This window comes from Corvus kubaryi, unplaced genomic scaffold (assembly GCF_017639235.1).
Source record: "Corvus kubaryi isolate FWS band 111438036 unplaced genomic scaffold, C.kubaryi_AGA036_p1.0 37249, whole genome shotgun sequence".
NCBI lineage: Eukaryota > Metazoa > Chordata > Aves > Passeriformes > Corvidae > Corvus > Corvus kubaryi.
Window position 1 is genome coordinate 3,460,953 of NW_024581072.1, and position 144,179 is coordinate 3,605,131.

The 144,179-nt window shown below is 41.9% G+C and overlaps 2 protein-coding genes and 1 long non-coding RNA gene across 11 annotated transcripts in view; 1 reads left to right on the top strand and 2 right to left on the bottom strand.

Annotated features, from left to right (window-relative positions):
- Positions 1–919: 919 nt before the first annotated feature.
- LOC121662387 lies at positions 920–14,039 on the bottom strand. 2 transcript variants are annotated; one of them, XR_006015269.1, is made up of 3 exons: positions 13,937–14,039; positions 11,590–11,874; positions 920–2,943 (listed from the first exon to the last, which is right to left on the bottom strand). It is a non-coding gene; the product is annotated as an uncharacterized LOC121662387 (long non-coding RNA). The 2 variants fall into 2 exon arrangements; XR_006015270.1 differs by having other exon boundaries at positions 13,773–14,039.
- Positions 14,040–14,455: 416 nt separating this feature from the next.
- On the top strand, positions 14,456–100,178 carry PIGG (phosphatidylinositol glycan anchor biosynthesis class G). 8 transcript variants are annotated; one of them, XM_042023486.1, is made up of 14 exons: positions 14,458–14,693; positions 17,851–18,056; positions 19,056–19,265; positions 20,722–20,910; positions 22,399–22,537; positions 26,118–26,330; positions 35,353–35,570; positions 37,750–38,031; positions 45,463–45,920; positions 53,430–53,621; positions 60,515–60,824; positions 70,945–71,108; positions 71,984–72,015; positions 98,509–98,650. In XM_042023486.1, the coding sequence occupies exons 1-14, from the start codon at positions 14,534–14,536 to the stop codon at positions 98,550–98,552; spliced, it is 2,817 nt and encodes a 938-aa protein (XP_041879420.1). In that variant the 5' UTR covers positions 14,458–14,533; the 3' UTR covers positions 98,553–98,650. The 8 variants fall into 8 exon arrangements, with proteins under 8 accessions (XP_041879425.1, XP_041879427.1, XP_041879422.1 ...); XM_042023485.1 differs by lacking the exon at positions 71,984–72,015 and having other exon boundaries at positions 14,459–14,693; positions 98,509–100,178; XM_042023487.1 differs by lacking the exons at positions 70,945–71,108; positions 71,984–72,015 and having other exon boundaries at positions 98,509–98,756.
- Positions 100,179–140,003: 39,825 nt separating this feature from the next.
- Positions 140,004–144,179, bottom strand: part of LOC121662335 (vegetative cell wall protein gp1-like) — an 8,894-nt gene continuing 4,718 nt past the window's right edge. The window contains exon 2 of the mRNA XM_042023381.1: positions 140,004–144,179. This exon is cut by the window's right edge and continues 398 nt beyond it. Coding sequence (XP_041879315.1) covers positions 144,031–144,179 — 149 coding nt within the window. The 3' untranslated portion in view covers positions 140,004–144,030.

The following is a 144,179-nucleotide window of genomic DNA, read 5'->3' on the forward strand; positions in this document are numbered from 1 at the left end:
GACAACCTCTCCCTTGCGACTGCATCACAAGCTTTCCTCGGTTTTGGGTTTTTTTCCTTGGAAATAGAGGGCAGTGAGAAGATGAGATAAAGACAAACTGCAGTGCTGTGAGACACAGTGGTTCCTCAGCAGATTCACAGAAACTCTCCCAGGAGTGCAAGAGCTGGTCTCAGATCTCTGTTTTATGCTGGTGTTTGAGCACTTACCATATGAGATACTGCAGGAGGCACTGAATCCTAGTCAAAGCAACTTTCAAAAAGAGAGGAGCTGCTTGACAACGAATCTGGACACAAGGGGTTCAGGCATTTTGAACCTGGCATTCAGCAGCTGTTACCTGGAGGGACTCCTCTAGGGGATCTGGTATTTCAGAGAACTCCTTTCAAAGAGTCAGTTGTTAAACTAGGCACAGGGGAGTCTGAATATTTATTCAGCCTTAGCTCTGCCCCTTTGAGCGTGACACAGCAGTTTGCTATTGTGAACACCCGCCTGCTGTCAAATTAGCAGGACTGCAGCTTAGACAGGGGGTTGTGTTCACAGAAATCCTGGGAAGCAGCTTTTCGTATGCTGAAAACACTGCACTCTGCTTCCTGGAAGCACAGAAACAGGCAATAATGTATTTGGTCACTCTAGTTTCTTCCAAATATATGGTGCATCCCACCACTGGTGGTAGAGGAATTGGCTTGCCTCACGGGGTATAAATACAGGTTTTGGGGGTTATTTTTGGATGCAGACACAGAAATTCTTCAGCAGTTCTTAATTTCTAAAATCATTTTAGTTCATAATGAATTGTAGTATTATAAAATCTTCCAGTGAAAATCTTTGTTGCTGTCACTGCCAGTTTAGGACATGCCTTCTCACATGGGACAGGTGTCAGTAAAGGCAAAAAGAAACTTTAAAAAACCCAAACCAAACCAAAACACAAGGTCAAGTCACTTTTATTAATGTTACCTGGTTACCGGCAATACAGTGTTGAGCAAACACAAGCCACTGATCAATAAATGATGACTAGCTCTTGGCTGTGGTTCAGTCCTGGAGGACACGTACAGTACATGGGACACTATCAAAATGAAAATGTCATGGGTCCTCATCTCCACACACAGCTGCACTCCAGTCTGTCCTGGGCTCTGCAGAACACTGCAGCTGGGGCTGTTTACTGCTCCCAAAGTGTTGGTGAATCCTCTTCAGTGAGGGCACCCACACGACTAAAAGGCATGTTCTTGTACCACCTGAACCCCAGGTATGGACTGAGCCCTCTTGTCTCCAAAGCCCTTGGGAAGGAAATCGGCTTTAAATGGATAATCAAAGGCTGCCAAGCAGTTAGCAGAAGTGGTGTCCTGCACAGTGGGCTGGGAAAGCGACCGGCCTGTGTGCTGTCACGGGGTGCCTGTGTACCTGGTGTGAACTATGAGGGGGTCTGCATGTGCTCTCAAGGGGCTTTGCAGGGGCCAGGGTAAGTGAGAGGCTCTGCAATGTCTGGCCTGGAGCTGAGACATCTCCCTGAGACAAAGTCCTCTGGCGGCAGCATATGTGAACCCCTCCCACTGTCCCACCATTGTGGGGACTTCCAGTGTCCAGGAGAAAACATGCCTGAGCACCTCTACCAGAAACACATTTCTGAGGGTCCCCCCGAGGAGAAACCCCCCCTGATTTGGGTCAATTCTGCTTCCTGCATTTTGCAAACAACTGTTGTAAAGATGTGACTTATTTCTGTATGCCACCTGAAACAAGTCAAATGCCCTCAAAAACGTCAGAGAAACCTCGGCCACCCTGGATTATCTGTGCGACCAATCCCCAACAGATCCTGCTCTAACAACAGCATCCTGTCTTCCTCCTTTTTCCCAGTTAGTGTCAGGTCTAACATTTATTAGATTTGGGAGTTCTTCTGTTTCAACAATATGATAATCATTCTCTCTCTGCCCTACTTCTAGGCTTTTTGGCATTCAGAAAGGTCAATAGTTTAATTCCTAAAGGAGCTGAACATGTATTTCTTTTGTACCTGAAGAACTGAATAAAACAGAGGATGATTTATTTTTGGACACTGTATATTGGGGCAGCCTAAAACTTTCTTGTTAGTGTAGTTCCCCTGGTATACCTGCACTGCGTGGACTTTGCAACTCCAGCAAGCAAAGAAGCTCTACCAGCAAAAAGCACCTTTTGCCAGCTGGTGTACAGCATCTGTTTTGCCCGTGGTAACACACTTTTTAAACAACACTCTTTTGAGAAAACAGAGGATGTAGCATCAATGTGCTGCAGGGGAGGGGTGTCAAACTGTCCAGGGAGCTGGTGCAAGAAGGAGGAGCAGTGGAGAGTGCAAGAGAGCTCAAGCATAAGAGCCCCTGTGAACATACCCACAGCTGTGCCTTAGAGAGGATGCTGAGAGGAACTTCCCCAAGGACCTACGGGGCCTCTGGCTGAGGCTGAAGGGAGTTACTGAGTGCTGGTATGACATGTGTGCCATGGAACTGCCTACCGTGCCTGGAAACTGCTGCAAGCTGGAGGGAATTCATTTACTATGCCTTGATTTCTATTCATCTCGAGCAGGTTGTCCAGTGCCTGTTCTGACAAAAATGTGTCCCCAGTAAGGTTCATGGTATCTTCATGCACCACGGTGAGTGTAGCCACAACACAGAGATGGTGAAAACATCACTTACGTTTGTTCAGACTGAGTAGGAAGGTGGAAAAGTGGGGGTCACTCCACCGTAGTGGTTGGATGACTTGTTATGCTTCCCTTGCATAGGTAAGAGGGAGAGAAGTTGGCGCCTACTGTCCTCACTGCAGTCTCAGCAGGCTTAACATCAACATGGTGGTGACCCTAAATGTCAGGCAGTTTCATGAGGATGCAGAGTATGTGCTGTTGTTTTAGCAGATTTCCCAGGTGGTGGTCTCTGGCTAAGAACTCAATTCCAGGGGTTAGCTCAAGAGAAAGCAGACTTTGCAATGAAACTGAAATTAGAAATTATGTATTAAAAACCAACTGTGTATTGCAGCAGGTGAATAGAAATGAATGGATTATAAATAATAAATAGAATAAATAGCATGTGATTTAAATACTATAAATGTAACAGAAGAGAATACACAAGTATTGAACATTTTGAAATCTTGAAAATGTTAAAATAACACGGATGGGTAGCCAAACATTGCACAGACTTCTGATGCAGCCCAGTTTTGTTACTTTGGTTTTACAAGAAGTAGCCTGGTTTGTAGACAGTCTGAGGGTAAAAATAAAAAAAGAGTCTACATTATTTCCATAGCTTCTTACTGAAGACCACATTCTCTGGTTCCTCTTTCCTCTTTGATCCAGCTTAAACTGAAGGTCTTAACATAATACTCATAATCCTTCAAAGAAATCTAAGGCTCTGAAAGAAATGCAAAAATTTACTGCCTTTGCTACTTTCCTACTTCCCTTTTTGTATATGCAGCTTGGGATTAAAAGCAGCTGCTCTTTGGTTTTGTTTGCACAACACCCAAATCAGCAGATTTGGTCCCTCTCTGAGTTTTCTATACTCTGCTGAAAAGTCTGCATTTTCCAGGCAGCCATCAAACTCGCATTCCTGCAGGAGCCCAGACTGAACCTGTCTGCCTGAAGGCACTACCAGGTGCTTTGCTCTTGCACCCACCTTTGCCTCATGCCACTTCTGAAAACGACACAGCTGTCCTTACAAGATATCTCCGCTTCCATTTGTATCATCTGCACCATCCTGGAAAGCAGAATATTCCCACTGCTTGTACAAACAGCTACATGGTAGTGCTCGCTGCATCTCACGGCAGGGGGGTTGGAGCTAGATGATCTCTCCTGTCTCTTTCAACCCAAACCATTCTGATGATATGATTCCCTGATTTCACTGCAGTCCTTAAGCAAAGTCTCAGGCACTCATTTGAAAATATTTGCTTTAAATGGGGGATCACTGTGCCCTGGAGGCTTTGTGAAATAAAATTCTTTTGCATAGCATAGTGAAACAAGAAGCTCTGAAATAATTTCTCCACCAGTGCTACATCATATTGTCCTTTCCTTATTTTTCATGTCATTTCCCGTTTCTACAAGCTTCAAATTAAGAAATTCTTTGTATCAGGAACATATAACAAAGCTGCTGCTTGGCTACAGCTCTTGAATTTAGAGATGTTGGCATTCCTTTCCTGGAGCAGTCCTGACTCTTAATAGAATACTGTGTGCCACTCAGTGCCTGACCCCAAGACTGGCCCCGTGCAAATAATCAAAACTTCCCATGGAATAAAGTTCTGCTCATTCCAAGTAAAAAAGCAGCTCTTTCATTAACTTTACTGCCGTTTACCCATGCTATTCTTGTGAGAGTAGTCCCCAGATGGCACTGTTTGGCCATTTAATGTGATTTTTTCTTGTCTGCCTTTTTTTTTTTTTAAGTTCATATGCAGTGTAGTCTTTGAAGAAATACTATACATTCCCTTCATACAGAAGGAAAGGACTGCTTCCTAGGAGCTGTGGCTTGATGATGGGATTATTTATTTCTTCTTGTTCTTAGAGTCTCCTCCATTGAAATGGCTTAATTCTTTTTGAATGCCAATGTTCCACAGTTCTCTGCTCTCCTGGAGTCCCTTTCTCCCATGATAGATCTTCTCTCTTGCCTTTGAATGTTCTTCAAGTATTGCAGGCAGCATGAAGCTGACAGCAAGGCCCTGCTGTACTTGGCTAGGTGGTAGATGCTGAAGCATCATACTCACAACCCGCCATCCTTCTTTGCAGCGTCAGATTCCCATACTTACACTGCCAAGGGTGTTTATGTTTCTTTACTTTTTTTTAATGTCTTTTTTTTATGACTGCTTCCATTGTTAAGTCACACTTCGGCTACTTATAAGAAAACCAAGGTGACTTTGATACATTTTTCTCCAGACTTTCAAGCTAATAAAGGACTTCTAAACTGTTAATAACTAGTAAGATTGGTACTTTTTTGAGAAAAAGCCGAAGTATAATTTTTCTTGTTGCATTCAGTACTCAGGAAGGGGACACAGAACTAGATAAAAACAGGGCAACACAATGGACAGAAATATTCAGGGAAGGAGGCATAGTGGCAGTGAAACCTGTTCTCAGGTGGAAAGAATTAAGTTCCTCATCTAGTAAGGGAAACGATGAGCTTCAGAAAGAAAGAGCATGTCTATTCAGTAAAGTCATGTTAACCCAACAAAATGAAGGAGACAGATTTATTGGTACTCAGCTTGGGATTCTGAGGAGCAGCTGATTAAGAGAAGTCAAAGGTGGTAGGTGCTGACTGCATTAGCCCACTCAGAGACAGGATTGATTTGTGCTGTCCTGTGGATGGTAACTTATTTACATCTTTACTGGTGATTTTTGGCACAAGAACTAGAACTGGATTATTTAAGGAGATGAGAGCAATTATACAAACGTGAGTTTCAGTAACCTAAAGTGATAAGATTATGGTCTTGAGAACCAGTGGCTAGAATCTTTGTGATCAGCTGGAAATACATCAGAGGTCGTGTAGGAGGAACAAAATACATGACAGCATGGCAGTTACAAAATGATCAGAGTACTGGTGGGGCACAGCTGGGAGAAATCTTCAGATATATCATGGCCACAGCCAGCAGAGAGGAAAGAGACTCTCAGGGTCCCTCAGGACCTACTGAGGCCTTCTTCAAAACACTGTGGGCAACGCTGGTCACTTGCAATACTGAAATGAGGCCCGGTGTGACGAACTATAATCTTGGTGGGTGCAGCACAGCCAAAAGGGGTCAAAGTGCAGTGACAGTGTTCTCTACAAAGTTACCAGTGTAGGGGGATGAAAAACCTGGTGAGAGTGAGAGGAGCTAAGCTGGATGACATGAAGTTCTGGCATATGAACAAGGGATCACCAATATGCTGAAGGTGGAAATTCATAGCTTCCCAGCAATGGCAATTCATCTTCTTGGAACCGCCTAAAAGACCAAATAACAACAAGATGGAGTGTGACAGGTTTAAGGAAGCCAGCATGTAAGATGATAGGAAAATGATGGTTTCAGTGTCTAAGGTGTGCCCTCTTAATCTATTTCCCTGTGCCATTTTGCTTGAAAAAAGCAGATGTGATTTGTCACAGTTCATTCTTCCTTGTAGAGTTTTTGGGATTGATCTTAATCACTGTTACAAGTAAAATAAAATGAAAAAAATCCTCCAGAAACAAAACAGAGGGGGAAAAAAACAACTAAAAGAAATCTTGACCTGCTGTTGTACCTATTACACTGTGTAGTTTTGGTGTTCAGCCTGTGTTCATAATTAAACTCACAGTAGAGTCCGTCGCAGTTTAAAATGGAGTGGGTAAGGAAGGCTCCAATAAAAGAGGATACTCAGATACCTGTCCTAATAATACAGGCATTCAAGGAATTGAAAACCTTTCTTACAAAGGGCTATATAGAAATCTCATCCTCTTGACAGTTTTTGATTCTTGGTTATAGTAATTCTGGTGCTCATTGAAAGCTTTCAAAATTCATTAAAATGGACACAAAACAGTACATTTTTTCTTCTTTTTCTACTGTCAGGAACACTGGTGATCTTTGAACATCTTCCAAAAGCTCAGCCAATTCCAGTGTTGCTGAGACCCAAGTCTTATTCTCCATCTACCTCCTGAGAAAACAGGCACTGAGAAGAGCCTAAGTGAGGAAGGAATCCTGCTTAATATTTGTTTAATTTGAGGGATATGCCTGAAGCTGTTTTGGAAATGAAAAAAAAAAAAGCTCAGACAAGGAAACTTTTTCAGTTTACTAGTGCAGATAAGATAAGGAGCCTGCAATCAGATGTAAGGAGTTCTTGACTGATTTCCTCTTGAAATAGGATTTACAGGCTTATAATGTCTCTATATATCACTGTCAGTCCATCTCAACATTTTATTCCCCTTATCAAGTACAAAGAAACATGCAGAAAGGCAGCAATGTCGCATGACTTGAGGAGACGGGTGGGTGAATAAGGTAGCGAGAACCTATGAAAGGCTGGAAGTGATATTGAGTCCCTCAAGATTTGAACCTCTCAAAATCTTAATCAAACTTCACAAATTTTTTTGTTGCTGTCAGTCAGTAGATGTAGCTAGACAGTTATGATTAAGCAATTGCATTGTGAACATTACATGCTTGGCTAATGTTTGTTTTAAGGAAAAGGGAAGACAATCCCAAGATGAATGGGCTGTCTGGATGAGAGCCACCAGGAGTAAGGTCAGGACTGAGCAGTAACTGGGAGAAAGGTAATTCCAGCAGTGGGAGATCTCGACCACCAACTCAAGGATCACCTCCTCCAAACAGACCCCAGGGCCAGACAGAGGGAAGAACTGTGCCTGCAGACTGATTAGCACGAGGAGCAAGAGACATAATGAGCAAACAGGGTGTTGAGTACTAATTAATGAAAAAGTCATGTAATCTGTAAGCAATGAATGCTGGTGCCTTTGTTAGAATTTACAAATGGTGCAAAGTTTTGATGACTGGGGAGCCAGCCTTCTGTGGGCTACCACCCTGCTGCCTCCTTTGCACAAACCAGAATAAAAGGTAGGAATACCTCGCCTGGGTGTGTGAGTTGGCACTGTGCGTCAGGGAAGAAGTCCATGGTCCAGACAAGAGAAGCACTAAAGCAAACTTACATCTTATTAGACCTTAGGAATCCACGAGACATAATAATTGGGTCAATTATGAGGCAGGGGAAGCAAGAGGTCCAGCCATATAAAGAAATGAAACTCTAAAAAACCGAGATGGTTTCATTTTTCTGCCTGGCTCTGTTTTCTTGGCTGCAGGAGTCAGATGTGAACACAGGGACAGGTGACTCAAATGTGGTAATGCAGACAGTCTGTCTCAGGATCCTACTTCCATTGGGTGACACTACACCAGGCTTGGCTCCCTGCTACCACTCAGGCAGGTTAAGTTCCCTCTGATCCCCTATGCTCCTTCACAGGGCATGCAACAATGACAGCTTCCCCTCAAGGAAAACACAGCACTCTGCCATTGCAGAAGCAAGCTGGGAAAACCCCAAAATCAATGTTCTTGGAGAGCTAGTTGATTCAGGGTGTGGAGGGGAGAGGACCCAGGTGGGATGACTCTGGCTCATGAAGGGGCAGCCAACCTTTTCCCCCAGGGAAGGAAATGGGTACATCTGCATGACAGGCTGCTCCTCCATGACAAAACTATCAGAGCAAGAAATTCTAGGTACACAGCACTGGAAGAAATTTATCCTGAAAATATAAACACTTGAAAACCTTTTTCAGAATTTACTGATGCCGGGGCTTGATGATGCTGATTAATTACCCTAGGTGACTAAAGACAGCTAAATTGCTGTTTCCTCCCCTCTCACAAACACTTTTGCTTTGGATAATTTACCAGCTGATAGGTTCTTGTTTCCCTGACCTCTCTGCAGCCACAAACACATAGTATTAAGGCCCCTTGTATAGTTTCAGCTTCTCCCTTGGCGATGATTTGGCTATTCAGCGTGAAATTTGACAAAGTACACACTTCAGTTAGCAAGCGCACCAACAGCCTGCACTCTCAACGCCTGCCAGCCTTCCTCACTCTCTGCTTTCTTAGCTGCTTGGACAGCTGAAGAGCATCTGAACATTAAGCTGAGTAGGCTTATGATGCTGACTTGGTAGAGCATGGCAATTCCCTGCAGTAAAAGCAACACATAAAGACCTCTCTCCTGGAAACAAGTGCAGTAAGAGGTGTCAGAGAAGAAGATGGTTTCTATATCAAGAAGCTCTTACATTATGCATTGGTATTTTTTAACACGGTGTAGTGTTTGGCTAGTAAAAAATATCTAGGCCTAAAGTAAATAAAGGCAGTGTTACTGAACATCTGATACCTGCAGGTGAATCACTTTAAAAAGAAGGCTTGGGCTTACAGAACAGAGAGATGTGAGGCAAGAAGTCTATGAAGATAAAAAGAAGCTTTACTAGGTTATTTTAGGAAGGTTATTTAGTTATTTTAGTAAAGTCATATGTCATGGAAGAATGTAGCTACATTTCCTACTTCGTCGTTGTAATTGTTTATCACTGTTGCTCATAGGGACGCAGGAAAAGAGGATTTCTGCACCATGAGAAATTCTCAGTAGGACAAAGACCATGTGACTAAAGAAAGCCCCATAGAACTAGGCAGATCAGGCAAGCAAGGAGAACTGGAGGGAGCTAAAGTCATCACCAGCATGCTGAGTACAATGTACTAACGTCATGGAGAAGCAGTAGCTAAGCAGGAAAAGGGACAGCCCAGTTTCTCTTGCAGTTGCAGGCTGGAGTCGCTGGATTCCCTGGTAACCAAGATGCAAACATTTGGGTTTTGCACATGTTTCTGGATGGGGTGTTTTGGCACCTGATAAGGAGTCATCTTACACAATAGACAGTTTCCTTGGTGGGGACATGGACAAAGTCTGATTGCTGTTTGCAGTTCTCATTAAATATGGAAAAACCTAGTATCACTGGGTTCCCTGTTCATCACCTCTCTAAAAAATAGCTAAGGCTGTCAGGAAGAGCAAGAGAGAGACTGTCAAACATAAAGCATGACTGCAAAAGCTTTTACTTTAGGAAGAAGAAGCAGATTAGGAAAGAAAATGGGATCAAAGGAAGGAACAGCAAGATAAGTGGGTAAAATTGTAGGGAGGAGAGATTATGGTTAGTTTTCATGTGTAATGAAAAGATGTTGTTTCAGCTGAGCCCTGATTTGGCTCTCAATGCCTGCCCTGAAGTCTAGATGACTGGCATTATTCTAACTTGTGGAGCCTGCTGTCATTTGGGGGGAGTTTCAGAGACTTGTACTGCCAGAATAAGTCCATCTACTTAAGTGGTTTTGGAAATTTTCCTTGAGCTTTTACTCTTTTTCATTCATGTTTTAACCAGTCCATTTAGACTGGATGAAAAACTAACCTTGGGTCAGCATCCCATGATCTGCTCTAATCAGCAGCACATATGGAGTTCATGTTCAGTGATCCCAATTTATGGCTGCAGCTCTGAGAGAACTGGCCTGGGTGAGCGCACAAATGCAGCTCTAAAGCCAGGGCTTTCCTAAGCAGGAATGACTATTTACATCTCTGTACAACCCTGCGAGGAGAAAGGGGGATGCAGATATCACTACTAAACTATGTAAGGTTTGAGTGCAAGGCCCTAGGTGAAACTAACAAGCAGCCTCTTTCTTCAATTAGTTCTTGCTCTGCAGCTTTGCTTTCCCTTCAAAAGCAAGTAATCTCATACTGCAGCAAGTAACAAGTTTGCAGTCTACAGAAACAATCCAGGCTTTGGCTCCCTACAGCTCACCAGCTCAGGGGTTATCAGGGGTTATCGTCTTCAGTGATCCCTGGTTGCCTCAATCTCAAATCCCATAAACTCTGCAAGCATGGTTTCCAAAATAGCTAAATCTGAAGGTAGACTTCTGTGCATGTGTGCACATGTGCGTGTGTGCACAAAGATAGATAATCAATTATTTGATGTGGATGAAGCTACTGAATTATTTCTTAACATGTTTTTTTTCTATATGAAGAAATTCCTGTTCAGTCTTGGATTTCAGAAGCTGGGTTTACAATGCAGTGCTTCTGCTTTGTCTTTTGCCTCAGCAACTACAAATCTCTGGAGGCTTTGCAGTGCACCAGAATGGAGGAGGGAGAGTCACACTTCAGCAGACAGTCTTTTATAACCTTTTCTGATGTTTTACTGTGGCTTAAATACAGCAGAGACCTGACATACATTCGAATTGCCATGTACTGAAGAATGGAGAAATGATAAGAGAGAAAAAATTACTATGTGTCCTTCTGATTTTCTAACTATATCACAGTGCTTTTGGAGTATCGGACCACCTTGGGAAGTCTTGTTTTTTATTACAGCTTCACTCAATTTTGAATTAATTTTGCCTCACACCCCCTGTATGTAAAAATGGTTGCTTTTACTTATACATGTCAATTTCGTCACTGTCCATATTCCTGCTCCACTTGCGTGTTCCCCAATACATTATTAAATGCATTAGAGACAAGTTTAAGAGGTTCCACTGATTACAGAAAAGAGATGTTTGTTTAAACCATTGGCATGGGATGTTCACATATCTGACATTGTCAGTGTCAGAAGAGATGTGCAGGTTTCAAATAAACACACATATTCAGATGTGAAATCCTGTTAAACTAGATCCAGAGAGGGAGAATAATCGAGGCAGTTCAAAAAGCAAGGTGGTGAGCTGCAGATCCCCATAACTTATGAACATCAGGCCTGAGAGCAGAACTGCAAAGGAATCAGTCAAAATAAAGCTAAGAAAGAGAATGAGAAAGATGAAAAGAAACCTGAGAAAACTGGCTGCATATTGTCTGTGTTTGAAACTAGACGAAAAGGGAAAATAGGGCCTGTTTTTCTAGCCAAACTGTGAAACATAAGAAGTGAAAGAATCAGGAGAAAAGGAGCTGAAGAAGCAGACATGCTGAGTGCTGACCAATGGGCAGTGTTTCATTAAGTGCTGGCAGAGGACACAGAGACTGTTTGAAGGGGGTTTGCTCCTCCCTCACGGGACACACCAAATTTTTACCGTATCTGCTTTTTACTAGTTGCCTCAGTAAAGAAAAGACCTGTGGGATGCCAGAGAGACTAACAATATCACCTGGCTGCTTTAAATGTCGGTTGCAAAGATACTCACCAAAACACGTTCCTACTGGTTTAGTGGAACCAGTGGTACATATGCCTGTAGGAGACAAGGCTTGGATGGCTTTCGGTCTGCTGATTTCTCAGATTTGGAACAATGTCTCTAGAGAGGACTTTGCACAGAGCCTTAAATTCCTTCTTCTTCCTCAACACACAGAGATGAAAGTTGCTTGAGGGGCTCTTCACAACAGCAGCAGTAGCAACGTGCTCTCTTGTTGCGAAAGATGCAAATTCATCTCCCACAGGGATGGGTTGTACTGTGCTCCAAAATGCTTGCTGGCTGCGATGAAACAAAAGCCTTCTGAATCACATTAATTGCACTATATTGCACCTTTCCTGACACTCTGACATGAACCTTTAACCTTCCAAAAGCTCTTTAAGTCGGCCAGCACCCCTAGACATAAATTGATGCACGCAACACTGTTTGTGTGCTTACAAACTGGGAAGCACACAAACATTTCCTCTAAATGCTCACAAAATGACCAGCTCTCAGGGCATAAATGTGTTATGCACAAAAGAGGAGGTTATACCCAAGAGCTTGTAAAACGGCCACAGCAGTGCACAGCAGTGATTGTCAATATATTATGTTGTAACATGCTTGTAGACTCATAGACAGTCAGACTTAAAGTCTTGTACAATGCTCAAGATTCTTCCTGCATTTGACCCCTGCAGTTAAGTGCTACAGTAATGGACATCAAAGCATGTTGCTGCAAGAACTTGCCAAATGGTGATGGTACTCAGTAAATACCCAGTGATAGGACCCAGGGAGTGTGAATCACATGCTAGACAGTGTTTTTATGTCTGTGGAGAAATCCTTTTGCCTGAACACAGAAATTCTGATCTTATGTGGGAATTTGAAGGTTTGAATGATGGGATAAAGATGCAGTTTGGGGAATTTTGACTTTCTGAAAGGAAAAGTAAAATTCATGCCTGAAATAAAAAGAAGACAGACATTTCTTAGATGCTGTTTTGTGATTCATAAACACTGCCTACATTAGGGTGATTTGTATTTGTTAGGCAACCTTTCCTAGTTTCTGGTTGGAGAGACTCACTCACTAGTTCAAGGTTTAAAGGAGAGGAAAAACACCTCTAAAAAGCAACAAATACAGCTTTTCTTGGACATACAAATACTGTAACTTTAAGGCACATTACCTAAAGCCATTTTAAAGTTTGAATACAATGGCCCAAAGTTTCCTTCTGCCCTTTCCTACTGATTCAAGCAACATTCCTTGCATGTTTTTTCTGAATTTCATTACACTGCTCATAGTCAGCTGAAGTTAATTACTGAATACTAACTTTCATGGGCCTTGAGAGTCATGCTTCTGCAAAGAAACAAGTGAATTGCAAAAATGCAATTTCTTTTTAACATAATTGTTTTGGATCATCTTAAGAAATGAAAATGTTAACAGCATTCTGAGTAGAAGCATAAAGTGGTAAGAGTGGCCAGAAAAACCACTTAGGTAAGTGGTAAAGGTAGCATAGTGCTCAGAGATGCTGAAATGTAAACAGCATGAATCCACAGGACCCCGTCTCCTTGATTTTTTTCTCTGTATTTGGAGACTCTAGGAAAGGCCAAATACAGAACTTTTATCCTGAACCCACTCACACATGCTTCTCACATCACGGCAACTTTGCCTTGTGGCAGGTGTTGCAAAAGCCCAGAATTAACTGGGCTGGCCAGTGGAAATGGCAGTAAAATGCAACGGCTACAGTAAGCACAGCCGGCAGGGTGCTGTGCCTGTTGGCTCAGGGAAAATGTGCCGCTCACAAGTAAAGCTACAGACTCATGTATGCTGCAGAAACATGTGCCACATCTTTCCAGCACAGTGGTGGGCCATACAGAAACTGCCTGGGTAGAAATGAGGAGCAGTTTTGTTTGGGAGAATGACATTTTCAGGCTATCTTCCTGTTTCAGTGAACACAACGAGACTGGTATAAACTCTGCTTCACTTTGCAGATTGTCTTTGGTTTCCTTTCTCAGAAAATTTAAGTTTTAAAACTTACTTCTCCTCATTCCTCTGTCATGATCTGCCTGCTACAGTTTATTTCCATACCAATTGAAGGACTAAAAGCTATCACTATTCAGTTTTATTAATAAGTGTGTGTGCTTGTGCGGGGAAAGATTCTGCTTGTCAAACATCTGCAACAGCCACTGTCCAGGACTCCTCCCTCACCTACCAAGCACTCTGCTGCAGCATTGCATCAAACCTCCTTTTCCCTCCCGCCGGGGAACGCGGGTCGGGACGCGGGGTGGGATGAGGGCTTGGAATGCGGGGCTGGGTTGCAGGTGTGGGACGCGGAACCGGGATGCGGGAGTGGCAAGCAGGGGCTGGAATGCAGACCTGAGATGCGCGGTGGAACGCGGGGCCCTTACGTGGGTCCAGGAAGCGGGAGGTGGGGCCGGGAGATGGATCCGAGAGGCGAAACGCAGGGGCGGGACGCGGAGCCGGGAGGCGGGGGGCGGGGGAGGCGGGAGGTGGGTCCGGAGGCAGGGCCGGGAGGCGGGTCCGGGAGGCGGGGCCGGAGGCGGGGGCGGGAGGTGGGATGCGGAGGAGACGGGAGGTGGGTCCGGAGGCGGGTCCGGGAGGCGGGTCCGGAGGCGGGTCCGGGAGGCGGGATGCGGGTCCGGGAGGCGGGTCCGGAGGCGGGATGCGGAGCCGGAGGCGGGGCCGGGAGCCGGGATGCGGAGCCGGGATGCGGGTCCGGGAGGCGGGGCTGTACTTCCGGTTCGGTGCTGCCGCTACGCGCTCGCGGAGGGGCAGCCTGGCCGCTGGCCAATAGCGAGGCTTGGCGGAATCGCGTAGTGGCCGCTGGTTGGCCAGCGGCGTGCAGGGGCGGGGCGAGGCGGGAGGGGCGGGGCGCCTCAGGTGCCGCCCCTCAGAGCCGGCGTAGCGCCGGCCGGGTCGGGTGGGTGCTGCTGTCGCCGGGGCCGAGCCAGGATGCGGCTGCGCTCGGGGGTGTTCGCCTCCTCCTGCCTCCTTGTGCAGGCTTTGGGCGTCGCGCTGTTCCTCCGCGGCTTCTTCCCGGTGCCCGTCAGGTCCCTGCCCCGCAGAGAGGCCCGCGCGGACCCTCCCGCCGAGCCGGCCCCGCCCGGCGCAGGTAACGCGAGCAGCTGCCGGGCGCGCCCCGTCGCTCGGCGTCGCGGGTCACCTTTCTGTAGCGCCCTCGTGTTTCCAGACCAGTTTCCGGAGTAGTTTAGAACTTAACTGCTTTTCACGTAGTTACGGATCACAGCCAGGGGAATCTGCTCGCAGTCGCAAAAAGCCTCAAGTGTCAGCTGTCACTTTTTTGAAGGGTGCGCTTTCCTGTCGTTTTATTTCCCTTTCCCGGACTCTGATTGAGCCGGGATACCCGGTTTTGTTTAATGGCAAGTTGTTTGCATTAAGTAATGCCGCCTCAGCTAAAACGCCTCACGCGTTTCTTGTGATAATTCGCTGGGGTGTGTTGTGCCCGAGATTCATTGTTTCCGTGATATTTCGGTGGTGTTTGAGTGTCTTAATGCCACCTCAGGGAGACTTTTAACACCTCACTACTGACAAATGCGGTAGTAATGCACGTTGCAATATGCACAGTATCGCCGTTTCCGTGAAATCACGGTCTTTACAGGTCCTGCTGTGTTCCATAGATGAATTTGCGAAACTAGAAATTTCACGACTCTTTTTAAGGAGTCAGTAGAGGATGTGCTAATAATGTAGTTGTCTTATATGTCCACTCACAAATTGTATTAAAGTAATGTGGAGAGGACTGTGTACTTGAGGGAGTGTTCTCCACCAGTGTTTGGAGGTTGTGGGGTCAAACTTCAGATTCACTTGACAGCTGGATCAGGTAGTATTTTGCTCGTAGAAAGCTCTTGCTTGGGACACCTACTTGTGGTTAACTTTGTGGAACAGGACTGTTAACTGCCAAACTGGGTCTTTAGCTGCTTGATATTTATTGTTAATTCTTCTGAAGTGTGTGATGTGATGCGTGTGGGGACACGCTTACTTAAATTGTGAGACACAGTAAAGAGAACAGAAGGTTGTGTGGTTTTAGAGTGTGGTTTGCTGGTATTGTTTAAGCAGGAGCACTGAAAGAATCTAATCTGTTAACATACTGAGTGGTTTCTGCTGAATGGCAGGTTGATTTTTAGCTGGAGTTTACCAAGATTGTCACAGATATTTGATAGGCTGCTGTGAGTGAAGTATTGCATTCACATGTGATATTAGCAGGAGACTAATGTAGAAGGAGACAGTTAAGGTGGGAAGCAGATGTCAGACAATTTCATTTTGAAAGGACTGGTTTGTGTTGAAGAGTGTAAGTGTGCACCACAGGGCTCTATGAGCAGTTTAAATTTAGGCATGTCACTAGCAAGCCTAGGTGTAGTAGGCAAAAATGGAGTGACAGTGGAAGAATACTTACTTTCTGTAGTTCTTGGTTATGATTTGCTTGCAGAGTGATGTCTGGATGATAAGGTCTAAAGGCAGGGAATTGCCTACTAAACCATGATGTAGAAGGCTTTCAACCTATGTTAGACATATTCAGAAAATAATATTTCTCCAATTCTTCTGTAACTCCTGAATGTTTTACTTTGTGAGTCCTGACTGCCATTGAGTGCATCCTGTCTTGGCTGTGAGAAGGTTGTGATACTGAATGCTTGCAGCACATTGTTGTAATAAGTTCTTGGTAGAGAACTTACAGTTTTCTTCACAGAAGTCTAGGTTCATTTCAAGTAACTTTTCTAAGTAACCCTGGCAGAAGTAGATAAGCATGCTGCATGGCAAGACTTGGACAATGTGTTGCTTTAGCTGTCTTAATAGTAATTATTTTCACGGGGCTTGTAAATGACTCCAGATTCATTTGAACTTCTTAATACTTTTGACTTTCTGATAAATTACACTGCAGGAGGAAGTTAGGAGTAGGGTGTATGTGTTTGTGATCTGAACATTTTTTGTGTCCAGCAAGCTTTTTTTCACTAAGCAAGTGGATAGGAGAAAGGTTTAACTAACAGAACATCCAGTGGTGCCTTCTTGTTTTTCATGGAGAGCCAAAGTATGCCTGCTAAGTTGATAATTCAAGTCCTGGAAAAACAAAATTATCAGTTTAATTAGGATTGTTTGCAGTTAGCATTTTGTTGTTGAGATTTCCTCCTTCTCCCTGCTGTGTCCTCCTCCCCCATTTCCTGATCTGGAAAATCAGTAGCAGTAACTAGTCTGTGAATGTCAGTTTGTTGTGCTTATCTATGTACCCCAAAATACGGTTTCTGAGGTCGTTTCTGAGATTGTTTTGTTAGACACACCATTATTTCCAAATTGTCAACCACTTAGGCAGTTTACTCTAAAGATGTGTAAAACCCTAACTTTATATAATGCATGCTTCAACACAATGATGTCTGGATAGAGGTCTGTGGGTAGGATACATTTTGCTTCCATTTTGCCCTTCTGTATTTTTTCCTGAAAGAGAAATGAGACCTGTAAAGCCTGGGGCAAAAATGCTGCTGTAAGTGGACCAAGTTCGCTGCAGATGAAGAGTTGCTGTGGCCAGAATTAAGTCCATGCAAAAGGAAGAGGTTGGCTTGAAGGCATGACATTGCCTCCTACTTGATGCACAGCCGTGTTTTTCTGTACACCTATATACTCTATCCAGGGAATTCTGGATTTGTATTTTTGCCCTGCAGCTGTCATCACTGAACTAGCCTGGCATACAGTCTTCTGTCTTGAAGGGAGTGAATGTGCACAAATCTTTTTCATACAAGTTTCAGTGAAATTGTCTCTTTCTTTGTAATCTTCCTGTTATCCTGTGGTGAGATTTGATAAAGAGGCATTGTTTATGTTGTGATGTGCAAAATTGGGTATTAGCACAAGTGAATGCTATTTCTTTTTTCTAACAAAAGTTGTCTGTCAGATGCAATTAGTTCAGCTTTACTGAATTAAAAAGAGATAAGGTAGCAGCTATCCCTTCTTATCACTTTGAACACTCTCCATTTCAAAGATTTTCCTTAGTTTTCCCAATTTCACATCACATATTCCGTTCACATTTTGTTTTACTTCTAGAGGTGGTATTGGAGTTGTTGTGTTATTCCTGTGCTGGATGGCTTGAAGAACTCATCTTCCTCAGATTACTTCTTGTGTTTGCTGTTTGCAGCTTCTCATTTCTGGGTGTAAAATTAATAAAGAAGTTGAAAACACTTATTTATGTGGTGAAGTTGTCCTTTAACTTCCGTCTAGTCTTTGGTAAAATTTGTTGATGACTTTTATATACTCTTGTTTTTGTTGCTTAGGAATGGTTTCTAACTGGACCAAGATTCCTCCACCGCTTTTCAAAAAAGTTGTCATTGTGCTGATAGATGCTTTGAGAGATGACTTTGTGTTTGGATCCAAAGGGAAACAGTTCATGCCATATACTACGCAAGTTGTAGAAAAAGGGACTTCCTACAGTTTCATTGCTGAAGCCAAGCCACCCACTGTGACTATGCCTCGAATTAAGGTAAGTGGGGTTCTTTTCTGTCGTTTCTTTGGAGAAGCTTTTGAAATATGAGTTGTTTCACATGCTTGAAGTTGGTATAAAGGGCAGGTTTGTGGTGTTAGTGCAATCTATGGGTGAATCTCTCTTTGCTGTAGTAGTGCATGTCATAGAGTCCTGATTTGCAATGGCCAAGAGGTTAAGGACAAATAAGGCCCTAGTGCAGGCTTAAATGATTGACGTAGCCTTTTTATTTGTAATCATGGGAAGGCAGTAGCCTCTTAGTTGTTGAGTTTTCCAGTTGTCTTCTATCCAGGAATATTTTTATTGTATTTCTCCGTGTTCTTGTAACTTCTGAGAGAAAATCCAGTTTAGTATAAAATGGTTTTGTCATAGGGATGTTTTTGAAGAGCTTAAAAAGGAAACTGTGCCAAGTTCCAGGTAACTAAAAGATGAGTTGTGGTGGTGTCATCAAAATGCATGATTGTCCAGGCTTGTCAGTGGTAGATCTGAGTAACACTTTTGCTCTGAAGAAGCTGAGGGAGGGATCACTGGTAGGTCAACTAGCACGTGAGTGAGAGAGTGAGGGGGAGACAGTCTGGTAACTCTTTATAGGTGGACCTCATTGCTTTTTCTAGAAGTTTCTTACTTACTGTCTTGAAGGTACTGTCATTGTTAATGTTGAGTCAGTTTACTTAGACCTAAACTGTCTTTTGGTGGTTTAATGACCTGTAAATGAAGCAAATTTCAACTGTCATAGAAAGTCTTTTTTCTGTCAATTAATTAAGACAGTATTATTTTTATCTTTTGTAAAGCAGTTAGCTCTGACATCAACTAGCACTGTGTTGTGGCAGATGAGATTATGTGGCAAGGGAGCTTGTGTTCTTTTACTTTGTTATGTTTCCTTACCAAAAATATAATTTGTCTGCCATCTGGCTTATTGCTTCCTCCCACTTACATTGCTGCTGTCTTCTGAGCACTGGAAGTTTCGTGTTTAATGTGTCTCTTTTCTTGTTTCATTAGGCTTTGATGACAGGTAGCATACCTGGTTTCATCGATGTTGTTGTGAACCTAAATTCTCCAGCTCTGTTGGATGACAATTTGATATGGCAGGCAAAAACAGCTGGGAAAAGAATAATATTTTATGGCGATGATACTTGGGTCAAATTGTTCCCAAAGCACTTTGTGGAATATGATGGAACAACATCGTTTTTTGTGTCAGACTTCACAGAGGTGAGAGGCTTTGTATGATCCCAAGTTAAATAAAGTGAGTACAAACAAACAGTGTCAGTTTCTGAGAATGAATGAGTAAAGCTACCCTTGTTCTGAAATATGTACCTGGCAATTAAACAGAAATTGGATTTGTATGTCTTTTTAGTATGGGCACTGTGAAGCTAAGCATTTCAGTCGCTCATGCATATACTGTAAGAAGTGTTGGGAGGATACAGTAATCATCAATGTATTACTCTATAACTTTCCTAAACATACCATTTTCTCACAAAACTTGTTGTGGTTGGAAGTTAGACCAGTTGCTTTGTTGAAAAATTCCACTATCTACATTTTCCGTTTGCTGTCAGATTTTTATTAGTTAGTGCAATCTGTAAGAGGCCCATTGATACATTACCTTGATCTCTTAGAGGCATACTTTTATAGTATTGCATCACTTGTGTAAAATTGCAATGGGAGTAGTGTTTCTTTATGTTATCAAACAGGGAGCATAGAAAGTAAGTGAAACAAATTCTGAAAATTCTTGCTCTGGTCACATTAGAAAAGCAAATGTAAAACCTCGAGCCATTGGCCTGCTGCTGCTGACTGAAGTATTTTATTATCTGAGGAAGTTAAAAAGGTCTAATGTGAATTGGAAGACATGTTTAATTGGTTATGCTAATAAGACTTACAAAAGCTTCAACCTGGAGTGAAAAGGACAAATGTTCTATGGGATCTGTGGTTATGTGGCCCTCAAGCTCTTTATACAGTCCTTATGCTTTCTTAATATGGTCTGTTAAAAACACAGCTTTTTATAGTTTTTTTGGTAGTTATATGCGGACTCAACAAAGTAATGTCACATGTGAAGTATTGTAGGGATTTTTAATAACCGAAGAGAATATACACAACTAAAAATGTATTGTCAACCTAAGAAGGAAAACAGGTGAGTTAGGCCCCAAGTAGTACTTTTCAAATAGTTTTTCTTTATCACTATGTCATCAGTTCTTTTACTCATAGCAAGTACATTCCTCTTGTGTTTGCACACTAGCAAAAATTGAGTTGAAAGACCAGGGTTTGTTGTACCCCTGAGCTTCCCATTGCTAAACTGAGGCTTTTTATTGTACTTGATGTATCACATGTGAAGTAATAATCTGGAGTGTGAAGGATGAAAGTGACTGAAAAGTTCTAGAAACAGATTTAAAAGGTTCTGTGGAAGCTTGGCAACCCATTTACCTTGTCTGTATGTAAGCTGATGCATTATTACCAGAAAAGATTAAATGGGGTAAAGAACCTATTTTGTAAGACAAATATATTTGGCTGCCTGACATTGAAGTAAACAATTTTTTTTTCTTATTAACATTATGAGTGACTGTAATTCTCATCAACTTCTGTAGAATTTTCATGGGTAGTGTAGTTGATTTTCTTGTGCTTTTTACATCAGGGAATTTTTTTTTACCTTATAGTTGTTTTCGTTTTCTTTGAGGTTGATGATAATGTTACCAGACATTTGGATAGAGTGTTAAAGAGAGAAGACTGGGATCTCCTAATTCTGCATTACCTGGGGTTGGACCATATTGGTCATATGACTGGGCCTAACAGCCCATTAGTGGGACCAAAACTTCGTGAAATGGATAACATAGTGAAGAAGATTCATATTTCTCTTCTTTCAAAGGTAGTACAACTTCCTCTTGGGTCAGTGTTTGTTAGCTGGGGACTGACATTAAAATGCTTTCAGGTTGTTGTTGGTAGCTTCTTTATTCCTAGACTAAAGTGTATATTCCATTCTTGGCCTTCCTGGGCCATTTCCTAGTGTAACATTTTTAAGGATTTGCTGGTTGACCTTAGTAACATCTGTCTCTTCTGGGCAGCTGTGGGAAATAACACCCCCCTGGCGTGTGGGAAGACGAGAGGAATGCCTGCGAAAATTCTCTCATCACTTGTGAATTAAAATGGTTGTTGGTGTGCTTTCTGGTAATGAAATTCAGCAGAAGGAGTAATGGGCATGTGTAGCTAATGGCTCTGATGTCCAGAATTGTGAAAGCATACCTAATTCTTAGATATTTGGTAAATTCAAATGGAAGTGGTGGTCTTAAACTGCAATTTTTTGATGGTAAATGTGGTACATCTGAATCTGGTTTTAGATTTGTAAATACTGGTTGTCACTTACCTAAGGAGCCTGGGTTTTGAAATACCAAGTCCTAGTTCCAAGTGGCCTGAAGCTTTTTTGTTATTTGTTTTTGGCTACTGCAATTCAGAATAGCTGATCATGAAATTTCAATAGTATTTTTAGTCAACTGGATACTATTACATGAAAAGAGAGGTTAAATCCTGTGTGTGGAAGTTCCATGCATGTTACAGTGGTTTTGCTGCTGTTTTTTAGTATGTTTGCTTTTGCCATTTATATTCAAGCCTTTATCTCAGTTTTAGAATACAGACATAATAAAAGCACTTTACTTTTTGGATAGAACAGGTACTGGTAGTAACTAGAGATGGCAAAAAGCTACTCTGTTGCTGAATGACTGTTAATTTTCTGCCACTTCAATTTGTTAGCTCAAAATTCTTGGACAGGCCTCACTTAAGTTTCTGATTCTCTTTATTCAGAAGCATACACATTGTTTAACATCAGCCTTGATTGACTGTCAGATTTCAACCCCTAAATCCCTTGGGAAACTACTGACTGTTAGAAATTTAGAAATAGGATTATTTTAAAATATTGAATTGATATTATGTTAATATTTACAATACTAGTAGTTCAGCATGTCATATTAAAACTTAGTGAAGCTGAAGAAATGAAGAGGGAGAATATTTCTCTGTTAATGTTCTGGGATTCTTGATTTTCTTCTCACAGTGGGATAGCCTTTATTTAATCTTCCAGAGAGTTTCTAGTGACTCCATAAATTCAGGGGTTTTTTAAAGCTTTTTTGTGCTTTTTTTTTTTTTTGGCTAAGGTACTGTTAGTGTGTTAGACGTATATGTCTTAACTTCTAAGTAACACTTAATTGCAGCCATCTCTTGTTATCTGCTCCAGGGTGTTGTGAGCAAGTTTTAAAAATGAAATTATTTTGAGACATATTCATGTTTGAAAACGATGAATATAGTGAAATTATATAAATGAATTGTGTTTGTATGATAACTTAGATTTTTTTCCTGTGATTTACAGGAGGAAGCTTCTCTGCCCAATTTGCTAGTTGTTTGTGGGGATCACGGGATGTCTGAAACAGGCAGTCATGGTGGTTCTTCAGAAGGAGAAGTGCGCACACCACTGCTGTTTATCAGCTCTGCTTTTGAAAAGAGAAGTGGTAAGGATCAAAGAAGCATGACCTTTCCTAGACCTATCTTAGTTTCAGCTGGAGTAGAGTTAATTTTCTTCCTAGTAGCTGGTACAGGGCTGTTTTTTGGATTCAGTATGACAGTAATGTTGATAACACACAGGTACTTTACTGTTTACGCTGAATCAAGGACTTGTCTGTTTCCCATGCTCTGCCAGTGAGCAGGTGCAAAAGGAGCCCTTAAGGAGCATAGCTAGGACAGCTGACCTGAACTGGCCAGAGAGATATTGCATACCATGGAACATCATGCCTAGGGTATAAACTGGGGCTGCCAGTTGCTGCTCGGGGATGGACTGGACATCGGTCAGCAGGTGGTTAAAATTTTATTGTGAATCACTTGTTTCTATTGGGTTTTATTCTTCTCCCTGTCCCCTTTTTAATTATTATTATTTCATTTTGTTTCAATTCTCAAATTGTTCTAGTCTCAACCCATGAGCTTTACCTTTTCTTTCTGATTCTCCTCCCCACCAGGATGGGGGATATGAGTGAGCGAGTGGCTGCATCGTACTTGTGTAAGGCTCCAGTAGATACCAGTGCATAGTGTACTCTAATAGGATGAGAACACTACTGTCTATAACTAACAAGAACAGCAATAATAATTATAGGTAGATTGTAGTAGTCATTATTGTAATGGAAAGGGGAGAGAGAGAGGAATAAAACCTAAGAGGGAGAGGAATAAAACCCAAGAGAAACGTGATGCACAGTACTATTGCTCACCACCTGCTGATCGGTGCCCAGCCCATCTTCAAGCAACAATCCACAGACCCCAGTCAACTCCCTCCAGTTTGTATATGGGCTATGATTCTCTCTGGTACAGACTATTCCATTAACCAGTTCTGGTGAGCTGCCCCAACTGCCTTCCCTCCCAGCTCCTCACGCATCTGCTCACTGGCAGAGTACAGGAGGTGGAAAAGTTCTTGATTTAGAGAAAGCCCTCCTTGCCAGCAGCTAAAACATCAGTGTTTTATCAACATTATTCTCACAGTGAATCCAAAACACAGCCCCTGTGCCAGATAACTCGGAAGAAAAGTAACTCTGTCCAGTTGAAACCAGGACAAGAACACACTGGCAACTCTAATTTATGATATTCTAGAATTCTTTCTGAAAAAGTGCTTTGGTTTGTTCTACAGCTATTTGGGAAAGCCCATTCCGTGTGACCCAAACCTCTGGTTTTAGCCGAAGTTAGCATCTGTTTCTTGGTGAAACCATGAATCAAGCTTTGTAACCACTGAGAGAATTGTGTATTTCTTAGATGATAATCTTTTACAGCACTGTCCTATCTGAGTTTTGAGAGTAATGAGATCTGTTGTCAGGATTCTGGGCTAATTGTAAATGAGTAGGTTTAGATGTAAAATCCTTTTTGAAGTGAGCTTAAATTTTGTCTTTCATGGCCAGAATATTTCCTTGGCCTCCATTTTTCCCTCTCACACAGCTAGTTTAGAGGAATAATGAATGACAATTTCTCACACAGAGTTAACCAGAAAGAGGAAGAAAGCCCTTGGGAGACTAAAGACTATTAAAAATAGCATTATTTTTTAATATTAAATTTATCTGACTCTTGTGAAAGTGTGAGAGGTGATGGCAGTGATAACATGACTATTAATCACTAAGTCTTAAGGACAGAATATGGAGCTTGAGTGTGTTTACTGTATGGGCCAGTTAATTTTATATCACTGATGTGAGTTTACGTGTTTCTGAAGCTGATTTTCTATTTGTAGATAATAATAAAAAATAAAAGCAAGGTAGTTAAAGGCAAGAGGCAATAAAGAAATGGAGTGGTAGAGAATCTTTGTTCTACTTTGTAGAATCGTGCTTAAATAAACTCCTTGACTGAGTGAATCGGTGGAATGTAATTATACCAAGAGTGAATATTTTCCCCAGAATAATGCTCCCTTCTGCCTTTCATTCTGCCACTTGCTCATTTCCATCTGATTTCTTTTCTTCTGAAGGCTGTGTGCAGAACCTTGATCTATTTATCTTGCTGGAGGTTCCTGCAGCACAGTGGAGGTAGATTTTTCTGTCTGTCATTTATAAAGCTGTTATCCAGCTGCAATAGGAAGCATTGCTTGAGGAGTCATTGATCTCTTCTCAGGTCTGAAAACAAAACAAAGTCAAGAATGGATCAAAGCTCTTGACTAAGTTTTTATTTTATGAATTTCACTGGCAGTTGTTGACAGTCAGACCACAAGAGTATAGATTCTGCAAATGCAGTCTCCTGCTCATTGGAATTAGTTTCTATGAGGTTTAAACTGAACAAGCAGTTTTTACAATACAGTGAAATAGACATATTTACCTGTCTTTTGGGATAGAGTTTGGGATTTCTGATGCCTTCGTAAATATCCAGCAGTTTACTTTTCATCGGTAAAGTAATCAGGATTCTGTTGACTGCTCCTTATGATCCTCCTGTAAACAAAATGTTCTGTGGTTAATTTGGTAGACCTCAAAATAGTAATCCTGTGGGCTTTTTGCATTTAGTATGCTGTCAGAGTATTACTTATATAGCCTTCTACAGAGATGTGTCACCCGTGAATGGCTAAATGTGTTTGGTAGTTCGGCTTTTTTTTAACCAGTTAAGAACTTGCCTTTAACGATAAAATCTGAAAACTGCTGACATACAGGCACTCATGCAAAGAGGCTTTACGGATTATAGATGCTATTCTGTACAAGTATGGGATTAATCGGAGCTAGATGAGAAATGAGGGAAATTTTAATGCTCTTAAAGGGAGCCTTGAGAGGAATAAAGACTATACAGAGTTCTTTCTATACAGTATTTAAGTCAAAACACTGAATGCCTGAAGTTACAAAGAGGATGAAATAACAGCATAATAGAAAAACACTGCTACCTAACTAGTTCAACACGAAAAGTGTGTAGATTTCTGTGGGACTGACAGCTAATCCTGGTAACTGCAGTAAGTTAATGGAATCCTACACAGGACGCTTTAAAAATCACTGGGTTTGCCTGCATGTAGCCGTGGATTTTGAGCCTCAGCATTCTTTATCTGATCTCTGATTCTGTTTGCCTAGCAACCTGATATTAATTAAATCTTGAGTTGTTGTCATTATATTGAGAAGCTTCTAGAATGCTGTCAGCATTATTTTAGATTCTAATTCTTTATTCATACATTAAATTAGCCTACTGTAGTGCTTTCTATTATTTCTAATGTAAAAGTTATGAAACTCTCTTAGGATGTAGGCTGCAACTTGATAGTAAGGTGATCTTGTGGACCATCTGTTTCCTTACTTGTACTTGTTTAACATTTATGTTGTGTTTACAGTAGTTGTTAGCATTGAAGAGTCATGCTGGCTAAGAATTTAATAAATTTTGGATTTACAGCAGCAGAGGATAGCAGCTGAAAAAGATCAGTCAGCTCTCTGCAGACCACTTAAAACAGCTGATCTAACACCAATGAAATAATTTTGAAACTAATAAGGTACCAGCTGTCTCTGGAGAAATAGAATGGGCCTGTTACTGAAATACTTCTTTTCCTCTCTCTTTTTCTTTCTTTTTTTTTTGTTTTGTTTGTTTGTTGTTTTTTGTTGTTGACTCTAGGTCCTCTGGCCCAACCTGAACATGTGCAGCAAACAGATTTAGCTAGCACACTGGCAATAGGTCTTGGTCTACCAATTTCAAGAAACAGTGTTGGGAACCTCATATTGCCGGTTGTTGGAGGCAAGACAATGAGAGAACAGCTACGTTTTGTGCACTTGAATGGGTTCCAGCTTAGCAGATTGCTGCAACAGAATACACTTGCATACGAAAAAGGTAAATTAGCTAAAAAAAAAAAAAGTTACAGATATACTAAAAGGAGATTGTTTATAAAACAGTTTGGACTTTTAAATTCAATAGTATGGCATTGCACTGCAAATTAGCTATTCTTTTGAGAGCAGTATTCAGAGCAATTGTACCGAATTCAATCTTTACTGCAACCTACTTTGATACACTGCTTCTGAATACAGGTCTTTTTAATGACTAGTAATATTCCTAGTAGGCAAAAGAACAAAAGTAATGATGGAGTAAGATTAAAGTAAAACTGCCGGTGTAGTTAAATCTCAGTGGTTTCATAACTGCTCTTTGTGAGGTATCCTACATAGGGCACTGACTCTGAGCTATTTGGAGACTTAACACAATGGAGTGAATTTTCTAGTTTAAGTAAAAAGGTGCTTCAAGTAAGGCTGGGAGATAATTTAGGGTAAGTTATCTTTTTACTTTTTATGTATGAATTTACTTGGAGTGAGAACCTAGAGAACTGCTTATTAAAAACGCGTGTGTATGTATGTATATCTGGAGGAAAGAATAAAAAACAAGTAGAAAAAATACACCAAACCTAGCAAAATGTGATATGTCATTAGGAAACGTGATACAAACTGCAGTTTAAATAATGAAGTTAATATGATAATTTTGTGAAAAAAATTGAGTCGGGGGTGAAGGAGAATATTTTACCATTGACATTAGAAGATGTTGTTGTCTTAAAATGACTGTGAAGCTTGTCAATTGATTTATAATCTGTTGAATTATTAAAATAACTAGATGAGAATGCAGAGTTGTTTTACAGCTAGGAATAATTAAAGTGGATAGCAACATAAATTTAAGCAAGATGATTGCTGTAGGTCAAGAATCAATTATCTTTCAACATCACTGCTTCTAATCATAATTAAACCTTGTCCAAGAATCTCAACAGAACAAATTCTGCTTGTTGCAGCAACATGCATATAGCAGGACCCATGTTCCATCTCTTCTCATATTTTTTTCTGCACAGATTTCCTCACTTAACCCGGTTGTGTCAAGTGAGGAAACTTGCCCTGTTGGGTGGTATAGGACTGTGTTGCTGAAAATGCCATCACAAAACTCCATCTGACAGTATTTCTGCAAACACTGATGAAACAGACTGAAGTTTCTGCCAGCTTCTGGTTTATATCTTCATTTTCATTTTATTTTTTGTCTGGGAGCAGCTTAATTTTTAACTTGTAGCTTTCGTCTGAGAAATGAAAGTTAAAATTCTGAGGATAAAAAGGTGAGAATTTTTTATGTTGCTTGCTTGTGACTGCAAACTTAATAGAGGTGCTGCTTTACTGAGATGAGGTTGAGAGGTAAAGCATCCACAGAGACTTTTTCTCCTTTTCTGAAAGTCTCAGTAACGTGGTGCGAGTCTAGGTCCAAGTCATGGTAGCTTTTTTTTCAGAGTCTTAATGTCAATTTCCCCTGTTTCTATAGTACTACTGCAACCCTAGGGTATATCACCATGTCCCGCAGCCATAGGGAGGAGGAGAGAAGATCCAGCAGGCAGGAATTGTGCAGCAAGATTGATTTATTTAATTATTTTACAAACTCCTTTATAGACTTTTTTCTTAATAGTCTAATTGGACAAAGGATCAGCCACCCCCTGGGGTGACTGGCGAAAATCCTAAAACATCCATTGTCAAAATATTTTTCTACTATACCATAAACAAGACTTCTCAAGGTTGCAGGTGGCTTGGTTGTTTACATAACTCTGCTACCTCTTCTGTGAGAGAGAAAAGTCTCTCACGGACTTAGAAAATAGCAAGAAAATCCTTGCTAGCAGCATTTTTATATCTACACTGTAGACTTCTTGGAGGGGCCTTGTTTTTCTTGGAGTGCTCTAGATGTGCAAGACTGTGGGTTAATGCTTTGGTCTGTGCATTTAAGATTGGCAGGGAAACAGTATGTTCTGTTTGTTTAGCGTTGTTTGCTTGATGTGGATACTTCAGGTTTAGAAATACTAAAGAAAATGTCACTAACTCAGTGACTAATATATGTAACTTAAGAGCATGCATGAATGGCCATTTATTTTGCATGGTTTTTAAGTGAAGATAAATGCCATCCCACTACTCCACTACAGGCACATACACATCTGACAGGATTCCCCTAGAAAGAGGTTACCTTGCAGAGGAGTCATTATATTCAGTAATCTGATTCATGTTCAAGAAGGTTGCCCTCTTTTTAAGAAAGGTAAAAAGGAGGATCCTGGGAACTGCTTAACCAGTCAGCCTCACCTCTGTGCTTGGTAACATCACAAAACAGATCTTCCTGGAAGATATATCAAAACACATGGAGGACAAAAAGGTTATTAGAGATGCCTGACACTACTTTGCCAAGGGCACATTGTGCCTGACTAATTTAGTGTCCTTCTGTGATGGAGTAAATCCATCAGTGGACAAAAGAAGATGTGTCATCTACTTAGACTTCTGTAAGGCCTTTGGTAAGGCCTCCCTCAACATTCCTGCTGCTGTTGTTAGAGTGATATGGTTTGACAAATGGACTCTAATGAACAAGAAATTGACTTCGTGTCTGTAAAGTCAGTGGCATAATGTCTAATTGGAAACCAGTAATGAGTGGTGATCGATCTAGTGAAAGATGTATCCATTAACAGTGCTGCAGATGAATGAGATAATCTTTAAAGCCACCTTCCAGCCTGAACAATTCTACAATTCTAAGATTGTGCATTGGGAATCTGAGGAGGGAAAATTGATCTTTATGTGAGAGAGTGGTGACAGGCATGGAGCTCTGCCTGTGAGTGGATGGTGAAATAGTTGAGAACTTCTGGCTTAGGATTGGTGCACAGACCAACAAGGGCAATATTGTTATGGGTGTCTAGTGCAGACAGTCCGATTGTAAGGGATTCGTAGATTTTCAGACAACTAGAGGAAGTCCTGTGTTCACCATCCATGGTTCTCATAGGGTGCTTCAGCCATCCTGTTGCATTTCAGGCTAGATAACTGGACAGTGAGATGGACTGAAAAGCGGCTCAGCTGCTGGGTTCATGTGAATGTGATCAGCAGCACAAAGTTGACCTGAAGGCTACTCATTTGTGATCAATACAGGGCTTGACTTGGGACAGAACTGTTGAACATCATCATCAATGATCTGGGCGGTGGGACAAAGTGACCCGTCAGCAAGGGAAGGACACAATAGAAATCTTGGAGAAGTGCTTGATGCAGTAGGTGGGTCTGCTGCCTCTCAGAGGCACCGTGACAGCTGGAGGAACGGGGTGACAGGAAGCTCTTATGGTTCAGCAAAGGGAAATGGCAAATTCTGCACCTGGGAAGAAGTAATCCCAACATACCAGTGCAGATTGGATATTGACTGACTGGAAATAGCTTGCTGAAGAACCACCAAGGGGTGACTGAGACACCGAGTTGAGAATCAGGCAGCAGAGCACTGTCGTGACAGAATGGCAGTAACATCCAAGGTGGCATTAGGAGGACAGTCATCAGCAGGTCAATCCTTCCTCTTGTATCAGCTGTGGTGAGCCGACATGAGGAGTCTTGGGTCTGGTTCTGGGCTTCTCAGTACCATAATTTAGTGAATATAACGTAGTGAGTGCAGTGCATGGCCATGAAGGTGATAAAGGGATTGGAACATCTATCATACAAGGAGGGGCTGAGGGTGCAAGGACTGTTCAGCAGGGATCTTATCAATGTAGGTAATATGTGATGGGAGGGAATAAAAAAGAGGGAACTGGGGTCTAATTGGTGGTCCCCACAAAAAATTTAGAGGAAACATTTTTAGGTGAGGTTTGTCAAACACTAGAATGAGTTGGCAAGAGAGGTTGTAGAGACTTCATACCTGGAAACGTTCAAGACCTGACTGGACACAGATCTGAGCAATCTTCTTTAGCTCACCCTGCTCAGAGCCTTTTGGTCTTTATTTGTAGAACATTTGAACATTCATCAGAGTTGTGCTGACAGCTCTTGGGCTATATCATTCCTGAATTCCACAGACAAGGTCTGCTGCCAGGTTTTTTGAGGGAAAGAAACCCCAGAAGATAGTCACTTGGACATCACTCATATTTGCTGGTGTAGTTTCAAGCTTTTCAATGCAGATTCTCAACTAGTAACAACTAGTGGATCATAACATTTCAGTTGAATGCTAAGAGAAATGCCTATGACTGGAACTTCACTTTAAAGTGAAAGATATACTTGAAGTTACTTGCAAAGATAGCATAAGCCTTTTTTTAAAAAAATATATATATATTTTTTCAGCTCCTGAGGTCAAAACCAATAAGCTCTGCTGAAGGGGAAAACATGTCATTCCTGTCCAGTGTTGTAATTTACACACAGGGGTTAGAGCACCAGCTGTTGGGACCATGAGGATGATGACTGAGTCAGTCATAGGAGGAGAAGATTCACCCATTGTGAGCTATAGCATAACATACACATTCATTTTTGGTGCAATATTAGTTTCCTTCTTAACACAGTGAGATGAAGTCAGATGTCAGTTGAGTTGAATTGCAATCAGATGGGAAGGCAGCATGACCTTTACAAGCTGTTTCATAACGCAGCCATAGAGTTCCCTGGATTCAGCTGCTCCAATGTTAAGAACAAACCATAACAGTACACAAAAATTTGTTTTCATCTTCAAGTGTCTGTTAATGAAGTGCAGAATGAAGGCAGGTCAGTAATTTTTTCCCCCCCAGTGTTTGTTCGTACAAACATGCGTTTTCAAACTAAGAGGTGTACAACATTTAATGGGACTTGGGCTTTGCTCTGTTGAGGTACAAAACAATCCTCCCAGTTAAACCTATCTTCAAGTAAATTAAATTTTACATGAGAAACTAGAAGCTTGACTAAGGGCTTTATTATTTTAAACATATCTTTTTGAAACATGCTAATGAATTATAATGTGAGGCATGAAGTTTTGATAGATGTGGATACATGCAGCTAAAGAAAAAGTCTGAAAAACGAGGATAAAAATAGCTGACAAAAATTAAGAAGCTGAAAGAAGAAGTATCTAAAAACACACTTTGGGGTTTTGAGCAAATTCATACCTCAGTGTGAGATAGGCAGCTCTAGGTATCTAGCAATGCTTCCCTCAAGTTCTGAACTTCTGAACATTGAACAGTTGAATGTTCGGAATAGTTCAGTAGTAGCTGAATGGTAAACTAGGACTGTTTGTTTGGAAGACATTTTAAAGTGGAATGAAGAGTCATGCTTGAGAGCAAGTTGGGTGTTGTTATTAAAATGAGTGCAAGCTTATCAATTTGGGACTGATCCTGAATTTGTATTAGATTGAAATAATTTGACTTTTACTGGGACGTTTATATATTGAAACTGGAGAAGTCACTTTTACATTATTCATTCTTTTCTTATAACTCTTTTTAAATGATTGCTGTCTGTGACTGTGGAACGAAGTGAAATTTTTGTCAAACAGATGATTGCAAAGCTTATCCATCTGCTTGTGATAAGGTGGTAGTGATGCTGAAGCACAAATTGCTAATGTAGTATTATGTAAGTAAAACATTGCCAGTGCTTTGGGAAATGTGCATCTGAGGAAGCTCGCTTTGGATTTTGCTTTAATTTTGACTTTTCTTATGAGTATCCCATGTGGGAGTGACTTGCCAATATTACCTGCCTGTTACCAAAATGCTTCTCCAACAACTTAGTGTCCATGACTTTTCTTATTTTATACTTCCTGCATATAAATGTGCCACTGAACCAATATTACTGGAGTTCTCAAATGAAATTTGGCAGCCATGGTCCTTTATTCCTGTCTGCAAGGTCTTTAAATCATTCACTCATGAGGGTTTGACTAGAAGTCATCTTTCATAACATGGACACAATAGTTTTGGTGAGCAGTTAGCGTGGCAAGCAGTAGATGAGAATGAAATAAAATTGCTAAAAAGAATGAAGAGGGAGACTAGTCAGAAGCATGAAAAGGGAGCAGAAGAGGAGAAGATGTGAAGGAAATTTATTTATGTTTCAAAATATAGCTTGAACTCATTTCAGTGTTCTGTATAATGAAAAAGTGTCATGTCAAATCTCAGTTTGATTAAAGCTCATTTTAGGTGATCCTTTATGGATGTCCTCAAACATATGAATATTTAACTCTTATTTCAAATATACTGGAAGAGTCACTTTACAGGAAAGTTCAAAGAATTACAGGAAGGAAATTAAATCCTCTGTGTGCACTGGCAACTATCTTGATATACAAGTGTTTGCTGCTGGCTGTATTGTACTTTCTAGAGATCCCTGCAAGCCCCCTGCATGGCAGGATCAGCATGCCTAGAAGTCTTGGGAGAACAGACTGGACATTCTGAGTTAAACATTGCCTTTTAAAATCCTCACTTGGAATTCAGTCCACAGTAGATGACAAAGTGTCTTTTATGATAAGAGACTTAGAAATAGTAAGCATGATTCCCTCATGACTATACAAGAATTGTGAATAGAAATACTTCATTCATCTTCATTCACTTGAAATAAAATTTAAAACATTTCTGGATTTAATAATGTACTTTTGCTGAAAAGGCTTAACAAAAAATAAAGACTTTTTTCCAAGTAGAATGTACTGTTCATCTATGAGGAGTGAAAAAGAACTGTAACTGAAATCTTTGTGACACCAGTGTTATTTCAGTCATTGTTGTAACCTTTCTTGTCTGAAACTTCATAGCAAATGTTTCACCCTACTTTCAGCTAAGAAGGGAAGAGCTGCAAGTTATATAAAGATTTCCAAATTGACCTTTTGTACTTAAGTTATCATTACCTTTCAAGTCAAATTGCAGGGAAATAGCAAGTACTATTAGTGTGAAGTGAAATTAAACATTTATTTTTTGAAAAAAAGGCAGATAAATGTGAATATTCATTCATAGCATAATGTCCAGTGAGATGCAAGTTTCTGAAAGTTATGTTCTTGCTTTCCACGTGTTATATGGAAAACTTAATTTGTGTTGTGACCGCATACTGTATTCAATGACCAATATTTGAAAAGCAGAACCACAGATTAGATAAAGCAGAAATGGATCACTGCAGGTTATCTAGTCCAACCTCCCTGCTCAAGCAGGGTCCCCCACAGCACATTACTCAGGAATGTGTTCAGACAACTTTTGCATATTTTGAGAGAAGGATTCTGCACCCTCTCCATACAACTGGTTCCAGTGCTTGGCCACCCACAGAGTAAAGAAGTTCTTCCTCATGTTTAGGTACAACTTCCTGTGTTCCACTTTCTGCCTGTTGCCTCTTGTCAACGGGCAGACAGCTGCCTGTTGCTGGGCACCATTGGGAAGAGCCTGGCTCTATCCTCTTGACACCCTCCCTTCAGATACTGACAGACATTGATGAGATCCGCTCTCAGCCATCTCTTCTCGAGGCTGAGCAGGCCCGGGTCCCTCAGCCTTTCCTCGTAAGAGAGATGCTTCAGTCCCCTAATCATCTTTGTTGCCCTCCGCTGGCCCTGCTCCAGTGCATCACTAGATTATGATTTTTTGCCTTTTTTTAAATATACCTTTTATATATCCTCAGTGCTTTTAGTATGCATACTTGTAATTCCTTCAGTCCAATAACTTAGCATAGTCCTAATATTTTCTTAAGCCAGGAGACCAAACATCCTGGAGGGCTCGTGGTTGGAGGCCAGAAAGTCTTATGCTATCCTGAGAAACCAAGGTCTTCTCTAGAACACATCCTGTAAACTAAAATAGGCCCATCCAGGGGGGAATTCCTTGGGATGAGGGGGTATCACACTATTCATTTAAGCTTCTCATTGGGAATCTTTGATAGATATGCTAATTTGCAAGGTCTATAAATTGTATATGCGATCTATCATGTGGGTGCATTTCGACGCATTCCACCATGGCAAAGTGGTGCACCTTAAGGATCCTTATTAAATACCAAGGTAAAAACCCCTTTTTCCATTAACTGTGTCTGGCTCTTAATTTTAAGACCAGGGAAAGGCAACACCAGGAGCTCCATGTCTTCTCTCTTGTACTGAGGAGCCCAGACCTGGACACAGCACTCGGGATGTGCCTCACCAGGGCTGAGTAGAGGGTCATGATCAGCTCACTCAGCCTCCTGGCAATGCTATTCCTAGTGTACCCCAGGATCCCATCGGCCTTCTTGGCCCCCAGGACAGATTGCTGGCTCATGGACAGCATGTTGTCCACCAGGACCCCCAGGTCCTTCTCCCCAGAGCTGCTTTCCAGCAGGTCAGCCCCCAGCCTGTGCTGGTGCCTGGGGTTTTTTCTCCTCAGGTGCAGGACCCTGCACTTGCCTTTGTTGAATTTCAGATGGTTCTTGCCGTCCTGTCCCTCCAGCCTGTCCAGTCCTTCTGAAGGGCTGCCCAGCCCTCTGGCATATTGGCCACTCCTCCCAGCTTTGTGTCATTGGGGAGCTTGCTGAGGAGGCCTCTGTTCCTTCATCCAAGTCATTGGTGAATAAATTGAACTACAGTGTACTCAGTGTTGACCCTTAGGGGACACTGCTACTAACAGGCCTCCAACTAGATAGATCTTACTTACACTGCTTATTAAAACCCTCTGAGCTCTGCCATTCATTCAGTTCTCAGTCCACCTCACCATCTGCTCATCCAGCCCTCACTACCAAGTGATGCAATGCATGTGTTGTCTCTGGTGTTTTCCCTAGACATCAGCTATTTGATAATTTCCCACTTAGCTTACACAATGTGTTCTGGATAATGAGTAGTTCCAGTGGAAAACATTGCTTCCTTTTTTTCCCCTCCCCCCATAGTATCTGAAGCATTTGAATTGCTTGTACTGGAAACCCTCTGTAAAAATGAATGGTTATTTTAATAAGTTCGTCAATTGTTAGAGGTCTTGAGCGTTTATTAGATTAGAATTAATTGCTTTTATTCCAAGTAAGTGGTATTGCTGCAGGAAGATAGTGTAATTTTGTACCTGTGAAAAAAGTTTCAACTGCCATAGCAATTATATATTTTTATACGCTATACAAGCAAATATAAAAATACGATCACATTTCCGAGTAATCTTTCTCTGTTCATGGATCCTCTTGCTTCTTTTCTTTTCTCCCCTTCTCTTCAGATCCTGGATATGAACATTTTAAGATAGCAGAAAAATCCCATGGTAATTGGATCAAACTGTATTTAGAGGGGAATAATTCAGAAATACTCTTAAATCTTGGCAAGAAGGTCCTGAAGCAATACTTGGAGGCTCTCAAGACTTTGAGTTCTTCATTAAGCAAACAAGTGGCACAATATGACATGTATTCGATGATGGTGGGGACTGTGATCATTATGGAGGTATGAAAATAGATCTTCCTGTGAAAAAGTTAAGTGCACAAAAGTAAAAGTATCTTGATTTCGGATATGTAATGTATACACTTACTGGTCTTTAAAATTACTGCGTATGGATTTTTAGGGTTGACTGACATTCTGCTTGGATGAGATTAATACTCTTTTAAAAGTAAAATCTGGCCTTTAAAATGATTCAAGAGTGCTTTTGACACGAATTACTTAAGTTTTAGTGTAGGTAGTTACAGTAGATATGCAGATGTGCTACAACTTAAATTACTCCCATATCACTTAGTCTTCTATTTTTGAATAGCTTTATTGCATTAGGAAAAAAAAAAAGGTCTGGCAAGTAAATTCCTAGCTGTTTCTCTTTATCTAACATTGAGAATAGCTGCTTCAAACAGGCAATACCTTATATGGAAAACTTTCACTGTTCCAGGAATTGTTCTTTGTACTGATAGATTTAGAGCCCTGAAATAAATGCTTGCTTTAGGGTCACCTCTTCATATCTCCTGTAGTTACAAGGATAAGAGGATCTCTCCAACTGATGTTTTGGGCAAAACTGAAGTGCTGGAAATAGTCTCAAAAGCTTGGAAATATTAATGCTTTGAGAACTTTCAGAAGGGATGCCATGATACCATGTCTGGACTCTGAAGTGCCAAAGTTTGTACTGACCTTTTAGATTACAGGATTGCCAGCTTTTCTAACACTGTTCTCTAGGATGGAAGTACCTACCAGAAGCTTCACTAAGTCCTTGAATGTGTGTAGTTCTGTACAAGACTCTACGTGCTATAGCTCTGTTCCTGTTCTGGGCTTAGAACTAATAACAAAGTGTGAGCAGCCAGCTGATATTTGAGTCTCCTTTGTCCTAGCAGGGCTCTGAGCCTTATCTCCCATGCACTGGTCTCTGCATGCAGAGTGCTTCTGAAATGGCTTTCTGGTAGACTGCTCAGTGGGGTTTGTCACTCTGCTGATCGCTTCACCGGAATGAGTTCCACGGTGCCCTTGGGGAGATGAGACAGTGGGTTCTGTTCCTGCTCCAGAGCTGAAAGATCTGGAGGTGGATGAAGTTCGGCGCAAAGCTGAAGGTGCTTATCTTTCTTCAGTCCTTTGTTTTCAGAACCTGTTTACAGTTACTTTAGACCTGAAGCACTGGATTTCTTTTTTTTCTGGAATGCAGTTGTAGATGGTTATATATAGCCATCTACATATATAGCCTTGAAATAATTTCTAGAAAACAAATCTTAGGTGTTATATGCAATCAGCCTTCATTTAAGAAATGCAGCCACTAATCACAGAAATTTCTATTGAGAAGTGTATGCTCAGCATCACTGTTAAGACTCCAGCAAAATGGCTGGGGTTTTTTCTTTTCTCCAGTGCAATACTCAGGAAACTGCCTTGCTTTCTAAAATGTTTTGTCTTAATATCGATTTTCCACCTTCACTCAATAAGTAAGTGTACACATGTCACTTCAAACTATGCTATGCTATAAATGCCAATTATCCTGTATTTTACATGAGGACAATACCTCTGGGATATGAACTGATAACACTGCTTTTGCTCAAAAGACCTAAATTTAGTCTGGTAGATATCTACAGTTTGAGCATTTTCCTGCCATGAGTGCTGTCTTAGTTTTAATTTTAAGTGCTGGGCTGAAATGTAAGACTTAAGCCAGTATGATACTCAAAACTGCATATTTTCATAGTTCAATGAAATACAAAGTAGAATATAAAGAAGCAGCAGACTACTGCAAAGCATTTGACTTCTTTTGGTCTACTTTACTATGTCTCATTGTAGTGTGAGGAAAATTTTAGGCATAGGTCATTGCAAGTGACAGTGAAAGATTACAGGTCGACAGTGGTCTGATACAGTTGTTTTTATTTTGATTTGTTTTAATCTTGCCCTAGCACAAGCTGATGAGGTCCGTCCAGTCCTAGTTCCATCTCTGCAGCTTGCAAAGCATTTTAGCATGTGGCTGAGCTTTCACTTTTTTTTGTAAAGGTTTGTATACAAGTAGCAGAAAGTTTCATTGTATTGTTCATCTCTGTTGCAGCACTTACATAAGAGGAAGATTGGAGTTCTGCTTGGTCTATGTGAGACATGGATGACAACAGCATGATTTTTTTGTGTGAATTCTTACTGTATGTTTTAGCTAACTCCAATTTATTAATCTCTGTTTTTTTCCTAGGTTCTGCTACTGCTTTTGCTCAGTGTTCCTAAAGCCCTGAGCAAGCGGGCAGAATTTGAAGTGCCCCTCTCCCCTCCACTATTCTCTCTGCTGTTTTACTTGATGTGTCTGCTGCTGTGTGCTGTTCATGTCATTGTATGCACATCAGCAGAAAGTTTGTGCTATTTCTGCAGTATGTCCTGGTTAACAGCAGTTGGAGTGATGATGCTGATTTCTGCGCTCATGTGTGGTATTTTATCTGCTATTGCAAAGATGTTTGAGAATTCCAGACCTCCACCAAAGGTAAGAGCATGCATTAATTAGGGTTAAATAGGTTTTGTTTTTCATGGTATACTGTCAGTTAAAATTTTGTTTTCTCTGGGTATGCTTAAAGAAATTCTTATTTGTAAAGTAGTTAGAATAGTTTAAAACTGTAATTGAAATGGGCTGCTTTCACTGTGGCATGATGCCTACTGATGAAGATCTAAGAAGTGCTTATTTTGACATAATTGAAGGAATGTTTTAAATACTGTACAATATTTTTCAGTAGACTTTGTGAGATTGGAAACAGTTATGCTGTGTACAAATCCTATGCTGTTACACAGTTATATTTCACAATTGTAATTAAAGCAAGATGTATAGTACTTTACAGCAATATGCACAAGTACAGTGATGATCTGTCCTTTCCCATATTCAACAGACAGTAATGCTCTAAAAAGAATTTGTTCTGCCAGTATACCTTTTCTTATATTGGTATTATTAATGCTTGGGGTTTTTTTTTTTAATAGTTTTGAAAATGCAACAGCGGGAGCTAATTTAATCTGTCTTTTCTACTTTTTAAGTTTAAGAAATAGAGTTTGTTAAAAACTTTGGCATTGTCAAAGCGTTCTCAGTGCAAGGAGTTACCTTCTGTAAGTTACTTGATGAGTTTTATTGTTATGTTGAATAGAATACAGGTAATTCCAAGGAAATAGAATTTGCAATGTCCTTTCTTCCACTGTGAATGTTAGTGTGCCAAGAGCTGTCAGTCACACCACAAAATAAGCTTCTAGCTGTTTTTTCTACTGCTTGTTAGTCATAGTTTTCAAAGGTCTCTGATGTTCAATAGCTTCACTGCTCATAGTACTCCGTTGGATGGTGCAGCCTCTGTGTAGTACAGTCCTTCATCAACCTGTGTTTCTTAGAATCATGCTTGGGGGTTTAGTATCTTTTTTTAAAATGTGTGACAAAGTATGGCAAGTACATTGCTTTAATGATATGATGACATATTCCATCAGGATAAAAAGCAAACTTTCTGACTGGAAGAAACATTTAGAAACAGCTGTATTTCTTACAGTTCAGAAAATTCAGTATTCCTGAGTAAAGATTAATTTTTCACTCTGTGCAGATATGTGCTGTAATTTCTGAGTGTAGATTTAAGTCTAAATTCTTAAAAGTAAGGTTGCTAATATTTTTTATCCAGACTATACCAGATTATAATTTTGTTTCTGTAATTTCTGATTCTTTTTCTTAGAAAAAGAAGACGAATACAGCCTTGAAATAATAATTAATGTCCCAGTGTATTCTGTAGAGATCTCACATGTACTTGGTGTGCAATGACAAACAAACACAACTAAGAAAGATAAACTTGTTTTTCATTGTGTTACCAGTTTTTCTAATTTTAGTAAACAGTAAAAATCTAGCTATGTTGAGTTTTGTAGACCTGCATAAAATTTACATACATTCCACTTCAAAAGCATGGAGAGCAATGACAACAGATTTCTTCTCCAGGTGGATAGTCTCAAAGAATCACAGAATGTTAGAATGGTCTGGATTGGAAGAGATCTGAAAGATTCTCCGCTTCCAAATCCCTTCCATGGGCAGGCACACCTTCTACTGGACCAGGTTGCTCAGACCTCTGTGTAGCCTGACCTTGAACACTTCCAGGGATGTGGCATCCACAGCTTCTCTGGGCAACCTATTGTAGTGTCTCACCACACTGAGATAATCTGCTTCAAGTTGGTAATACACAAATGAGATTTTCAGCAACATTTTCCAGATTTGTATGTGTGTTTGTTTTTTCAGGGCTGGGGCAGATAGAAATAAAAAATACTGGATTCTCCATCCCCGGTTGGTCTGTGATCATATTCCTGTCTGAGATATATCTGAAAATGTGGGAAGCTTAAGTATGTCTTATGAAGTATAGGCAATAGTAATTCTCATTGAGGCAGACATGACTTTGTATTCAGACCTGTAGAAACACATTTTTGTCATCCTGTCTTCACTCCTATTCCATAGGTGACTGAATTTCTGAATGTATGTCTCATCTCATCAGTCAGGGAGGCTTTGCTGTCTCTGTTCAAGTTCCAAAGAAAGCTTGAAATATTTTGTAGGTTTAGTTACTATGTAACTTAATTCCAGACATGTATAAAAGCAGTGTCTTGGTTCTCATTAATATTTTTACCAGTCTCAGGGCTGCTGCAGAATGTTATGGTGGGGTTGTTTTTGGTCACTGTTTAGACAAAAACGGAGTCTGGAGAAGGTGAAAGGAGCTGTGTATAAATCTGGTGCTGCTCGTAATGCAAATGTGTTCCAAACATTCATCTCTGCCTTTCATCACCTTTCCAGTAGAATGCCTAGATTTTGGGGGAGAAACAGATTGTTTTTATATGCTGTGTGTTGATCTCGAAGGGCCTGCGGTGTGAGTTATGAGTATCACTTATGCTAAAATATCTCTGAATCTAAGTGTTTTGTGACCTGTACATCTCCACATTGTGAATCTGCATGTGGGGTTGACTTCTAAAAGAATTCTGAAGCCCTGGTCTTCTAATGGTGGGAGTAGAATCCTGAATCGTGGTCTTTCTGGTTAAAAAAAAAAAAAGCCTAAAAAGCCTTTTCTAAGCTGAAGCTCTACGATAAAATGTAGGTATTTTAAAAGTAATTAAGATAAGCTCTCCTGTTAATGGCTTCAGAGCTTTCTTCCTTCAAATTGTTTCCGTTCACATCTAGAGATTTCTCTGAAGTGCTTCTCATTTGTAATGCTTTTTTTTCCCCACTGTGGCTGAATATAGAAACTGATTACCAAGTTCGTGAATTTTCTGAAGACCAGTGCAGGCAGTGTTAGCATCTGCTTCCTGACTGTTATTTATAGATTCTGATTGCTATGTTTCTAGCAGCACCAGTCCCTTCTTTTAATGATACTTCAGGCTTTAAATAGTTTTGCAGCCCTTTATGAATTCCAGAAAATGTTAAAAATTTTAACTTCTTGTTCATAGTTTCAGTGTAATTGCTTGGTAGTTGATTGAAGTGTGTTATTTACTACTACTAGTTGTGTTTTTTTCCCCCCCATTTCTGATAGAAATAAAAATGAACTTTTTTTTTGAAACTAGAACACAAAAGTTAAGGCTTATCAAGTAGAGGTCTTGAGAATTTTCATTATGCAGAATTTTAGTGGGTTTTTATTACATCTACAAAATGTCCTTCTTTCTGTTTATTTTAAAGCACCTGTTCATTTAACAGTATTTTTGGTTTTCCTCCTTTGTTTGATATTCTTGATGAGTTGAACAATGTTACATTTTTATGCAATTGCACCTAAAATATTTTTGGCATTTTTTGACTTGGGGAGAAGAAAGCTGATTGGGTGGTGTCTTTACCAGATAGCTTTCAAAAATGATCCCAAACTACTGTGAAAATGTAGGAGCATCTGTGATCTGTAGTACTTTGTCATGGAAAAGTTACCATCATGGAGAATCAAGACTGGGTTCTGGGAGCTCAAGTATCAGAAGGGAACATATTGATAAGTGTTTAAATTGTGAGCATGAAAACCAGAATGTTTCTCACCTGAAATGTAGTTGCAGAATTTCTCAGGCATTGACTGTGGATGGTTAACCAAAAAAAAACCCCTGATAACTGGAATAAGACTCAGAACATAGACTACAGGAGGTCTTATTTCAAAGTGAAGAAGTTTCAAAATTTAATGGTCAAAGGTGCATATATTCCATCATTTATGTACTGGCACTTCTGCAAGCTAGCAAGGTATGTTCAAAGATAGGGCAGAGAGGTCAGTTTCTGTATTGCTTGAATACTAGTGCTACCAGTTATTGAAGCTGCCTTGGTTTGGGAGATGATATGCTTACATCATTTGCAGCCTGGGATTTAAAAATTTCTAAACAAAAGATTCTGTATTGTTTGCCAAGATATCAAACAAGCTGAGAGTCATACAGGTTTTTTAGTATCTGGAGTGTCTGCTGAGTTCATGAGGGTTGGACATGTTCAGCAGCTGGGAAAACAGAGCTGTGAGTATCAGAGTAAGACCTACGTTTCAGTGCCTTTAAACCAAATCTAAAAACTAGGTACAATCTAAGTAATCTAAGGTCAGATTGTATATGACACCATACTCATGGCATTCCTAATAAGGCGCAGTTCATATATAAGGGATTAGACATAAATTTAGAAAACTTTGATGGAGGTATTTCCAGAATTTCTTAAGATTATCAAGTCTCAGGAGATTATAATACCATCATAATTTTTAATTTTGTGTAGTGATTTAACTCTGATCTGAAATGTGGTTTATCAGTAAATGTCATTCAATTTTAATCCTTTGATGTGAATGTAAGAGTCATTTTTTTTCTCTTTTCACTGAAGTTGTAAGAGACAAGCAGGCAAGAAATACGGATTTCTAATCCTGGGACATTTCACATTAGTGCCATCATTTTAATGAGGTTTTTGTATGTTCCCCATTGATAATGCATCACTTCTTCAGTTTTCATATCAGTTGCTGACAGCAACCAGGTACAAGATACCAATCCTTCTATAGATTTTATGTTTTGTCTTACAAAGAAGACAAATTATATCACAGACTTGTTCATTCTTATTTATTTAGGATCTCAGATTCCTTTGTCTCTGCAAGCAGATGGTGCTTACATGCTCATTTATTTAGTTAGCCAAGATCTTTAAGGTCAGCATGGTAGAATTATTGGAATTTAAACTTGCTGAAGATCAGTCATGTACTGTTCTTGTCTCAGCTTTGTGAATTTCATGCTCTTTGGTCTTTGCACAGACAACCTTGTCCTTTTGTTCCAAATACCAGCTTATGGTATTTACTTTTCAGAATAGCATACTAAACAAACCTGAGTGGTCTTTAGAACAGCAAAGAAATTTCAAATGCTAGTAAATTTAGATTGAAACTGGGCATTTTTTCAGATTATTAGTATTTTTCCCCCATTATTGTTGTGTGTAACCTCATAGGGACTTTTTTTGGTTGTGTGGGGTTTTGTTTGTGTGTTTGTTTGTTTGTTTGTTTGTGTTGTTGGTTTCTTTTAAGTGAAATGACTTTGGTGTAATGTATTCTTTAACAGCACAAGAAATGAAGGAGATGTGAATAGTTTATATTTGTAACTATAGCTCCTGCATTCTTTCACATGTCTCATAAAATTTCGGTTTTGCAAAAGTTTTTTTCCCCTAAAGCAAAATTTCTAGTAATGTTAACTATCTTCTTGCATTGTGTATTTATTGTCTTCTCTGTATTACATACTCTTGGTTATTGAACAAAAATATGTATGCTGCTGTCAGTAAGTCATAAACACAAGTGAGATTTGCATCTAAGATGCTCAGAGATACTGGTATTGTTTATACCTGCTCTCTTGTTACCTGCTCAAACGTCAGTTTGTTTCAATTTTCTTTCAACATGATTTATACCGTGCAGGAATTTTAGTACACTGTGCATCTTTTAATGTAGCATGTTCTCTGTGAAATTTACCCCTGTGAATATTCAAGATTTTTTTTAAAGTTTGTTCATAGGTCAAATGTAGGAGGATGATGTGGTTAAAATACACAGTTAAAGAAATAAATGTGAAAGTAGTTTCAGAGATCTTTGTTCTGGAGTAAAAATGGCATGCAGTAATTTAGATCTGGCTTTTAAATTTTTGTTTTATTAGGTGCTTAAAATACCAGTTTAAGAGATGCTCTATGATATTCTCTAATAGAGCAAAAATAGAGAAAATTAAATAGTAATGTATGATTTTCGACAGTGTCTTTCCCAAAATTCTTCACAAGTATGTATATTATCCTATTTGTTAAGGTATGTTAGGAAGCTCCTGCTGTCCTCTAGGGCTGGGGTGTTTGTCTTGCCTTGCTGTTGGAGCACAGCTGTGCATGCCCATCCTGGGTCACTGTCGCCACCTCTGGCTCTGACTTTGAGGGGAGGTTAAACAGACAGGTGTTTCCAGTCAGTCGCCCTGTGACCGCCCACACATAGGTGTGTACTCTGGGCCCTCCAGTTAATAATGCTGTCCTACAAGCTTGGTGATCCACTGTCTCTTTTCCCGTTGCTGACACCCTTATCTGTCTTATATGTACTCTGATCCCTCCAGCTGCTGGCACCTTGGGCTTATGGTCCTGGTGGCCAGTAGTACCCTCTCCAGTGACTCTGGCACATGCTGCAGTCATGGCACTGCAGATGTGTGGGTCCGGTGACCCATGATCACTCTGCAGCTGCTGGCACCTGCTTTTACTTGCTCTGGTCTCAGGTTGCTGACATGCAGGCTTGTCCCCAGCTACTTGCAGTGGTGTCTCGCAACACCCACATTTGGGACAGGGTGTGGAGTTGCACAGAAAGATAGGAGAAGATTTAATAAGACAGGATAGGCCACAGAGACCAGGCACAGGGCTCAGTCAGAAAAGAGCACTGACTCCTGCTTATATGTAACTTTCCCCTTTCTCCTCTTACTTTGCCCCTGTTTCCAGCATGTTCCTCATCGCCTCCTCTTCCCCACCCTTGACGCTTTCTTGAAGCTTTGCTTTATGAGTTGGTACAGATCCACAGGTGCCATTGGATATCTGTAACACCCATGTACTGTCACTTCCCACTTACCTGTTACAGAGTCCAGACTGATGCTCTTCAGAGCTATGCCTGTGATTTCTTATTGCCGTGTCAGTTAATGGCTGAAGAGTTTTGGTCATCTTTATGGTCTCCCTTAGTGCTTACTTATCATGGTTGTGTCTCTGTGTGGTCTTTTTATAGCTTTCGCTGTGTGCTGAAAAGGTTCTTTACCTGATAACATCAATGAACCAGGTGCTCTCAACTTCCTCATGCCTTTATGCTTTATCTTAAGCCCTGTCATTGAAGGTAGTGATGATAAGGCAATTCCAATTAGCTGCTGAGAACAGAAAATTGACCTAATGGAGGCATTAGACAAAAAATATTGTGGTTTTAGATAGGCATGGTGTGTGAATAAATAATAAAAAGGTAAAGATTTAAAGTAGATTTTATGATGAAAGACTTATTTCAAGCTAAGCAAGGTCAAGGAGTGCCATCAGGCAGTAACTTTGTTAACTTTTGAGTAGTGAAGGCTGTCACTATATTGAGTTGAAGATATCACGGATTTGAACTACTAGAGAATTACCTATTATCTATATCTCAGGTTTGATTTCTGCAGGATTTCTATTTTTACTTCTACAAATATGCAACAGGGCATGAACTTACAGGGTGATAGGGAATCTTAATCTGTACAGTTGTGATGTTTATTCATAGAGAAGTTTTATTCCTTAAACAAAATGCAGTTTTAAAAATTACTACTATGTTGTAGTGCTAAGTATGCTTAACTGAAATGATTCTTCTATAAATTTTTGAGATTTCTTAAGATAGAAATGTTATCCTGCTGTATATTTTGTTTTCATTGCTGTAAGCACTCTATGAATACTTACAAATGAAATTTTTACTCCTTCACCATGGCTTTTTTGTTTGTTTGTTTACAGAATCCTACTGTGTCCAGTTCTAGCTGGTCAGAAATAGATGTGCTGATTCTGGCTGGAACTATTGGCCATGTTTTGAGCTTGGGGGCAAGCAGTTTTATAGAAGAGGAACATCAAACCTGGTATTTCCTTATCAATACTCTTTGTTTGGTGCTGTGTCAGGAACTTTGTAGAAATTATTTTCTTCTGAAAGAATGTGACCCTCAACATAGCACCAATGTGAAACAAAATTTTGATAGTATTGGGGAAACCTCTGAGTACAAGAATATAGACATTCCAGCAGCAAGTAATTCAAAACTGGGCAAGGCCACCTCTTCATCTGAATTCGTAAAAGGATCAGATAAGTGGATAAGTGTAGCAACTCCATGGATCATCCTTATTTGCTGTCGGCTGCTTCGATCCTTGAATCAGACAGGTGTCCAGTGGGCTCATCGGCCAGACTTTGGACACTGGTTGACAAGGTGGGTATCTGATTTATTGTCACACTTTCTGCCTCATTTAAAAATTAATGTGTGTTTCATTTGGTGAAATATGTATATATTTCTGTATGGTCTCTGACCAGAAAGTGCTGCAGACATACAAAACAGATAAACAGTGAAGTGACATAAGAAATTTTTCATTTCTATTTCATGCAGGAGTAATTCCTTGTGTGTTATCAATAGTTTATAATCTTTGCCCTGCACCATGACTTATCTAATTAATGCCAATTATACATGATAGGTTTATCAGAAGCAAAAAGTAAATATTTTCCTTACATAAGTCAACAGTGTCTGGTTTGAGAAATTAAAAATCACTTAATAGAATTAAACTCTTGAAATTAAGACAGTAAGGTTCTGCATAATTCCAAACTTTATGAAGTCACAGGAGAAGATGCCACACATAGAATTCTTCCTTGTCTATCACATGCTTGTAATGTGTGAGTGAAAAGCTGAAGGAATTTTTTGAGTGTATGTAATATGATAAACTAGAAAAGGACTTTTTTATAACTGAAGGTACAGCGGAGAAGGGCTTCTGCTTTTTCTAATACTTTCAGTACTTATGAGAACTACAGTTACTATTCAGTGATACTTGAACTGTCTCATGTAGTTCAGTTGGTACATGGAGAAGCAATACTTTTTGACTGTCTAGTCAGGGTTTTGGAAACAGCAGATGAAGAGGCTCTGCTGTGTAAGATAAATAGATTTCTTGCCAGTATCTTACAATACCTGGATGAAATGTCATTCGTCATTCATTAAAAATTACATGAGCAAATGGACTAATATGAGACTTGTTTTTTATTGGCAGCCTCACAGATGAAATGCTAATTGCAGTGACAGGCATGAGTGCTGAAAAACATGAGTTATGAGGGAATTTATCGTATTATAGCGATTGTTCTATACCAGAGTTTTTACCATGCATTTTTGCTCTTGAGGGGAGGAAATGAGGAAAAAATGTTGTGTTTCCTACATCAAGACTGTGTGATAGGTAACTCACTCCTTCATTGTGAGCTAAGCCAATGTGTGAGCAGTATGAGATGTAATTTGGTGTGACTGTGAGGATTTTTACAATTAGTCCGAGCATCTGTGAAAGATTTATTTGCCCAATAATGTCCTGAGCCAGATTTTTTCTTCAGACTGTCAGTCCTTTTCTTTGGAGTGTGCTGGTGCTACAAAGCCATGAAACAAGGACCTGATAAAGCTGAAAAATTTGGTTTGTTTCAAATATATCAAATATATGCTTTTACTCATGTGGTCCCCCAGAGATGTTTATTGACTCTTGGAAATGTTACCAGACTTGTAATAATTGTGTGTGCATTTATGGACTTAACTTTCAAAGATCCTGTCTCACTTTAATACGCTCCCACCTCTGATTTTGTGGCGCAAAGTATGCCTGTAGAGCAGTGAAACGTTTTACAGCCTTGGGCTGTGGGTGCCTCAGGGAGATAACACAGGTGGAGTGTAGACTGCAGGTAGACCAGGTGCTTCCTGATTTATAACAAAAGTGGGAAATCCTGTGTGCCCAGCTGTAACACTGTTGCCTGTCAGGAACGTAGAAGCAACCCGCTCAGGTAGACCCAAGGTTTTTTACACCTGTTCTGTCTTACTCTGTGGTTTTTTTTGTTGTTGTTGAGGAAGGAGGGGGGACAAGGAAGGGAGGAGGCTATTTTTGTGTTTGATTTTTGTCCCTGTGGATTGGAATTAATGTGGATTTGAATTATGTCCATATCTTTCTCTGTAGTGGGTAATGCATAACTGGACCCCTGGCTGAACACAGAGTAAGTAATAACCTTTCTCTGTCTTCTGGTAATGTTCTTCATATGCAGCTCCAAATGCTGTTGGTTGCCTTTGCTACAAGGGCATGTTGTGTGCTGACTGTTGAGCTGGGGTCCACCCAGGCACTCAGAGTCACCTCTGAAAAGTTGGACAGCCCCCAGTCTGTCCTGATGTGTGTAGCTATTTGTTCCAAGGTGCAGGACTTGCTTCTTGCCCTTGTTGAACTTCGTAAGATGCCTGGTGGTCCATTTCTCCAGCCTATCAAGGGGCGTTTGAGTTCTGTATTGTGTGCAGACTTGTGGAGGGAGCACTGCCCCATCGCCCAGGTCATTAGTGAAGACATCAAACAGTATAGGCCCCAGTGGGGGCCAACCCATATGTCCTGGGGTTGACAGATAGTGACTGGTCTCCAGGTGGACTTTGTGCTGCTTATGGCAACCCTGTGAATCCATCATTTGAGTACTTTCCAGTCCACCTAACTGTCCACTTTTCTAGCATGAGATTTCCTATGGGGATGTTACGGGAGCTGGTGTTAAAAGCCTTGTTAAAGCACAGAGAAACAACAATGCCTGCTTTATGCTCTTCCACTGAGTTTATCTCATCACAAAAATCTGTCAGGTTGATAAAGTATTGTCCTTTATAAAGCCATCACAACCCTATTATTAAAGCTGTCTGCCTCCCCCTTCAGTAAGGCTGAAGTACAGCAGCTAGATATCAAAACAAAAACATCAGAATTTTACAGGCGAATTTCTTCCTCTGTTCACTATCAAAGTGGCCTCACATTGAGTGTATTTGCTTGGGTCTTGAAGCAGGTAGAAGAGAGAAGATTCTACAGCTATACTCTTAGGCTATGACTGATTATTTGGCTAAAACAGTATACGGTAGGAGCTTTTGCCATACAAGGCAAGGAACCTGCTCTCTTTCTGCTTGCCTCACTTGCCCTGTATTTTATGTGTTCCTGTGTCAGTATGGTGAACTAAATCACTGAATAGACGTGTCTGGAAAAATAACTCAAGATGGCATGAGAAACTCTTGGCTTTCAGTTGGATCACTTCTCGCTCTGATTTATCATCAGTCTTCACAGGCAAATGGGCTGGCTTGGTAACAGGAATGCAGGATGGGAAGAGTGTACAAGTCAGCAGTGCTGCTGTTGAGATTACTGTAAGAAGAGAACGTGGAAATATCTGGATCTTTTGAAGTGTTGCAGACAAACAGATTTTTCTTTCTGCTACTGTCAAGCATTCCTTAAAAAAACCCCCTTGCCTTTCAAATCTAATTGAGAAAGAAGCAGTGATTCCCGACCCTGTACTTTGGGAGGCTTAAAAAGATTATGCAACAGTCCAGAGTGTTGTGCCATGGCAGGATAAGAGGATGTGTGATTAGGACTGTCACAGTTCTGCCTTCTCCCTTCCATTGATGTGTACTAGTTTGAAAACAAGCCAGTGGGAGGCACCAAGTCAGAATAACAATTTAATGGGGAAATTTAAAAAAAGGGGGAAAAAACCTAAAAGAAAACACTGGTTCAAACTGACAGAGTCAAGATACAACCTGAGTCCCTGTTAGGCAGGGTGGTGGTAGCAGTCTGGGAGAAGTGATCCTGTAGAAAAAAGGGTCTGCTCTTCCTCAGAAGGTCTAGTGGTGGCTGTGTAGCTCCTGTCCTCTGGAAATCCAGTGGAAAGAGTTCCCTCTGGTGTTGAGAGTCCCAGATTATATCCACGATGGGATGCTTGGTTCCTCCCTCTGAGTAGAGCATCTCACAATGGGGTAATGAGTCATGAGGCCAAGTGTTGATTAGGCTCATTAACAGAAGATAGTCCGGAGGGAGTTATCTCTGAGTCATGCAGCAGGACAATGATGGGCCATTAACAGAAAGATAGTCTGGGGGGAGGAGGCAAGGAAACACTGCCCCACCTGATTTCAACAGCTCATGAGGATGGTAATAGAATACACTGCAACCCAGGACAGGTGTAACTACTTCTGCTGTGCCTAGGGAGCAGGTGAAAGAATGGAACCCTGGCAGCCCTGGCACAGGTTGGCTCATGCTGCTGTGGAGCTACATCCTGATTTAAAACAAAGGAGCAGTTTTCAACCTAACAGGAGAATATTATGTATGTCTCCATGCTGACAGATACTTCAGTTGCAATACAGGGTTAAAAGATGAGTAGTATTTGAAGTATTACAGTTTTTGGACTTGAGTAATGGGATGTAGTTGAGTTCTTGTCTCTGTTATGGCTCACTGAACAAGCTTTAGAAAGATTAGTCAATGATGCAACTAAATCTTTACACATCCTGTGGTCTGTAAAGTGTCTGGGAATTCCTGTTTGGCCAGCTTGCTTGCATTTTCTTTGGTTGCAGGTTTTAACATCTGTGTTCCTTTTCCTTCACACAATAACAGGGTTGTAGAAATGTCTGTTTCCCTAGTGATTTGATCAGGGTTGAGATTATGTGTTTTCCTTGTAGCATGAATTGAAAGTTGGTGATAAACTGAGTTGCATAAAGCACTTACTCCTCTTCCCAAAGTGCTTTGCTAGTCTGTAAGGTTGATAGTTATTCTATTTTTAGTATTAGTTTAATTGGCATAGTTATGTCTTAATAGCATGTTTTTTGCTAATAAGAATTTAGAACCTTACTTAGATCATTAGCCCTTACTTAGCCCTTGTTAGTTTGAGTTCAGGCTGCTTAGGCCTTTTCTAGCCAGCCTTGTCTCAAAGACAAACTAATGAACAAATGGCCCTCTTTTTTTATTCCCCTGTATTGATCTTTTGGACATCTGTGCTCATGCTCAGACTAGTATTTTGCTTAACTAGACAGTGCTTAAGAGGCTCAACATTTGAGACAGAGGCCCTGTTGTTCAGGTTTTCCTGTTTGATGTAAGCATCAAAACACAGAAAATCAATCCTACCTATAGTGTGTTGAAATTGGCTACTAGGAATGTATTCAGCAGTGCTGAAATAAGGAAAGTGTTCTTTTGTTATTTGCAGACAGACTGTGAAACCTGAAAAATACTTTGTTGGGAAAAAGAGCAAAAGAAAATCAGACAGTAGATGAAGTGGAAGAAAACATGCAATCTAAATCTCACTGGAAATCAGGTTTTCTTTTTTATTGGTTGGTACTCAGCTTTATTTGGCTGTTAATCTTGGTCAGTGCTGATACTTGAAAGCTGTCAGAGCTGCTACATGGCAGTGTCAGCTTGAAGAGAAGTGACAAGAAGCATCAGCATGGGAAGATGATAATGTTTTCTTTTACTAATGTACTTAACCATCCCCAATGCCCTTCCCCTCAAAGCTAGCACACCTTGTGACTTCTATGTATCCAGTTGTAAAATGAAAGAAACAATTTTAAAAGGCCATATATACCTAAGTTATTAATCATGCACATTTGTAATGCCTTTCACTCTACTTGTATTTACAGTAATGAGGTGAAGTCCAAGCAGTGGAAGAAAATGTCTTCAACCTTCATTCTATTACCAGAAGTATGAATGTAGGCCACAAGCTGTTACAGTAGAAAGATAGAGCCAAAGTTATCTTTTTTCCTTCACTTCTCAACAGGTTTTCTTTCAGGAAGTTATTGGTTCTTCGCTTTCAATTTTGTGGTTTGTGCAAAACCCACTACATTGCAGCTGAGATCAGAGTAGCTTGTTTGTGCATGTGTTTGTGAGCAGACTATCAAAATCATTTAGGACTTTGCTAAATGACTGGACTCTGTGTTCAGCAGCTACCATCTCCTTTCAAAATATATGCTAATTACATATGCTTTTAGCTGCCTAAGTGTCAGAACCTTGGCTGGAAAACTTTGAAACTGTAGGTGATTTGTGCTGACCTGACTTCGCTTGCTGTAAATCCTTTTCTTGTTTCTTCAGCAAATGCTATGAAACACTCAGGTAGGGGTTTTTTAAACAACTTTGTATGGCTCAAAAAAATTCCAAATGGAGATCACGGAGGACTGTTACCAGAAAACCTGGACATGAGATGTGTATTAGTCCCTGTGCTAGGGGTCAAGTATGCAAACTCAAAGTGTATTGAATTTTTTAGATAAAGAGACAAAGATGATGATGATGAGGATGTACTGTTATTTATCCCTGATTTGTCTTGCTCTCATACAATGAATAGCCAAGGAGAATATGACCTGAAGACTTAAAATTTTCTGTAATGCTCATTTGAAAGGTTTAGTGTCTACTAGATTAGTTAATTATGTTTTGATCATAAAGGAGGTGGTGCTTGAGTTACCTTCACAGCTTGCTGCAGGAATCTATTCACTGCTTCTGCTGTCTCCTTCTGTAGAGGAACAATTGTGAGGAGAAACATCAAGACTACATTTTCTGTCTCATAGCATTCTAGATCTTATTCCTCTCACTTTTCACCCCTGGCTTTCAGAGAGCAGTGCATCTCTTGGGAATCTTGTTAAGGTGTACGAACTACGTGACTGGGTCCTGCATGCAGAACTGATGTGACAATTTATCTGCCCTGCAACCTTTCCTCTGTGACTTTTCAAGCACGATAGCTGGAACATACATTGATCAAGCTCCTGATAAAGTGTATACTAAGGAATAGGAAAGCAAACCTGTTTGAAGTACAGTAATTTTTATTAAATCAGAGATAAAATTGGAATTTGGTGTGATTAGATTCAATGCAGGTAACAGCCCAGGCACACTGTTAGTTTCCTGAAGTTAGTGATCTTTTATCATGGGATTTTGAGTTGTGGAAAACAGAAGATGGAGCCCTTAGCTCTCAAAATCTACATGATGTTCTTAACTCAAAGCAAATGTAACAAAATTAGTGATTTTATATCATTTGGGATACTGGGAGTATTTTCAGGAGGCATGGGTTGGCAATTCTTGTACTACAGTAGGCTTACTGAAACTACGTGTTAGGGGATGGTTGCAGATCTTTGCCTTACCCCTTACATTTTGCAGTGCTAATTCATATTACTGAAGATTTAAATACATAACACTGGCAGCATGCTCAGTGAAATGCCCTTGATTCTGGAACGAGTGTTGCCTATTTAGGATGCAGGGGAACAAACAAACAAACTGTATCTGTAATCTTCTCTGCCAGTGATGCAGATTTTGTGTCTATCTCTTGTATGTATTGACACAGTACGAGGTGCCGTAGTTGCATAAGGGAATCATATTGTGCTAATGAGTTTGTGTGTGTGTTTTAAACTATGTAAGTATATTTTTGGTCATTCTGGGTAGGTAGTGTATTCTATAGGTAGTAGGGTAGCTAATGTGTCTAAAATTAAACAAATACATATGCAGTTATTTCAAAAGACAGAATAGTTCTAATCCTGTAGTGCAAAAATCTTTTCTGTTGTGCTAGAAAATGAAATGCTGTAGTATAAGCAAAACACACTTAAAAAAAATGTATAAATAACAAACCCCTAGTTTAAAAGCAGTAGACTCTTTTCCATTATGCAATATGCATCTCAGTTTTTATATAATTAACAAAATAACTAGCATATGGTGGAACACAATAATTGCACTTTTAAATATGCATGCTCGAATAGAAAACCTCATTAATAAAACTGCTTTTCTAAAAATACTAAAATATTTTACCATACCTCTTAGAAAGTTCATAACAGGTACCACTGCAGTGATTAATTTGCTCCTGCATCAATTAATATGGTTTATTTAATACAGTGCTGTAGCTAAGCCTCTGTCAAATGCGTTTGGCACTAATTACTGTTTTAAAAGGGGTTTTTTTGTTTGTTTTTTCCCAGCTCTGAACATAAATCTGAACTCTCCTTCCTGGCTGCAGTCTCCCTACTTATGATCTTCTTTCTGGTTCAGAGAAGATGCTCCCTAGTTTCAAAAATTGCTATGGCACTCGGGCTCCTGGGAGTCTACAGTTACCGGGCAACTATTGGAAATGTCATATTTCCATGGCAACATGGTGGCAGAGATATTTCCAAGTAAGTTAATCAACAGATAAGTAACTGTTTCTAGCGAGGTGTTGAACACTTTGGCTATCAGGGAATGAGGTGGATGGGATGTTCTAGGTTGGAATTACATTCTTACGAATAGAACTGTAGTGTGTAGGTGACCAGCACTGAATTTTTGTGATGTGTGCCTAATTTTAAGCCCCATGAAGTGTCTTTTGACTGTGACAGATGAGAAGCCAGTCAGATAAGAATTAATATGAGGAAAATCTAGTATTTATACCCTATGTTTTTGCTACAAAGAAACTGTGCCATATCTTGTTTAGATGGACTTGCCACATCTAGCAGAGCGCAAACCAAGCTCATCTAGCTGTTTCTTAGTTTTGAAAGTGCTTAGGCAGTAGTTCAGAAAGCTGCTTTTCCATACCTTGCTTTTGCAGTTGAGTATTCTATAACATGGGCTTTCAAGATGTAACCATGTGCTTCTCAAGGTTTCACCTGTGCAGCACACTGCATACTAGGATTTTTGGTTTGATGTTAAGTTTCCTAAAGAACTAGTCAGTAACTGTAAGGAAGTTATTAACTCTTTCACCAATGACTACTTCTGGAATGTAGATAAGTGGCTTTACACCTGGCTCTGCAGCCCCAAGGTTTACTAAATGTCAAAGAGTTGTGGAAAACTTCCAGAGTCGGAAAATTTGATGAGAAGTAGGAGATTATGGAAGAGAAGCTGTTGAAACCATTGTCTTCTGGATGTAATAAACTTTCTCTCACACTTGTTTTGAATTTTATATCAATACAAATGGTTTCTGTTGGAGCTTCTTAGTCAGAGGCCAGAGATTCACAAGATGTGTAGAGATGGAAAAAGGCCTGCAGGGTAAGATGTTAGGACATAAAGAAGATCAGGTTTGCTAACATGGCATTTTTACAAGAAATATTTGTTTGTATGTGTATCTGGATATATTTACATACATTCCATCTCTCCAAATACTGAAGATAACACAAGTATACAACTAGAATTAAGTTAACTTTGTGTGTTAGTCATGCTGCATGAGAAAGTAATGATAATCTTTACTTAGTGTGCAGGATTTGGGTCTATGCTTGAAACATGCCTGATTTTTGAGTGTGATCTCTAGTTTTGCTTTGTGTTTGAGTAAAATCCTTGGAGAATAATACTGTCCTTGCAGCATGGGACAGAACATTAAATACAGAAATTGAGCCACAAATAAAATGCAATAAGAGAAATAAATGCTTTACTTAAATACTGAAGTCAAACATTTACTTGAAACTTGTTCATTCTATAGTCAGCATATTAATCTCAATTATTACAAGATACAAAGCTTTTTGTATTATTTCTATCATTAAATAAATAACGAACACAGTGATTTACTTAAGTTATGTCAGAGCTCTATATAAACCCCAAGTGAACCTTCCCATGGCACACTGTGGCACATGGGTCCCATCTGAAGAGAGGTTCTGCTTCCCTCCCATACCATGGTGCCTTTTATTTCGCATAAAAATGAACCAGCAAACATTCCAAAATGAACTCATGTGTCTATGCCTGCCAGATCAGAACACTGTCTCTGCCATAATACCTACCAGTGCACAGCACAGGCTGGCTTAGGGCTTCCAGCATGCTCCCTGGCAGTGGCCACTCATGTGCTAATATGTGGGCTTCTCAGGAGTAAAGTACAAGTCCTGATAAGGAGACATAGTTTGCCGAAGATCACTGACTCATCAAACATTATCTTCAGCAAGGCTCCCAGTCTTCGTCAAAAGAGATGGTAGGCAAATCCTAGTAGATTGATAGGTGACATGTTGACACAGTGATACTAGCTTGTCTTTTTTAGATGGTTGATGTGATATATGTGTTAAAAGCCTGTTTAAAATGCCCCCCAAAACCACAGAACTTTCCTTTAAATAGGTTTAGAGGTATCTTCAGTGTCTTCATGATCTGGAATAGCTCCAGATCCAGGTGCAAGGTAGAGGTATTTTTGTGTAATATGAGAAAAAGCTGTAGGCAGCCACTGTGTTTTCCATGCATAGTGAGTGCATTCTTCTCTAAGATGGAGAATCTTTGCTCTGAAGCTCTGTTCCCTCTCTGAAGATTTTCTCTGAATGTGACAACTGCTGAGAGGTGGATGAGGGAGAAGAGGCATTTTAAGAGTTCTGTGTTTTTTGTGGCTTACACTAAGAAAACCTGTAAATTAAAAAATGTGAAGAAGTGATTTGGCCTTCTTTTTACCTCAGTTATTTTTTTAAAAGAATGTAGTCTGTACAAAGAAAAAGATGAGTATGTAGTGTACTAAAACAAACAAAATAATAGTAGTGCGTTTGCTGAGGGATACTTTTTCTAGTTTGAATTAACCATCAACTGGTTAATTCCAGTTTTCACTCAACTTACTGAATAGGGAAATACCCCAAGCTATTTCCTAAAGTTTTACTTACAAAGTAAATATGTGGTAATAATGACATCAGACTTACCAGAGACACTGAAAAGGGGCACTGAATTTCTGCATTAGCCAGAAACACAGGAATTCTCTAAACTTTACTAGCTTTTACCTTTATTTTTTTTTCTCTAAAGGAAAAATGCAATGGTCATTACAGGGTTTTTACAAAGGTTGCTATGTAAGGGAATAAAATAGTAAAGCCCTTTTGCATAGGCTGTTAAGTATAATTTTGAACCGTTGAAAGGTAAACAACAGAACAGTGTACTGTATTCAGGTTTAGGAAAATCACATTACTGTTGTGTCATGGTTTTGCCTTTTTTCTTGGTTCTGTACATGCAAAAAGAAAACTGAATATGTAAATGCTCTTGTTTATTATTTCTCCTCTTGCTTTTTCTTTCCTGTATTTGAAAAGAAAGATTGAATTCATGCTTATTTTTTAATAATTGGTTGAGAAGGATCGTGACCTAAGACTGAAAAAAAAAATTATATTTCTAAAACTTCTTTTAGAAATTTTGACTAGTGGCATCTTTTTGTGGTCAGTTAGTTACATTGGTTATGTGAGTATAACTATGCTTTTACTATTTTTAGAGTCCTGGTCTAATCCTCTACATATTGCTGAGTGTAGATGACTCAGGAATCCTCACTTCTGAGTGAATTATATTAACTATGTAGGAGACCATGTTCACTCATTACTCATGTATAGGGAAGACTGGTAATAAGAGATTGGCTGGTGGAGGCGCACTCTGCCGTGCCTCAGATAAACAGACCTGACATCCAATTCACAAGAAGCAATGGACCCCCCACCCTCTCACCACCAGCCAGAAGGAGCTCGGGGTGGAGGGGAGTGAAAATGCGTTTCTGCTTTGGGTGGCAGGTGAAACCCCTCCTGACCTCTCTCACCTCCTCAAGTGTCCATATGCAATAGATACGAGGCCCTGGAATCTGAGAAGCAGGGAAATGAGGACTGGAGAAATGAGAATGTGGGTGACAGTCCATCCGGGTTGATGAGGCTGCCTATGGCACAGCAGCTTACCCCCCACATCACAGCCTCCTCAGCTAAGAAGAAGAAGAGTAGTCATTGGTGACTCCCTTTTGGGAGGAATGGAGGGCCTGATGTGCCAGCTGGATCCAATCCGTAGGGAGGTGTGTTGCCTCTCTGGGGCCTGGGTAAGGGACATCACCAAGAAACTTCCCAGCCTGCTGCAGCCCACTGATGATTACCCACTGCTGGTTTTCCAGGTGGGTAATGACCAAGTCCAAACAACAAGGATGCAGATGATCAAAAGGGACCTCAGGGGCTTGGGGACAGCTGGTCAAGGGCTCTGGAGCACCAGTTGTGTTCTCTTCTATCCTGCCAGTTTCAGGGATTGATGGAGCAAGAAACTGGAAAACCAGGCAGATGAACACCTGGCTTTGAAACTGGTATTACCAGCAGAGTTCTGAACGTTTTTACCACAGGTCAATTTATAAGATGCCAAGCCTGCTGATGATAAATGGGGTCCACCTGCCTTAAGGAGGCAATCTTAGCTCAGAATTTAGCAGGGCTCATTGAGAGAGCTTTAAACTAGATTTGAAGGCAGATGTGGACGTAGGCTTGGCAGAGATAAGGTTACAAAGACATGGTGGGGTACCTCGCATGACTGAAATATTGTCATGAAGGGCCACACGTTGCTTATCAAAGAGACCAGGAAGGTGCATTGGTGGAGCTTCCCTCTATGTGAGGAAACACTTGGAATATATCAAGCTCTATCTGGGGTGGATGTTGAGATAATCGAGAGCTTATGGGTCAGGACAAAAGAGCAGACTAGGATGATTTTGTTGTGGGTGTTTGCTACAGGCCACCTGATCAGGAAGAAGTGGATGAGGATTTCTACAGGCAGCTTGAAGCAGCCTCAAAGTCACAGGTTCTTGTGGGGGACTTTAACTACCTTGACATCTGCTGGATAAGCAACACAACAAAGCACAAACAGTTCAGGAGGTTTCTGGAAAGCACTGATGGCAACATTCTGACACAGGTAGTGGAGGATCCCACAAGGAATGGTGTGCTGCTCAACTTCCTAACAACAAACAGAGGAGGCCTTGTTGGAGATGTGAAAGTTGGGGGCAGCCTTAGCTGTAGTGATCATGAGATTGTGGAGTTCAGTGTTGGGCAAAGAGGAAGCAGGGCAACAAGCAATCATAGACTTCCGGAGAGCTAATGTTAGCCTCTTTAGGTATCTTCTTGGAAGTATCCCATGGGAACAGGCCATGCCAGGAAGAGAGGTCCAAGAGAGTTGGTTGATATTCAAGGGTTATGTCCTCCAGGCTTAAGAATGACACATCCTGATGAGCAAGAAATTGGGGAAATAGGGTAAGAGACCTGTGTGGATGATCAAGGAACTCCTGACGTTGCTGAAGTGTAAGCAGGAAATACACAGGAGGTGAAAGCAGGGTCAGACCACTTGGAATGAGTATAGAGAGGTTGTCAGAGAAGGTAGAAATGAGAAAGGAAGTCCAAGGCTCATCTGGAACTAAAACTGGCTGAGGACGTCAAAGAGAACAAAAAGGGCTTTTTCAAATACATGAAAAACAAAAGAAAAACCAGGGATAGTGTGGGCCCTGTACTAGATGGAGCAGGGGCCCCTGTAACAGAGAACGTAGAGAAATCAGAATTACTGAACGCCTTCTTTGTACTCGTCTTCGCTGACAAGACCAGCCAGGGATCTCTGACCCAGGAGACCATGGTAAAAGAATGTTGAAAGAAAGACTTTCCCTTGGTCAAGGAGGATTGGGTAAGAGAACGTGTAGGCAAACCTGACATCCGCAAACTCATGGGTCCTGATGGAAAGCATCCACAGGTGCTGAGGGAGCTGATGGACACAGTGAGGCTTTTAATGATCATCTTTGAAAGGTCATAGCAATCAGGAGAGATGCCCCGGGACTGGAAGAAAGAAAATGTCACCCCCATCTTCAAAAAGGGCATGAAGGAGGATCCAGAAGTCAGCCTTACCGCAGTCCCTGGAAAGGTGATGGAGCACCTCATTCTGAAATGAGGCAAGCTCTATCCACATGAATGACAAGAACATGATCAGGAGTAGTCAGCCTGGATTCCCTAAAGGGAAATCATGCTTGACCAACCTGCCTGCCTTCGGCAATGAAACAAATACCAGATTGAACAAGGGGAAAGCAGTGGTTGTTGTCTACCCTGACTTCAGCAGGGAATTGAACACTGTCTCTCACAATACTCTTACAGACAAACTCAAGAAGTGTGGACTGGATGAGTGGACACTGAGGTCCTGGCTGAATGGCAGATCTGTGCAGCCCTTCAGAAGGACCTCGACAGGCTGGAGAGTTGGGCAGAGAAGTGTCCAAAGTTCAACAAAGGCAAGTGCAGAGTCCTGCACCTGGGGAGGAATAACCTCAGGCACCAGCACAGGCTGGGGGCTGACCTGCTGGAAAGCAGCTCTGGGGAGAAGGACCTGGGGGTCCTGGTGGACAACAAGCTGTCTGTGCGCCAACAGTGTCCTGGGGGCCAGGAAGGCCAATGGGATCCTGGGGAATAGGATGAGCATTGCCAGCAGGTTGAGGGAGGTGATCCTGCCCCTTCACTCAGCCCTGGTGAGGCACATCTGGAGTGCTGTGTCCAGGTCTGGGCTCCTCAGTACAAGAGAGACATGGAGGTCCTAGAGTGGGTCCAGAGCTGAACTCTGAAAGTGGTTAAGGGACTGGAGCATCTCTTTTATGAGGAAGCTGGGCCCGTTCAGCCTTGAGAAGAGAACAACTGAGAGACAACCTCAGTAATGTCTCTGAAGGAAGGGTGTCAGAGGATGGATCCAGGCTCTTCTTGGTAGTGCCAAGCAATGGGACAAGAGACAATGGGCAGAAACTGGTGCACAGGAAGTTCCACCTGAATATGAGGAAGAACTTCTTTACTGTGAGGGTGACCAGGCACTGGAAGAGATTGCATGGAGATGTTGTGGGATCTCCCTCACAGGTGATACTCAAGAACTGTCTGAACACAATCCTGTGCAATGTGCTCTAGGATGACCCTGCTTGAGCCTTGAGCAGGAAGATTGGACCAGGTAACTTGCTGTAGTCCATTTCAGTCTTAGTTTCTCAGACCCCTCACTTCTAGAATACGAGGTCACAGTGTTTAAGCTTACTGGTCCTTGTCCTTGTCAGCTTTTTTGGGCAATGTTTTGTGTTTCCTTCAGAAGCTTGCTTTCACGGGAAATGAAGAGGCAAATGAATTTATAGGTGGTTTGAAGATAATGTAACTGCTAATTACTCTTACAACTTAAAACATGGTTTGGTTTTTTTTTTTTTTTTTTGGTAATGGAATTGCTTAGGGATTTGAAAAATACTAGCCTTGGATTTTAACCTGTTAGGCAGAACTGGTTTTGACTTCTCTTGAAAGACTCTGAAATAGATATTAGTAAGTAACTAATTTTTCTGTTTTATTTATTAATTTTTTTTTCAATTTTATTTTCTCTTTAGGGGGATTACTGAAGCTCGTTTTGTTTATGTCTTTGTTCTTGGCATAGTCTTCACTGGCACTAAAGATTTACTAAAGTCACAGGTTATTTCTACAGACTCCAGCATGAAGAGCACAGGATTATGGGAAGTGTATAGCGGATTGGTTCTACTAGCAGCTCTTCTATTTAGACCTCACAATTTACCAGTCTTGCTGTTTTGTCTGCTGATTCAGACAATGATGACAAAATATATTTGGAGACCTTTGAAATTTGATGCAGCACAGATTGCTATCATGCACTACTGGTTTGGCCAAGCTTTCTTCTATTTTCAGGTAAGCTGAATGCTTTCTCTGCTGCCTAGGAGGGAAAGGGAATAGTTTTTCAAAAAAATATTGTCCATTGTAAATAAAATGCTAATTAAATATTACAGTGGAAACTGTAATATTTATACAGTGGAAACTTTACTGAGTTCTCAGAAGGGTTTAGTTTCTAAATGTTTTACTAATGTTTTGTTTTCAGAATCAGGGAAAGATGCATACCTTAGTGTCTTATCCTCTGTGTAGATTTCCAAAAGTGTTACAAGGATCAGGGACCTATACCAGGATGATTTTGGTCTGTTAATGGGCCTTGTAAGTACTTTTCAGGTGATAATTAATTTAAAAATGTTGTCTGAATTGATTAATACCAGTAAAAGGCAGGTGACTTTTGTCACTGGTTCTTGAGGCTTACAGTAGGTCTACATACTGTTTAAGACTGAAGGAAAGTTCTGTGGCGTGTAATACCTCTTATGAGAACCAGAACCAATCTTCTTTCTTATTATATCAAATGATACCTTCTTTCCTGAGAAGCCTTACTAGCTTCAATAACGTAGTTCTCTGCACTGCAAATAAGGTTGCAATTCCACAAAAATTTTACTTTGCATTGAAGCTGGAGAGGTTCTTTCTGCTTCTAGTATTGTTGGAACCTTACCGTAGCAGGCTGTCTAAAGAGGGCATTTGTTAAGTTGAGAATCAGGTTTAAGAGGTGGGGTTTGCAAAATTTCAGTGTGGGACCTGTGTTGACTTTACCTCTGAGGCATGGCTGGGGATGTTAAAACTCTGGTCAAGCTTAGGGCACTTCCTACTCTGTTTCTGATCCGGTAACTGCAGACTGAGGATTGGCTTGATTGAGAGTGTATGTCCAGATAGGGAATTGCTAATGCAGGTAAGATCATATGATTCATCCCTTCCTACCCACTTTTCCTGTTCAGGGGGCATAGCATGTCTTGGTTGAATGGCTTTTGCATGTTTTGAACGTTACTGTTCAGGCAGCCAGCTTTGATTATAGCCTTCTGAGAGCACTCCTTGGTGCAGTTGGCAAAATGCTGAAGATGGAGCCCTCTGTACTGAGGTACCAAATTAAAACAGCTGCCAGAAATTTAATGGTGGGGAGGCTGGCAAGAAAATCCTAGTTATGGAAAAGAGACTAATAAAGAATGGTTCAGATGCTTTCATAAAGTAGCAAATGGTTCATAAATGTTTTCAGAGATGCTGAATTCTTGGTACACTTGGCCGAGAATTTCACAGAACTCTGAAATTACTGGTGAGTTGAATTTGGAAGATGTCTCCAGAGATCATTCAATCCAAGCGGACCCCATGAAACAGCAGGTCAAACAGACCAGGTTGGTCTGAACTGTGTCCATTCCCTATTTTGAATACCTGAAAGGGTGAGGACTGCAAGATCTCTGGGCAGATGATCCCAGGGCTTGACCACCCTAGCTAATAAAAAAAAAAAAAAAAGCTTTTTCTAGTTTTAATTAGAACTTCTTGTATTTCTGTTTCTGTGTGTTGCTTTTTATCCCTTTGCTAGTCACTATTGGGTGACCAAGGAAGTCACAGTCTGGCTACATTTTGTGTACTTCCCCATATCAGGTATTTATACACGTTGTTACGATCCCTGCTGAGCTTTCTCCTCTTGAGAGTAAACAGACCCAGAGAGTTGCTTGTATGACAGGTGCTTTGTTCCATCATCATCTGTGGTGCTTCAGTGGATTTTTTCTGATGCACCCATGGGTTTTTTGTGGTGTCAAGCCCAGAACTGGACCCAGGCACCCAAATGGGGATCTCACCACTGCTTATTAGAGAGAATGGAGCATCTCCCTTAAACAGCTAGTAAGGCTCTCCCTAATGGAATCCCAGGTGCTGTTGGTCTTTGCACAAAAAGGACAGTGACTGGCTGATCTCTTCCAAGCTGCTTTTCATATGATTGATTTCTGGTGTGACCAAAGGCATGGTTTTATTCCTCCCCAAGTGCTGGATTTGACATTTCCCTTTGGTGCACTTTCTGAATGTCTTGTCATTTCATTTCTTCAGCCTGTTGAGGTGCCTCTGAGTGGCAGCAGACCCATCTGCTATATCAACCGCTCTTCTGTATTGTGTGCAGACTTCCTGAGAAGACTCTCGGTCCCATTGCTCACGTCATTGATAAAGATGTTAATATCAGCCCCAGTGTCAGTCCTTCTGGCTAATCACTAGTGATTGGCCTCCAGATGGGCTTCAAGCTGCTGATGGCAGCTCTGTGAGCTCAACAATTGAGCAGTTTCCAGTCCACGTGATTGTCCAGCTTCCTAGCCTGGACTGCATCCGTTTGTTTGCCTGAGGAGATGCTTAAAAGTGCTTGTGAGGCGAAAGCGCGTTAGATAGATGTAGCCCATGTATCTTCGGCCAGTACAGCGTGATGCAATAGAAAATAAGAACTTCTTGAAGAAATAGTTTTGTTTTGGAAGTGTAATGTGGCAGGTTAAATGTGTTTTTTCTACTCTGAATGATGCCAAAAATGTGGTACTAAATTTTCTGGAAAATTTTACGTGAACTTTGAAGCAGCTGTAAACATTTTCCAGAAATAAGCTATTAGAGCTGTCAAGAGCTTGATACATCTTTCTATTTGACTCTGCTGTGTCAAAGGGTTTTTTCTTACACCAATAAAAATGTATTTATGCAAGACCAATAGAAGGTAACAGGATCTGGTAACATCTGTTTTGGCTTTCTAGTTGTCTTAAACTGGTGTTATTGGAAAGACTTTCCTTTTTAATGACTAATGTTTTGCAATTTCAACTACCCTTGCAATTGAGGATTTTTTTTGTTTTTAGAAGACTGGAAGAAGTGATTTCCATTTTACTTGGCTACAAATTGTGTTTTTGGATATCCTGCAGTTTCAGAGCATCTGGCTAGGCCCCATCACTCTGCTGGCAATTTTGACATTTCTTCTAGAAGTGCTTCCTTTGGAAATAATAACTTCCAGTATGATACAGATTTCAATAAACTTTAGGATATTTGAAAAATTAGTTCTGACAAGGGAATTTCTTCCATGTAATGTGTTGCTAAGTCACAGCATCCAAACCTTGTAAATGAGAAATTTTCCATTGCTTTGTTATGAGCCAGATTTCTGCATCTTGTAAGACTGTAAGATCTGGAAAATGATCTGGGTGATAGTTATTTACCAGAACTATTGTTAGAAGCACAGCAAAGCTTTTTCCCCCATGTTGTCTCCCATGATGGTTTGTATGAAATAGAAAAGGTCCAGATAAGAAGCTGCCTTTTTTGTCCCATCACACGTCCCAAAGCTCCAGCTTTGAAAAGATTATTTTGAATTAGCAATGGCTTAGCAAAAATTCTGAGAAGTCATTTTAGCACAGGACCTTTAAAAATGTATCAGTTGCGGAAGAACATGCTAACAGTCTTCCAGAATTTTTTTGTGTGTTTCTCCACTTGAAAAATCAAGCTATGTGCATGTTCACCATGCCCAAGACTGATTAAAATGACAAATGAATTATAATAGAACAGGAAGGATTTCTTCCATTTTCTCTCTTTATTTCTCTTTTTATTTTTCTATTTTCAGAATATCTTAGAAATGTTTCAGAAATAGAGAAATCAATTCTACTAGTGAAAAAAGTGCTTTTAAGAGTTGACAGATGGAATTTTCTTTCACAATTCCTCCCCCCACTCCTTAGAGAACAAGTTTTTGATTCTCTTTTAAAATTATTGTAAGTACCTTCATATTAGATGCCTTTTTAGGATGGAGATTAAGAGTTTGACAAAAATACCTGTCTTTAGATGTTAGCTTGTTCTTTTATTCTCTGATGAAAAAACTGTTCTGAAGGTATGGAAAGAAACAAATCTAATCATACAAAGCTAGCATGGACCTCTTTTTTTGCATTTCACAATTGAAAGCAGTTATCTGATATACAAAATATTAGCATAGAAAAGTAGAATGGCTGAGCTGATAATTCATAAATTACAGAGGCTACAGAGGTGCCTCAAAATCTAATTAATGCTCTCTCTTCAATTCAGAAATTTCTCTCATTTTATTCTGAGAATAGCTTTTCCAGTCTGGGGTGGTGTTTCCAAGGGCTGAAGGAACTTCTTCCAGAAATGATGTGTAATTTCGTTCCTCTTTTATGTTGTTTTTCTCAGTATGTGGCATTCTGATCTGCATTATCTCGGAAAATCAAAAAGCTAACAACATACAAAACCGAATTCTTCATTATTGGTTTTTAAAAAATATATTTAAGTATCTCCTTCCCTTTCCTTTGAGTTCTGTCTGGGGTATGAACGACTTGTTGCAAAGGGAAAACTCAGTTTGTATAACTTAAAATCAGGATTGAAATGTTTCTTTGGTTTATTAGTAACACATAATTAACTGACAACTATATATTGATAATTAACTGTCAGTCACTGAACTATAGATGCAGGACCCATACCAGATAGAACTTTTTCACTACAGGTGAACTTTTACCAATGTGTACATGCACAAAAAAACCCCCTTTCCCCTGCACTGGGACACCCATCTCCCAAACACGTGGAGGTAATCTCTCCCCTTGAGGTGTGTTTCAGTCTCTTCTCATGGCAGTGCAGATTTCCCTGTTTACTCACAGCTCCTGTGACAAGTGCAGGCACTCAAGCTTTAAGTCTTTATATATCTCAAGAGTACCATAGACAAGTGACTCAGGTGAAGCTATAGATGATTCTGCATGGTTGTGTACATTTTCCAGCTTTTCCTTAAGTGAGTGATGAATGGTGGAGCTCTGGATGTACCCATACTGGTTTAGTAACAGATATTAATTGTTTGAATAAGCCATTTAATCTTTTTCCTTTACCTTGTGGGAAAACCAGGAAGGTCTTTTCTTGATGACAGCTTCCAGATCCTCGCCTTACTTCTGTGCCTTCCAGTGAAGTGACACTGTGCTTACTGAGTAAAGTTCAGGTGTCCCAGGTTTAGCAACTACCTGTCCTGTCCATGACCATCAGTGCTGGGTGCTTACATTTTGACTGACTTAGGACAGGGTTGTGTTTCAGACAAAGCACGTATGATTTGTTCTGAGATACTGAATAAATATTAAGGAAGCACATCTGGGCTGTTTCTGCTGGAGCAGTCCATCAAATTCTCACCTTCATATTGACCTCTGTTCAGCTTGTCTTGGTAACAGATTGTCACTTGTTTACTTCCTCAGGAGCGAGCAATATCTATGCTAAAATTCTAGAGGAGAGATGTGAAGGAAGCACAACTGTATTATTAGGCATGATGTGTACTGGTGGCATAGATTTAAATGTCTTCCCTGACTTTGTTTCTTTAAGTTTTGTGGTCACTAGAGCTATCACTATTAAACTGCCTGGGTTCAGAGTGGTACTAGGGTTTTAATTTCCAGACAGGTGTAAAGCCCTAATGTAGCATTCAAAAAAATAGCAGGCTTATGGCTGAAATACAAAAATTGAAAACCAGTGAAATTTGTTGGTGATACAGATCACATTGGATACTAAATTTAAACTGTGCTAGCTAAATGAGGCAAGAGAAGAGAAATATAAATGAAATGTGGAACACTTCCATCTGGAAATAGGAGAGAGGTTTGGAGAACTACTTTTTGCACATATCTTGGTGTGATTATGAAGAAAATGAGACTTGCCCATGTTGCTGAGCCTTTATTAAATCTTGGTAGACAATACGGTACATAATGATTAAACCAGTAACTCTGTCTTGCTGTGTGTGGCTTGTAAGTGATGGCCTTTTGAATAAGATAGTAAAAATAGCCTCGTTCAGGATAGCATATTTAATGAATGAGGCACTGTTCTTTCAAAAAAGTTTTGTAGGGTCCTTCAAGACTTTATGGAAGTAGATCTGTGAAAATCTTAAGTGTACAGAGTGGGCAAGGCTGATAGGAATGGATACTACTCTTCATTAGTCAGTTGCTGTAGCTGATGAACATGGGGAAAGAAATGAAGTGCCTGGGTGTGGAAGCTAATCTTTTGATTTTGAATGTAAGTATGAAAAAAAAAAAAGGGTGGGTTGAAAACAAATGCCTTGATCTTACACTTGGTTTTGCATTCTACACTTCACTGTGCCAGAACCCTGAGTGCCTCTCCTGTCTCAGACTTTAGTTGGCAGACTTCAGGGTCATCTCCTTGACTGAGAGAGGAGCTGATGGGAGAAAAGCAGAGCGAGGGGCCTCGCCCTTCTTTCTGTTTGGTTCTGCTTTAATCCGATGCTTTACTGCCTGTGTTGTATCCCAGCTATGTAAGCAGGTATGTGTGTGCCTATCTTGTTGTTTCTTGATCCTGGCCTGGACCTGGACCTGGACCTGGACCTGGTGGCTGGCCTTTCTGGCCTAGTCTTGGACTTTCCTTGTCACTACAGACTTGCAGTTCCTGGACTGTATCTAGCCCTGATCACTGTGTCTGGATCTAGCCCTGACCTGGACATGCCACTGAAGAATCCTGACTTAGTGCTCTCACCTGCCTTGTTCTCACACTCATTTCCCAGCTTACCTTCCTTGGCAGAACCAGCTGTCCCTTTCTGCTGACAATTTGAATCTAAAAGGCAAATTTATTAAACGGTTTTAACTTAAATGGGTAGACTATGCATGATGTCATTTTTCCAGCATTTTAGCAAGATTTTTGTGAATAGTAAGCAGAGGAAAAGGTTGCTCACACAGGTTGTGCGGTCTTCATGCTTAGAGGTTTTTAGAGATTGTCTGGATAAAGTGCTGTGTTATTAATGTGGAAGCTGGGTAAACCCAATTTGTTTTCTAGTCTTGTTTTAGTAATTAAGGTCTTTGCTTTATTTATCACTTTGTGTAAATTGATGAAGAGAAGCAAAGTCTAAAATACTCCAGTATTGTCAAAAATAGATGAAATTAATACATTTAGTCAGAATGCTACTTATTTATCAGGATATTATTGCAAACTTGAGAATCTCTTGATGAATTTTTCAATGAGCTTGAATAATTGATTGTCTTCTCCTAAGCCCTGAGTTGTCCGTGTCTCATAACTCAGCAGTCATTTCCCAAAAGTATGTTGTATCTTTATCATTACTATTTGTCCTTAAAATGCAGTGAGAATAGAAATAAATAACTTGGTGTTTCCTCTTTAATAAACCAGCTCTTAAAAAATTTATTTTGCAGTAAATATTGCTAAAAATATTTTCATTACCTTGCATGAAAACTCATAAATGAACAAAAATGCCATGTATTTATTTATTAGTCTTGTGGGGACTTGTTGCCATGCTTAGAGCAGTGTATCTGCAGAACGGGAGAAGGAAAATACAGTTCCAGTTTCTGGTGGTTTTTATCACTGGAGGAAACCAGAATAGATTTGTACATTTTTAGAATCATTTATATCTAATTCATCTTGCCTTTAGGTAAAGAGATGGACTGAGTGACATTTTAAAGTGACGTTAACTTTTTCCTGTTATGATTTCAAAGCACTGTAGGATAATTTACATTGGAAAGGACTTCAGCAGGTTCACAGTTCAGTCCCATTTTCACAACAGCATCAGCTGTGAGGTCACAGGGTGTTGAAACCTCCAAGGTCTGTCCAGAGGCAGAGAACCTTTCTGGCCAACATTTTCTGAAATACTAGAGTGATATGTTAAAATAAAAGGAGGCACTCTGAATTGTCAGTTATTTATGCATTGTGTGGAGTATTAGAGTTTATAAGCTATGAAAATTTAGTGTAAATACACGGATTTGTCTTGGAGAAGGATACCTAATGTGAAGAAAAACTGCTTCTTACCACTTAGCAGGGCTCTTCCAGTATTGGTGGCAGTAGTATCCATCAGGCTTGGTAGATTCATGGTAGGAGTAAGATGTTTGGACATTGTAAGTTTGTGGATCCAAATGTGTGCATCCTTGTTCTACAGCTATGTCACTTTAAACAATGTCAAAGCCAGATGGAGTGAACCCTGTGGGGAAGCAACTCAGGGAGTTGGGAGAAGGGGGAAAGCACTGTTCCTTCCTCCAGGTTCCTTACTTTGTCCTGACGTGCTTCCAGAGAGGAGTACATCTTTTTGCCTGCACTTTTTCTGCAGGACCAGTGGCATGCACTGCAGTGCTATATTTATTCTTGCGTCTTCTCACATACAGTGTGATGGGGAGTTGCCTCAAGGTGCCGAAGATCAACCATGTGCATGTGCCCGTGGAGTAAACTGTAAAGACACCTTTCAGCTCTTCCTGACATGAGCAGGGAGGATCTCCTGATATCTCAGCTTTTCTACTCTGCACGCATCATGCAGAGGAGAAAGAGAGGAATGAAAAATAAATAGATATGATGGGCAAAAGGCCTGCTGCTGTGGACAGGGACTGGGGGAAAAGAGAGCAGGTTCCCTCCCTACCTGTCCCTGTCAAACTCTTGCTTGTTGAGAAGCAGCACCCTGCCCAGCACTCAATGCTACACTTAACTTTCTGTTCTTTCCCATGACCTCAGTTTGTTAAACCTGAGGAGTTGAACCTGAGGAGTAGCCTTATCTTACAGCTTTCTTTTCCAGTCCCATAGTATGGATTCTAGGGCGCAGATATGCTTTTATTTAGCTGCTTATCCTTAGTTGTGCTTTGCTTTGCTCCCCTGGCATTGCTGGACATTACATTAAGTGCTTAACAATATTTGGTTACACTGGTGCAGTGATTTACTACAGTGGTGCATGATGAAAGTCAAAGTGAGGAAGACTAATTGCCGTAAGTCAAGATTCTTCTATTGTATGATATCTTTGTAAAATCCATGCCATATTGCCCTCTTACAGTTTCAGATTCGACTTAAATTCTGGGGATGCCTTCATGGTGGGATTCATGGGGACAGTAGCTGCCTGTAATGAGCTCTGAATGGTTCTGTCAACACAGATGGGTTTTTTTCTCTTGAGATTTTTGAGCTGTTTCAGGAACAGTTTTTTTGCTGGTGCCTAGTTAGCTGTGTAGCTGAAAAAGCTGCCTATCTTTTGTGGTTCCCTGTGTGCTCTGGTCTTTGTGACAGAAGTGTGTATTTGATGATAGCACTTCCTTGCTAGGGTAACTTGCAGTTCAAGAGGACTGCTGCCACTAAGGTGAGCTGAGGTCAGGTTTGAAGAAAGTGGGGAGCCACCACACCTCATATGCTCTGCTGGGATTGAGTCTGAGGCAATTGGTGGTGACAGCCCTTACATTTGTGTTGTTCTGGAATTCTGTAGGTGGAAAAGGAGGGGTTTATGGCTGTTAGAATATCGGTGCTGCAAAAATTGATCAGTTTCTCACGGTACAGCAAGAACATCTGAGAGCTTTCTCACTAGTCTGAGGAAACCTATCTGTTACCTGTTAATTTAAGAAATTTTATGCCTTCATAGGGTGTGTTTGCTACTTTAGATATTTGGGTAAAGTTAAATACTTTGGGATTTTCAGTGGAAGACACTTCCTTCAGTTTTACATTGTTCCTTGTTATTTAGTGGTCTTGGTCACTGGAAAAGAAAACTAGGTAAAACATACTGGACTTTGACAGCTCTTGATACTTTAATTGCTGTATGTTCCTTCTATTTTTCTCTTGGTAGGTTTAAATGCCTTTTATTTATGATTCAGGCTATCTAGACTGACTTCTGGTCTATTTTAATGCAACCTTATGTGGTACAGAGACTTGGGAAGGAGAAATCTCTCTAAATTTGCTTGTCTTAATCTGTGTACATGTGGGAACTTGTGCCGTGAGGCAGGCAGGTGGGCGATGTAGTGTTCCATTACAGCTCTAATTTAGAGTCCTGTTGTGTCTAAGGGCAAGAAATATTTATTTCCTGGTGTAATTTTAGGCAGCAGGCCTAAAATCTTGTATTTGAACATGGTGTGATGAAAAATGCATCCTTTTCATTAATGTGACTGAAGTGTAGCTGTTTATTTTAAATTCTTTTTTAAAATGTAACTTATTAAACAATGGACATGTTAGCTTGCAGACAAAATAAGGCAAGCAAAATAGCATGCTGTTTATGCCTTTGTTAATCTGTAAATCGTTACTACAAGCACTGGTTTGGTAAGCTGTTTTATGGAAATTCAGATGTAAAGAATATCGGTCAGTGTACACTAAAGCAATTTAAAGAGTAAGTCATTAATGGGTGCAATAATTAATATTATTCTAATGAATTCTAAATATATCTTTGGAGATATTTAGATATTTACTATTTTATCCCTATTTTCAGGGAAATTCAAATGGCATTGCTACTGTGGATGTTTCAGCAGGTTTTGTGGGACTAGACAGCTATGTGGAGATACCAGCTATCTTCCTCACAGCATTTGCAACATATGCGGGACCTTTGCTTTGGGCCATCCATCTGCTGTGCTACTTGAGTTCTGAAGTTAGCAGGTAATAATTTTTGAACTGAAGTAATACTTCTCTATGTACTGCAGATATAAATACCATCCTTAAAATGTATACCTTTTCAAAGAAATTTTTGTTCACATAATCTTTTTCCCTGAAAGTTAGTTCTGTATTAAAAAAATGCATGTTCTTTTTTTCGGTATTTGTTTGTATCACCTAACTCTTCCAGTTTCATTTTATCTGCAGAAGTTTTGCTCTGGGAATTTACATGTATGTTTTACTAATTTTGTTTCTTAATGAGTTCTCAGTTTGCTGTGCTAAATTACTTAAAATTTTCTTATGCTTTTATGACAGCATGTTCTGCCTAAAAACATTTTTCTTGAAACCTTTTAAGTCAGAGACCTGAGAAGGACTTTTTAAAGTAATAGAATAGAATTCAAATTTAACTAACATGATGTTCTTTGAATGTCCCTCTTTGACAGAGTGACATGCAAGGTTTAATTAATAAAATGTACTAACATTATTGTATGTTACTGGTTATTGCAGTCATTTGTAGCTAAAATATTTGTACTTCTGGGTGTCTTGTGTGGTGAATGAGTTAAAGTAAAATGAATTAATGCATTGGAATTTTAAGAAGACAGTTGTAAAATGCTAATGGAATTTAAGAGTATGCATATAACATCCAATTTGACTCTCTAAAATTGCTTTTACCTCATCATTCAGGGTATTTAAACTGAGTGATACAATATGTTAAAATAGAAGAATTGTGAATTCCATATTGTATCGTATCAGTGCACAAATGCCAGAATTTGATGTATTTTCACAGAATTAACATTTGACAGTGACTAAATTCTTGCCATCTCAGAGTCTTTTCTCTATTATCTGTGGAATTTAAATCTACTTTTTTTTTTTTTTTTTAGTGATGAAAAGAATATTGCAGTAGGCTTGGCAGGTGGGATTTTAGACAGTATTTAGTTTATCACAACTTTTTGCTTTACACATTCTCATCCTCTCTAAACCTCTGACTTCTTTTTATCTACACAGTGTCATCTGGTCTCACCCTGTCAGTGACTTGTTTTCTGGCTTCTCTCTTCTCCTCTTGCTCGTTTGTTTTGGGCTATGCCTGCACTGTGTACTTGTGTTAGCTCGGTTGTGTTCATTAATGGTGTAAGGAGATGGGATCACCAGCTGACCAAGCTGCACAGACCAGTGGAGGTTTTTGAGCCAGGAGGCACCTGTTCTAACAGACTAATTCCTGCACAGTCACTGTGTCCACTTTCTGTATTAACAGGCTCATTTAACAGGTATTCACAGTGATTAACCTTTGTTTACTGATTTGCCTGTCTGCTACATGGCTCTCTAAAGATGTCTAGTGCTCTGCTTGGTTGCTGTGGATTTACGCAGCCTAGTGCTGGGCCATTGATCTACTCATGCACTCCTTAGTGTAAATTGAGATGCCCTGTAGAACTTTACCTCTTAGTCTGAGGCCAGTTACCCTGAAGTCATCTTTGGTCTTAAATAGATTGATACGGTCTAAGTACTTGTGTTTGAGTATAATACTTCTGAAAGCCAGACTTTACTCTGTTTTTTTGCTTCAGGAGGAGTAGATGTGGAGTACACTAGTTATTGATGTCTTGATTTGTGTAATCTCAGAAAGCCCTTTCTTGAATTTTCCTTACTACCTGCTGACTTGACACCAAACTGAGTTTTAACTCTGTTTCTAATGCTCCCCAATTTAGCTTTAGTTACTGCTTTGCTCAGTCAATAAATTTTTCCAGTACCCAAACTCTTCAAGTTTTCTCCATTCTTTCTGCTCTATTTAAGAAAAGCGTGACCATGTACATATAAAAAGTGTTGCTACTTGTTTTCTGGTAAATATGTGACCCATGAATCTGGGTATTGCTTGCATTCTATGAATGTCCTGTTTTTCCCAATTCCTGTATACCTCTGCCATGATTTGTTTCAAATAGCACGGTGCCATTTAACTGTTTACATCAGTGTTTCTGCCGTGGTGGCTTTTTTTAGTGGTCCCCCTCTCTGTTCTTCATCATTACACTGTAGGTGCTTTGGAACTGACACTTTTTGCTTGAGCTTGGAGGCTTCTGTGCACTGTAGGGAACAATGCCTTGGTGGCATTGTATGGGGAAGGAGAAGAAAAAAAAAATGAGCTCCCATAATTTAAAGAACTGCCGTTTTATTGTTGTTTAAAATCTAGACTGCATGAACACTAGTGATGAACACTACCATACAATGAAGAGAAAATTATAACATACAGCATGTTTTTGGAAAGCTCTTCTAACAAAATAATGAAAAAATTTCAGAGACAAAATCTTTGAGTATCTGTACTTGTTTAATAGTGCTTCAAATAATATGCCTCTACAGTAGTGCTGGTTGTTGTTCTGATGTTTTCCTGGTTGAATTTTTGCAGATTAAACCTCAGCTAGTAGTGTTGCCAGGTACAGTGCTGGCTTAACCTGCTCTCAAGTGGGTAGCTATGGCCTGTAACACCCACATCACTTATGTAAGTAGATTCCATCAAGCAGCTTGTGTCTGTAGCCATTTTAAGGTTCATTTGGGTCAAGTGGTTAGGCTGTTTCCTCAACAAAACTACATAAATATGGACTGGAATCTCTAGCTGCTGGGACTTGCTTAAATTGGTATGTTAATCTGCTCAGAACTCTGTATGCTTTTTATTTTAGTCTTGTGCTTTGCCATTGCTGTCCAAATAATTGTCTTATTACTTGGTTGTTACTTCTTGGAACCTAAGCTGAAACTGCAGAAGGCGGGGGGTCTGCTGCTTCATGTGTTTTGTTAAATATATGGGAGACTGAACTTTAAAAAAAAATGTGCTAGATGCTTTAGGATGTTCTTTATAAAAGCTTCTTATTAACTGTTTCATAGCAATGTGCCTTGGTCAGTGGAATTCAAACCCCTACTTTTTACTGTGGTCCTGAGAGCAAGATGAAGATGTGCCCAGAGCCACTCAGCAGTGTCACTCTTAGCAAAAAGCCTTGCATTCTGCAGCCTGTTTTAGAGCTGTTGCATCTGAGGAGGTTGGCCTGGATAGGAAGGCCTGGCTTCAGGGCTGTCTTTGTTAATTTCAGCCACTTGCAGAGCCCATGTAATTTACAGCTGCTTCAGTTGGGTTGGCTTACCAGAGCTTCTTGCTGAAATTCTTTAAAGCCACGTTGTATTGGGCATCACTGCCTAGGGGCAAGTATGCACTCATACCATTCCCCCTTTTGGCACTTTGCATTTATGCAGCCGCAGAATACTTGAGTCTGGAGTCCAACCCTCCTGTCCAAAGGAGGGTCAGCCAGAGCAAGCAGAGATACTCCAGGGTCTTCTTGAGCAACTTGTTCCAGCATATAGCAACACTTGGAGTTAACAGTTGTTCACTGGTGTTTAAGGGGAATGTGTTGTATATCATTCATCCTTTCAATGAGCACCAGTGAGAAGAGTCTGAGTACATCTTCTTTACTTCCGCCCATGAGACATTTGTGAACATTGGTGAGAACCCTGCCAAACTTTCTCTGCTCAAGTTAAACAATCCCGGCTTTCTCAGCCTCTCACTTTGTCAGATGCTCCAATCCCTGAGACATCTTTGTGAGCTTTTGGATTTGCTCCAGGACACCCATGTCTGTCTCGTACTGGGGACCCCAAAACTGGATCCAGAACCCCATATGTGAACTCACAACTGCTCAACAGAGAGGAAAGATCACCTCCTTCAACCTGCTGGCTCTGCCTTTTGCACTACAGCCCTAGGTTGGTTCATGGGAACATTGCTTGCTCGTGCTCAATTTGTTGTCCAGCAGGAGTGACGTATGTCCTTCTCTACTTACCTACTTTCCAGATGGTTAACCCCAAGCCTGTTCTGGTGCAGGATTTGGTGTCTCCCTTTGTTAAACTTACTGAGTTTCTTGTTGGTCCATTTCTCCAGCCTGTCAAGATGCCCCTGAGTAGCAGCAGACCCATCTGCAGACCCAGTTCCTGCGCAAACTGCTCCTCCCAGTTCTGCATTGTGAGCAGACTTGCTGAGGGCGCACTGCCCCATTGCCTAGTTTATTAGTGAAGACATTAAGCAGTACTGGCCTCTGTGTGACATCCTGTGGTTGATCACCGGTGACTGGCCTTCAGATGGAATTTCTGCAGCATCTAAATAGTTTTTCAGTTCACCTGAATGTCCACTTTTCCTAGCCTGGATTGCATCCGTTTGCCTGTGATGGGATGAGAGACATTAAGAGCCTACTTGTGAGATGAAAGTGCATTAGGTACACGTAGCCCGTATGTATTTTGCCGGTATGGTAAGGTGGAATAGAACGTAAGGAGGTTTTTGGATAATACATTTGCTGTGGAAATGTAGTTTGGAAGTCCTTAAATAATTTGCTTTCATCTGAACAAATTTGTGAAACTATAAGATATTCTCCTCATATGGAAAGGTAAATGTGTTTCTAAAATAATTAAGTGGCATGTGATAGACACTAACATGGATATTACTGCCACTTTTAATCCTTCAGGCTCTCCTGAGAAACTTGGCAGCATAAATGTGAAGGGATTTTCACAGACAGAAATAGAAAGAACTCTTTAGGTTCAGTCTCCATGGAAACTGTGCAATAACTCTTGAAACTATTTTTGAGATGGGGAGTACTGATTAAACTGATGCCTGAACTTAACCAAGTGTTCTGTGTGTGACTTGCATAAATTCCCGTGAGCACCTGGTTCATGTAGAAGGTAGTTTTTACAGTGACCACTCTATTGCTCTGGTCTGAAGTAGAATTTTGGATTTTTGGGTCCTTACGACTGGAAAAGGGCCATGTTGTTGGATAATTTGACCTATATTATATGACCTCACTGTGCGTACACTCCAGATGGATTCAGTTTCCAAGCTCCTACCCAAACAAAATTGTCATGTGGGTGATGTTCACAGTGTTGTGTAATTACCACTCTTCAGTTAGGCATCGTGATAGTTTTCAGGTTACCAGCACATTAAAATCTGTGTTTTAGTTGGTTTCGTTAGTTAGGTGTCAGGGTGAACTGGTGGGCGTTTCCTAGCACTAGAAGGCTGTGTGCCTGTTCGTTTTTCTTCTTCAGTTATCAAATGTTGTAACAGTGTTTTCACATTAGCAAGTGGCTTTCAGATACCGAAAATGAATGCACGCCCAACAGGAGGGTGTTAATAGTTGCATAACTTTAATGTTATGCCTTGACTTTGTTAATGTAGAACTCCAGCACAGCAAACTTAAATTTTGCTGTGAATTCTTTTATAATGCTAATCTAAACAGAATTAGGAAGGTGTGCTAGCTAAAGGAATTTCAGCAGTTAACGTCAGCTTTTGCCATCTTCAGCCTAATGTGTTTGATTGATCGAGTCCCCCATTCACTACCCATGTTAGTGCATTAATAATTGTTCTTTCTGACGTAAGCTGGACATGCAGTGAGTGTTTCAATATACCTTTCTTTTTGAGTCCTAGGTAGAAAGTGCAGCCTTCCTTAAATACAAAGGAACAATCCAAACATTTTCCACTGAACCCTTCAGTATTTTATACAAGTAGATTTTAATTCTTCTATTTAACTCCATTCTGTCTTACTTTGGTTAACTAAAGCTGAAAAAAATGTTTGCATCTAAGAGTGTATGCTGCTGCATTCTCTAGAATTGTAATCCTTGTTATCTGTTGTACTGCCAGCAGTCTCATCCTCTAAATAAATTTTAAAAAAAGATACAGAGGTCATCTACTTGTTTGTTGATATGCATGGAAATTTGGAAGTGATTGGCTAAAACTGGGCTGGGGTTTTATTGCTACCAGCTGGAAGAGTATTCTACTCACTTAGATTTTTCCTGAGATGCTGTCATTGTATAAATGGCTGAAGATTTCTCTTGGGCTTTGTTACTGCTCTATGATGGATACCTGTTCATTCATTCCTTTTTCATGTTGTCAAGACCCTGACTTTTCCTATGAGACTTCCTCCAGGCAGCCATGACTCTCAATATTGGAAAGTATTTTCTAATTGGAAAGTGATCCAGCAAAATAGGGTTGCCTCCGTTATAAATAAATAACAAATTGCTTCAAAGCCTTTTGCAACGTAAATGTCATCGTTTTGCTCCATGGACCAATTTTAGGCACTGAAGCACTTTCTGTGTAAATATTAAGGAATGTTGTGTGTGCACAGAATTTATAAAAACACAGATTTGGGGTAGGTTAGGTTATTTTTGTTTTCTGTAGATGAAAGTAAGCATCCAAATAGATTTGGAACTTAAAAAATAATGATCTAATTTTCAGTAGAGTTAGCATATCCAGCATGAGGTTTGCTTTCCAGTAGTGACTGATGACCCTAATTGAGAACTTGTCCTCCAGCGTGCTAGCTACTGCCCAAGTTGTTGTAGAGTTATCCACTTGGCTTTTAAATGCTCTTACTGGTGCTATTTATTGCCATTGCTATGAGATTTATTCTCATTGGCAGAAGTGCAGTCTGAGGTAGAGACCACTTCGAGTAACATCAAAAAAGCTGTACTTTATAATTTAAGTAGTCTAACACTTATTCTTTGTGGATAATACTGATTTGAAAGGGTTCTGAAAATCTTTTTGATTTCCGCCCAAGCTCTGATTTGAGGTTGTCATGGTTACATTGTCTTCTTCCTCTTGTTCTTCTGGTTTTCATGTGACTTATGCTCAAGAGCACATAGCTGAGTTGTCAGTTCTCATTGCACCTGTAGAGCTGCAACTACCTAGAGTGCAAGTATGCAGTACCACTTTGCTCTGCAAAAGGATAGTATTTGTCCTTTATTTTTGTTTGGAACCTCTGTGTTGTGAGACAGTGTTTTTCTGCCATCCTGTATGGTTAGATTTCCAAATGTTGCTTACAAAGAGCAACATTTTAAAGAGTTCATAAAATGTTAATACATGCAGAGCGTACTGAATACATTAAGACAATCAGTATTAACAATGTTGGACATGGGTAACCTAGAGGAAATTTTGTGTTCCAATGGTAAGCATACAGAGTATCCTCAAAGAATAATGACAGTCCAGTCAGAAACTGTTAGCAGGACTCTAAAAAGACTTGAAAAGCTGAAAAGATAATAATGAAACATTGGTTAAGTTTTTTGTCTGTAAATAAACTTATGGCAGTCCTTCCTATTGTTACTGAACTATGGCTACTGAAACTTAACAAAGGAAAGCTAACTTTCATCAAAATTGCAGGATAATAGGTGGTAATGCAGCGTGTTATTTTCAAAAACCACATCATTCCACAATAAACAGAATTTTAGTAAATTATTATGAAAGGGATTAGGTTTTTCTACACTGCCATATAAGAAAATGTTGATTAGTCAGCCCAGCTGATAGTAGATGAAGGACTGTGAAGCTTGGTGCTGCTGTAAAATGAAGTTTCATTTTCCTGTGTGCTTTCCCACTGTCTCTGACTCACTGTTCTTCATTATCTCTTGCTTGCTATCTCTCCTCTCATTCCTCTCTATCCCTTTCTTTACCTTGATTTCCTATCCCTCTCTTGTTATCCTCTTGCCACCACCACACCATCCCTTTCCAAACTTCCCTTCTCTCTTGGACACACTTTGTACCTGTTTCTCTTACTTTGTCTCACTTGCATGTGTATCACCTCTCTCCCTCTCACACTTGCATCAAGACAAGACTGTTCCATGTAGACTGAGAGACCAAGGTGGAAGGCACAGAATTACAAGAGTAAATATTTAGTTATGCATATGAGGTGCCCCAGTCAAACTGAGGCACCTGGATGTGGTTTAACACCTTTGTTCATGCTCCTTTCTCACTGTCCCAGTCTCTCTCTCTCTCTCAGTCTAGTGCTACACCTGTCTGGTGTCCACCCCCCTCAATTGTTACTCCCTCTTGCTTTCCTACTGTGTCAGATGCTTGCCCTTCTTGTGCACTTTGCCTGTCTCTCCTGGCTGTGCTTTCATCACCCCTCGTGGTTGGGTTTCCCACCTTTTTAATGTGCAGACTTTTCCTACTTGCCACATGTGTGTGCTTCTTGCCTCTTGTGCATGAACTTCCGGTCCTTGCCATGCTTACCTCTCTCTTATGGGCTTCCCCACTCTTGTGTTCTCCTCCTCTGTGCACTCCTGTCACTCTCATGCTTCTGACCCCTTGCAAGCATGCTTCTCCCCGTCTTGTGCATCTGCACGAGCTTTCCTCCCCGTGCTCTTCCTCACTCACACTTCATGGCTCCCTGACTCTCCATCATGGCTTTTCTCCCTTTCTCATGGTCACTTTCTCCACCTCCCATATATGCTTCTCACATATATGTTCTTCCTGCTTTATGTACTTTTTCTACCTTCTCTCACATACCTTTCTCTCTCTCTCTCATCTGCTTCCCTCACCTTTATGCTCTTCCCCTGGCTGGCCCAGTTCTCTTCTCTTTTGTGTGTTCTCATCTTGCAGCTCTCCCCTTATGTGCTTCCCTGTCTCATGCATGCAACTCTCCTTGCTCATGCACTTTCTCCCTTTTGCAGGCATGCAAATGCTCTCTCCCTCTCTCATTTCAATGTGCTTTGTTTTTCTCTTGCTTTCTTGTACATGTTCGGTCTCTTGTGTCTTTGTCTTGTGCATCCTTCTGTCTCTTGTTTTTCCTTTTTGTGTCTTCCTTTCCCTTCTGTGGCTTTTCTCCTTTCTTGCATGCTTTGCCATGTTTCACAGATTTTCCAGCTCTCACATGCACTCAAATACTTTCATATGCAAATTGCTTGCACTCTCCCTCTCTGTCCAATGGTAAATATTTTACTTGGGTCCTCCTCTCCCACGCTTCTTCTTTCACATGCCTTTTCTTCCTGTAGCACTTCCCTCCCTCATTCCCTTTGCCTCTTTGTCTTCTACCTTCTCCTCTATATGCTTTCCAGTCTCTTGACAGACATACTTTCTTGCATGCACTCCGCCTCTTCTGAGCTTGCACTTGTGCTTTCTCCTCCCCACTTGTTCTCTGTCCTTTCTATCTCTATAGTTCTTCTAAATCTGTAGAGCTTCCCCCAGCCATACGCTGCTTTCGGCTTGCGTTGAACCTGCTTTTCCTCCCTCTTAGATTTGCATTTATTCTCTCTTGAGGATTTCCTATTTGTCTTTCATCTTTCTTGAGTCCTTCCCAAAACAGAGTGGCTTCCTCTTCTTTCTCCCCTCTCTCATTTTCTCCACTTGTTCCTCTTCCTCTTCTCTGTTATTCCTTTCCCACATCTCTTCCCCCTCTCACTGTGAGGCTTCTTCTCTCTCTCTGCACCCATATTTCCCTCTCTCTGATAGGCTTTGCCTTTTTCTCATGTGCTTTGCTTTGCCTGTTCTTCATCTGTATCTTCAGTGATCTATACGAGGGGATCAAGTCACCTTTAGTCAATTTGCAGGTGACACCAAGTTGGGCAGGAGTGTTGATCTGCTGGAGGGCAGGAAGGCTGTGCAGAAGGATCTGGACAGGCTGGATTGATGGGCCAAGGCCAGTGGTATGAGACTCAATAAGGCCAAGTGCTGGGTCCTGCCCTTTGGTCACAACAGCCCCATGCAGTGCTATAGGCTGGGGGCAGAGTGGCTGGAAAGCTGCCCGATGGAAAAGGACCTGGGGGTGCCGGTTGGCAGCAGCTGAACATGAACCATCGAGTGCTCAGGTGGCCAAGAAGGCCAATGGCATCCTGACCTGTATCAGCACTAGAGTGGCCAGCAGGACCAGGGCAGGGATTGTCCCAGTGTACTTGACACTGGTGAGACTGCACTGTGAGTTCTATGTCCAGTTCTGAGCCCCGCACTACAGGAAGGACATAGAAGTGCTGGAGCATGTCCTGAGAAGGGCAAGGGAGCTGGTGAAGGGTCTGGAGCACAAGTCCTATGAGGAGCAGCTGAGAGAATGGGATTATTTAGCCCAAAGGAAAGGAGGCTCTCTACAATTACCAGAAAGGAAGTTGTAACAAGGGGGGGGGTCAATCTCTACTCCCAAGTAGCAAGTCATAGGACAAAAGGAAGTGGCCTCAAGTTGTGCCAGGGGAAGTTTAGATTGGATATTAAGAAAAAGTTTCTTCACTGAAATGATTGTCAAGGATTGGAACAAGCTGCCCAGGGAAGTAGCTGAGTCACCACCCCTAGAGGTATTTAGATGTGCAGATGTGGCACTTTGGGACATGGTTTAGGGGTGGACTTGACAGTTCATCGTTGTACTCAAAGATCCTAAGAGTCTTTTCCGACCTAAGAGATTTTATATGCTTTTTGCTTAAATGTTCCCTCTCATGCTTTCCCTGCTATCCAATGCTTGCTTTCTCCTGCATGTTTTGCCTCTCCTGCCTTTCACCTGTGTATTGTGCTGGGCTTCTCTCACGTGCCTTTTTTTTCTTCTAATTCCAAACTTCCCTTTCTCATTCTGTCACTTTGTCCTTGTGCTTTGACCTTTGCGTCTTGTGTGTACTTCCCTCCACTTGTATTGTTCTTCTTGCACGCATTTTCCCTCCTTTTTACACTTCTCCCCTTACATACATTTCCTTCCCTTCTGCGTGTTGTCATCTTTATGTGCACATTGCTTCTCTCTCACACACTTCGTCTTCCATGTGGGCTTTACCTGTCACATGCTCTGCTGTTCCCTCATTTGAGCTTTCTTGTGTCATGCACTTTGCCTTTCTCTCTTTTTTTCTCTCTTTCTCTCTGCTTCTCTCTCCTCAGTGTTTTGTGCTCTTGCTTACCTCTTGTGCATGTGAGTTTTGTCTCTTGTGTGCGTGCTTTGCCACTCTGTCTCCCTCATATGCATTTTGCAGCTCTGTCCTCTGTGCTTTGCAGTCAATGTGTTGATTTAGGCACTTTCCTCTCCTAGTCTCTCTTGCTATAGTGTCTAACATTCTTCTCTCTCATGCATTTTCATCTTCCAGTTTTTCCCTATTTGCACTTTGTCTCTCTCACTACAGCTTTCTGTCTCTCACTATCCCCCTTGTCTCACTTGCTGTCCCACTCTCTGCCTCACTGTACTTCTGCCTTCTGCTCGCTGTCCCTCCCTCTCAATCACACCTCCCAACCATTCCTCTCCTTCCTGAACTTTCCATCTCTCTCTGCATCTCTTTTTGCCTCCCTCTTCCCCATCAATCTATCTCTCTCTGGCCTCTTTCCTTCTCTTCCTTCATTTCTTCTGCTCTGTCTTATCTTTCCCTCTCCCTGAGATGGGCTTTTCCTCTCTCATTTGTGTCCCTGCTCTACAGCTTTTCTTGTCTTCCAGACATGTTTTGCCTCTCACTCACTTTGCTTCTCGCACGATGTATTTTCCTGTGCTTGCCTTTTTACATTCTCCCTTGCTTTGCCTCTTTCACTTTCTCCGTTCCTCATGTGCTTTCTCACCTCTTTGACACATTCTCGCATGCACTTTCCCTCTCTTTCATGCTTTCATTCCCTTGTGCTTTCCCTACACTGCTTGCTATTTCTTGCTCTCGGCATCCCACTGTCTTCTGGTCTCTATCCATCTGTCTCTTGGGCTTTCCCTTTGTCTTAGATGAGTTTTTTCTCCCTCCCCTCCTCACAAATGACCTCCCAGTCTCACTCTTATTTTTCTTCTCTTTGTGTAGCTTTTGCCTTTGTCTCTCTTGTCTTAGGCTTTCTCTGGACAACTCTCTGCCCTTCCGCTTGTCTCTCTCCCTCCCTGTTTTCTCTCTTAGCAGTGTGCTTTTTCCAGTCAGTTCCCTCTGACCTCTCAACCTTTGCCTCCCTCTTGGCCATGTCACCCCTTTCTCACAGAAACTCTGTCTCCTTCTTGTAGGTGTGCTTTCTCTCCCATTCTGATCGGCCTTCTCTTTCACAGACCCCTCCCCTCTCCTACAACTTTAAACACACCTGCTTTCTCTCACAGATGTTGCCTTTCACACACATGTTGTTTTTCTCTTGGTTTCCTTTTCTCTTATGTTCTTGTGAACATTCATGCTCTTGTATGTTTCTTCTCTATTTTTTCTGTGTTCCTCACTTTTCTTCCCTGTTGTCATCCCATGGACTTCTCTTTCTTTTTCTCTCACTTTACCTATGTATTTTTCTCTCTTCTGTCTCCAAATTCCCCTTCTTTCTGAGGTGTGCTTTCCTTCTCTCGAATAGGTTTTTCCTCTTTCTCTAATGTGTTCCTGCATTGGCTGTTTTCCTCTTTTACTTGCACTTTCAGACTTGCGCTTTCTTGTTCTTGTGCTATTCCTTACTATCTGTTGCTGTCCCTCTCTCATGTTTCCCTTTTTTCTCTCTTTCCCTTTCATCTTCTCATTCCCTTTCCCCATCCCTTGGCCTTCCTACCCACTTTGTTTTGCCTGGTTTTCTGTCTTCAACTGCCTTGTTCCCCTGCCTCCTTGTACCTCTCTCTCAAACTGTCTTTGCCTGTGACTCACGTGCTATTCCATCACTGAGAATTTTCTGCTTTCTTGTGCATGCTCTCACACTCATGCTTGTGGCTTCTTATTTGTCCTCTGTTCACTATTTCATTCTCAATTGCTCACTTCCTCCCTCTCTTGTTTACTCTCTCCTGAGCCTTCCATTTGTCTCAGACACATTTTCCCTCTCTTTTGGATGTGCTTTGCCATTCTATTGGACATACTTTCCCACTCTCTGGCAAGCTTTCCCTCCTGCTTTTGCTTTTCTTCTCTGTCCTGCTTTCCTCATCTCCCTGAGGCACTCACACTCACCAGCACTCCCTCTAGCATGCTTATTTTCTCATGGTTTCTCACTTTCTCCCTGTCTTGCATATTTTCTCTCCTCTCTTCCATGCACGCATTCCAGCTAGCTCACCTTTACTTGTGCTTCTGCTCCCTTTCATGTTTTCCCCTCCTGTTGTACCTCTCAGTGACACACATTCCCTTTCTCATAGGTGGCTCACTTCTCTCTCATGTTACCTGCCTCTCTGAATGTTGCATCATCGTGGTGTGTGTTTTTGTATCTCCATGCACTTTCCTTCTCTTGACCCCCTTCCCTTCGCTTGTCTTCTCCCTTGGACACACTCTTCCCCCCATTTTGTCTTTCCTGTTTTTTGCATTTTTCTTCCTTGTTCTGCTTCACTTTCCCTCTCCCTCTTTTGCTCTGCTGCTCAGTCTTAAGTTTTTCTCATCCCTTGCATACTTTTCCATCTCTGAAACGTCCTTTATTGTCCTCATTTATACTTTTAGTCTCCCTTTCTCATGTCTTGCCCTCTCTTTGGTCCATTATCATGCATGCCCCGCACTATCCGTGTGTCTCTTGGCTGCATTGTCACTTTCTTGCACATACTTTTAACACTCTCTTATGCTTTCCTTTTGCGTCTCATGTGCTTTGATTCTCTTGTATGTTTCTTTTTCTCATTTCCTTCTCACTCTTTTGCTTTGTCTTTCTCTGCCTTGCGTGCCCAGTCTCACTTTCCTCGTGTTGCATGCTTTCTCCCTGTTCCACAATTTTCCTATCTCCTGCTTTCAGTTTTCCTTTTGCTCATGCTTCCTGTACTTGGTGATTTTCCTTTGTGCTTCCCTTTCTTGCATGAGTCCTTGCTAACCCTTATATATAACCGTTATATCCATATATCTGTTTTGCTTCCCCCCTTCACCCACTCTCTTCCTTTCTCCCCCACACTCTTCTCTCTCTCCCAGCTTGATTTATTTTCCTTTTATTTTTATTTTTTCTTACTACCCCCCTCATTTGCTCTCTCTGTGTCTCTGGCTTACCTTTCAACTGTATAATCTTTCCCCTGGCTTATTTTTGCTCCCTTTCCCATACTTTCCCAAAGTTGTCTGCTTTCTTCTCTCTTAGCTTACCCTCTTTCAGGTGCTTTTTTTCTGTCATATGCACTTTGCATCTCTTTGTAGTTTCCCAGCCTTGCATGTGCTTCTTCTTTCTCTTGCCCTTGCTTATTCCTCTCTCTTCCTCTCCCTAACATGCTTTCTATTGCACAATCCCTTTCTCTCCTGCTAGTACCTTGCCTCTCTCATATTTTGCCTCTTGTGCTTCCCCACCTTCTTTCATGCTATCCCCCTCTCCCACAATCCTTCTTTCTCAACCCCCTTCTTTCTCTCACTTTCCCCCTTTCAATCTCTTGTTTCTTTTTCCTCCCCTCCCTTCCCCCTCACTCTGTCCCTCCTTTGATATTCCCACTCTGTGTCTCTCTTTACCCTTTACTCCATCTCAGGCATTTTCCCTTTTGCATTCACTCTCTCACATGGTCTTCCTTCTTTACTTTCTTTGCCTCTCTCACACTGCTTCTGACATGTCCTTTGTCCCCTCTCTCACATGCTTTGCGTTTCTTGAGTGCTGTTACTTTCTTTTGCACTTCCTTCTTCCCACTCTTACTTCTCTCTGTCATTCTTTCCTCCCCTTTGGGTGCTTTTCTACCTCAGACACATTTTTCTACTTTGATGAGTGTGCTTTTCCTCTTGCTCATGCTTACAGTCTCTTGCTCATACTTCCCCTACTCCTGTTGCTTGCCATCTCTTCCCATTGCTTGCTAGCCTTACTTCTCTCTAAGTATCCTTGTCTTTTCTCCTTGTTATCCCTTTCTTTTCATCTCTATCATTTGCCCATTAGCCTCAGGCATGCTTTTCCTCTTCGATGTGCTTGTTTTCCCCTTTCCTCACAGATTTCTCTCTCAAGCATTCCCCCTGTCTTGGTCACCCCATCTGACATGATTCATCTCTTGTATGCACTTTGCCTGCTGTGCTCCTGCCTTGCCTCATTCAGATGCTTCCCTGCTCTTTTGGGTTTGCTTCGCCTCTCTCTCATGCAGTTGCATTCTCTGGCATACTTGCCCTCTCTCTGATATGATTTCCTGCTTGCTCCTGCATTCCTGATGTGATTTCCCTCTCGCCTGTGCTTTCAGTCTCTTACATGTGCTTTTCTTCTTTCTCTCCTGCTTTGCATCTGTTGCCACGCTCTCTCTGGTTCCTTTCCCCCCCCCAGTGCTCACCAGCACTCCTCCTTTCCCTCCACCTGTCTTCTCTCCCTTCATTGTCCTACATATATTCCCTTTCTAACTGGCACACTTCACATGTCTCCATCATCCCATCTGCATGTCTCTCTCATGAATCTCACCTCTCTGTCTTCTTTCTCAGAGGCCTTACCTCACTCTTTCTAGTGTTTTCCCTCTCACTTTCACTTTGCCTCTCTCATTTGGCATTTTTCTTTTGCCTTTGCTGTCCTGTATATTTACTCTTTCTCAGGTGCTTCCTTGTCTCAGTGTCTGTTGTTCTAATCTCTTCATCTCGCATCCCCCTCTCTCATGTACTTCATCCCTCTTTCACACACTTCTCTCTTTTGATTTCATTTTCCTCTTGCTTCCACTTTTACCTGTTCTTTTCCTCCCTTCACCTCCTGGTATTCCTGTTTGCTTTGCCTTTCTTGTACTTTGCCTCTTTCCCTCTTCTGCACTTCTTTTTCCTCACAGTTTCCCTTTCACAGGCTTCCCACACCCTTTTCTTCTCTCTGTTGTGCCCTTTACCCTTGTGTGGTGGACCTTGTGCCTGTCTGTCTCTCTCACATGCATCCTCCTCACTCTCGTGTGTTTCCCCTCTCACATGAATTCTGCCTGTCATGCCTACAGTATCTCCAATGCATGCTTTTCCTTGCTTGCTGTTCTTATTCTCTGGCACTCCCCTCGCTCACGTGTATTACTGTTCTTCATTTCTATGTCTTCCTCTCTCTCTTGGATGCTTTCTATCTCACAAAATTACCCTTCGTGTTTGCACTTCCAATGCCACTTGTGGTGTCTTGTCTAGTGTCATTGTTCCCTCCCTCTTGCTGTCACTATCCCTCTATCTTGCTCCTTCTCTTTTTCTCTAGCTTTCTCTCTCGTCATTCCCTCTTTCTTATTGTCCTCAGTTCCCCCTTACCTCTCTCTTTCTTCAACTCCCACCCTCTCTGTCACTTGCCTCGTCTTTCTTACACACTTTCCCAGCAGCACACGATTTGCTTCCCTTTCACCTGCCATGCCTCTCTCTGTCATGTGCTTCCCCTGAACTTACCGTGGTTAACTGATGTCATGTTCTCCTCACCTCGCACTTTCTCACACCCTTTTCCCATCTTCATACTCCCTCTCTCATGCACATCTGCCTTCCTGTTGTCATTCAGTTTTATTGTCTGGCATGTGTTTTTTTTGTCTTGGGCATGCACTTCGTGCTCACTCTCTAATACGTCGCTTCCCTTGCATGCTTTTTCTTTCCCCTGTGCTTTACTGTTTCCTTTTTTATCTCACGTCAAATCACTCTCTCTCACTAGCCTTCTCTCTCATGCTTTCCCACCTTTCTCACATTTTTTCTCTTTCTTGGATTTCCTTCTTGTTTACGCTTCTAGTCTCTGGGTAATGCTTTCCCCCTCTAGCTTGCTACGTCTCTATTGCTCTCTGTCCTTGTCCCACTTGCTGCCTTTCACACTTCCTCTAGCTTTACATCTCTCACAGTATGTTTCCCTCTCTGCCATATGCCCTTACTGCTGTCCTGGATGTTCATGTCCTCTCTTTTGAATGTGCATTTTCTCTCTCTTGGATGCACTTTGACTCCTTCTCTTGCTTGCTATCTCTCACTTCCATGCCTTCGCTCAATTGTGTGTCATCTTTCTCTTGCACACCCTTGCCCTCTCTGTTGTTTTGCTCTTCTGCTGCCCCGCTTTCTTGCATTGCTGTACAAGGCACACAGTTCTTCTCTCTTCTACTTGCACTTCCTCTCTTACTCATACTCTCAATTTCCTGTCCTCCTTTCCTCCCTTTCTCTCATGCTGCCTCTTTTGATCTTTTATTATCTCTACTTGCTTCCTCTTCTCCCTTCTTTATTTCTTTCTCATCCTCCTGTTTTCCTTCCCTCTCTCACATGCTTTCCTGTTTTTCCCCATCTTTCCCACACTCTTCCCCCTACCATGCTCTCTCACTTTGCCATCTTGTAGTTTTTTCCCTTGCGTGCTTCATGTAACTCACTTGCACTTTACCCCCTGCACATGCTGTCACTCTTGGTTGTGCTTCCTGTGTGTCTCTCACTCAGTAGCACTCCTCTCACTGTCTGCTTGCTAGTTCCCTCTCTCTTTGTGTTCCTCTCCTCCACAATTTTATTCATCGTGATGCCCCCTCACTTCCCCTCCAAAACTCGCCGTAACACTCCCTCTCTTGCTTCCCTACTCTTGCCTCTCACGCACCTTGGCACTCACTGGCATACACAGGTTGTGTCACACCCACATGCTCCTTCCCCGTCTGTCTGTCTTCGGGTCTTTCCCTCTCCCTTGCACTCCCTTCACCCCCCTCTGGACATCCTTTCCCTCCCACCCACTGTACCTTTGGCTCCTCCTATCAGACATCTCTCACACTCTTACCCTCTTTTACTTTTTCACACACTTCCCTCTATCGCTTGCTTGCGTTCTCGCACTTGCCTCACAGGGCTTCCCCTTCTACCATGCTTTCCTTGGCTCCTACTCTTCTGCATATGCTCTTCCTTATCACTACTGCACTCATTACTTTTTTTTTTCCTTTTCTTGTGGGTTCTCTCACACATTTTGTTTCTCTTTTATGCTTCATTGTCTTTAATGCTTTCCCTTTACCATGTTTAGTTTCGGTTGAACAATATCCCAATCTCTCTTGCTTGTACTTTTCTAAGTTCATGCCCACTGCCCCTTTCTTCCCCATGCTTTCACTTGCTCTTTCACTTCCCCTCTTCTCCTCTTTCCTCGTGCCTTCTGTCCCTCTTTTACACATTCCATGCCTGTTCATTTTTTATGCTTTCCTTTTAGTTAATGTTTTCAGTTCCTAGAATACTCCCTCTCTCATGCCTTTACTTTGTTGCAGGTACTTTTCCTTTTGTCTACTGCAGTTTTCCTTCCATGCCCTTGTACACTTTTCTCCCTTGTTTATACTTCCACTCCCTCTTTGCCTCATACTCTGTTGTTGGTTTCCTCATCTCTCAAGTTTCCACTCCCTTGCATCCATGCCTTTCTTCTCTCTCTATAGCACGTCTCCCTTCTTCTGCATGTATTTTTCCTCTTTGGTATACTTTCTCCACCTCACAGCCTTCTGCTTTCTCTCTATTGATTATTTTTATCCTCTCGCTTTTACTTTCCCTCTCTTGGGCATAGTTTCCCTCCCTTATGCAGCTGTTTTCCTTCCTCCCTGTGCTGACTTGGTAACTTCCCCTCTCACTTGTGTACTTTCCTGTTCTGTCACATGCTTGTGATCTTCCACATGTGTATTCCTAATAAAAATATCTTGTTTTTTCTATACATAAATTCCCTCTCATTTTTTCATCCATTTCCCCCCGCCTTTCCCCTCTGCCACCATTTCATTCTTTCCATTGCACCTTTCCTCTCTCTTGTGCACACTCTCATTTTCTCTCTTGCTTCCCCATATGCACACACCCACAGACACATTCAGTATGCTGGTATGCTTTCCCTCTTTTTCCCTGATGTTTTTCATCTTCCCTCATACTTTTCATACTTCTCTCATGTGCCTTCCCTTCCTCGGTTTCTTGCTCTATCGTGCACATTCCCTCTCTGATAGGCTCTTTCACTTTCTCATACACACTTTACCTTGTTTGCTCAAGCCTTGCTTGTCTCTCCTGTGGATATTTATCACTTTTGCGTTCTCTTGGTGTCTCTCATTCAACATATGTTTCCCTCTTGTGCCTATTTCCCCTCTCACATAGTTTCCTTCTTGATTCAATGTCTGTCTGATCCTATTTCAGTCCCTGTTGCATCCTTTCTCTACTTTCCTGTAATGAAAGGTTTCCTGTCCTCTCTTATGTGCTTTACCTCTGTCCTGTGCATCTCTTCCTCTCTCAGACCCTCTTGACACTTTCCAATAATTTCTTGATTTCTCTTTTCCGCTTTCTCTCTTCTAACCACTTTTCTGTCATGCAGGATTCTTTTAAGGTGTGAGCTTTTCCTTCCTCCTTGGCACACAATACATGTCCTCTCTCCTGCACCATCGCTTGCTCATTGATGTGCTTTCCTGCACTTTCTTCTTATGATTTCTTTCTCTAAGGCACATTTATCCTTTCTCTGTCACATGCCTTCTTACAATTGCTGTCTCATCATGCTTTCCCTTTTTCCTTTGCCTGTTTCCCTGCTCTGTCTGCACCTTCCCCTGTACTTCGCATGTGTTACATGCCAGATGTCTCGCTTTTTGTCTGCCTTCCACTTTCTTTTGTTAACAGTCTCACTTTCCCTTCTTACATGCTTCCTCTGTGTCAGAGTTTCCTTGTATCTCATGTTTACCTCTTGTACTTTCTGTCTTGCATTGTTCCCCTCTTATGCATGCTCTCTCTGACTCTCTTGTGTCTGCTTTATAGTTTCTTACAGATTTTGTGTAATTCTGCTCTCTTGTGTGTTCTTTTCATTAATTTTGAGCACTTTCTTGCACATACACATGCTGTCCCTTTCTCTTACATGCACTTTTCCTCTTTTTCTTTCTTGTGCTCCCTCTCTGTTGTGCCTCTTTCTTCTTTTTGTCAAGCTCTTTGCCTCTTCTTGCATGTGAGGGCTTTCCTCTCTCCTGTGCACATCCTCTTTTGCTTCTATTTCTTGCTGTTCTGGGCATTTTTATGTCTCCCTCATGCAACTTTCCTTCTTTACCTCATGTCATGCTTGCTGTCTTACCTGCTACCTCTTTTCTGTGTCCTTCACTCTTGTTTCCCCCGTCAGTCTCTGCCTATGCTTGCCCTTTCCCTCTTACTCTCCTTTCCACCATGCTTGCTCTCTTACCTTTGCTTTTCTTCCCCTCTGCCTGATTGACTTTATTCCTTTCTCACTCTTTTCTGTCTGATCTTTTTTCTCTCCCAATTCCACTCTGGCTTTCTTTGCCCTGCTTCTATTTATGTTTCTTTGGATCTCAGTCAGTCTGTCTATCCCACATGCTCCTTTCCAAGTCTCTGAAATTCTCATTCTCACTTTCCTTCTTTCCTTTGCATATCTTGTTGTCTTTGCTTGCTCCTTCTGCCATTTCTGTTCCACTACACCTTTGTATCTTCCTCTTTAGTGCCTTCTTTTTCAATCCCGTTTTCTCTCCTCCTCTCCTCCTTTCCCCTCAGTCCCCTCATTGCTCTCACACTCCCTCTACTCACTGTCATGTCACCCACAGCCATCCATTCTTTTCCTTACCTCACTCTCTTCCTATCTGTCCCTCTCTCCCTTTTTTCTGCACTCCCTTCTTTCTCCACCTCACCTCCACGTCATCTCCCTCTCATGCCAACCTTTGCTCATCTAACTTCCCCTCTCTCCCTCCAGTGCTCTTCCCCACCCTCTCACTTGCCCAGTTTCTCCACTTTCCTTATCTTACTTCCATTGCATGTGTAGTTTCCTTCATGCACATTCTTTCCACCTTTGTATTAGCCTCTTTTCCATTCTTTTCCTTCCTTCCTTCTGTCCGTCCGTCCGTCTGTCCGTCCCCTTACTCAAAGTGCAAATTAACATCTGCAGTCTTCTGAAAGTTGTATCCTGTCTGCTTTACGTTTTCTGTCTCAGAGCCAGGATTACAATTACAGTATCACCAAAACTATGGCATAAAAAATCCTGTGCTGATTTTTCCGTCTTCTCAGCTAGAGTCCAGGGAGGAAGAGGGTCTGCAGCTACTAAATCAAGGTATCTTCATCAAAAATCAGATCGGTTTTGCGATTAATTACTTCCCGAGATGAAACCATTTTTGTTTACTGTTCCTTTTATGCGTAATGGTGTTAGAGTCATCTCATCCTTTGCACAGATCTTAGGGTATGGGTTTACAGGTCATGCTGTAATCCATTTTGTCTTCAGGAGAAAGTACGTGGGGCTCTCCAGTCTTTATCCTAATTGAATATTGTTCTTAAAAGTAATTTGCACAAAGCTGAATTACTAAGAAGTCCAACACTCCTATAAACTTACCAAAGTAAAAAGTGTGTATGATGCTATGCTTGGGCTTAGTAAGAGTATTCCTGTGTAATCCTGGAAGATATCTCATTGCACCACAAGGAATAGAGTCTCTGAAGATGAATGTGCTGTGCATTGTGCTAGAAAAAGCTGTGAAGAAAGTTGGGAGCAATATTCTGATACAATGCATGAAGTATACACAGTGCACTGAAGAAATCACCCCCTTTCTCTTCAGTACTTTGCGTATTCCTCTTTATTCTGACACAGATTGGAGCATAGTACCAACTTTGTTTCCCCTCTTAAATTAGCAAGAGCTGCATGATGATGCTGGACTCTGAGTGGTTTATGCTGCTGCTCAAGCAGAAGCAGAGTTATTCAGAAGAACACTTCTGGAAGGAGAGGGTCATATTTGTAGGCTTTTGCTTACATACTTCTTTATTGTAGCAATGTTTCTAGATGTAGCTTGTACTTTTGCTGGTATTGGCCTAGTCCTAGTATTATTACAGTTTTTTCCTTTTTCCCCATTAGTTTTCTTTCTCCTCTGCTGTATGGCCAACATAACTGACTGCTTGGTTCTGGTAGCTGTGGATAGGACTGTACATGAGATACTGTCCTTCTGCATTTATCTAGGATTTTTCTATCTTTTCTCACACCTTTTCTTGAAGTTAACAAATTCTTCTTGAATGTATGTGTTACTGGGATGGCAGGAGTAATTTGAGGAGAGAGCTGTTATTTTATTTAAGTCGCAAGTTTAAAAATAGTTACTGTAGTGGAAAAATACAAGAAAGAATTGACTCTGCCCTCAGTGCAGAAAAGTGAGCATTGCTTCACAGAACCAAAGAAGGCACCCCAGGTTGGAGATGCCCTTAAAAGAGCATCTGGTTCAACCTTTTCTGGGAGCAGGAGCCTCCATGAGATCATCTAGCATGCTGTCCAGTCTTTTCTTGAAAATCTGCAGTGATGAGGACTCTACCACATCCCTGGCAAGATTGTATCAGTGATTTGATTGTTCTCACTCTAGAACATGTCTTTCTTACACTGAAACCTCTCCCAGTGCAACTTTACCCATTGCCCTGTGTTTTCTCCATGTACTACCTGGTGAGGAGGAGAGCACCTCTATCCTTTGTAGCCATCTTTAAGTACTTAAGTACTGGAATGCTGTGATGAAGTCTCTCTGAGCCTTCTCCATGAAGAAGAGACTTAACTCCTACAGTCTTACCAGAGCTCTTTCATCCTCTCCAGTCCTTCTTGAGAGCCTCTCCAGCCTGTCCATGTCTTTTTGGAAGGGTGGGGACCAGAACTGAACATAGTACTACAGGCATGGCCCAACAAGCACTCAATAGAGTGGGATAATCACATCTCTCCCTGCTAGTCATGCCCCTGAGGATGCAGCCCAGGACATGATACCTGTTGCTGCAGCAGTGCTCTGCTGACTCACGTTTAGCTTGTTGTCCCCCAATACCCCCAGGTCCCTTTCAGCAGCACTGTTCCCCAGCCACATGCATCCTAGGCCTCCTACTGGGCCCTTCGGACATTGTGACCAGGTGCAAGACTTTGCATTTGTCTTTGTTAAGCTTCATACAGGTCTCGGTAGCCTGACCAGATCTCACTGTAAGACAGCTTCTGATGTCTCCACCTTGACGCCCAGTTTAGTGTCAACAGCACATCAATGGAGGTGCTTTCAGTCCTACCATCTAGATAATTTATGGAAATGTTGAGCAGTTTGGGGTTCAGTAACATTCACTGTGGCACCCTACACCTGTGACTGGGTGCCACAATGAGTAAAAAACACAGATCACCACCCTTTGTGGCCTTGTTGGCCAGTTTCCTACCCGTACTTTAAAAATTGTGCTTCATCTTTCTAGAAATGTCTTGTGTCACTGTCGATGTGTCTTGTTATACTGGTATATTTTAACCTGTTAAGTCTGAATTTAATTGAATAACGTGGACACTAACAGTCTGTGTTAAATTTCTTCAGATCCCATCTGTCAGTAACAATTGTTGGATGCAATTTTTCTTTACCCCTTTAGCTATGATCATGAAGAATAACTGTTTGTTTACAAAGATGGGCAGGAAAGCCTGCAGATGCACCTTAACATAAAATCAAGCTATAAATTTCCTTGTTATTCCTTGCATGTATGACACCAGCATAAAATGCTTTGGGTTTTTTTCCTACTGGAAGACTTCGGAAGTGTTAAGTGGATTTTGGAAGAGTACTCACAAAAAATTGCCCAATGCTGGGCTTTGAAGTACTTAAGATTTGTGTTTTTCATGTTAGGATGGCTTTTTTAGCTTATTTTGCTGACATGAAGCCCACAGTGCAACTGATTATGCCAGCAGTGAGAACAGGAAAAAACATTGATACAATTCTATTTTTCCTACTCTTGGTGCTGAAATGAAGAGAATTAAAGTTGCAAGTCCTAATAGCTTTTTACAGCTAAATCTTTGTGAGAACCTGGTGAACCCTTCCTGCAGTCCACATGGGCTACAGTCCCCAATAACTTAACTGCCACAGACACGACCTTGCTTGGGTAGTTGTACCTTCTCTGCCTTTCTTACTGGGAGAGAGAATGGAGAGGGCAGAGAAAAATCAGTCATCCCCAAGTTCCATAATTTCCATGGTAACAGAATATACTTTACAGCCCTTTTATCTTGCTGGCAACCACCATTTTTGGCATCTATCCATTGATAGGGTGTGGTGACAAAAATTGTGACTTCATAGCATTATAAATGTTGTTCTGATTGGTAATCTCTACTAGAGTTGGTTATGTAAATTTCCAGAGGACTGTTGATTCCCTTGAAACTGCTAAAAATATAGTGTTTTTCCATGACAATCCAGGATTGCATTCTATAATCTAAAATAGTATTGTAGAATTATACTAGGTGAGAGTGGGACATGTGGGAGAGACATAGCAAATTTATTGTTGCTGCTGAACTGATTGATATTTGCTTACATGAGAGAAATTTCTTACACATTGCAGATACTCTTAAGATGTTGGAAACATTTGGTGTGCTACAGAGTTTGTTTCTGAGTGCAACCCTTCATAAGTATATATAGGGCAGATGACCAAAATGGCAAGTATTTTTCAGAGGGCACTAAACAGGGAGATCTTTGAAACTGCAGAATGCCTAGAAAAAAAAGTGATGCTTAATACTGTAGAAAATGTTAATACGGTAAAAATTGCCTTCAATTAGGCAAATTCAGTATCTCCAGTAGGAGATAACTTAGGCAGTGATATTCATCTAGAAAAGGGGGGATGGAAGGGCAAAAATGCTGGGGGGTAACTTGCATTGAAAGGATTCAGCACTTTTCATACTGAAACCCTCCAGACATGACCCTCCTCCTCCAACCTAGGAAAGTGACAATACTGGGGTATTCCTCCCTCATATACTTGCATATTTCTAAACTGTTTATTTGATATGGTGTGTTGGAAGAAGGGTTGGAACACTGTAAACTAGTGTATTTTAAAATCCGCATGGATGCACTTGTAGGGCTGTCTGTGGAGATTTTTTCCTTGATTTTTAAGCTACAAAACGTGTTGCCATCAGCTGCCAAGTATCCTATATAACTAGGAGACATGTTTTCACAAGAAAAGAGTTTTCTTTCTTTCTTTCTTTCTTTCTGCATCATAATTTTTCATTTTGCAAGCCTTGTATTTACTCATTTTAGCGGCACCTTAGAGATGGATTGAGAGGTGAAAGATTTGTTGACAAAACATCGACAATTAGGGTTTAGGATATCCAAAGAAGCAGCAAACCTATTAAGTAACAGTTTCTGGGCCATAGTTTTGTACATATTAAATATCTTCCATTAAAAGAGGCAGTTTTTGTTTAAAGCCAGTATGTTCTCTAGGCCGTGCTTAATGTTTGCATTCTAATTATATCATGTTTAATGATTTGTGTCTGTAGTGTTCTTCGCTTCAGAAGTCTCCAAAGACATTGTTTTTTCCTGTATCTCACATGAAGTTTGGATATGCTTTGTCAGCTGTAACACATATGGATTTCTCTTTCAATTCCCCATAAAGCTAACTTCCTAAATGAGCTGAATGTTAGAGGCTGAATATTCCTTTTTGTTACTCGTGCATTGTGCAGGGGCCTTCGTAGTGGCCTGGTGTTGTCAGAACATGGAGGTAGTGTGCGCAGTTTATATCTCTCTATGCTCTTCTCCTTTAAATAATGAAAGGTATTAATTGCTGAAGAGACAGTTCAGTATGGACTAGTTACAGGTTGATACTTTAGATGTATCCTGTAGTCTTCCATTATTTTAATTGAAACAGCACTGAGAATTTGCAAGGTTATTCATTACTGGCTGATCCAGATCATAAATGTTAGGATTCATGAGTGGCATCCCACATCCAGCCTTCTCTGTTCTCCTGATGAATTCATTTGGAATAACTCGGATTGTCATGGTCATGTTATCGGTAGCTGCCTGATCCCTGGCTGCTGCCTGCCTTGTGGCCTGGAGATGCTGTGGTTACTGTGTCTGTGGGATGAGGAGAAGGAGCACACAAAGGCATAATTCTTAGCTGTTCAAATTTTGTCCCTGGACGAAGCAAGAGGAAAGAATGATGATGTGCTTGAAGAGTTAAGTTGTTGCTTTAGGATCAGAATGGCCAAATAGATCTAACTGCTTGTGCTCAGTCATTCCAGTGATCTGTCTGCAGCAATGCATGTGTGAATGCTTTCACCAGCTCTGAAATAAACCCAATTACTCTGTTGTTGAATCCCACTAACAGTTTAACTTTGTGGATACAGTGTGCTTTTGTTGCCTTCTCTAAATTGCACCACTGCATTATACTGTGAAACTGCCCAAGTTTTCCCTCTGAAGGGTAGGTGTGATGTTATCTTGGGAGCTGAGGTGAGTACTGAGAGCTTTTGTAAGTAAAGGTACCTTATAAGTAAAAACAGTTAGCTATTTTTATGATACCAGAATACAGAAGGAATTGTATCATTGACCTGGGGATTCATCTATGTGGTCTATCAAGTGCATTTTTTAACTCTAGAAAATGGTTTAAAAAATGCCTGTTTGTCTGAGTGAAAAGCCATTTCCTGTCTTTATTCAGTGGTCATCTGACTATTACAAATACTATTTTTACTACAAATACTATTTTTACTCGTTACCAGCATGAAAACAGCTAAGACTGAGTGAACTGCACTTTGTTTAATCCTTGCCAACAGACTCAGTTATTAAACATAAAGCTGGTTATTTATACAAGTTCACTGACGATTAAGATAGTTATGCAGAAGCAGGAAGCAGTCTAGTTCAGTCCCATGTCTCAGTTTCCTTGGCTGAGCAGCAAGGGAGATAGTTTTCTGTGAACTGAATGTATGTTTTTCACAGTCATTCATGCCTGCTGTTCTTGATTTTATAACTCTGCTTTCATGACCTGTTCTTCCTTCTACTGAAAGCCTTGGTAATTTAAATCTTGACTTTGCTGGAAAATAGGGCTGTATCCCAGTTATTTTTATTCAAAGAGTAAGAAGTTTAGTGGTTTATGTAAAATACTGCATTCTGTAGCTTACTTAGTCATAAGTGACTAATTAACATCTTGCAGAAGTGCTAGCCATGTTAAATTTTTATTACTTGGAACAAGATTAGTATTAAAAACTGGGAGGAGCAGAACAGATTCTCAGATCAGGATTTCACTGTTAAACATTTCCACTCTTTGCCAGTGTGTTCTTTTGGGAACTGATGATGTAAAATATTTTGATGGGAGAGGAAAATGTTCTGCTTATTATTCCAGTGAAACAGTTTTTTCCTTCCTTTTGTTTGAAGGGGTAAACATCTGAATTTGGTGTAAATTAGTCTCTGCACATGAATTTTGGGGAAATTGAACAGGTGCCAACCCAGCATCATTGCTTCAAGTTGGTGCCTCAGGAGAGGGAGGACAATCAAAGTGCAGAAAACCTTTTCACTTCCAGTTTCACCTGATTCTTGTCACCCACCAAAATAAAACAGTGTGGCAAATTTGGACCATGTAGGTTACATATGGGGCTGACATTTCTTGGGATGCAGTGGACCCAGCTAAGCTAAGTGGCTGTGACAGGAATGCAGTGTATCACTCCTGTGAGCCTGAGAATCGGGTATTCTTTGGAGAATATTATGTTAGTTAGCTTTGCAAAGTTTTCCAATAGCACCATTTCTATGTTGTTTTGTACAGTGTTGCTGGCTATGGACAGCAGTGTACTCTGACAAATTTTATGCTCTTTACAAGGGGGTTGCAGACTCCCTCTGATTATCTGTTGAATGGCTAGGAAGCTTTGTGAAGAGTATTGAAGTCCTCTCTTCCTCTTACCATTCAGGTTCTCTGGAAAGGCACTGTAAGGCCAACAGGAGACAAAGCTGTCTAGAAACTGCTTAATAGAGACTTTGACAATTAGAATAAAATATATTAAAGCACAGAACAATTGAAGTGTGAGGTGAACTACTGGGGGCACCTTTATTGCAATGACAGTTGCTATGCTTACACCGACATACACATTCTAGGATATATAGAGGTGACAAGAACAAACTTACTTAGTTCATTGTTGCATTAACATTCAGTTTTCTAACACAAAGTGGAGATCTCTGAATACTCCTTGTGTTGTGAAATAATGCTAAAGAGTGGGGGAACTCCAATGTCTTTTCTGAGTTTGCCTGAGAATGAACTCCTCTGTTTTTGTTACCAGGAATCCTGCAGCAGTGGGTCATGGCTGTTTCTGCTACGCCCTAATGCGTTCAATTCCAGTTGCCATCTACGTTGTTTTGGTAACAGGTCTGCGCTACCACCTGTTCATATGGAGCGTCTTCTCGCCAAAGCTGCTGTATGAGGGAGTGCATGTGTTCATCACAGCTGCTGTCTGCCTGTTCTTCACAGCAATGGATCAGAACCACTCCTACAGAGTGCAAGACTGACAATAAGTGTGTGGTATGTGGTTCTGCATTGCAATGTCCAGTGTGCCACTGGAATGGAAGAAGGAAAATACCAGCTTTAAATTGTTGTGCAGATTTTGAAGAGTAAATTGTTAAAAGGGTTGTTTATTTTAGTCAAGATCAGGATTTGAAAGGTCTGTCCTGTGTTAAAACTGAGTTTGCTAAAGTGTTGAATTGAAATAAACTGTTTTTTCATTGATACCTTTTGTTCTGCAGCTGGCATTATAGCACTCTCCAAATAACAGAATGGTGATATTACATGTTTTGAATTTAAAAATATACATCTTAATATAAATACAGACCAGTCCCTCATGGGCACAGAAAAAATCTTTTGTGCATACATTTTTTTTACCTTCTTAGACTACAGAATCCTAAAAATGTACAGGATTTCTCAGTGCTGTTCGCAAGATCCTGAATCTGTTAGCCTCAGGGGGTTTTTGTGTTTGTTTTCTTTCTAATGGATGCATTGAAATTATTATTAAATTATTATTGTACACACGTCCCAGGTAAAAGATTTTGTTTGTTTTGCATAGGCAGCAAGCATTTCTATTTAAAAGCAGCATTTTCTTTGTAAGACGAGTGCAGTCATTTTGTGTAATGGATTTCGATCTGCACTTCAGACACTGAATAAGAAACACTTATTGTCTAACAGAGTAATGAATCTTCTATGAAGTCCATTCACTGCTAAAATGTTGTTTCTTCTTATCAATGTATAAATGATAAATCAGGTCGGTGGCAGCCACGTTGAACATTTGATCATGTTTTCCACACATGGGTAGAGGGTTGTGAGCAGTGAAGAGGAAAACAGTTTAATGGACTAAGTTACCAGCAGAATAAAAGGTGCAAAAGGTGTGTTTGCAGTTTGCATCACCATCCCCCTAGTGACCTGTCTAGCCATCTCACTTGAATGCTGTAATTAAGTTCTAACAATGTTGTTTTCCTTGCTTCTGTCAAGAAGATACATGTTAATGACTATACTATCAGTATTCATGTGGGGTTTTTTTGCCTGATAGTTTTGTCCATGTTAGGAGCTAATATGAGTTAGTCTAAATGTGTTCAAGGTATATCAGAAGAGAAGCATACAGAGAATTTTTAAATTTTGTTATAAATATGAAAAAATAAAGCTTTCAAGACCTATATAGCTGACAGAACAGTTGTTAAATTTACTGGTGCACTTTTTGTTTCATGTTTCAGACAATGGAAATCTCAAAATGTAGTCCTTTAGTTTTTATACATTAATAATACTCCATCTTGATTACTAATAATGAAATATTTTTTCAGCTATAAAACAACCAAAATTTTCAATACACTGGCAACATATTGCTCTTTACCTGAAGGAGAGATTACTGGATCTTAATGTCATTTACTGTGACCTGCTGGAGGATTGAAAATTAAATACTTTTAATAAATCACTTTTTACTGCCAACTATGGTTATTTAAAGCAGTTTGTGTTTGTGAATGTGCATCTACCATTTTCACAGTTCTCAGTATTTTTTTGGTTACCTGCTGGCTAGCAGCTGTGTTGGCATTATCAACATATTCTCTGTTTACTTACATGGTTAATTTGTAAGCAGTCCTCCCTATAATTCATACAGAGTATGTTTATAAGATATTTGAGTCAGAGAGAAAGGGTGCTAATAAAGAGGTGGAAGGAATAGAGCAGAAGTTGCTTGTGGTATAGAGTATCCTAAATGAATGTGGGATGACATTCACAAGATCCTTTATTCCTTCCTTCTGGTTTGGTTTTTTTTTGTGTGTGGTTTGGTGTTTTTTTGTTTTGGTTTGGTTTTTGGGTTTTTTTTGTTTTCTTTCTTCTAGTATATCTCTTTTATCCAATAGTGGAATCTAAACTACTGTGTGTGTATTAAAATTGCATTTTTTCAGATTACTTAGTTAAATAATCAGTGTCTCCCTTCTCTTCTGAAGTTGAAAGATGTCCAGATTGGATCCAGGATAAAATAAATGGCTTGGGAAACCTGTTATTTAGGTCTTCAAGACCAGGAAAGGAAGGAAGAAGAAGAGACTGCATGTCTGTCTCAAGGAGACTCATGAGTTTGCATGATGTGTGAAAGAAACATGGTGCTTTCAACTTCAGAATCGACATTTTTATTCTTTTTCACCCTTTCCCCTTGGGTGTAGGCAATGAAATAGTATTTTAGCTTCATGAGCTTATGGGCTGTAGCATTGCAAAGCTGAAGCAGTGAAGAAATGAATTAGTTCTTGCTGCAGGCAAACAGGCTTTAACTGGGGGATTATGTTACAATAATTTTATTTTAAATCTACATAAAATTTTGGCATTTGATCTGAATGTACAGAGAAAGCAAATGCTGAACACAAATTCTTATCTCACTAGTTAGTTGTTCCACCTCACTTCTTGTCATGTTTAGCATGTTTCAAACCCTCAGACAAGGAGACAAGTGACGTGGGAAGCAGGAATGGTACTGGGGATGTTTTTTGCCATTCTGAGCATACCAGTTTCTTCTGTCCAAGTCATCTGTAGTCCCTGCTCCAGTGTGGGATCAGCCTGGGCTGCAGCTTCCTCGGTAGTGCCATGCGCACGGGCACAAACTCGTCCTTAAATACCTTCTGAGCAGGGATGTTTTCTCTCTTTGGATAAAGTTTTGCCATGTTAAATATTTCTGCTCAGCACCTTCACGGTGGGTCAGAGACAGGTTCATCCAGTTACTGTGGTTTACAGCCTGCTCTGCTAGATTTCGCTAGATCACCATCAGTCAGCACAGCTCAAAGCTTGTAACTATGTCCAGTATGGTCCCACAGATTCGCAGTGGTGAAACTTGAGCTTCATTCTTGTAAATGAATTCATGTTTAAGAAAAAATTATTAAATCTATTTGTATTTCAGATACTAGATACCTGTATTTCTGCTCTCTAGGAAGAAAAGCCTCTGTTTTCCTTGCCTCTACATAAGTGAGCAGAAAATCCACAGCGTGAACCCCAGCCTTTCCAGCAGGCAGGGCATGTGTAGTAGGCCACTGTTCCTCCGTGGTTTTCTCTCTAAGGGTCAGCGCAGTTTCTGGAATCCCTCACATAAGGCATTTGCAAACGAAACAAGATTTAGCTCCACAACTGCATAGTTGCAGGAGGAGGGGCCATCGTTGCAAGTTACCATGAAGGGCTTCCTCTGAAAAATCAAGGTTTCCCTGGCTGCTTCACCAGCAGAAGGAGGGGAAAGAAGCTGTGATCCCACTGATCAGTGGGGCAGGAGAAGAAGCTGGCTGGTGTCATTATAGGCCTCCCACTCTCCTGACTATGAAAGACTGTAATCAGGAGGTGCTTGTGAGCCTGGCATTGCACCATCCAGCAGAAGTAAGGAAAGTCTGGGAAACAGCCTCTCTTCAGTCCACAGGCAGATAATATATAGGGAGACTTAGTCAAGAACTAGGTGGAGGGAAAATGACTGAGGGAGATTGCAGGACAACTTGTGCCTGGCCTGTTGGTACCTGATCTCTTCACTTAAGAGATGACAGACTCTGGGGAGAAGGGAAGAGCACTGCATGTTGGACAACTTCAGCAAGGCCTTCAGCAGGGTGTACTTGGCCACAACACGCTGAGCTAATAGATGAGTGGGCTTGAAGGTGGGCTGGATCTCTGGGCTCTGACTTCAGTGGTCTGAGTCTTAGTTGGCTGAGAAGAAGTGATGTGATACTACGACAAAGCCCTTTGGGATCATTCTTAAGGTGGATGAGGGGAGAGACCAGAGCAAATCTGGAAATGAAAAATAGGAGGAGTGGTGTATATGCTGGAGGGGGGGACCACCCTGTGGAGGGAGCACTGGAGAAGTGGGCTGCTGACAACCTGCAGTACAGCCTAGGCACATGCCCCTGGCTGGTGATGGTGCAGGATGGTGCCCATGGGCTGCTGAGCAGCCCTGACAGCCTGATCCTGTTGCCCTGCTCATCATTGTTCAAGGACAAAACATCCCCCCGTGTGTTTATTCAGTACCTGGCCCAGATCCTGGTGGCCTGCCCTACTGCTGTCACCCAGACAAGGGTACCCCAGAGGTTTCCAGCTTCTGTTGCTGGTATCCAGACCTCTTCTCTTACAAATGAGTCCAGTTTGAAGGTCACTGCTGTTCACACACACCTACCAAGAGCAGAGGATGCACTCACAAAAAAGTAGGATTTAATGAGAGGATGAGGCACTCAGCAGTGATGAAGTGAAGGACTCACACAGAGAAACACACACACTAGAGGCCTGTTTATATGGAGCCAGCACTTTTTCTCCACTTTTTCCTCTGCTTTCCCATGTTTATTCCTTTCTGAGCCATCTTGGTCTTTCCTTTTCCTGTCCTTTTGTCTCTTCCCTAAGTATTATGTAATGACTTGCATGTTCCATCAATCCCCTTAAACACGTGCCATAAGTTTTACTGAATCCTGAAGTGCTTTTCCCTGTGCATCCCATGAGTCCTATGCTCCTTCAGGAAGTAAATTCCTTGAGTCTGCAAGATATTTAGGGGGAGGTGTTTCTTTTTTTGACTAATCTTGGTGCACTTCACACCAGGGGTAATTGTCCAGTTGCTTAGTAAGTGGTTATTTATATTGTCATCTAAATAAATTACTATAATTTGCTGATTGAGCAATTAGGTTAGCAGAGATCCTCAGCAAGTCCTTGCCCTTCTGACCTTTGTGCAATCATGAACAGTCTGTTGTCACCTAAGTTGACAATGATTTGTGCCTTGTTTCAGCCTGGGGATGAGGAAGCATCAGAGACCTGTTGGCTGCAGTCAGCTCCAAGGAGGGGAGGCATGGGGATAATGGAGGTGAATTCTTCTCAGAAGGGCATGGGGAGAGCCTCAAAGGCAACAGGCGCAAGCTGCAGTACAATACGTTTCCAGGTCAGATTTTTTTCTTACCTGAGTGTTTACTGTGGGGATGGGGCCCAGGCCTCCACCCTGGGAGATCTTCCAACATTGGAGCAACCTCATTTAATTGCCCCTGCTGTGGGCTGGAAGTTGTACTGTGTGTGCTCCAAAGATCTCTTCCAGCCAGCGTTCGGCAAGGATTCTGTGGTTTTGTTGTGTTTGAAGTTGTCTCTGCAATTTGTTACTGACCATTTCACAGGTTATTTCTTGAAGTAAAAAAGCTTTGTAATTGATTTCATAATAAAAAAAAAATTTAAAAAATAAACCAACAAAAAAAGAAAATGTCTGTGTCATTTTTTTAAAAGAGATAAACATCACAGCTGAAAACTGTTTTTAATTTTGGTTTTATTTACTGTAGCCATGCATTTACACGTTAGTTGCAATGTCACCTGCCCTTCAGTGCCTCCATAGCTTGAGGATTCCCAGACTTGATGACAAAAGGTGTCCTATTCTGCCATTTCCTCTGTTATGATTCAGATGGTTCCCCAAAATGTTCAGCTTGCCTATCAGGTCTGAAGTGATAGTTATGGCCTGGCTGTGATTTCTGCAGGTCCATGCTGGGTATGTTTGGTAGGACACACATAGGTGACTAACTTTCTGAAGTTGTTTCTTTGTTTTCAGATTGAGAAATAGGCCTGTGGACATTAATTCCATTTGTTTTGCCTGATGGGGGACAGAGGGTCATCCCAAAGGACCTGTTATCTGTCTCTCAACATTTGATGAAAAGCTTGGGTTGCCATGAGAAATAGCCCTGTTCCTTCAGCATCTGTCTCTCCCACTCAGTGTAATACCATTGTCCTCCCCTCCTTTGCAGGGTACTGAGGACACATTTTCAGTGTGGTACTAGGTTAAGGTGGTACTAAGTTAAGGTGTAACTCGGTGGGATGTTCCATCTGTTGCTCAAAGCACCACTGTTTTTGCATGACATCATTATCATCTGAAGAATTAAGGATGCTAGCCACTAGAGATGGGCCTTAAGCATCAGACTTAGTCTCAAGAAGAACTATACATAGCAAAAATTTAATCCCCTATGCGTCTTTTAGATCTCTGATTTTACTACTGCAATGTGTTGTATTTGGTGATGTCTGTTGCAAAGACCACTGGTGATGGAGAGCCTGACCCAGCTGCACTTACACAGCAAATGTGCTCCCAGTACTGCATGTTGGTGTATTGCTCACCAGCAGGAAGACATGAGGCTCCAAACACTCAGAAGACCCTGCACCTGTTATTCTGAGAGCTGGTTATATCTGTCAAGACAGGAAGACTTGAGCTCAGCTTTTCTTAATAGAAAAAAACTCCTGAAAGCTGCTGTCTTTGGAGGCTGAAGGACTTCACATGATAGCCCTTCTTGGTCTTAAGCTTTTGCTGACCTGCAAGGGCTGTTTGTATGGGGTCATTGAGTCACAGGGACAGCACTGGAAAGCAGTGTAGTGCCTGCAGTTGTTCAGGCTTGCTGGTTTGGTACGAGTTGGTTTGTCACCATTGGTGCACAGCAGTTGTTGAGCAGGGTTAGTCCATAGATCTTTCAGTGGCTGGGCACAAGATCACATTAAAGAAAACATGCTGCTGAATCATACCTTGGGCTGTAGAAATCAACATGTTATTCTCTGGAGAAAATAAAAAGTGGGAGTTAAAAGGAAAAGGGACAAACGGATCCACTGGTTCCAGTTCTGCCTCGGTCCTAGCATGTTGGCTGTAGACTCCCAGAGGTGCTTGACTGATGAGAAATGTAAGATGTGGGAACAGAAAGGAAATTTTGAGGCAATATTTGTTTGTATTGTGGGTGACTTTTTGTTTTGAATAAATCCTTAATAGACTAACATGAGTGGAGTCAACAGCCCAGAGCAGCAAACGGCTTAGGAGTGGGTGAACAGCTTCTTAGATCTTGGCTGCACATGAACTCACCCTGCACATCATTGCTCAGGACTTTTGGCAGTGGCACTGAAGGCCTAGTTCCTCCACAAAAGCCATGTTGGAGGGGCCTTGTCAGTGGACTAAAATCCTTAGTCCTTCCCTTTCACAACTGGAACACAAGGCAGCTCCTGAGAAAAGACAGAGGATAGAGAGGATTTCCACAGCTGGAGATACAGTTATGACGGGGGTTTTGTTGTCCACAGCTCTGACAAAGACATGCTTCTGGGAATGTGAACACCTCCTTTCTGCTCTGTGTAGGCAGAAAGTCTCCAGCGTTGCCTGTTTAATGCTGCCCAACAGTGTGCCACAGCACATAAGTACTGGCTTCCCTCCTGCTTTGCCACAAGCGTTCAGGGCAACCCTGTGGAGATCCACCATGGGAGGGAAACGGGTGGCACTGCCTCAGGGACCACAGCACAGCACAACACTTAGTGTTGGCACTTGCACTGAGATTCCTGCATGTGATAAATCCTTTGGTGAACAGCAGCATGGGGCACGGCTTTGGTTTGCAAAGCACAGTCTGATGTGTGAAGTGTGTGAAAGATTAATATGTGGAGAGCCACTCTCAGCTGTGTGTGATTAGAAGCTTGATGCCTGGCAGGCCTGGGTGCACAGAGGGCAGCCTGGGGAACCCCTGTGAGGGCACTGGGGCTCCTTCCCAAGGCTCTGAGACTGAGATGATATCCTGATGGGATGTGAAGAACACTTAAGGGAAAGTATAGCTGTGGTAAGGGATGTGCAAGGACAAAACAGAATCATAGTTATTGGGAGCAACTGAGATTAATTTTTCTGTTGTGGGGTAGTTTTTGTAGGGTGGGCTTTGCTGTCAATCCCATCTACCCTTTCAACACATGTAGCATCTCAGAGTGAGCCAAAATGAATCCCTTTTATGAAAACTCCAGAATTAAAAAGAAAAGAAAAACCAACTAAGCAAAAAACCCAAAACCAAAACAAACCAAAACTCAACTAGAGAAACCCAACCACAATAATCAAGACAGTTCCCTGACTGGAACTACATATAAATTCACAACAGCTGACTTCCAATAGACTTTCATTTCAACATCCTACTCAGAGAGTTTTGGTAGTGGAGAGAAAAGGGAACAGAAGGAAACAAAATGTGTGTGACCTTTTTGGTACTGCTGACCTGTTTGAATCAAACCTGGAGCAAAACAGAGGTCGCAGGATATTTTGAGTTCCCATATCTCTTGGCTAAACATCCACAATATTTCAATTATAAAGTCCCCAGGGCAGGCCTCTGCTACCTTGACTTCAGCAATGCTTTTGTCACTGTCTCTCATAACATCCTTGCAGGTAAGCTCAGGAAATGTGGGTTAGCTGAACAGACAGTGAGCTGGATCAAGAACTGGCTGAATGGCAGAGCTCAGAGGGTTGTGATCAGCAGAGTGGGAGCCGGTTGGAGGCCTGGAGTGGTGGCATTCCCCAGGGATCAATACTGGGTCCAGTCTTACTCAGCTTGTTTATCAACAACTGGGGTGAAGGGGTAGAAAGAACCCTAAGCCAGTTTGCAGCTGATACAAAACTGGGGGGAGTGGCTGACACACCTGAAGGCTTTGCTGCCACTCAGAGGGACCTTGATAGGCTGGAGAATTGGGCAGAGGGAAACCTAATGGAGTCCAGCAGGGGCAAGTTTAGGGTCCTGCACCTGGGGAGAACAACCCCAGGCACCAGCACAGGCTGGGGACTGACCTGCTGGAAAGCAGCGCTGCGGAGAAGGACCTGGGGGTCCTGGTGGACAACATGCTGTCCATGAGCCAGCAGTGCCCTCGCAGCCAGGAGGGCCAGTGGGATCCTGGGGGGCATCGGGAAGAGTGTGGCCAGCAGGTCAAGGGAGGTGATTGTCCCCCATACTCAGCTGTAGTGAGGCCACATCTGGAGTGCTGTGTCCAGGTCTGGGCTCCTCAGCACAAGAAAGACAAGGAGCTACTGGAGAAGGTCCAGTGGAGAGTCACTAAGATGGTTTGGAGTCTGGAGCATGTCTCTTAGGAGAGGAGAGAGAGAGAGAGAGAGAGAGAGAGCAGGAGCTGGGCCTGTTTAGTCCAGAGAAGAGAAGACTGAGAGGGGATCTCATCAATACAAATATCTCCAAGGCGGATGCCAAGAGGATGGTGCCAGACCCTTCTCAGTGGTGCCAGCAACAGAGCAAGGATTAATGGCCATAACCAAAACACAAGAAATTCCACCTCAACATGAGGAAGAACTTCTTTCCATTGAGGGTGGCAGAGCACTGGAAGAGGCTGCCCAGGGAGGTCGTGGATTCTCCCTCTCTGGGGACATTCAAACCCCACCTGGACATGTTCCTGTGTCACCTGCTCAGGGTGACCCTGCTTTGGCAGCAGGGCTGGACTGGATGATCTTCTGAGGTCCCTTCCAACCTTAAAAATTCTGTGATTCTGTAAGGACTGGGCAGTCAAGACTTGGCTGGTGTCCATTCCACATAACAGCAGCTTGACCAGTCCATGCACATGGGCTTTGGGCAAAGAACAGGTGTTGAAACCTGGCTTTGCTCATTCTCCTGGTCCTGGAGCAACCTTATTTAAATGCAAAGTGAAGAAGCTCCTACTAGTTCCTCCTTACTCACTCTAAAGAGACTGTCATCTGACAAACATGCCTCAGTATCAGAATTTTACCGGGCTTTTGATGAAGGCTCTCATCTACAGCCATGGTCAACACCTGCAACTCTGCCTTAGCATCCTTGTGATGGAGTCTGGACAGCTGCTGCCTGTTTTGATTCCTGAGTACAAGTGCAGGATAGAAATGAGTCACCCCTTCCCTCTTTCCTTCACGCTGCTGCATCTGTCAGGGTATGTGACACTGTCTGCACTGGATTCCCATTTCAGCAGAAAGGGAGCCAGGAGTGTCACGTAGCCTGCCTGAGACTTGGACTGTGAGTTGGGAATGAAAGCTTTTTCCTCTTCACTGAATGCTGTAGGGACATGGCTGGGGGCTGTCTGCTACCTGAAGGGACATGCAACACTCTCTTAGCTCACAGATCAGCAGAGATAGACAGATAAATGTCTGACTTTCCTTTGCATTTTGTGGAAAACTTGTGTGGAGCCTGCTTGCTTGCCCTAGGGTGAATTTTGCAGAGTGAGTGTCATGATACCAAAAGTATACCATGTGCTGTACCACAGCTAGCAGACAGGTATACACAAACAAGATATTTAAAGCCTGAAACTCAGATGATAAAATACTAGTTGATTAGCAAAGTAATTTTACTCCATTTGTAACAAATGTGCTCATTTGCATGAGGAGTGCAATGAACGTAGATTAGATGAAACAAAAGCACAGAGATTGGGCAGTTTTCCTCTTTTATGCAAAGACTATAATTAGTCTGTATTTTGGTATGTGATGGTTTGAAAATGTCTTAGCTGAATACAGAGCAAGTGTAACTTCCCTGGAAGGGTTTCACCTGCTGTTAGATGCTGAAATCAAATTGCTGGATTCTTTTCATCAGACCAATTAGATTATCTTACATGCTTACATGTGACATGCCCCCCCAAAACCCCTCTAAACATACTCTTTCCCTGGAATGGGCTTTTAAATTGAGCCTTGCTCATTCTCACTGAAATCAGGGAAATTTTGCTCATACCAAGAGACCCCTAATGTGCAAATCATTTCCAGTTGCCATCACTGAAATCTCTTACTTGCCTGATGCTGTATTGCTTAAGATCTATGAAGTACTCTTAGAAAATAAAGACCAAATCAGTTTAATTCTGCATTTGAAATGTCAATGCCATGCTGCTTTTATGTAGGCATATGCATATTGAGTATTATTTTCTGAGTGTAATTGCCTTAAGTGCTGTTGATTGTGCAAAGAGAATGGTGCATTCATTCAAGGGTATCAAAGATCCAGCTCCTGAAAATGCTTAAGCATGTGGAGTAGGCCTTCTCAAGGGATGACACAGACATCCAGCTACTCTTGTTTTCAAGGCTGGGGTCTGCATGTAGCAGACTGATACTAGGAGAAGCAATCTGCATCTTATCCCTGAGCAGTGCTGGTCTTTGGAGGGAGAGACATGGCAGGAGAGAAGTGGTGAGAACAAGTGCAGGCAGGAAAAGAGCAGTGTGGATGGAGTGTTTGGAATCAGATGGAAGTAGCCAGATAGGACATAGAAAGCACCAGGAAGGCAAATGAACAGAGGAAAAAGAGGAAGACTAAAATATGTGAATCCAGTGTCTGGCAGCAATCCTTATTGGATCCTTATTAACTTATCGGTGGCAATGTGAAAAAGCTAGGTTGAAATCTGTTTTCAAGGTGTTTCTTGAGGGCTTGTGACTAACTTCAATCCACTCTATTTCTGAATTGAAATGCAGAGAAAATGAAAGGGGGCTTGAAAGCATAGGCTGGACAAAATAACCAGTGCTGGAAAATCAGTCTAGTTTGAAGACCAGTAGCATTTTTAAGAACTGCCAATTCAAACTACCTGCTCTTACTGAGAACTCTCCCCCTCCATCTCATGGAACATTCATTCTGTTCCATGCTGGATGACTTCTTACGAGCAGCATCCCACAGTACAATATTAGAGTGCTGAGATCTCATTATCTTCAGCCTTGCTTGCTGACTAGAAAGCACTTCATGGGATCCTGTCATGATCACCCTCGCAGCTTCAGACCTGCACAGAGCAGCGTGTCTTGAGGTAGTGGAGGCAGAAAGACAGTACAAGAAAACATGGACCTAAGCAGATCCACCTAGTGGGTCTGGAGAAGAGCCACAAAAATGATCAGAGGAGCACTTCTAGGAGGACAGGATGAGAGAGTTTGGGCTGTTCAGCCTGGAGAAGAAAAACCTCTAAGAAGACTTACAGTGCCACCCAGTACTTAAAAGGAGTTTGTAAGAAAGATGTGGACAAACATTTTAGTACAGCCTGTAGCAATGATTTTAAACAAAAAGAAGGTGGATTTGGGATTAAGAAAAAATTCTTCTCTGTGAGGGTGGTGCTCAGAGAATCTGTGGATGCCCCATCCCTGGCAGCAATCAAGGTCAGGCTGGGTGGAACTCTGAGCAATCTGGTCTCCTGAAATGTGTCCAGGCCCATGGCAAGGGGGTTGGAACCAGATGATCTTTGAGATCCCTTCAAACTCAAACCATTCCATGATTCTATGACTCTATGAGATTTAGACTAGATATAGGGAACAAATATTTCATGATGAGGGTGGTGAAACAATGGCACAGGTTTCCCACGGAGGTGGTGGATGCCCCATTCCCAGAAACTTTCAAGGCCAAGTTGGACAGGTCTCTGAGCTACCTGGTAGAGTTGAAGATGTCCCTGCTGATTGCAGGGGTCTTGGGCCACAGGATCTTTAAATATCCCTTACAAGCGAAATCTTTCGATGATGCTATGAAAAAGCAGGAATAGGGCAGGAAAGCTGTAAATGTCATGTACAAATATCCATAGACATTGCACCCTGAGCATTGCTGGAATTGATAGTACTGAGCAATTTCCTTTTTCATGCATGAATGTTTTACAAAATACTCATTTTATGGCTCCTACTTCACAGAGCTGCTTGCTTCCTTACAGTAACATCTGAAGAAAGGTCCTTCCACAGCTTGTGAATGAAGGAGGGAAGCTTGTGTTAAGAAGGAAAAAGCCAAAATTCTAGAAAGCGGTTGAGAATTTCTTTGCTTTAAAGAGAGAGGGTTTTACTGGTGAAAGAAAAACACAGCAAGTCTGTGAATAGGTATATATCTGGAAATCCCTTATTTTCTGAACACAGCCTCTTACAGGAACATGTAAGACTGCTCCAAATGGAAGACAGCACCTGTTTTTGCTTGTCTTGCTTGTTTCTGTGTCATCACTTCTAGCTTTCAGGCAACTTCTACCCTCTCTTGCTTTAACTACTGCAGCTGCTGAGTCCTTGCACCACTCAGCTGCACACAAGCCAGCTTGTGGGAACATCAGTATCATGTGCTTCTTTCAGGGTGCATCTCAAAACTTTATACATGCCTTTCTGTGTATGTGTTTGTCCATCTGCTGCAATTCACATCGCTGTGTTGAGAGAAACTAAACTACGCTTCAAGAAGGGAAGAAGCTCTTTTAGATTAGTAGTGTTGTGCCTCTACTTTCACAGGGAGATTTCTGCCTTGTTGGTATGTAGACAAATGCAGCAGGGGGAAGTTTTGGGATTCTACTCCTTTAAATGACAAATTAAATTCTTTCCCAAATAAAATGACAGATATCAAACTCATCCTCTTCTGCATACCTCTCCATAACTGCTGTCTATTGTGTGAAACAACACTTACGAAAACTCGAGTATTTCAGTCTGGTAACGTGTAAGGCTGGCAGCATGCTATGGCCTGGAAACTGCAGCTGGTCCAGCTCTGATCCTGCAGGAGGAGGCATGAGGAGGGTAAAAGGGGAAGATTTAGTCTATCCTTTCTTCTGCTCTGCAGTGTTTTCACAGGAAAATGAGCTTCTACCCATGCTTAGCTTCCCCAGTCCAGGCTGAATTCACAGCACTGATTTTATGGTTAAAGTGGAAAATTTGGCGATCAATCACAAAATGGAACAGAAAACTGGCAGTCTTTCTCCAGAGCCCTCTGATTAGAGCTTCAACATGGCCAAGATGAGGGGACAGTTGTCTGAGTCCCCTCAGCTCTGGGCAGTCAGGAGCTTTAATTGAAGTGTGTTTTTACCCTTGTAGTGGTTTGACCCTGGCTGGATGCCAGGCACCTACCAAAGGCACTCTCTCACTCCAACAGTGCACAGGGGAAAGAAAATACAACAAAGGGTTAATAAGTTGAGATAAGGGAGAGATCACTCACCAAATACTGTCATGGGTAAAACTGACTCAGCTTGAGGATATTAATTGAATTTATTACTAGCAAAATCAGAGCAGGACAATGAGAAATAAAGTAAGTCTTCAAAAACAATCTTCCCCTCCTCTCCCCCTGTCCCTTCCCAGCTCTACCTCCTTTCCCAGAGGAGCAGGGAGACAGTGAATGGGGGTCAGTTCATTGCATGTTGTTTCTGCTGCTGCTCAGGGACAGGAGTCCTTCCCCTGCTCCAGCATGGCATCCCTCTCACTGGAGACGGTTCTCCATGAACTGCAGCAATGTGGGTCACTCTTCCATAGGGTGCAGTCCTTCAGGCACAGTCTGATCCAGCATGGGTACTCCGCAGGGTCACAAGTCTTACCAGGAAATCTGCTCCAGCTCATCTCTGCATGGGTCTTCCAGGATCCTGCCCCAGCACGGCCTCCCAAGGGGTCACAGCCTCCTCCAGGCATCCACCTGCTCTAGCGTGTGGCTCCTCCATGGGCTGTGGGTAAATTTCTGCATCCCCTATGGATCCCCATGGGCTGTAGGGGCACAGCTGCTTCACCATGGCCTGCACCACGGGCTGCACCAGGGGCTGCAGGGGAATCCCAGCTCTGGCGCCTGGGGGACCTCCTGCCCCTCCTTCTCCACTGACCTTGGTGTCTGCAGAGATGTTCCTCTTAGATATTCTCACCCCACCCTTCTCTGGCCACAATTACACCTGCAGAGTAACTTTTTTTTCCTTCTAACGTATGTTATCACAGAGGCATTGCTGTAATTCCTGAGTGGCTCAGTGCTGGCCAGCGGCAGGTCCATCCTGGAGCCACCTGGCATTGGCTCTGTTGGACATGGGGCCACCCTTGTAGTCCCCCCGCTACAAAAGCTGTCCACACAAACCCAATACAACCCCCTTCTGCTGACTCTCTTTTCCTTTGTATGAAGCAGCTGAGCGTGTGTTGGAGCTGAGGTCCCTCCCTCAGTTAATGAGTTGTTTTCCTCTGTATGCTATGAATATTTACATGAATTATGCAAGCTGAAGAACCGAGAGGGAAAACAAGGAGCACTGCCCCCAGCACAGCTTGCAGTGTGACCTGCAGGGAGCCAGGTGAGATGTCACTGTGCACAAAGACAGTTTCCGCTGGTCAGATCTACAAAGGACGTGACTTCTTGTAAAGGCAGGGCTTGCAGGGGGAGAGAATAAATTTTATTAGCTAAGACAAAAATCAAGCAAGTTCTTCTTATATGCATGTCTGCACAAAGAATATGCATGTGAGGGAAATATCAGTGATGAAAGGTAGAAAAGCCAAAGGAAAACATGTCCCACCTTCCAGAAACCCCAGCTAATGACATTTACTGATATGGCCATCCTCAAGGGCTTGTGAAAGAAGGCAGCTTACTACACTGCAGGTGGCTGGGCAAAGCCCTGGAAACATCTCACTCCTATCTGATGTGTGGAAGAAAGGCCTTGGCAATTCCTGCAGCTCTGTGCGAAGCTTTCAACTGGTGCTGTTTGAGACTGCTGTCCTTTAAGCTAGGGCTCAGCAGTCCCATCCAGACTTGTGAATGTCCATGCTCATTTAAGATCTAGACAGGAATGACATCTCTGTTGAGTCTGCTCCTCTGGTGTATGAGAAACAACATTTCAATGGCTCCTTCCAGCTGTTGGAGACTTTACTGACCTGAAGACCAACTGTTTTCCAGACCTCAAAGAGAATTTGGGAAGAAAAGGCAAAAACTTTCTTAAACTGAGTGAAGTGAGCAGCGCTGTCTTGTCCAGATGAAAAACCTGAAAGAAAAGCATCACAGAGTTTCAAGGGACTTGTGTACTGTCCAGAACAGAGTTATCTGAAGGTGTGCATGGATCTCCAGTGTCTAATCTAAGAGGGGAGCAGTTTTCTGGGCATGTTGCTCTCTCGGGTGCAGCCAGCAAAAGCAAGAAGTCAGTTAATGAGGTACTGACAGGTGAGCGTGGAGGTCCTTGGGGACATTCTTCAAGGAGCCAAGGGGTGACAAGGATGAGACTCCCAAATGAAATGGAAGATGGAGAGCTCTTGATTTCTGTGGTTAGCTTCTGCGTTACAGAAAGACACCACCATTTTCCCAGGAGTGTACATGCTGATCTGGGAGATTTCATTCTTGAGGGTATGAAGTTCTGGCACAGGTGGGTTATGAGGGAAGACAGAAACCCCACATCCATGATGTGGGCACCAGCACTGCCTGGAGGTAACTGTTGCTTCTGCCTTAAGAGGGTCTACCTCGAGGGCCTCACATATGCAGAATGTGGCAGGAAGGTCAGGGGAATATGTGAGATCCTTGGTGAGGAGGCCACCCTCTGCAGAGGTGGATGGGCCAGGGGGTTTCAGTGCTTATGCTGAGGCAGTTGCACTGTGACTGTATGAAGGTGAGCAGCTGCACTGGTCCTGCTGGGGCAATGTGTAAGCTCAGCCCTGGGCCTCCACAGCCTGATTTTGGTGTATTTTCAACATGTCCTTGAAAGCAGATGCATGTCCACACACATTGTGGAATCCAGGCCCCAGCCCCTGGCCTCCTGTGTTACAAAGGCTGCTTGGGGACAGAGCAGCTGGAACTCCCCGCGTAGAGATGTGCTGTGATGTCTCCTGGAGAGCCGAGCAACAAGCCAAAAACCAGCCTTTACGTTCGGTTGTCGGCTATCTGCTGCCATTAATCCACTTCAGTTTATTTGGCAGCAGTGATCAGAATGAATTAATTTGGGATTTTCAGGCTGTTGAATGTTTTTCCTCAGGCAGCTTTCTGTCGAGTTCTGGGCTTTGGGGATTAGCTGCTATTTAAAGCAGCAGTGTGTGAACTTTCCTGATGGCTCGTGCTGTCTGTCCTACTGAGACAGAGGAAGAAGTGATGCGTGTGGGTGCTATTCAGTGCTCTGCCTTGGCTCCCCCATCCCCGTGGGATTGATCTCGTTGAGTTTCTAGGATGCAGGCTTTCAAATCTTCCTGTGTGCTGGGGTCTGCTGTGTGGCAGCTAATGTTGTGCTAGAGACCTGTACAGTCTTGATCTCTCTACGATGGTGAGATGCTTGCCAGCCACTTCTTTGGGGGTAAAGCAGCTGTTTTTCACTGCTTGCTTCTTGACACAGTCAATTCTATCTGCTGCTTCCACTTGCAGAGCTGTCTCAGGGGACCAGGCTTTGGTGTTGGAAGTAAAGAAGCTAAACAGAAAGATCGAGCTATGAAAAAGTGGGAGGGGAGTTTGGGTAGTGGTGCAGTGACACGGGGAGCTGCTGTGTGAGGGAAGCTGTCCCCAAGCTGTTCAGAGCAGAAGCAGGAGCGTGTGGCCAGGAACCTGAATGCACTGAGCAGGGGCTGCCCTCTCCCCAGCCCAGCACCAATGTGGACAGGAGGGTCCACAGCAGCACCACATCTCGAAGAGGATGTGCCATGTTTCCCTGCCCCCCTGGGCATTTAAGAGCATGATTCATACCTTTCTTAGCCGGTACCTTCTTCTGACAGATTCTTTGACTTAGGTGCAGACAGTAAGGGTCACAGGAGTTTGTGACAAGAGCCTGGAGTCTGGAAGCTACTTGATGAAAGGCAGGTACTTAAAACCTCACACAGAGGCTGAGATCTGCAGCCTGACTTTCAGGTGGGCAGAGAATATCCCAAAGGCTTTAATAGCAACCATTTGGAAACCAAACAACAGAACTACCCAATAGGCTTGTGTAACTGACATCAAGTTTTCACCTCCTTTTTGTGTCCAGCTCCAGTTCTTCCCCCTTTTATGCCACAAACTAGCTTTTGCTTTTCTTTGCAGTGAGAATTTAAAGGGGGAGCCAGGATGAAAAATAGGGTAGGTTCATTGGGTCTTCTGGTCTTGATCCTGAAAATGCACTTGTCTGGGATGCCACGACACAGGGACTGTGAGATCCACAGAGAAGGCTGTGTTTGAACGCAACTGGCCCAAACTTGCCCCGGCAGGAGCCTGACCATCAATCCTGTGTTCAGAAGCTATAGCTCCTCCCCAAGGCTTCAGGAGCAAGCCTTGTACTAACCCCTGGATTGACTTACCCTGTGACCTAATCTGTGGTTTAGAAACATGAATCTGTTTTTGAAATGCTTAGATAAAAATCACTGCTCATCCCACACCTCCCTATTTTCAAACTAGGAATTTTTAACTGGACAGAAGTTTAGGTCTGTGACAAAAAAGATAGCAGCTAGAACTGTCCTGGTGACTGATTTTGTGTTTGCAAGTTACTATAGAAAACTTTTCAATCCAGAAATATTTTAGCTGGCACTTGTTTAAATTGGATTCTCTGAAAATAGCATGAGTTATTTTAGAAATCTTTTTCTGCCTTGAGGTTCTTAGTACCTATTAGGAAATTTTAAGTGTGCATTCACTATGCTAAAAGAATAATGGAGAACTCAGAGCTCACAGTTCTGTGTGGGATGCTTAAAGCATTAACATATTTTGAAGAGATTATTTCCAAAATAAGATACCTAGAGTTGGAAATGATCATAATGTGAAATTCTTGCCGTTGAAAGATATAGAGTGGGAAATGTAGAGAGCTGGAGGCATGTATGTGTTCTGGATTAGGATTACGTGTTTATGTGTGCACTCTCACAGCCTACTGTTATAGCATTATTAATATCCATTTATACATAACAGATTTAAAAGTTATTCACTCTAAGAGTTGATTTCTGTGATCTGAGAACTTCACATGGAGATGCTAAACTAAGTTCTGCCAACCTAAAGCAAATAGTGTTATTTGTTATCATACAGCTGGTGTTACTGTTCCTCTTTTTGGAGGAAATTTTCCTTTCCGTGGGAAAATTACCACTGCTGCCACAGCAGGGAGAACAACCCTTTGCCTGTGCCTTTATTTTGGATGAAAGACTGTGTGCTAGAGAAAGCCACGTGATACTGGATGGGGATGCAGAGGGGTGAGCTTCTGTCAGATACAGCTTTGGCCACCCTGCTGCCCCTGGGGAGCCCTGTGATTTTGGAAGCATTAATATTTGCTTCTCTCTGAAAACCTCGGGTAGCTTCAGGATCCCCAGCTGATCTGGTGAAGGAGTCCTGGGAGGAAGAGAGGCGGGTAGTTGTGTTAAAGGCTGGAACATCAGCAGTGTGGAGTATTCTTGCAAGATTCTGGGAGCTATTTTGTGAAAAGAAGGAAGTACTGCAAGGTAGGGACAACCTGTAGGCATGATAAAACTAGTGCCCATTTTCTCTGGTAAGTCATGGGACCACCCCTGAAGCTCTTCTTGCAGCATCCAGAATGGACCTTCCTCTATTTATGCAATCATGTCCCCATTTATGGACCTTTTCCTGTAATGTGTGCTTATAAAGTGCTAATTCTCCCCAAAACCCTAGACATGCATGACAAAAAGTTTGGCATAAGCCACAGCATGACAAAAGCTGTACACTCTTCCTCCTTGCTTGTTCTGCTGCTTGTAGCCATCAATTTAGGCATAACTCTGTGACTTCTCAGTCAGAAGGACAGAGGCTTCTGTCCACTGCTTGGACTGCTGCAGCTCTGTCTCAGTCTACCTCCTTACAGAAGTGGCTGCTACTCAGTCAGTGAATTCACTGCAAGCATATCACACACAGAGTTTTCCAGCTCTGCATGGCTCTTCATCCAAAACCCAAAATTAAACATGTCTGATCTGCATTCATTCTAAAAAATGATCTGTAGTCTACTGAGTTAATTTCTTTTTCTTATGCAATGAGCTGACAAATATGCTGTTAGAAATGAAGGATAATGTCTGCACTTGAGGTTTTCTCCTTACAGAAAATTACCTCAGGCCTCAAGCTCCTTTGTGTTGTGTTCAGTGCCTTGCAACAGTGACTCCATGTTTATCAGAGGAAATGTGAGGTTTTTGAGAGTGTCTTGAGTAACAGTTGTGCCAAACAGCTTCTGGTGGGTATTAAAATACTTTTCTAGTTCGAACAGTTCATACAGCAAACATTTGTTAACAAACAAGAGATCTGAAAAGGCAGTAAAATTAATCCAAATCAAATTTAAACCCATTATGCTCATGCCTTACCTGGCCCACATTAAATGAATCTTGAGAGAGTGTTTGAATACATCCCTGTGGAACTTGTCATCAAAATGCCTTCTAAATGAAAAGATATTATACAATTGTTTGTTTAGAAAACATTTCCCAGTGCCTTTCATGCCCCAGTGCCTCAGAGTGTTTTGGGCTCACACAAGTGCTAAGCAAAATCTTTAAATTTGTGGTAAATAGGTACCCTGGAGAAAACATAATGAGGAAGAAACGCCCTGGTTGTCTTCATGGAGTGGTCCTTTCTTTTTAACACTCCCTGATGACAGGCCAGGGGACTTAGGTCAGGTTTCCAAGCATAGCTTTACTTTTACAGCAGTTGCAGGCACCCTCTTGTTCCTTTGGACAGGATGCAACTATGGAGCAGAGCGGGGACAGACCCTTTCATGCATTAAACTCTCTCTGAAACAGCTGGAAATACCTTCAAGTTTTTCTCTAGCAGCTGGGCAGAGAGAGGCAATGTTAGTGCTCCTTCTTTTCCTTCCAGGGGGCCACCCTGAACTTTCCAGCAGTGATTGTGACATTGCTGCAGATGGATGCTGGAGGAAGGAACAACACAAGTTTGGAGACTAGCAGCCACATTGGCCATGATGCAGGAATATAAAATGGTGGGATCTGGGGGATCTGTTCCCTTCACATGATGATGTGAAATTGCTGAGTTGTGTCACTGCTCAGGGAACAGCTGCAGCCTGGCACAGCAGACATGGCAAGGGGACCAGAGCATGGATCCTACCTGCAATGCTGCTGTTCTGTGGTGGTGAGGCCATGGACACAGAACCACTTCCCTCCTTCCTTGCTCTTGGCTTTTGCTACACAAGGTGCAGAGCTTGGGGCTGAGTCCCACTCTGCCCTGGAGAAACTGTCTCCTCCAGGAGGTTCTTCTGGCTCGTTTGCCGTATTCCAGACAACTGTGACATGGGTGTGCACACAGCCAGGAGCCCTTTTCAGACTGACAGCTAATGGGACAAGACCCGCTGACATGGCCTGGGATGTGTGCCAACATCACCCGTTGATCGGTAAATCTTCCTTTGTTTCTAAGAAGAGAAGGGATCCTCCTGTCCACTTTAAGGAGACAGGTAATGGTGGGATGTGGTGCTGGATTGGATCAAGGCATTGGGGAGAATAAAAGAAATTGCAATACTGAGGTTGTAATAAACACAGATTGGAAAAGAATTACTGAGGTATGTCACTACTCTAGAAAAGAACCTGGAACCCATTTTCTGGGTGCAGAAAAATCATTTGGACAAAGGTCTTGTCAATGAAGAAGGCAGCCCATATTCAGTATGACAGAGCTTATGCTGGATATTCACCCAGAGGAGCATCCTAGAGTGAGGCTGGGACACAGACAGCAGCATTGGGATAGAAGGGGAGCAACAGTGTCACCTCTGTGCTTGCTACTGGGGTGACTGCAGCAAAAATGCTGTGTCCAGCCCTGAGCCTGCAGCTCAGAAACATGCTGATAATTTGGAGGAGGCTCTGAGAAGAGGAAGCAAAACAAGTAGGAGACCAGGAAACTTGCTTTTGTAATGAAAGAGTTGGGAGTTCAATTTATTTGACTTATCGCCCAGGTGGCCAGTGGCTGACTTGATCCAACTCTGTAAGTACGTGCTGGAAACAGGGATGTGATGACAGAGGACTCTTCAGTAAACCAGGCAGACAGATAACAAGACCCAGTTGCTGCAGCTTAAAACAAAACAAATTCAAAGCAGAAATGAAGGGTAGTTTTTCCCGTCTGGGTTAATAGAGGGCTGTAGTGGAGTCTCAGACTTGTTCTACAGGCTGTGTTTGAACGTAAGCACTGCTGCCACATGGAAGGGGGATTTAGTAGAGCAGCAATCCCCACCTTGCAGTTCATCTGGGGAAGGCTGGCAGGGCAGTGTGGGCTTGCTTTAACCCCCACTGTGGCTCAGTCTTCTTCCCCAGAGTGACTTGCAGGTGCTGCATCCTCCAAAGTGGAGTAATCACATAGGAATGCAGCAGCCGTACCTCACCCCCCAGTTAATCTCAGGGCTTGCTTTACTGCTCTCTGGGGGCACGGGGCAGGCTGGACCACTGGCAACCTCCATGGTGCTGGTGCTGCAGGAAGCACTGCCCTGGCACAGGTTGCTTGGCTGGGGGTCTGAGGTGAAGGTGCTGCCTCTGTGTCGATAATGCCCAGGGTGCCCAGCCACTTGAACACTGGAGAGGGGACTGCCTGCAGATTCAGGGATCTCACACCATGTCCCTTCACTCGTTTATCTCAGCATAATCCTTTGCTCCCCCAACTCCTCTTTGGCCCCAAACCTGGCTGATCCAAGTGCAAGGGAAGTCTGTTCTACTTTGTCTTATGCTGCTGAGAGCACAAGGGAGAGAGGGAAGAATTGAGGGAAAAGGGCCACAGCTGGATGCCAGATCACCCTCTCCTCTGTGCTACCTCAGGAATGGAGAGACCATGCAGAAAGTATTTCCTTACCCTAGACAAGGAAGGCCATGGACAGAAGAATTGGAAAGGCACATGGAATTACGAGTGTAAAGTCAAAGCGTGTATGTTTGGGCCATCTGTGTTGCCACCACTCTAGATGGTCTGCAGAAGACAAACAGCATCTCAGGCTAACTGAGACCTGTGTTTCTCCTGCTTGGGACTAGCACACCCCCATTTCACAGCAGACAACTCTCCTATGTTCTAGATTCCATGCTCTGTTGTGTGTACCATGAAACAGGATAACTTTTAGGGGTGCAGGTCTATAAGATGATCGTGTCTGGAGAGAATAATGGGAAAATGATCCTGTCAGCTGTGCACTTTTATTCTGAGAGGGAGTTAGATTGAATGAAGTCTTTGCTATCAATCTGGAATCAGTCTGGGAGTGAAACAGATAGAGCCTGAACTTGGGGTGTTAATGTGGCTTTGTCTATGGCTGTATTGAAGTACTATTTTGCTGCTAGTCCTGCTATTGAATATATTAATGTTTTATAAGACCTTGCACAAAAGCTCAGAGAGGGTTTCCTTGCTAGCTGAATGGCCAAATTCTCACTGTTATGGCAAGGACTAATTCTAGTGTTCAGGCAGCTATAAAAAGTTCTGTCCTGGCTATGAAAGCAGCTACAAAAGTAATAGATACTGTCCCTGAGACACTGTATGACTTTTTGTATAAAAAGGGAAAGCACAGAGATTTTCTGTGAGCTGCTCTGCTCCACTGGGCAGTAACACACTGCATTTGTTAATAGCAAACTGCTTCTCCCTAGCAAAGGATTTTCTGCTCTTCATGAAATATGCACTGCAACACTGAAGTACTCTAAAGATGAAATTTTTTATTTGCCAGGAAAAAACTTGAAGAGTCAGTTGGGTTCAACCTTTCTTCCCTTGGGGGAAGGTGAGAAGTCTACTGTATGTGTGATACAAGTTGCTTTTATACCTAAATTTTTATCCTGTTTTAACACATTCCATGGAGATGGTAACAAGAAGAGACTATCTATTACCCAAAGTTATAATGTTCTTCTAGCCAGAGGTCTAATGCTGGTTCTCCCTCTGTCATAAACATTTCAGTCTAGAAGCTGCAGACCCAGGTGACGTGTCCTCTGCATGTGCATGTCCAGTGGCCTCACAGCTGTGTATGTCAAATCTGTGTTTTGGAGGAAAACATACTTTCTGTTGTCCAGGTTTCCCCTGGTGTTTGGACTGTGGGGAGACTGGCTGCAGCTCCTGGGATTTTCTTTCTCTTTCTTGACTCCTGGTGTTTCCCATGGTGGCAACCTTCTTCCCCCACTGTCCTGCTCATGTCTGCACTTCTTCACAAGGCAGGGAGGAGACAGCAAGTGAGCCTTGGGAGACTCTTGCAGCTTCCTATTGACTCCAGAGGCCTCTCTTGGGTTTGCAATCTAAACAGCTTTGGACTGGATAAAGGCAAATCCTTCCCTGACAATCTCTCTGGAGTCTGCATGTGTGCTCAGGGCTTGAATCAGCAGAAGAAGTTTCAGTGACTCCTTATGCTTTGAATAAGGCATATAAAGTCAGGCCAATAGTGACAACAAGGAAAACTAGAGAATTTGTACCTGAGCAGCACAGGGAGAAGAGAAAGGGAGACAGGATGGCTTTTCTGATGTCTTCAATATAAAATTCTGTAAAAAAGGCCAAAAAGGCTTGCTTTCTTTTGTAAAAAAAGCTGATTTTATGACAAGTGAGTAGGAGACTTCAGTTCTGACAGGATGGGCTGGCTCTGGGCTCGTAAAACTGTTATGCTTCCAGCTCTTCCACATTATACCATCTTTGCTGAAAACAATGTTTGGTTGAAATCTGCCGTATTTGGATGTTTGCCTGTAATTCCAGATGTTCAGTGTCCTGATGAGAGTTGTTATGCAGAAATTTGTAGTCCAAGCACAGCAGAGAAGTGCTGGACACTTCCACTGCAGAGGAAGGACACACTGGTGTGTCCTATGCAAGTGCCGTATTTGCTACACACTGAAATGGATGTGTTGAACCTTTTGTACACAATGCAGAGGAACACACTCAGGATCCCAGGGGTTCATTGCACAGTTTTGTCTGTGATGGGACTTGTGCCAGTCAGCTGGTCACAGAATCACAGAGTGGTATTGGTTGGAAGGGACCTTGAACATTACCTAGTTGCAAATCTCCCACCATGGGCAGGGATACCTTCCACTGGACCAGGTTGTTCAAAGCCCCATCTAATCTGCCTGTGAACACTTCCAGGGATGGGGCATCCACAGCTTCTCTGGGCAAGCTGTTCTAGTGCCTTACCACCCTCAAATGGAAGATTTTCTTTCTAATATCTAATCTCAATTTCTTGTCTTTTAATTTTAAACCGTTCCCCCTTATCCTACCACTGCATGCCCTTATAGAAAGTTTCTCCATGCATGGGCACGATTTCTGTCCCAGAAAACCCTCCATGAGGAGAAACATGGCAGGCCTGTTTGGGGGGGAATATGTATGATAATGAATGATTAAAATATTTTCATCATTAACAGGATATCTAAAACCTCTACTTCACAAGATAAAAGAGATTATCTTCCCCCTGAGACTAAGATCTCCCTTTTGCTGGAGAAGTCTATAAATGAAATGGAGGAAATGCTTGATTGAAACCAGAGACCACAAATCACCCAGCTCCAGTATCCAGTCTTGGATATGACCAGCGACAAATGCTCTTCTGGACAAGGATAATAGGGGAGATAATATTTGGAGACAATTTAACAATTCACCCCAAATCCTGTTCTTGACACCTCTGGCAGCTAAGTTAGGTTGAGAAAAAACTGTTTCCCATTTTGTGTTTAGGCTGCTGCAGAGTTCAGTGATGGCTGCTGTTCTGTGATGTGAGAGTAGTGATTTCTGTCACTCCAGGACTGCCCTCACCTCCCCCAGCTATCCCTCCTCGTTAGAAGTCTGTGCCCCTTGTTGTCTCATGTCCTTTCGCTGGCCCCACTGCCTGCCTCTGGCCATTCTGCCTGATGGGGCCACCCCAGCAGCACCAAGCAGGTCACCTCCTGTGAGCACAAGCACTTCTCACTCTCTCTCCCAGCTCTGACTCACTGATCCTCAGAGCACATCACCTCAAGCATCTTCTTCCAGTCACGGTGGTCTTTGCTGACCTTTGGGAAGCGAGCTTGCAAAATGTCTCTTATTTGCTGTGAGCTGGAGAGAGGGTAAATTTTAATTACTCTTTGAAACCAATGGCTTGGACAACCTTGCCCTGCAGTCCCTAAGCACTGTGCATTCTGTTCTGTAAATCAGGTGCTTTATTAGATTCACTGTAGCAGAAAATGAAATGTAAAACTGAGTGTAGACTTATTTTAGACACAGTAGTAGCAGAATTAAGAAGGGAAATATCTTTGACTTACTGGGGGAAGTCATTTAGGAAGAAATTGGAATGGTTAATTACAGAAAATTATCTCTATCTAATACTTGAAGGCTAATTTAAATGCTCCAGTCTTTTTCATGCAAGGAAAAATCTATTTTAATAGCTTAGATTATTATCAAGGAATGTAAGTTTAGTGATAGCAGAAAATTTTCATAAATTTTCCATGAAAAAATATTGTTAAAGTGACATCTGAATATTATGGCAGAGATGTAAAAATCATAGTGGGCCTGTTTTTTTTATTATTATTTTATTCTTGGAGGGGGGTGGAAGGTTTGGGGCAGGTAGAAGACAGGGAAAGAGATTTATGGAGCTTTTAAAATTTTCATGTATACCACAAGTGCTAGAAACTTTGAGACCAAGATCTGTATCTGTGTGATTCCTGAATTTTAAACTATGAAATAAATATTTAATCTCCTGACAAAATCCCAGGATTTGTAAGGGTGTCAGTAAAAATACCTTTTTTGTGCAGGAGGTATCATATTGCAAGTTCCCAAAAAGTGTTGTTTTGTTTGGTTTCAACTAAAGAAAGGTCTCATGTTGATTAACTATCCTTCTTTAAATTAATCTTTTACTCGGGCTTTCAGTTGTTAAAGTAAGAGCTTGGGAGTAATGTTTGACAACTTTCCAAAAGCAGAATTCTGTCTTTCACCTGCTGAAGACCTGAGGTTTGCAGGTTGTGCTGTGAGGTGATTGTAGACAACCAAAGCACAGCTGTAGAATAGCTGCAAAGACCAAAGTGAAAAACCCCCTTGTCCCATTACCAGTGTGTTCTAGTCTCCTGTGCCCTGGCTGGGATTGCCTGTGGTTTCATCTCTAATGCAGTATTTCTCTTCTAGCTGAAGAGACTTCTCTCCCCAGACACCTAGTACCTGATCCCTTGCTAAAGCTCTGGTTGCTCAGAGAAGCCTTGGCTGGATTGTACCTATTTTCCAGTGAGGACATTACTCCTTTTCAGTCTGACTAGTCTCCTGTGCTGCCCAGGCTGTCCCACCTGATGCAAAGGAAATAGTGCATTGGAGAAAAATGATAAAACAGGGCCTGGAGACAGTCTGTGACTGCCACCATCACTGCAAAAGTGCTGCACCAGAACTTGTTGCTGTCAGCACTGTACTTTTTCTGGAACAATACAAAGAATTTGGACACCAAATTCAGTTCTTACTTTCATTTTCCTTCTGTACTAGTTTGAAAACAAACTAGGGGGAGACACCAAGTCAGAATAACAATTTAATAGGGAAATAAAAGGAGGGGGAAAGAAAAAAAAATAAAAGCGGACAACACTGGGTTAAACTGACAGAGTTAGGATACAACCTGGCACCCTGTTAGTCAGGGTGGTGGTAGCAGTCTGGGAGAATGGTGGCTGCAGTCCTCCCGAAGTGGCGATCCTGTAGAAAAAGGGTCTGCTCCTCCTCAGAAGGTCCAGTAGTGGCTGTGTAGCTCCTGTCCTCTGGAAATCCAGTGGGAAGGCTTGTCTCTGGTGTTCAGTCTCAGATTATATCCACGATGGGATGCTTGGTTCCTCCCTCTGGGTGGAGCATCTCACAATGGGGTAATGAGTCATGAGGCCAAGTGTTGATTAGGCTCATTAACAGGAGATAGTCCGGAGGGAGTTATCGCTGAGTCAGGCGGCAGGACAATGATGGGCCATTAACAGAAAGATAGTCTGGGGGGAGGAGGCAAGGAAACACTGCCCCACCTGATTTCAACAGCTCATGAGGATGGTAATAGAATACACTGCAACCCAGGACACCTTCATTCTCACAAGAACTAAAAACAAGCCAGCCAACAGCTCCTCTGTCAGAAAACTCTTTTCCTTCCAAAATCAGTGAAAACCTGCTGCACAGTTACATGTTTTGCATGAGTCCAGGCGCCAGCCTGTGTATGGTTATTAGGCATGAAGGAGAGTTTGTACAGGAGACTCCAGGAAATTGTGTTAGGGAGTCAGCAATACAGACCACACAGGAGTAGCCTTTCATTTTCTCCTGGTAGGTGGTGACCTATTAAGCTACCTTTGGGAGGGATGAATGACATTTAGTCACTGGGTAGATAACACGTCTCATGACAGTATCTGCAATTACCTAATGAGAAGTCGTAGGCTATTTTTTCCCTTTGGGAGATACATTATCTATGTAGTTATGCATCTCCTACACCAGGGATGCTTTGCTTCATCTACTGAAATTCTGCTTTTCACTGCAATTTTTGCAAAGGAGTGGGACAGATTCTGCCATGTTTGTCTAAAATAAATATGCAGTGATTTATATTTTCAGTAGAATAATTCTATTCTGCCAATGTTACTATAATAAACTTGCCTTTATTGTTTTCTTTTTTTTTTTTTTCCTTTTCTTTTGTATAGCCCAGTTCTGACAATATTGTATTTTGAAAAACAGTAGAAGTGTGGACTACTTTCCACAAAAGTGGTCAGTAGTCCACATCTTACATAAATGTTATGCGGCTGCTTTGAGACCAGAATACTGTGAAGTTATCCTTCTACCTACAAGTTTTAATGTTGCGTGCTCTAGCGACAGTGAAATTCCATGATGACTCCTTCGCGCCAAAGCTGGTGAGAAGAGCATTGTACTGTTATGATGACTTCTTTCCCAGCTGCTTATTAGCGTCTAGCCCACAACCTTTGTAAACAGGCTCAAAACTGGTATTTTTCTTAAATGACAAAAAGGAGTTACAAGAAAGCAATTGGCACATTCAGTCCTGGGCTTTCAGGCAGAGATTGTCCTTCAGCTTCATTGGAGGCAACCTACAAGCAGTTTGCAATAACCTAATGTCCAAGACTTTCGTGTCTTTCCATGGAGCAGTTGATGCTGGCCAAAGGATCTTACCTGGGTACACCACTGGAGTTTTCTAGTACCACGGACACTGTGTTTACAAGTGCAATTAAAGACTTTTGGAAGGGATTATGTAATAGCACATGGAACACATGAAAAGTAAAGGCAGATTCTGATCTCATTTGGATTAGCTTTAATGTGGAGCAAATGCAAGAATTTAAGCAAATATAGTTCATGTACAGCTACTGTAAACTGAGTCTCAGCTTGCTCCAAGCTGCCACATGCCTCAGTCCATCCCCTCAGCCTTCTCCCCAGTGCTCAGGCAGCTGCTAGCCTGATGCTGTTGTGCTGTAACAGGAGGATGGATGCTGTGTGAGGTATCATACTTCTTGGCTCTTTGTTTGCTCTCTGGCTTTGCAGAGCTTTGAATCCACCAGCCCAGATGCCTGCAGCAGACCTCGACTCCTGCCAGCTGTCACCATCAGAGGGCATGGTAGCAATGTGGCTGTACTCAAAATTATGGTTTCATATACCTTCTGTGTGCACCTGTGACCCCGTAAACATGACAGTACAAATCCTGATGGGGAAAGGGAACTTACAGAGAGGTAGGATGCAGCTGCAAAAGCAGAAGAAGACAGAAAAGGCTGAAGGGGTGTGGCAGAGAAGAGGTGGGTAGACTGGGTATGAAATGTAGGGGTAGAGAATATCAGATCTGGGAAAGGCTAGGGAAGCAAAGAAGCAGACAAGAGTTAAAGTGGCTTGAATCAGTGTGGAGAGCTTTCACTGAACAGGCCGAAAGGAGAAAGGGAAGTCTCTCCTTCTATTTTTAGCCAAGCAGCTGAATTACTCCACTTCCCTGCCCGCGGGGGTCAGGCAGTAATGGAAACCACCCTCTGAGCAGCCACTGAGCAGGAGTAGGGCTGTGCTTTGCCTGCTGGTCGGGCTCATCTCCAGGCGCTGTGTGATGGCATGTGCTGCAGCACAGACCTCCCCTGAGCTGGAGTTCAGGAAAATGAAAATGCTAAGGGACTTGGCCATGTTTGGGCACCTGCTGGCCATCCCAGGGGACTGGGGCATTGAGGGCTTCAAGTGGCTCTCCCCTCTTGCTTTCTGGGAGACGACATCTATACCTGAGCAGCGATGTGTTCCATCCCACAGGTGAGCTCCCTATCAGCCTTGTGCAGCACAGCCAGTCTCCATTTCTGCACTCTGTGCAGTCCCTGTGCCTATGAGCTTGCATGCCACATCATTTCGGGTATATTTGGTAAATCCTCAACTATCTAGAGAGATTATCTTCCTGATTTATCATCAAGCACCTTGTTCTTTTCCAGAGAGCAATTCAGTGCAGCTAAATTAGGTTCCTGCCTTGCTTTGTGCTTTCAAAGAGCCTTTTTCTCTGTCTGATGACTGCAGAGTACCTGCTTCCAGCTCACATGCTTCACTTAGGTGATGCTGTGTATATACTACTGATTATTTCTGGCCTTGTGAGGTGTCATTGTCTCAGAAATACAGATCAAGGATGTGCCTAGCTGAGCAAATAGGATGGGAGGTGATGTGTAAGGCTGAGGGTGATAAAGGGAGAGAAGATCAGGGCTGTCCTGACATGAGTGTTAATAACAGTTACAAAGGCCTGGGTTTCCGTCTGCAGTAAATTCTTGGTGTTGTATTCTCAGGAGCTGTTTGCATTGATGGTGGTCTGTGGGGAAGCATAAAAAGTCAGTTAGTTGTACAGATTATTTTTGTTACTTGTTTTTTTTTTTTACTTTAATTTTTTTTCATCACAATCCTGGAACTGGTGTTTGAAGAAGAAATGGATGAAATGACGTCACATTTTTTAAGAGTCTGTGAAGAGAAGAGGAGGTGAAATGTAGCAGGTAATTCACCACTGCCAGGATTGTATCTTTTATGCAAAACATGGTCATCAGGTTTAATTTTTGGTTTTGCATTTTTGAGTTATTATCCACAAAGGGTGGACACAAGGGGGCCACAAAGGATGGGGATTTCATGTCTCTCTATTGAGATAATCCTTTGCAGTTCAACTTGTGCCTATGAAAAGTCGGGCTTTGCTGGGCCTGCATGGTTTGCCAAGCATGGGTTATTGCACTGTTGCTGGTGGTGCCCTAGGAGGCGGCAGAGCTGATTCATCCCCTACAGGTTAAGAGTGGTGCGAATGTGGTGACCACAACCTAAAAGGGCAGATTGTAATAAGAGCGGGCCCTTTCAGCATCACAGGGCACCTGTGGTGACAGAATAAGCCATCTCGTCCTGCTGTATCTGGTGTCCCTGTGTAGTTTACACTTGTGGTTATGTATGGTTTATGGTGAAAACAAATGCCCAGCCCAGAAGCCGTCTGAAGGGACGAAGGATGAGCTGGTGCTGAGTTACAGCAGAGCTGGAAAATCCCCTCCCTTGCCCTCCTGATGATGCTGAGCCTGATGCCCCCAGGACACAGGTGGCTCTCCTGGCTGCCAGGGCACTGCTGACTCATGTTCAACTTGACACTGACCAGGACCCCCAGGGCCCTTTCCATGGCACTGCTCTCCAGCCTCTTGTGCCTCAATCTGTCCATACATCCAGGGTTGCCCAGTCCCACATGTAGAGTCAGCACCTTCCCTTGTTAAACATCATACAGTTGGTGATTGCCCAGCCCTGTTATTTGTTAGGTCTCCCTATGGGGCCTCTTTGCCTTTCACAGAGTCAAGACATCCCCCCAGTATCTCCCTTGGCTTTTGACTAACTGTTGAGCTGGATTTGGACAATTTATCCAGTTGCTGCTCTGGGTCTTTCAACTGGCAGTGACTGAGGCAGACCTGAGTGCAGCAGGTAGATACCTCCTGCTGAGCTCAGAGCTGCTGTCTACCTGCTGGCTCTGAGGAGGAAGGGTATCACCCCACACACCCTTCTGAGCTTGTAATCTTGCTGTAGCAGCTGCTTTTTATTGCTGAGAGACACCATCAGCTCAGGACCGGCTAGGATCTCTGACCTTGTACTCCCTTCCTTCTGCACCAGACGAGCCAGCCTGCACCTCTGGAGCACCAGCGGGAGCTTAGCGGTGTTATGGCCAGTAGTTAATAACTAGACAGAAGCTGGGCACACGACTTTCTGCTGCATCCCACTTCTGCTCCAAGGGTTCTGTGCAGTCCCAAGGTGGGGATTGATGTCATTCCTCTGCAGGACAAGTTGCTGCAAAAGGAGAACCACAGGAACTCCTCTCACAGGTGAAGGAAAAGCATATGAAAAGCAGAGGAAAACAAATGCTCAAGTATCAGTCACTCAGCATCTCTGCCTTGATTTTGAAAAATATGCCCAGTGAGAAGACACACCACCTTGGTCCCCCCACTATCCTCTGGCTGATCCTGGGGACTCCAAGGCCCATTTTTCCTGGAAGGGAGCCAGGATATTAGTTTTCACGAGGGATGCCAGTAGCAATACCTGCTGAGAATAGGCAGTATTCCTCTCACTGAAAGGCTGGAGATGTTCTTATTTGCCTTCATGAAAGGGCTGTAGGTGGCCCCAGTAACAATGGATGAATATTGCGGAGGTTTTGGAGCTGGCTGGTACAATTATTTTAATATTGCTGAGATTATAGTATACTTGAGATGTGTTAGGCCATTGAGAGCCTTGGGCAGATTTTTTTTATTATTGCTTAAGCTGACATGATGAATCACTGTTGGTACCTGGTCTCAGCTAGATCTGATACAGTGACTGTCTGTACCTACTGTTCTGGTCATACAGCTTTTTCCATTTTGCAGATTCTGCAGATAGGATCTGTGCTGTGATTTGAACATGAAATACTGGGGGTATAGAAAAAGAATGAAATTTTCAGGAGGCTGAAAGGTACATGAGCAAGACTTCAGTGATGCTTCATGTTTGAATCTTGGCTCATTTGGAAATCCAACAGATGAAACCATCTTCTTCAAATTTTGCTGGCAGAGGAATCACAGCTGTACTTGGCGCACTTTTCCCTTTCTGGCTTTACTTCCAAATTCCAGCCAATCTGACATTTCTTCTTCTGCTTCAGGCCTGCTGTTCCCCAGCCTGCATCCTCACAGGCAACACATGGGTCGCAGTGGTTCACAAGAAGGCGTTTATTTCTTTGGCTTCAACTCACAAGCTAATTTGCTGCATGGATTTTGAGGTGCACATCAGCAGATACCTCAGGCAAGCAAGGAGGGTGACTAAGAGGCAAGGATGTGCTGTGGATGCACCCTGGAAATGCTGCTGTCTTGTGTAATGAGGACCAGGGCTGGACGTAAGCCTGAGGTCACAGCCTTGAACACATCCCTGCCTCTCCCAGCAGGTTTGGACTAAGCTGCTGACATGCACAGCAGCTTCAGTGTTGCTTCAGTGTCTGCACAATAAGCAAGGCTGAATGCACGTGGTTTTATTGCTCTCTTGGCTGTGCCAAACCAATCCTAGGCAATACCTTGGTTTTGGGGACAAATGAGGGGTAAAGCAAACAAAAAAAGGAGAGAACACAAGAGAAACTGTTGGTAGCAGTTACTGTTCAGTTCAGACAGATGACAGCATTTTATTATCCCTTGCATGGTATCCAGGGGAACCTCAGGAGCTCCCTAGCAACAATATAGCAGGAAAAGGAAGTGTCTTAATTCCTGGAGCTAATGTGTTTGTGCAAGGCTATTGGCCCGTGGGCACTATCTGTCCTGGTTGTAATGGTATGGAGACCTGCCACCTCCTTCCATGGAACTGCCAGGCAGCAAAAATGTCAAAGGCAGAAATTTCTGGAACTGAGAGAGTGGAAGAGGAGCAGACATAGTCTAAGGAGCCCCGTGGTCGATCCATGAGGAAGGAAATAACTTCTCTGGTCATTAATTGAGAAGCATGGCCAGTCTGTATATTTTATAGAATAAAGATGTTGTGACCTCCGCATTCCCCCTGGTCTCCTAAAAATCCACCTTTTCAAGTTCCTTTCCTCGTTTTCAATCACCATTTAATCATCCATTTATCCAAATCAAATACTTCCTTGTTTCTGAAGATGACATATGTGATCCTGCTGTTGTTCCTCTTACTGCTCTACTGTAAGTGGATCATGACAAAACAGGAAACCATACTATCTATGTTCTCTCAGGACTGGCTTCATAATGGATCCCAAATTTCCTTGATTACAAAGCTTTCAAAGGCCTAATGTAGTCCTCTAAAACAAGAAGGTACTAAGATCCTCTAGGAACTGAGAGGCCATTGACACTGGAGACAAATGGCTCCATGTCAAAATGTCACCTTGGAAGATTGATTTCAGATTTTTTAATTTTGAAATTGTGCTTAGACGTGTCTCCCCTTTATTATATAGGGCATCAGTGCATCTTTAATTTCCTCTGCATTTGGGATTTTTTCACCTGATGCTATTCCCCTGAAACGTACCAAGACAGGGTGAATTTTGCATGAGTTCAACTTTAGCTAAAGGCAGTACTTGAGACCTGGTGTGTCCCTCTAGTTCTTCCAGCTCTCTGCTTTGTTCCACTTGGCTAGGTTGACACATAAACCTCTGTAGCCAAAACTGAGCTGTTAACAAAAAACTCCCTCACCCTCTCATCAAAAAATCTTGAAAAAAGCTACTTTGTTTCTCTGTTTTCTCCTAGTGTAAGCTTTGTTCTTGGGAGGCACAGGTGCATCTTTTTCCAGAGATGGGATCACTAGGAAGAAGTTCAAAGGTGGTCCCAGGTGTCCATGGGACTGGTAGTTCCCTTCTGTTTCTCACCAGGGTGTAATTTCTAGGCACCATGTTAAGGTAAGAGCTGCAGATACTTGGAACAGAGTGTGCCTTTCTGGTTGGGAATGTATGAAGCATTTTGTCTAAAACATTGTGGTTTTCCCCTAGATTGTTTGGATGATTGGAAAGGGATGGAGTACTCCCTTTCCCCATACATTGCATACATTGCTTTCCCCTGTCTTGACATGAAAAGTTTTCCTCACTAAAGGAAGCATGGACACAGCCGTGTAATTTTTCTCTTCTCTAGAGTACTCTGACTAAAGGGGAATAACATTTACTTCACCACTGATGCACTGCAGACACCTTGTCATGGTGCATCTCTCCTCTATTCAACTCTGCTATGGATACCTGTATATTATGACACTTTCAACATCAGCAGGGTATGATTTTGCCAGCTTCATAGGCATCCACCATCTCCTCTGCTCAGTCATTTGGAGATGAATCTGTGTCCCACCACCCAGTTTGGTGCTATTGCAGCATTTCTAGCCATGGTGAGCTGAGCAGAACTTGGGCTGATGATTCATTACTGGAAGAGTGTCAAGCATACAAATGAGAGGGTACAATCAGCAGTGAGGCTTGCTTTGCGTATTTCTGCTCTGCTTTGCTTCACCAGCAGGAACATTTCTCAGACCAGCCTGCACTCCTCTGCAGCCCTGATGGCGGGCTCTCTGGTGGTGTAGCACTGTAGAAACTCCTCTGACAGGCACAGGCAGTGAAAGGAGCCTTGTACTTACTGAATATGAGGTGCTGCTGGCATGCATCTATGCTAAGCTCCTCCTTTCCTGGTGGCCTCTATCAGTGCATTTTATTAGTCAGGCGAGTGAGGAGTTCACACAAAGACTGAAAGAAAAATAATGGGCATATGCATCTCGCTGTCCTCCTCATATAAATCAGTGTGCAATGATGAGCCATTATTATTTGTGTGCTTCTAGCTACTTGTAGATGGCCACAATCCAGATTAGATGCTCTCTGTGCCAGTACATCTGATTGTCAATAAGAAGCAGCTGGACTCAGCTGAAGCAAAAGCTTTTTCCTGCATATGACAGAAGAGTGTTGCTAAAGTTGGCTGACTCCCGGGCTGTGTAGGATATATTCCAACAATAATGTTGTGGGGGTTTTTTTGCTAAACACTTTCCAGCTTTTTTTTTGAAGAAATGTACTCAGAATTTCCCACAATGCATTTTGCAAAGCTGACAGTCAGCACTTTATGTGATCTTCTCTCCTTCTGGTGATATGAGGTAGTTTTCTGTGTAATTCTATTGACTGTAGTGATTTTATTTCCATTTGTCCACATCAGAGAGGTCAGAATCAGGACCTGACATTTATCCACTGGTGGCTGAAAGGCAGGTGCAGGTGGAAGGGTATAAACATCAGTGAAGAACACAAAAGGATTAAGATACCAGCGCTGTTACAGAAAAATCTCCTGTTAATGTTTCGGTGGCCAGCAGAAATTCATAGTTCACTGAAGCCAGCAAGTGGTGGTGTGGCAGGCCAGCAGCTCACCCATTTTCAGTGCGGTTGCTCACACAAGCATTTGAATACCTGAACACTGCATCCAACTCTGGGGTTCCCAGCACAGCAAGGACATGGACCTGTTGGAGCAAGTCCAGAGGAGGCCACCAAGATGATCAGAGTAATGAAGCATCTCTCCTATGAGGAAAGGCTAAGAGAATTGGGATTTTTCAGCCTGGAGAAGAGGCAGATTCAAAGTGACTTAATTGTGGCCTTTCAGTAACTGAAGGGAGCCTACAAGAAAGAAAGGGAGGGATATTTCCAAGAGCATGTAGTGACAGGGCAAGGAGGAATGACTTCAAACTGAAAGAGGGTAGGTTTAGATTAGATATAAGGAAAAAATACTTTACTATGAGGGTGGTGAGGCACTGAAACAGAGAAGTTGTGGCTGCTCCATCCCTCAAAGTGTTCAAGGCCAGCTTGGATGGAGTTCTGAGCAACTGGGTTTAGTGAAAGGTGTCCCTGTCCATGGCAGGGGTGTTGGAACTAGTTGGTCTTTAAGGTACCTTCCAACTCAGGCCATTCCATGATACTGTGATTCTCTGACTTACGATCTCTTTAGGGAAGAAGATGAACTGGGCTGTTATGCTGCCTCCCAGGTGCCAAAAAGGACTGTTGTCTCTTTGCATTAGGTATTTGTGTTGAGCTTGTAGTGGTATTTCTAAGTTGAAGTGGGTAAATGTTTGTTCTGATGATGCACTCTGATGCCCATCTCCTCTGAGCAATACAGTTATTCATAGAAGCGAGGAAATTTAGCACGCAATAGCTCAGGAAACTCGCTCTTTCCTATTTGGAGCCCTAATTAGAGCAATTAATCACTGCTGCTTCTGCCATCTAAGCTTTCAGGCTAGAATATATTGTCCTCTCTTGTCAGAGCAGAAATGTAAAAATGGTTTCCCTTTACCTGACACTTTGCCAGTACAGCCTTTATCAGTGTCTGCCTCCTACCAGCTTCTATCTTTCCTGAGAGCTGGAGCTGAAAACATAAAGAACAAAATGACGGTACTGTTCCAAAAGGAAGAAGAGGTGTGAAATTTTAAGAGATCATTTTCTACTCTGTTTACGTGGGTTTTAGCTGGATTTCTCCATTTGAATTACCTTTCCTGGGAATTTCTTTTGGGTTTCCATATTGCGGTAACAAGGTGACCATTTTGGGGAGGGAAATACCCTGGTATTTCCACTGTAGACAGGGGTGTTCTTTCCACTTGATGCAACTACATCTTCCTCTCACAAAATCCCTACCCAATACCGGGTATGTGCCCATAAGAGGGTAGGATGAGGATTAGGTTGCCTCTGTGTGTTTTAACTCTGTATCTGCCCCTTGGCTGGTCCACCAGTATTTAATTGGTTAAATGCAATTGTCATTCTGTTCCCCCTGCTTCCCCATGTGTCAGTGTGCACCAGGTGATAAGCTGTAGGGGCTGGGGATCACAGGACAGCACCACGGCCCTCTCTATCTCAAACTACACAACTCTGTAAGTTAGGGGCAGCAGTGCTTTAGTCCCCTTTCTGTGTGTTCTTGTGACAGTTATTCCTCCTCTAGTGAAGAAAGGCATTTCTTTTGGCACCTGACCTGATGCGCACACCTCTGGGTGCACAGAGGTGCTGAGGCTCTCAGGGGCCTGCAGTGTAAAGTGAGAAGCTGAAGATCTGAAGAGTACCCAGCTTGCCTTTTTTCTCTTGAGAAAAACTGTGGTGCTGTCTTCCTGTCCACAGACCTGCAGGTTCCACTGGGGCCCCCCATGGAGTGTGACGGCGGAAGAGTCAGGTTTGGCTTCATGACGCTGGAAGTGCCTGCACTTCTGTTGAGATTTAGTGGCTGAGCGGGGGTGCTCTGATGTTCTGCTGCAGTGCCAAACAGAATGGATGAGCTTGGCTCTGCAGTGGCAGTAGGGAAGATGAAGATGGCCATCTGTCCGCAGCCAGCAGACACACACACACACACACACACACACACACACACACACACACAACTGAAAACTCCCAACATGTAGCAATGAACACAGAAGCTACTGGACTGCAAGTCTAGTCTAGTAATGTAGAGAAGTTTTTGAATATCATCTGGAGACTTGCAGCACTTCCAACTGAATGTATAAGGTAAGCTGAAATTCATGTTCTTGTTAGCCTTTGCTAACATTATGAATGGTCTGACAGTAGCATTGTGAAATATCAATTTTCTTTTGGTGTACTTTCTGCTGCTTCCTTATCAGTCAGCTTCAAAACCTCTTACAATGAAGCAATTCTCTGAATCTGAGATGTTGACACTAATGTTTGTCTTTTTGCTGCCCTTGATGAAAAATTAATGAACTATGAATGAATCAACAGTTCTGCCCTGTTTATGCTTTTTTCCTTTTCATGCTTGGATGCCAAGAGGCATTTACTGAAACACGGGAACAGTTGCTTTTTGACTTTTGAGATAAATTTGTCCAGGAAAATTTCCAACAGGGATCCTCATTCTAGGACCTCTGGATCTTGCAGACCTTAAGCAGATAAGAATTGCTGCAGCCCTTCAGTGAAGGACAGCCCAGAGCAGCTTATAGTTCTTGTAATGTGCCAAACATCCTTTGTTGCTCATTTCTATTTATTGCCCCACCAGCTGATTGAGTAATTCAGTACACCATTAACAGGCTCTCCCCCTAAGCACAGAGAAAGCAGTGTGCACTTCGCATTCATGAGCTGTTCCTTTGGAGAAGCTGCTAGAGGGAGCAGAGGAAAAATACTGAACACAAGACACAACTTAATACTTCTGTTGTGAAGGTCTGTGGTTTGATCACTTCCGTTTTGTTGGAGGGGGAGGGAGGGGGCAGCAATAAAGACATTTATTACTCTCCCCATTCCACTTGACTTGAACAACTTGCTTTAGCAGAAGTGACCCAGAAGCAGTTCCCCAAATGCAGCCAAGGTCCTGCTGCACCCCAGGGCCGCTGAGTAACAAGTCTGGAGCCTGGGCATTGTGACAGCAATCTGCCTTCCTCATTGTTGTGACACAGAGCAGCGTTTCACCTGGGCTGCAGCACATACCACCTTACCTGCTCTCACACAAGCACAGAATGGTGCCACAGCACACTGACTCTCAGGGGCTTGGAAGCTCCCTGCATATATGCAGGTCCTGGATTGATGCTGTCACAAGAGACAGCTGCTTGTTCCCACTGACAAGACAAGGTCCATTGCTTAGGGGAACATGAAGATCAATGAACTAAACAATGGTCCAGGTAAACCTGGATGATAACGGTGCCTTTCAATATATTTCTGGTAGCTCTCCAAGGACTTCACTGGAAAGGAAGTCTCTATGCTAGTTGAATGCATTTCTGTGCAGCTATCTTCTCCCAGTTTGTTAAGAGAAGCACCCTTATGTTCCCTTCAGGATAACAAACCATATTTCTTAGCAACAGTTTCACAAAGAGCTGTATCAGAATTTCTTTCTTTTTGATTTAGAGCAAAAGATGAATCAGAAAGCAGTACATGATTTTTTTCAATCTTCCAATCTTATTTTGGTCGTAGTAGTTTTTTTAACACTGGTGATTTTGAGTGCCCAGGTCAGGATATGCTACTGGAATATGCTGCTGGAATTAACGTAACTTTTGATTACACATCAAAAGATTTTGGGCAGATTAAGCAGTTTCCAGCACTTACATTTCCATTTCCTATTTTCCCAGGAGTCTAATTTAGATGATCTGCATACACTGGTAGCTTCTGTGTCATTCAGGAAATGGTAAATATTCCAAAATGCAAGGAAATAGAAATTTCTCAGTGGCTCTTTCCAGTGAAAGTATGAGCTTCTTTTGGTAGGACTCTTCCACGTTTCTAGGAGCCATTGGACATAGACGTAGCAAGATCAGCCTCTATGCAGATCCACAAATGACAATCTCTTGTGAGGGCATACATTTTTATCATGAATGGATGGCAGCTGCATAGACCTTGAGACTGCACATACCTCATCCAAAATCCATGACTGTCTGATTGTCTGGAACTTTCTTTTCTGTAGCACAACTTTGTGCTGTTGCATCATTCATCTGTGAGGAAATGCCAGAATGTGAACGTTGGCAAATAAGGCCTCACCCACACCATGTGTCAAATTCGTTATATGACCTCTACAGGAATTGATGGCACTCAGTAATTTGTAGGACAGCTCTACTTAATCTCCCTAAATTTAATAATTTAAATGCCTGGAGATTTCACTGAGTATTTTTGTGAGATGAGCTTTCATTTAAAATGTAGAACCTGGGAGAAAAAGCAAATTCTGAAAGAATCTTCTCTAAACCTAAGTATAAGGTTTCCAAAAATATAAACCCTGGAAAATAATCCTTCTAGATATTATAGGTATTCTTCCATTCTCAAATCTTAATATAAAACCAATGAATGCTTTGGAACTTTTAGTCCTCTGAACCCATTAAGAGGATCATGATAAGCTTTCTCTCCTCCCACACTTCACTTTATCCTCTGCTAACAGTGGCCACAGAGGAGACAAACTGGTAAGGATGCTTGAGGTATTTAGTACGTGTTTAAATCCTACCTGCTGAAGCGAAACAAATGATTCATTTGCAAAGACCATGAAATGAACTTTCCCATCAGAGAGACCCATGCCAGAAGCAATCCATAAGTGAAACCCTGGGAACTTCTGCTGTGTTGTATTGCTGTGGGAATACATCTACACTTGACTTTTCTGTGATCTGGTGTCAGTATGTGTTTTTCACTAGAAGTGTTTCCTTCCACAAAGCTTATGGAGGTCTTCCAGATATCTAAAATTCCACGACCAAAGTAGCGGCAAAATGTAATGTCATCTCCACTCCTACCTCAAGGTAAATTCACTGAAGTTTAAGGCTTCTGGGTCTGAAGAAGGAATGAAAGAGGACAGCAGGACTTTCCTCTGTAAAGGAAATACACCTAAGAAAGTCTTACGGCTTCTTAGATGACTTGATCTTCAATTACAGACTATCTAGGATGACATCAGGGACACAGCCATAAACTTCAACTAAACTTCACCCTGCACCTGAACATTGGCTAGAAAGTACATGGCACACCTGGTCAGTGGAAAGTGAGGAAGCTACCTGAATCATATTTTTAGAAGACCAGTTTAAGGATTTCACTTTTCAAAAGCTACACAAGGAAAGAATTTCAGAACTGATAAGAATAAGAACATATAATGCACCCAACTTAAAAGCTCAGATTTCTGCTAGTTATTTTGTTTGGGCCTCCTTTGTGGCAGGAAACACTGTACGCTGAATTGTTGCAACAGGTAATTGAAGTGTTGCCCCCCAGCACTCCATCAGCCTGTGGATTTCTTGAAGTCCATCCGTTATCTGCTAAACTGTTACTAGATGATCTTTTGCTCATTCTGGAACATATACCGAGCCCTAGTCCCATGCCATTAATTACAGAGAGATAATTAAGAAATTTAAAAACTGAACAGTGATTATGAGGAATTCGAATCTTACCCTTATGCATTTTAATTGGAAATATGAGCCTGTATTAAGAAGAGGTAACTCTAACACACATATAGAGTGCCATCAAATGAAATGAACAGATATTTGCCAGCAGAATTTATCTAAAATATTTGAGCATCTTGTAACTGAGAAATACCTGACTTACGGAAACTTCACAGTAAAACCTGGAATTATATATCACGGTTCCACTTGTAGCACTTATAAGTCTCTGAAAACCAAGTTTTTGTAATGAAAGAGGTAATTAAATACTAGTTTCAGTTGTACTATTAGACATTCACCTAAGACAATAAAGAATATGAAATGAAGAGCATTAGGCTTTTCTTATAGGATATGCTGTGCTTTAAAACTTATTTTATTGATCCTAAAGTTACAAGATCAATTACTGACATTTTCTTGAGGATCAATCTTGGATTAAATGGCAAAATGAAGAAAAGGTTTTCATATGTACTATATCCAAAAGCAGAAACAGATTGCCGTTCTCATGTGAACATTCAGAAACCTTTTCTGATTATTAAACAGTATGTCTGAAATATATCTAAGTTATACCAGCCGCCATAGCGCTTTTTGGTGAACCAAAGAAGTCCTACAGTGAAATCAAACTTTGAGTAAAATCTGTACTACCTTAATACAATTTCCCTCTAACATAATTTTTCCTGTTTTTAGATCCATGTATATTCTGTCTGTCAATTACAATGCAAAGTATAAGTAAGATTTAAGCAAGGATGTTGGAGTGTGAAAATAATTCATGTGAATTGCTAATAGGCTGGTGGGAATACATTTTTTCCACATGAAGGCAAATGCTGTCTCATCAAAGACAGCAGACTTGATTTTCCACTGCTTCATCCCTTGACTAGCCACTATTACCTGCAGAAGGGACACAAAAGCTGAGAGCAGTCTGCTACTAAATCAGTACTCCACTGTGACCAAAACAGTAGTATTGCACCTATTCTTCCCTTCCTTTGAACAGATGCGAGTAAAGCTCACAAATTAAAACAAGCCATAGGACAAAAAGAAGTCTTGTCATTACTTCAGGTAGGCAAAATGGAGATTTGATAGCACATACATGTTCCTCTTCCATTCTCCCTGGTTTTGCTACTTAAGGCAGAAGCCTTGCAGTTATCACCCTTCAGTGACATGAACTGATCAGGTGTGCATTCACCTTGACAATCCTGTGATGGAGAATGGGAAATAAAGGGACAGCATGAGTCCTCTCAGGTAATTAACCAAAGCTCCAATGCTTCCCACACCAGCCTATTTTCAATTTCGGCACAGTATAGTTTATACACCCTAACATTATTGCTCAGAAGATAGAATGATTCAGGTTTACTAAAAACAGCTTCACAATACTGCAATCATGCCTGTGAAGCTTCATCTTGTATCCTGTGTTTGTAAGTTTCTTCTCACTGAGAAATAAATTTGTGTGGTGTTTTGTGTTTTATCAGAAAAGTTAGTCACCAGATACCTGAAACACTGATGTACCATCTTTAAGAAAACATGGCTTGTTTGGTCAATCTGCCTGCCAATTCTTTTCCCTGCATTTAAAAACATATGTATAATACCATAGGTGACCTCCCTTAATACTGCTGTCCATACAAAACACTAATAACTGAGAAATAATATGCTACTGCTGCATCCTGTCATGCCAGAAGATCAAGATTACTTTGAAGATTATTTAGAGTAGGTGTTACATATCATTTGTGCCCAGATCCACTGAAGTCAATGAAACGACGCCTACTGGCTTCTGTGGGAGTCTGACTTGGACATTATTCTGGCAATCTGTCCACCACTAAATTAAACTATTCCAGGGGATAAAAGCCCAAATGAAGAAAAGTAGAATTTGGGAACTAAAACAGCCGCAAATAAATATTCTAATTCAATGGCATCCTGAAAAGACTTAAATAAAACACAAACACACTTACACAGGCATGTACACACACATACATACAAAAAAAGTTATGACTTTAACAATCTTAAAAATCCATAGTCTAAAATTGTTTACATTTAAACAATTGAGTATAATAGGTAGCTTTCTTGACTTTCCATTTATTTCCCTGAGCACTGATCTTTGGAACATCTGGAATTTCAGAATTGTCTAGTTCATAATTCCTAAAATAATTATCTTAAGTAAAATGCTGCCTTTTTATGACAAAAATCAATTCCCTAAGTAAAACTAGGATACAACTTCCATGAACTACAATGTATATAGCCAAATTTTTTAAAACCCAACAACTATTATTACACATCTGCATCTGTATTTAGGCACCTAGCTGGTTCATCTGTTTTTCAAAGTCACCCTGCAGTCTAGCAGTTCCCGTTTAATTCAGTATCAGGTACTATGCTGTCTCATAAACTCATTCAATTGGAGACCTACATAATGATTTAGCCTCCCTGCTTTAGTTACTCATTTTGCAAAATCTCGTTTGTGTAAGCAATACAGTAAGTTATGGGATTGGTCTTGTGCCTAAATCAATGTTACAGGCAAAGATTACAGACTTCTCACTTTCCCATAAGGGGTTAAGAAGGTGCATCTGCAGAGAGGCAGCATAAAACCAATCTTCAGCACTAAAATGGGACTTAGCTAGGGCATATGTTTTAGACTGGCATTCCACACCAGGAAATCTGCCGGCCAAAAGGAGCTCTATTTTAAATTTCTGCTATTTAGAACTACTTGACAAATTGGCAACTGCTGCTTTTCGCTCTTCTCTAGATTAGAGCTTTAATTGTGAGCTTCACAGACATCATTTTGCAACTTTAAGACTTCTCAGGCATTCTGCATTTTAAATTACACAAAGTGTGCAAGTCAAAACATTTTAGAAAACAACAGTGCAGAGATATTTGAATATTTTAGAATCAAATCTCTCTCTCCAGTTCTAAGGCTGCAAATTACGTCAGCCTCTCTGCAGCTAAAAAGTTCAAAATAATTTTCCATGAACCACAGAAACAGACTGTAACTTTGCATACTCTTAACTATCCCTCCACTCTGTCTCCCCTCCTCTTCCACCTTCCCCCCACCCCCCAGCCCCTGGGTAGCTGATACACTGGCATTATGCAGCAGGCTCCAAACACAGGATTAACAAAAAGGTTATTTTGTACTACTTCGTTTCAATATGCCTTAACTGGAGGAGGGGGTATTGAGCCAAATGCAACCAGGAGAGTTGCTTTTTGGTTCTTCCTGCAACATGAAATCAAGCCTTTGTCTGTTCTCAAATGGTGTAATAAAATCTGCTTCTCTTTAATTAGCACTTTTTTACACTATCTGGTACTGGCATTCCACAGCAGAATCCAAAAGGAGGATTTAGCACTTTTTCTCTGTGCAGAAACCCTTTTTAATACCTCGAAGTTCATGAAGAGTTAACAGCTTACGATCCCATTACGATCCCCTCCCCCTTTTCAGAAATTAGACTGGCCTTTCTTTAAGCAAACAAAACAAACAAACAAACAAATCTCTGCTTTAAAATAGGAGTATAAATACTGTTTTGAAGACACATTTGGCAGATGTCTTCCAGGAGGGTTTATCTTTTTTTTTTCTTTTTTTTTTTTTTTTTTTTTTATCCTTTAAAACTGTGACTACTGCACCAGTTAAGGCTGTTTACAATATATGTATTTTTCAAACAAAACTTTTAATATTCAAGCTTACCAGATTGATGAATTGTAACAGGTAAAATGGAACTCTTTACAAGGTAAACCATGTAGTTGTACAAAATAGAATTATACCCTTCACCTGTGCAAAACAAAAAGAAATCCTGCCTTGCATTAAAAACACAGAACCTGTTTACAAAAAGGAATGTGTACTACATTTGGACTTCCTTTTTAACTGCCATATCCTAGCAACATCTCAGTTATTTTAGTAAAGGAACTAATCATCGATTTTTAAACTGCAGTGAATTTACCAAACATTTTCACTATAGACTTCTGAAAGCTTTTACAGTAAGAAGTTATCAACAAAAGCAGGCACGTTAGTGTACAAAAACGTTGTTGATTTTTTTTCCTGTTTCTTTTTCAAAGTGCAGGTTTTTCTCAATGTGCATCTTACAAGACCAACGAATGTTTTAACTCACTAAATCTTAAAACAGAACTCAATTCTCCCAAGGAGTAGTGTAAACGTTAAAGATCCCCAATACACCTCTAGTAAACGTGACACAAATGTCTCTGCGTTGTTTAGAAATTTAGCTCTTTTGAGAGGTAAAGAAGCTTCATGACACCTTTTCCTTACACTGGCTGGTTATCATAAATGGGTAACTCTGGACTGCTAAAGCTGGAGACTGATGAATCACTTGAAGGGAACTAAACTTGGCTACAGAGGAGAGGCGACGGGAGGAACCAACCCTTAGGCGTTTCTTGCGCAGCCTTCGGAAAATTCAGCTGCCGGCGGACGAAGGGTCGGTGTGGGGGAGGCAAAGGGGGGAAGGAAGGGGAAAGCAGGGAGGGAGGAAGGAGAAGCTTCCGCAGAGCCAGAGGCACGGCGGCACGCCGCCCGTGTCCCGCTGCGCCCGCCGCGGCGGGACCA

Excerpts from the sequence above, each read along its gene's own strand:
- PIGG (XM_042023485.1), top strand. The coding sequence starts at position 14,534 with ATGCGGCTGCGCTCGGGGGTGTTCGCCTCCTCCTGCCTCCTTGTGCAG. Across the intron at positions 53,622-60,514 it reads GGTGGCAGAGATATTTCCAA|GGGGATTACTGAAGCTCGTT; the intron begins GTAAGTTAATCA and ends TTTTCTCTTTAG. Across the intron at positions 60,825-70,944 it reads AAGCTTTCTTCTATTTTCAG|GGAAATTCAAATGGCATTGC; the intron begins GTAAGCTGAATG and ends CCCTATTTTCAG.